The following is a 144,179-nucleotide window of genomic DNA, read 5'->3' as shown; positions in this document are numbered from 1 at the left end:
AATAAGTGGCTCAAGTGGATCATGACCTCTAAATAATCTTTGCCACGTCGACCACGTATGCACAGGTAATTGAATATACAATGTCACTAGCTATGATGAGCTCTTACCATAAACTAAAGCATTAGGATACGTGGCCTCAAGTGGATCATGACCTCTATAATCTTTTTCACGTCGACCTCGCATGCCACGGTAATGTATACGATGTCACTAGCTATGATGCAGCTCTTACCATAACTAAAGCATTAGGAATAAGTGGCTCAAGTGGATCATGATCTCTGTGTAATCTCCGACACCTCAACATTGCATGTCATCAGTAACACGACACGGTATACAATGTCGAGTCGGAAACCAATATTGGTAAAAAAATAATTATATGTGATATATTATTATTTCTTAATAACCATAATGAATACTCCGTATAGATCCAGGAAACGGTTATTGTTTGGGTATTTATTAAAATATTTATAATCTTTATAGTTTAATCATAAATTATTAATTTTGAATTTTTATAAATTACATGTTGCAGATTATCATGATTACAAGTAGACTAATTTGTCAATTTTAAACCCGTTAGATATAAACCAATCTCCTCCAGGCTATTTTCAGATTACGTAAAATTTACCATTATTAATATTATTAACCTGAAATCTTAGCTACATATTATAGGCAGTGAAAATTTTTTTATTATATTATCCTTCTATATTAAAATCGCGCGTACGCACACACATACACAACCAAGCAGTTTGTATACATACCAATTGCCTATTTGAATTTAAATACGCATATATATAGATATTATATATATATATATATTATATATTTATATATATATATATATATATATATACAACTCGTCTCAAATACAAGTCTTATACTGAATATAAGCTATAAATCAGTTCTATCAAGAGATAATTTCATGTTACATATTAAATACCACGTAGAAAATTGCGAGTTGTACAAAATTCATTTATTACGAATCTTATTAGGAAAATCTATTAGAGAAAGTTTCCTATCCTCTTTATTGTCATTTGAAAATTCTCCCTATACAACACCTTTTTGTATATAAGGTACTAAGATTATTTTATAGCAGAAGTGGGTAATACATGGAACTTTTGAATTAGTTTTATAGTGCTAGACGGTAATTTTCAGAACATCTTTCGAGTACCTAAAGTCAACAGATCTTCATTTAGGCAATCCTTTAAAATTTATCTTGTGTCCAAAGTACTTTAACAAATTTACCCGCTTGAAATAAAATTATGTAACTCATTTAACAGTTTTTTGATAAATCTGTTAAATTGTGGTTGTTCTCGTTAGAGGATACTAATTTTCTTAAACAGTAGATATTGATTTAGTAACTTTTTGTTTGTAATTTTTCTTTTGTATATAGGCCTAAACCTATGATAATGTAAAACAACATTAATAAAAAAAAAACAAATTATTTCTTTGGGTTGTAAATAGCAAAATGATTACGTTGTTTATATATAGATTTGTATTTATTTATGTACAGGGATATGTTTATGTATGTATATAGAAAAAATTTTCAATATTTAAAAGGAAACTTTTTTGTTCTTGTTTAATAACTTATATGTTTAAAAGTGTATTTTATTTAGTTAAAGGTACACAGAAGATGGCAGTTAAAGTGATGGACTGGACTCTGTTTATTTATATATTATATTTTTAGTTGCGCTGCCACATAACTGGAAAATCGTGGATGGAAGTGTAATTTTTTTCCGAGGTTTTGTAATATTACTTAAATTGGTGTAGTTATTATGGAATAAATCATTATTCTCATTATTATTCTCATTATTTTTTCTCATTTAAGACATTAAAAAAATCTATGTTTTAGAAATGACACATTTATGGATTACTAGACATACTTCTACTCGTAACAAAGTTATAAAATCACTGACAATGCATCCCTTCTCAACTATCATAAAAAGTGATGCAACATGTTCCATCATTAAATTACTGCATATCACGTTTCTTATGTTTTTAAGGCCCTTTGTAATCGAGGTGCGTTCTGGGAAGTACTCTCTTGCTAACTCAAATACTCTCGTCTCCTTCAGGATGGTTCGTTGCGTCTTGTTGGTGTTAGTGAATTTCCACATTAGCCATTGTTCCAGTATATACCTACACGGGTATGGTAATTTGAAGGAAGCGAATTTTAAGGAGTTTATCTGTAAACATTCAAATTTTGTTATTGCAGTGTATACATCACTGTGTTGGCATGCGAGGTCGACGTGACAAAGATTATTTATAGGTCATGATCCACTTGAGCCACTTACATTAATGCTGTAGTTATGGTCAGTGCTTCCCCAAAGCAAGTGGCATTGTATACATCACCGTGTTGGCATGCGAGGTCGACGTGGCAAAGATTATTTAGAGGTCATGATCCACTTGAGCCACTTACACTAATGCTGTAGTTTTGGTCCGGACTGCCTCATAGCTAGTGACATTGTATACAACACCGTGTGTTACCCACTACTGCTTGGGACTTGAACATGAGGTAAGTTACTGTGCATAGAAATGTGGTCTACTCAACTCGTGTTGAAATCCTTTTTCATGTACACTAACAACATGATATTCTTAGTTACTGTACTTGGAATGGTTAAAATAATATTGAGCTGTCCCAGTAGCCTATTGAGATAATTCAAATTCAAATTTAAAATACTACTGTGTGTTCATAGGAACACTTCTTATATGAAATAAAATAATGTTTTACTCAAGACTTTCTTATTGTTCAGTACGTAATCTGCTTATTACCTGCTTGCTTCAGGAGATACGATAGATGGCACGGGTTGGGCCTGATGACGTCATGCAAGATAGTGGCCTCATTGTGGCTTATCATGATCTGCTTGGTGGCCGCTGGTCAGTGTTAGCTCATTATTTATTTCACTCATTCTCTTTCTCTCTGCTCTTCCTTTATATACATTTGTGCGTGTTGTAGTTTTTTGAGTGGATAAATCTATGTATATATGCAACACTAGTGGTAATTTAAATTCATACATATATATATGTGTGTGTGTGTGTGTGTGTGTGTGTGTGTGTGTGTGTGTGTATTTTTAAGAACTTACTTAGAACATTGGCTATAGAAAATGTTCCATTTAAATGTATTATAAATGCATGAAATAAATTTTAGATCATTAAAACTATTCAAGTTAAAATAAAGTTTTTAATGAAACTTTTAAAATTATTTTATACAATTAATAAAATATAATCAGTTAAGCGGAACTGTAAGTTTATAGACATGGCCTAAAATAATTTTACTAAATTCTGCGTGGAGATAAAATACTGAAGTTGTCAACAGTACCATTGATCTCCAACTTCAGAATACGTTAGCGAAAGAGCAACGGTACATTGAAAGTTGATGTATAGGTATGGGCGTTATATTCTGGTTGTATTATTCTAGTTAGTTTCTGTCTCTTAATATATTTAACGAGGTAGGCAAGGATTTACATGCCATATATTGGATTCAGTTATATATCTGTCACTAATGTATTTACTAATATAATTTTAATTTGCATAGAAAACTAATTGTTTCCTTAAATAGGCCATTGGTTGAAATATAAAAATAGTTAATAAAACGTTGTAAACGACATTTTGAAAATACCACAAATATCGTAAAGTATTATTAAATTGTCGAGTTACTCATCGAAAGACGGCAATAACACTTTTCAGACACAACCAACTAACTGAAAGTATTACTATGCTATTATGACACAGGCCATGCATCAAACTGGGGACTATATTAAAAGTCACCTAAAGAAATGATGAAACTGGTAATTTTTATTGCATGGAACCTTTCGTAATTTGTGGGTGGCATATGAGCAACCTTTCAGGCTATCATATTTGGTCTTTCAATTCAATAGGAATGTTTGGTTATTATTTGTTTTATTTTTAACACTCGTACTTGTATTTTGTAAAGGAATAAACTGGGAAACTGAATTTTAACCACTAATAGTTGTTCAAAGTAATGAATTTGTCCTTTAGGTGTTTCATGTTTCACCACTCCTATCCATAAATAAATAAATAAATAAGGCCTTTATTCTTGAGCAGATTTCGGTTTACAATCTGTTTTACAAATCGACTCACGTCAAACTAATCATAACCAGTACAATTCGTAATTTAAAACTGTGACACACAAATATTGCGTGCTGGTAATTTACATAGAAAATTCATACTTAAACAACAATACATCATTAAGTGTACATATACAGTTTTAACTTCCTTTTTGAAAGTTTTAACAGACAAAGTCTTTATAACTGGTGGTAAGGCATTGTACTCCTGGGGTCCAAAGTACGAGAAAGGACCTTTTTGTAGCCTCCAACCGCACACGCGGCCAGTTGCAGTCTTGTCGTCCTGTCGAGTTGTGCCGTTCTCTTAGAGTCGCTCGCGCCACTAGTTTCCGTCTCAGGTAAGAGGGTTTCACCAGTTTCCAAAACCTTATGCACCAATGTCCACAGTTTGGAGCCTACAAATATCTTGAAACAGAGTGTAAATTTGCTCTTTTGCGATAAGGTGAGATGTGGTCAAATTTTTTTAGATTATAAAACAAACCTCAGCGCACTGTTCTGTATCCGTGCAAAGGATGACATTTGCCTCTTGAGTTAAAGCAGCTACCAAACACTGGAAGGGCGTAATATATTGATGGAAATACCAGAGAATTTACAATATGCAGCTTTGAAAGCATTGGAATTAACGCTCTGTATCTATTCAAAACTCTCAATTTACACATTGCACGTTGATAAATCAATTCAACATGTTTAAGAAAGTTTAGCTGATTGTCAATTATAACTCCCAGGACTTTAACATAAAACATGATCTTCCAAACAAATACCCTCAACAGAAACAGAGAGAATACTCCTGTTTATGGTCTCTTTAATGGATGGTGAGCAAAAATGCACCACAGAACACTTATCTGCATTCAACTTTAGGCCATGTCCCTCCGACCCACTCTTTAACCCTACGCAGATCAGCATTGAAACACTGCACCGCTTCATGGACACCTGGAGGGGGATATGTTAGAAGCATCTGAGAGTCATCCGCATAGGAGTAGTAGAGTGAACACGAGGACAATGCAAGTTCAAGATCAGCAGTATATAAAATGAACATAACAGGCCCTAAACATGACCCTTGAGGAACCCCTGTATCCTTCGACAGCGAGGAAGAGCAGTTTTCTTTTACCTTCGTCACCTCTGAACTCCGTCCGCTCAAATATGAGCCAAACCATTTTATAGCGATTTCATTAAACCTATAGAAATTTAATTTGGCAAGAAACAGTTCATAATTCACTGAGTCGAACGCTTCAGAGAAAATCAAGCGTCGCCAAAATACTTCCAAAACCTTTATCTTTCGCTACATGCAGCTCATCCATAATGTTTATCAAGGCGGAGGTAGTGCTGAAAGACTTCCTAAAACCAGACTGATGTACAGGAAGAATATTTTCAGCCTCAATGAAAGCTGTCAACTGATTCACACCACCACCTTCTCAAGGATTTTTGACATGGCCGGAAGGATCGATATCGGCCTAAATTGGGAAATCACACTTGGATTCTTTATTTTGGGTATGGCGTGACAAGACTTTGCTTCCATCATGATGGAAAATACCCAGAAGCAAGGGACAGGTTAACCAAATGCGTAATAGCTCCCAAGCAATATGGGCTCATGGGCTTTCACTAGCCTGATAGATATTCCATCATACCCCACAGCCACTGACGTAATGTTATTCATTATGCATTTGATCTCACCTCAGTAACTGGCACAAAATTGAAACCATGCGCTAGATCCTCACAAACATTGTTTCTGTAGAAATTCAGTTTCTCGAGGCTAATCCTGCTTTCCACCACCCATGCCTGCAAAGTACCTGTTGAGGTCATCAGCTGAGAATCTTATATCGTCACTATTACGGTCATTTTCCAGCACTCCACCGGACCGTAAAACACCCCAGAATGATTTAGAGTCCTTACAATTAAGCTTGTCGTGAAAGTAATTTCGTTTTGCTCTTCTGATGGCGCAGTTCAATTTATTTCGTGCCTTACAGTACAACGTTCTAGCAGCCGAAACATCACCATCATGCAGTCTGTGTTTGAAATAATTTTTTTCTTTTGTGAGCTCTCTTATCTCGTTCACTCCATATACCATAAGTTACCCTACTCATATAATAGACTTAATGTATAGTCTATAAGTACTTAAAAAAAGAGTAAGTTCAACACAGCGATATTTCCTTTGGGTTTCACAGAGGATGTCACTACTCCGCTATATGCAGACTCATCGGAGGAGACAAGTCCAGAATTCCTTTCACCCGAACCCATCTTATCCAGTGATTCTGCCTTCAAGAATGGCGATCAGCCTGTCAACACCATGTATTTAGCGGGCACTCCCGGGATCCTTCACTGCGAGATAGACATGGAACTAGAAGACAATGTAAGTAATAGTTTAAAAATATGAAACAATGAACTGGAGCCATCACTTTGGGTACACGAAAAAATAACTGGAATATTGACTGTTGTTAGGCAAACTTAAATGTGTAATCTTTAGTTAAGATTAGTATGATAAGAGTAGTTAAGTTTTAATAACAAGTGTTGTGTTTAGTTTTTTTATAAAGTTCATGTTTAAGAGTTAGTGAAGTAGACACAAAACATGTTGGTTGTGATCCTTACAACGCTAGGTATGATTTGTTTATTTTAAGCCAGTTCGCAATTATGTGTTAGTTAAGTTATGTACCTGAAGAATAGATCAGGTTTCAGATCTTAAAAAGTTGTGTTACCGATTTTTTATATCACTTAACGATGGCAAATTTCCGGAAAAATTCAGTTTCCTTTACAGTCCTTCCATCGTCAAAAACAAACTGCAAACAAAGGAACAAGACATGTTTCACAAGCCGCGAGAATAATTCAGATTAAACCACGAGTGAATAATTTTCTCCTAACTGAATAATAATGAAATAACACGGTAACACGGTGTCAGTATCAGTATGTGGCTGATGCAATATTATTAGACCTCATTAAATAGATATTAACCGATGGGTAGATAAAGTCAACAGTAAAAATCTCCAACATGTAACCACTATCAGTATTTATATAATGTTTTAGTTTTAGATTTAACATAATTTAAAAAAAAGAAACTACATTGCTACTTTCATTAGAACACGGCCTAAGCGTAATCAGGTACAGTTATGATAATAATATTAATATTTCCATAAAAATGAAATTTTAGAACATAATTTAATTTAATAACATTGTGTGCCTTGGCGTTCTGGTTGGTTTTATTTTCATATATATGTAAACTACTTACTAAATATGTATATGAAATATTGTTTTATGATCCTTGCAGGTGGCCTGGGTGTACAAGAATCCAAAATCTGCCTACCCGTCCTTACTGACATTCGGAAAGTTCTCGGTTAGCAACGACAGGAGAATTTCCTTGAGCTTCCAAGATCCGTGGAATTTCCGCCTGATGATCTCCTACATCAAGCGCAGAGACCAAGGCCTCTACGAATGTCAAGTGTCCACTACTGAAGCACCCAGCACCCCAAAGAAAGTCATGCAGGTCTTTCTAAAAGTACTGGGTCAGTATATAGAATTCTAATTAAATTAGGTCTAATAATTATTAGAATTATACTAAAAACAAACAACTAACTGGTTGTCTACCAAACAGTTTAAGCAAATACAAAGGTTAATTTATCCATATTTTTACTAAAATTTTATATCTGAAATAAATATAAAACACTTATTTACAGTAATAGTTTTACAAAATTTTTTCCGGACTTTTACCATTGTTAAGTGAAAAAAATTGGTAACAATACGTTTAGATATCTGCAATCTGGTCTCTTCTGCAGGTAAATTTACTTAACGATGTGAAATGTCCGGAGAAATCCTGTTTCTTTCAAAATCCTTCCATCGTCAAAAATAAACTTCAAATAAAGAGTTATAAATATATTACATTTGTTTCTTACTTTTTCTTAGGTTTTCAAACGCTCAAATCATGAAATTCTTTTCAAAAATAGTTTCTTACGTACTTAACAATCATAATCAGGAATTGAAAATAATTTTTATAATAGAGTGACAGTATTTGTGAATATCTATATCATATATACACACACACACACAAGGTGTTTCAAAAGTCTGGGTATGACATAATTTGCTAATTAAAATAAGTCAGTGAAAAACACACCTGTTAGTAGAGTGAAACGCTGCCTACCGCATTAGAATACGACGATCCAGTCAGAAATGGCAGCGCATAATGTACTTCACAATGTGTAACTAAAACAACCCGCCATTACTGATTGGATAAACCTTTTGAGATGCGGTTTGTAGCATTCAACTCTACTAAGCGAGCTATTTAAAATAAGGTATCATTGGACCCATACTTTAATTTAAGATTTCCATGTTTCCCTCTGTGGGCCGTCCCCCCATGGTTGGTATGTCATGGTAATAGAAAGGAAAAATAGTTTACATAGCTATATGACACTGTGAAAGTTTATATATGTTATCTGCTATGGTTTGTAAAATATTAAGCCGTACCCAGACTTTTCAAACACCTTGTATATATATATATGTACTATATATGATATAAATATATATATTACTAGTAAATTTGAAAAACTGCGTCATATTCTTTCTTTGAATATACATCAAACTTTTATCTACTAGCTAATATTATGGATTACAAAACAGTTAATTTAGGTATTGGCCATCTTTCAGGAGTTTATATTCCGAAGGATCTCGCCTGTACAAGTCTCCAAGTCAAGGAAGTGTTTTCTTCTTGTTTATCGGTCACATAACATCATAAATATATAAATAATAGTCATAACTGTGCATATCGATGCGTACCGTGAAATATTACCTCTTCCATAATTTTCGACCATTTCATTTTGATCATTTCTAATCATCGCATCGATCACCGAATTTTCAGATATTTTGAATTTTGAATTTCAATTTGAGACTATTTGATACACGTAACTGTATAACCCTGATGTTCAACATAACAGTCATAGTTACGTAAACTATAACAGGTAGGCCTGGTTCGTATATCACTCGCCTTCATGTACTACTGCTTTGCTCACTTCTCCAACCTGTAATTTCAATGCACTCTTATTTGTAATCATATACGTAATTTTGTTAAACGGTTCACTAAGAACCCTCTACAGAAGAAGCTTTGTGAAGAACTGTATTTAGAAAAAATATTTACAAATACTTCTACAACAATTCATGTATTGAAGCTTGAATTTGAAATAGCTGAACGGATTAGTGTCCTTGTTTATTTATCAAAGTACTAAGCATTCTGTGGTTTGTTTGTTAACTAACGGAAGTTTTATCTTCCTTAGATCCAGAAGTAATAATCAAAGACAAGAACAGCCAAATGGTGTCAGAATGTGAGTACAAAGCGGGGAGTAATGTGGAGTTTACATGTGTGGCATCGCACCTAGACTTGTCAGATGAGAATATCACATGGTGGAAGGAGGGGCTACTCGTACAAGAAGGTGTCAGGTACAACATTTATTGTAGAACTTTATCAATGAAATTTAAGTTCTATAAGCTAAGGATAGTTGATAATCACATTTTATTATTTATTTCGTGAATTCAAACATTATTGTATTTCTAAGAATGACTCTTGTTTGTTTTATCATACTTAAACATAACATTACTTAAATAAATGTTCTACTTTAAATACAGTCAATTAGTATATCAAATATTATGAGGCACAAAAAACTCCTTAACCTTGGATCATATGACAGTAAAGAGATGACAATGAAATATAAAGGCAATAAGAGTCAAGTATGTTATTATGAAAATAATGTGTTAAAAAATGCTGCTTATTATATGACCGTGATCTGCATTTAGATTTTTATGAAGACATCGCAAAAGATCTGGAAGTGAGGAAGAGCAACAACAGAATAGATTATAAAAATATAAACAGGGGCCTACAACTTCAAGATTTAAAATATAATTTTTTTTCTTTTTCTTTAGTTAATTCTTATTTAGTTTATGTAGTCGGAATGCCAAAGTTTACCTAAGTGATTCAAATTTTAGGGACATGTGAGGTAATGCAAATCATGTGGTTGTCTATCCCATTGTTTGACTCTGAGCAGACAAGTCCACGAAGCTTAACTTGGTAGACAGGTTTCATTTAATATCTGATAGTGATTTGTAAAACATGGAACTTCCCTAACAAATATTTTTTTTATAATATTAAGGTGTTTATCACTAGGAATGTTACAATTGGGAATGTATATTTATAATAGTTTTGTGCATAATGTTACCAGATACAAGTCCGAAAGTGGGTCTCGTACTATAGAGTCCACCCTAGTGTTGCATCACGCCCAGCCGCTTGACTCGGGAAATTACACCTGTAGCGTGGACAACCTGGCTTCAGCCTCCGTCTTCGTGAACATACTGAACAGTAAGTGTGACAATAGTGAGAATAACCGGCCGTGAAAACTGATATAATAATGGGTATAGATTCTAACCTGGTGTGCATCACGGTCAGAAGCATGGCTATCAAGATTACAACTGTAGAGTGAACAACCTGGCTTCAGCCTCCGTCTTCGTGAACATACTGAACAGTAAGTGTGACAATAGTGAGAATAACCGACCGTGAAAACTGATATAATAATAGGTATAGATTCTAACCTGGTGCGCATCACGGTCAGAAGCATGACTATCAAGATTATACCTGTAGAGTGAACAACCTGGCTTCAGCCTCCGTCTTCGTGAACATACTGAACAGTAAGTGTGACAATAGTGAGAATAACCGGCCGTGAAAACTGATATAATAATGGGTATAGATTCTAACCTGGTGTGCATCACGGTCAGAAGCATGACTATCAAGATTATACCTGTAGCGTGAACAACCTGACTTCAGCCTCCGTCTTCGTGAACATACTGAACTGTAAGTGTGACAATAGTGAGAATAACCAACCGTGAAAACTGCTATAATAATGGGTATATACTCCACCCTCGTGTGCAACACTCTGATTAAATAATTTTTATATCTATGAGGCCATTCGTGCCCAAGATACACATCATCAGACCCGCATAACTGAATAAAAGTGGTTGAAATATAAATATAAACAGTATTTTACTAAATAAAAACATAAGGAGATATTATCCTATCACCAGACAGTATTTCTATGTATGTATAGTAAATAAAACTGATATTTAGATATATCTAATAAAGTAACGGTGATTTTGGAAAAGGACCCAGTTCGTTATTTACTATATTATTTTGGCTATTCTTCACAAAATTTGACTAGTTTTTATACTAAATGACGAGTTTTATATGTTTAATTATTTACAATTAATTCTAAAGATATAAAGATGGTTGGAACATTGAAAATATTTGTATTTAATAGGAACCAATAGTGAATTATAACTCATTAATTATGTGTTATTCACTAGTAGTCCATATTAAAGTAGGAGAATGTCATGATATATGATGTTTAAGTTGTAAATTAAAAAATGTTTTGTAAATACAATTATTATCCTGATTTAAAAATGTCACATTGTTTGGTAAAATCAATTTTATCGATACTCCAGCGAAATTTAAAATTTGGATACGACTTATAATATTTATGTAACAGAAAATGTCAATAATAGCAACTCTATTTTTATATTTAACATAAAACATTATAACATGTATGGTCACTAACCATTTTACAGTTTAACTGTCATAAAACCTTAAGGTTGAATGTTAATAGATGATTCAGATAAAGAATGCAATACGAAGATGTATCCAAATTAGTAAAAAGTATTTTATTTGACGAAACACTGAACAACATGTCGACCATACGGATTATTATATGTATATAATATTATATGAGACACATATTACGTGTCGAACATATTATACTATGAAGAATTTTTCTTTTTCAGCGCCAGAAGTTATTATCAAAGACCAGAGGAACCGCGTGGTGACAGAACGCTACTATATGGTGGGGAGTGCGGTGGAACTGACATGCCTCGCCTCCCAAGTGGAGACACCGCGAGAGAACATCACTTGGTGGAGGGGGGAAGTGCCCATACTGGAAGGTGTCAGGTACGAGCACTTGTTCTGTAGCCTAATTACAGATTGTTGAATGTTCTTGGAGATCATGGTAGGCATTGTTGATTTTCGTATTAAAATTCTCGTTGATCAATGATCATGTCCCTCACACATTTTCCATAGCACACAAGTAGAATAATGCTTTTAAGACGTATTTGTCAGCCAGTTCAATGCCTTGAGGCGTATCAAAAGTACTGTTTTGATGGTTAAATAAGTTAATTCTCGTTCACAGTTTTCAAATCACGATCTCCTCTATTTGTAAAATATGTGATAAAAATATAACCATGTTAGTAAATAAATTTTTCCACTATTTATTGTGATTGAGGAGAACTTGTTAAAGTCAAACTTCAAAAGTTTGCAATTACATTATTTGTATAGAATTCTTTCATCCACTAATCAAAATAGTAGTTTTTAATTATTTTAAGAAATAATTTATGGAAACTAGAAGATTATACTAGAAAAAGTTTTTTTACTTGGATCCTGAATTTAAAATTTTGATTTAGATTATTTAGCTGCATCCTTTAATTTCTCTCCTAGTGAGTGTGTTCCTAAAGTTTGAACGTTCATAATGGTATAACAAACAAGAAATTCTATTTTACTATATATGTTTTTAACTTCCGGTTACTAAATTAATCATTTGCTTATCGTTTGCCTTTATATTTTTATAACAGTACTTTTATAAAAATTAAATATATAAACGGGCATTAAAAATAGGATAAAAGTGTCACCTGTAGTTCCCTAGTGGAGTTAACTCCTGACTAACCTCAGGTGTAACTTTGTGTCTCTCAGTTATTTTAAACCGTGTAACCCAGATATGAAGTCTCTTCTGACACTCAGCTGAGTTCATTAGTGTAAAGCAGCATTAATATACTGTATTAAATTACTTTGTGAATTTTATACTAAATAGAAACATAAACAGAACTCTTAGAATGGTGTCTACTTAATTTTACACTGGTTTTCCTGACTAATTCCATATCCAAGTTGGAGCCTGTCAGTTAGTGGCTGAGCGTCAGCGAAGCATGCAATTCGATGACGTTGTAAAACACATTTCTCTCAGTTTGTGTTTTGTCCCTCTGTCCGCATATCTCGACAACAAGCCGATCTATACAGTAGTTCCTGTTTTCTACTATATATTTCAAAACAAATTAATTAATGGCCTCGAAATTTCGCAAGAAAATTCATGTCAACACAAACAAAATTAATTCATTCCTGGTGTATGCCTATCCACGAGATTTGACTGAGTGTCAACAATTTAGCAGGCTGACTAAATTTTTTATATTTCTAGGAACTGTAATAATTGATTTCCTGTCATAAGTATGTCTTTCTACCCGTCCACAGGACATTTAGTGATAAAAATGAGCTATAAATATGGCATTTTGCATGCAATAATAGCGAAGCCTATTACGTATTACGCGGTTGTGTTTCATACCTTGTTTTGTATAAAGATTCAATTATGTTGGTTTCATAAATTCTCTTCATAATGTATGGTTGTGTTATAATTTATCCTACATCTCACAAAACTTAATGCTTTACAGACTAGAAAATGTTTAAAAGACAACCTGGTTAATTCAAATTTTGGAACTGGAAGTATCATTAACTGCAAGTAAATTAGTATAATAGACGAAAGTAGACACGTTTTAAACGATAAGAGCTGAGCCTTTCGATTTTGAAAATTACGTGAGAAGCCACGCACAACTACTTGTATATATTATGTTTATAGTTCTATTGAAGCATTTCGGATACTGTTATCAGTTACATTTCCAATGTTGAGCATGGGAGTATAGAGTCTACCCTAATGCTACATAACGCCCAGCGGCATCACTCGGGAAACTACACTTGTCGCTTGAACAATCTGACCTCAGCTTCCGTCCCCGTGCACGTACTCTCTGGTAAGTGACAGAAAAATTAAGAATGGTGAAGGTTTCTGACTCATTTGCTATAGTTCTGGAAAATTACACTTTCAGCTAATTGCATAGACTCTAGTTGTTTGGTAAGTCATGCAGTGAATTAAATGGTTACAAGACTCTGTTTTTAAGTTGAAAGACCTGGAACTGCGTCCACTCACCGTTCCTGATTCGGACAGGTTTCTGGATTCGGTTCTAAAATTTGGTTTAAGAACAGTTGGATTTTCCTCTTTGGGTGGTGAGCAATATAAAAAGTACTATGTCGGTTACGTCGATTTATAGTTCTTATTGAATAATTTCAGGTCTAGGGGGTGAGTCTTTCAATGTAGGTGAATAAATATTCTATTTTTCTGGGCAGTTGAATATAACATAGTACGGCTCCTTAATAATTTGAACTTAAATAATGAGCATATTTGTTATACATACCATTTCAGAGTTTAAAGTAACCTTTCAAATTTAATAAGAAACTTTAACAGCATGGTATCATTAGGAGGCTGAAATTAAAAGATAGTATGAAAAACAATAGGAAAATTCCATGGAAGAACTAATGCATTAAGTTTTGGCAATAAGGTGGTTTAATTTAAAAGGAAATAAAAACATTTGGAAAATTCCATGAAAGAACTGATGTACTGATTTCTGGACGGAAGAATGTCACTGTGTTGTTAATGCAAATTTCATGTTCCCCTCTCGTCGTTAATTTAGGATGGTGATGATGTAATTGTGTCTCGTCTGTTAATGTGATCTGTATACCTAATGCAGTATGAAAGTGAAAGCCTCAAGGAGTACCTCTGGGGCTCATCCTATGTCATTGACTACTGATTGATGAGTACTTACCGGAAATGAGGTTATATTTCGATTAAACATGAAAATGGTAGGGAAATCCACCACCACCTTCAGAAGAGTTAAAAGCAGCTGTACCATAAAAATAATTCTTTAATGAACAAATTGAATGTGATGAAGAGAAAATACCATATAAATTCAAATTTAGAACAATTTTAAAGCTCACGATTAAACCAAACCAATCTAAACCGTAAAAATTTCCTTTAATTATATTTTACAATAAAAATTTAAATTAAAAAAACCTTATCAAATATACCTTACACAAATATTGTTATACGATGTTAATTATGTTATTTTTTTAACTTTAAATCTAATTCAATTTACTTACTTCATCTTTTATTTTTGTTTGCAAGACCTACAAAGAGTTTACTACTACGTCTCCAGACCAAGCATCATTTCCACACACACGCCATGAGATGTCTACTCTACCTCAACGTTACCCCAGAGAGGTGTTCCAGCAGTTTACTCTACAGTCTAGATATCTTACTTGAATGATGTCTATAACTATCGACTGATATCTTCCAATTCTCATCTCACTACCAAATCTAAATAATTCCTCCCTCTGCAGAAGTTTAGTTACGGCCCATCATCCACCTATAGGATATGTTAGGTAACAACGCTTATAGCAAATACAGGTGAGCTAATATCAGTATCAGGTCTTTCCTGAACTGGTTCTGCCCGACTGCTTCGAACTCTGCGGTGTTTTAGACAATAAAACATCGTATATCACAGATTTGGTGATTAAAACCCCGCGCAAAATTAGATTACGAAGATGTGGTTCATTATATAGCATTAAACGTTAAAGTTTCACTAATTCGTCAAATCCAGTCTTCAGTACACAAAGCATTAGAGGAATTTTGAATGATCAGTGAGTCTCTATCAGATAGATAATAAAAGCAGAATTATTTTATACAGTAAAATGCTGAAAATTAACTTTCAAGCTCATCCTAACTGTCTAGAATTAATTTTTCAAACTGTGGCACACATTCTTGTACGTAAAATAAATTCAATTTTGTTGCCTTCAGGTCCAATTAACATTTTTAGAATCTTTCAGCTCTAAATCATATATATATATATATATATATATATATATATATATATATATATATATATATATATATATATATATAATTTAAGTTATATTATTTTCATTGCAACAGATGAAAGCCACCATTATTGTAACCTAACTATACCCTTCTACTTTGCAGTTACAATCCGAGAAGGGCTATGCTCCAGTTTTAGACTTCAAGAAAGTTCTTTGTGTAGATTACCCGGTCGAAAGTCATCGCGCTTACAGATTATAGTTAAATACTGCTGATAATGTTGTTAGGTAGATATGTTTATACATATATTAAACTGCATTGTAGATGTACTAATATTTTATACTATGTTAGTTATACATCTGTATGAACTAAAACGCTTCATAAATATCTTTATATAAATATTTAGATTATCAAGTTAGGTATATCTGAATATTGTGCAATTTCTGTCATAACCATTGTTATTCAAAATCAAACTTAAAGTAAAGGCACTGTTTTTATTCTGTATATACTTCATATTGACGTGGCCTATGAAATTTTCTTATCAATTTAATTAAAATAATTGAATATACACTTTATATTCTTTGTATAAAATAAAATTCTCTTTTTGATTTGAGTTAACAATTGAACTAAATACTCAGCATGAATAGATAATAGATTTAAGGTTTATATAATATAAGAATTGAGTTTGCACTGTGGTGGATTGTACGAGATATTTTGTTTAATAAATACAATATAATATACAACAAAGTTTCTGTTTTAATCATGATCCAAAGAATACTCTTTAATTCCAGCTCTCGTTTTAAGCAAATTGTTGGAATAATAGTCACAGTTTTATCAACCCACAAAATTGCTCTATTTAAAGTGCCTTATATTTAGAAGTTTTTTTGAAGGACTCGCTTGTTACCTCAAATACTGTACTCTCCGAGAGTATGGCTTGCTTTGCGATGTTGGTGTCGGACAATTATCTTTCCATTGTCCGATTATCTACTGTGTTAATAAGGAAACAAATTTCATGGACCTTAAGTGCTAAAATTCACAGTATGTTTAAAAACATAGTTTTTATCGAAGTTTTAATATAATATATCCCCAACTGTTTTGATTTCGTGATTGCAAAAGTGTTTTGTTAAGGGGGTCGGGAAGGAAAACACTTTTTTAAATTTTGATTGAATATTAATATAAATTTCATGACCTTTAATTTAAGACCAAATTTATGCAATAATGAAGAGTAGTTTTTATATTAATTATTTTGTGAAGTACTGCAACCACAATCCAGACCATTTTTAAGTTGCATTCTTCAACGCTGCAACTTTATATCGTACTCATTTTTTAGGTACTGTCATAATGACCTCTTTCATCTGCCTCAGGTTATTATGGAGGTAATGAAACCTATTTTCAAGGACCTCTCTAACCCTGATCCGTCGAGGCGATGCTTACATGGGGATACTCAAAACCCAAGCGAGTCTCTCAACAATATGATATGGGCTTGGGTACCAAAACGTACATATGTCATGCTCTCTACTTTGGAACTTGGAGTTTATGAAGCAGTAGCATGCTACAACGAGGATAATATTGTAAGGTGTGAAGTGTTTGACAAACTAGGGATTGTTCCTGGAGATAATTGTGTACAAACCCTTCAAGATTTAGACAATGTGCGGATCAAGAAAGGTAATAAAGCTGTTGATGAAATAGAGAAAAAGTGCAGGAAGATGCTAGCTCTGGCTAAAAGAAGATTAGAAGACCAATATGAGGCTGCAGAAGACCCTAAAAATCCATCTAATGGGGCTGGAATGTATAAAAAGGTAGGATGATTGTAAGTGTAACCTTTATCTTTGATTTCCCGAAAGTTAGTTTTTTCCTACTAAAGGAACATTTTCTCAGTACCTGTAAAAGATAAATTGATGATATTTTTTTATTTTGTAGGTGTTGATGATGTTCAAGACTTAACACAGGATTTTTAATTTTAAGATTTTTATTTTTTGATTATGTTAAAAAAATTGTTTTATGGTATTTCTTTTTTGTAATTGTAAAATGTTATTTTTTTAATAATTTAAAAATCATTGAGTCAAAAGTTGTAAAATAGTATATCAAATAATATAAAAAAAGAATAATTGCCATGTTATCTGTAATATTATAAAAATAAATATTCCTTAAAAATCAGCAAATTAACATTCCTAAGATACAGCTTCCCGATCCCCCTTAATGCAAACGATAATTTGGTTATTATTCATTAAAGTGTATTATTAACAAGGTCCTTTGTGTTTAAAGCATTTTTTAAATCAAAGCAGAATAATAAGTGTTATTGCTAAAATGATCATAACCTAGAGGCATGTTTTAAAATAAGTACCGTTTTTAAAGTAGAATGGAATAGAAACCTTTTGTATTTCAAAAAAACATATACACCAAGATATTAGATTTATTTGCATTTGTTGATAAATATTAAATTACCCTTTTACTATACTTACTAAGTGGCGATAAAATAAAACAATTTAGTTTTAAGTACAGGAATCGGATAATATTATTTATATAATTTTAGTAAATTATTTATTACAATAGGGAGCACTGCACGAAAAAAATATTTTTTACATTTTCTTTTTTTTGCTTGCACCTTGTATTCTGAAATCTCCTCTTTAAAATGATATATAACACATGGGCATTATATTTTATCAAATGCAAATTATTTTGAATACTATGGAATATGTTTTCAAGATTTTATGCCTAAAAATTGGTCCCCCGGTCGAAGTGCTAGAATGTGTTAGTTTCTTTCTAGTATAAATTCTAGTTCTTTCTAGTCTTTCTAGTATAATCATAAGTTATGGTGATATGTAAATAGAAGAGATAGAGTGTATTGGACATGTGCAAAAGAGAATGGGGACCAGTCTTCGTTATTTGAAATCGACAAATGCGAAACTTCCTTATGTTACATGGCTTGGTGGTAGAGGTAGGTTGACCGATCCAGGCATCCTTCAGATTCAAAAGTATTATGTTTTAACTATTATGTCAAACTATGAAAATGTTCAAGATATGAAAAAAGCAATCTGGGCTGAATTTTTTCACATATCATCATCTAATGACAATCCTCAGCATGGGCTATGTCCGGACAGCGTTGACACTTGGTCCAAGTATCGGAAACCTATAAGAGAAAATGAAACAAATGATCACGCAAAACATTCCACTTGCCAGCTCGTATAATGGGTTTCATAAACCAATTTTCAGAGATTTGTCTGATACCATATTGCTGCAAAAATATTTGGGAGGCAAAACACAGAACAGTATTGAGTCGCTCAACAATGTCATTTGGAGTTTTGTTCCTAAAGGAACATTTGTTAGGCTAAAAACGCTTAGCTTAGGTGTATATTTGGCAGTGTCTTGTTTTAATTATGGTGTAGTGAATCTTACCAAATTATTGGAGGAATGTGGATTCAAACCTGGAAAAAACTTAGTATATGGCTGCCAAAGAGTCGACCAACGAAGAATCAAAGCAGCAGAGAAGGCCGAAGATAAGCTCAAAAAAAGATAAGACAGCATAAAAACTTGCTAAAAAAAAGACTCGAAGACAAATTTGAGGAAGAAGAGGGAGAAGAGCCATCATATGGATCAGTATTATATTGAAGTTCCATGTCTTAGGTAGGCTAATAAAACCTGTTTTGTTATACGCTTATAGTGTCTTTCTTTTTTCGCATTTTTCGAAAAGTTGTATTTTTCGAATGTCATGTACCTTTTCTCAGAACTCCTTTGAGATATAATCCTGAAATTTTTACTGCTTGTGTATTACATCCATCTTCTCATGTGGAACCAATAAAGTAATGATAAATATTAAATTAAATATATAAAAAAATTAAAAAGTTTATTTTAGAATAATTTTTTGTAGATAATGTTTATAAAATTCAGAAAAATATTAAAAATTGTACAAATGTTAAAAAAGTTTGGTTCCGTATGAAGGAGAAAAGTTGTACTTTCAGATAAAACAAACAGTAGCAAGGTATCTTCTTATGTAGGTCCTGAGAAAAAGGAAAATATGTTAATATGGAAAAAGATAGGGCGCAGTGCTCCCCTTTTAACATATATTCTACAATGGAAATTAACCTACATGGGCAAGCAGCCTGTGAGTAGCCTAGATTCGTACTAAAAGTTTATGTTATCTAGATGTCGAAAAAAGTGTTACTGTTACTTGTCGGTGTGTATTAAGGCAAAAAATGTAGAAATTTAGTTGTGTGATGAAGGAGATAAGAGATAATATTATACAAAACCATCGGTAGAAGTAAGACCACATACACAAGACCGTGATATGACAAGCGCCGGGGGATGGGGAGGGGTCAAGGTCAGGTTGGTCCCCAGTCTGAGTGAATGAAAGTCTCGGATCCTTGGACTCCAATTTGTAACAACAGTTCTGTAACATTATATTTTGGCTACAGAAAATATAACTAAACAACACAGTGTCGTGCTGTTAAAATATAACTACAGAATAGATGGTCTTTTATTCACTTTAATTTTATTTCTTTTGTTTAGTAATTTAAAGATGCATCAATAACCAACACACATGATTCATTTGCCAGAGTGTAATGTGTATTATAGTATAAATAACATGATAATACTTAAAGCTTCAGCAGAAATACAGACTTCGAGTCTCCCTGTACTGACCGATGAGCTCCGAGTTCTGAAGATACTGAGCCTGGGGCAGTAAAACTTGGGCAGGATAATCTAAGTTTGGGGCCCTTCGGCGATCCTCAGTGAAGTCTGGAACAAAGTCTATATCTACTGCGAGTTTACCTACATTCCCGAATTCCAAGCTTAATATATTTGATTTATTCACACAAAATATAACAGGTTTAATTTGTAGTGTATTGTATTCAAACAGTTTCTTGCATTAATATAGTATTATTTTTTTCAACCCCTTTTATAATGCTATCTAATATACAATTCTTCAAGAAATATAGACCTTTGTGTGATTTCTAGGCAGTGATTAATATTCTATGAACCAAGAAGGAACTGATATTGATTAATTATAGAAGGGAACGTGTCATAATGTCGTGTTATACCTAATGTTTCATTTCACTCAAGGTTTGAAAAATGGCAAACACAAAGTAAAACTCTAACCGAATCTATAATGGGTAGCCAATTTGGTAAGCATTTGACATAAAAATAAAATGAATCATAGAACTAAAAGGTTTTTGAGCATATTTATTCACGTATTTCAGAGAAAATATTCTAATTTATAAATAGTTATAGATAGAGCACTGATATTTATCAAAATCTTAATTTTTTTCAGTAAAATTGAGAAAAATAAAAATGTTGTACTATTTGCAGTATTAATATTGTGGCAGTTTCCGATTTTAAGTAGAAAATCTCTTATGCAATATAGCAATGTCAGAACCAAAGATATTGAATTTTTTGAAATCCAAGAGTGCGCTAAAACCGTTTGCGCTAAAAGACAGTACGTAACACTACGTTTCGAGATCTGTCACCTGATCTCTTCCTCAAGTAAATAACTAACATAACACATGACTGCAATAGATTAAAAAAAAAACAAATCATACCAGAGCGATGGGGCGTGCATGAATCAAGAATCACAATCACCATGATGTATGTTAAATTCACTAAGTCTAAAACATGCACTAAGTAACAAAAAATCACTAATCATTACAAATTAAATACGGGCAGATTCTAATTGGTTTCAAAACAGGATGGGAACGGAAGTGGGCCTACTTGTTATTGGTTCATTCAAGATGAACTTGCTGTAACCATACTGTGGTTCCACATTGGATTCTTATACATTTTAAATCTGTTTGATGCTTTAGGTTTCATATTTAATTCATTTTTCATGAATTCCTTCTGTACTGCCGGAAACTGGATTTTTAACCGAGTGTAGAGTAACAGATAATTTAAAAATTATACTTAAAGGCAGTAGTATCAAGGTCTAACCATAATACAGGCCAGATTCCTAATATTGTGACGTCACAAGGCCACTCCGTCAACTCCGCTTTAGTTAGTCGGAATAAGTGCACGATTGGTCTCATAACTCTTATAATTTATAGCTTTTATTTCGTAATTACCAGAAAATCTTAAGACAAAAAACTACCAGGCATTATTAAAACACAAAGGTCTCCAATAATAAAACAAAAGAGGTTGTAGCAGAAAAGTAATTGACAGATGATTCGTGCCCTCATAATCAATCTGCTGTGATAAATACGTCAGGAGTATATGGAGTACATTATAAAATGGTGTAAACATATCACTTTTATTACAGTTAAAAGAAATTTGTGTTAAAAATGTGTTTCGTTATAAAATGCCTTTATCAAAATGCCATATACAATGTTTTTATTGTATTTATATCAAACGAAAGAATGGATAACTATATTACTATGTTTATATATAGAAGAAGGCATTCAAACCAGGAAACTGTTATGCAGTTGCGATTTTTTTCAGTGTGTTATAGAGGATATTTTTAAGAAAACTTTTTAAAATGGTGATTGTGTACAAAGTTGGTTATAGCATGTAATAAATAAGTATTTTTATTGATCAAGAATTTTTTAACGATTTAGTTGCAAGACAAAAACTGTTTTCTTTTGAAGTAAGTACATTTTATGCTGTAACATTTTTATTTGTTCCATATAGTATTCCTACTTGTGGTTTTACACAATTTCTTCTATTAACTTAGGTTCAGCTGAAAAAATTTAAAATATAACATTTTTTTACAACATTTAAGCATTTTACGTGGTCGAGGTTGAGTGAATAGGTAAATTCAATGTATAAGTCGCCTTCTTCGAAAACAAGTTACCAGCTGCTTTACTGACCAAAACTGATTGGTTAAGTTGATTGCTTTATTGGTGGGTACATGGCATCCCATAAACCTACAAAAAGTCGAAGGGTGTCCAAAAAACACAACCAAAAAACATCTGGGATTTAAAATTTATGAAAATAATTGAGCGTACCAGGTAAAGAAATATAATAACACAGGGCCAATGAATTATCATTATAATACTAGAGATATGCAACAGAAAAATGTAATTCGGTAGCTTATTTAAGATTTTACGGATACTTATAGAATAAATAATGAATATTTATTCTAAACAGAGAAAATTAGAAATTAACACTCAGAGTAAACTAAATAACATAAAATACACACAATAGGCAAAAAATGTTCACGATGAAAATCTAAAATTGAACTCGTTACATCGTTTCGACATTAGAGACACCCAGACTACTAAGTACAGTGTAATCTCAGTAAAGAGATGTTCTCATTGTCTCATCCGATACATAACTGAGTGCGCTGCGATGTCTTAGACAAGATCTCTAAGCACGGATGAGCAATTAGTGCTCCACCTGTTTGCAGAGTAGAATCAAAGTGAATGTTAGTTTATCACCAGTTCACCTTCCTCTTAATGCAGCGCATGCCTCTTCACATATATTACACTAAATTATATTTTATTTTATGTAAAGAAAACTCGGTTGCTCCACCGTGCTCAGAGATAGTGTCTAAGTATCGCAGTACACTCAGCTTCTTACTCACCGACATTTTTCTTTGGATTTACGTAGACAAACATGACTCAAGATTCCAAGAGTGAAATCTGTGACAGCGACAGACTTCAGACTTTGTACTGAGAGGAAGTTGGACTGGAGCTAAACTCAACATTCGTATCCACTCAAAACTCCCTATAGCAAAGTATGTATATGAGTTATATGTAGGCATTTCAATAATTTATACTAATCAATTCATTTCTAGCTCTAGAAACGGTTTCCCTTGCAGAGAAAGTAGCGTTCTTCTCCGTACATTCAGAAGTACATTTATGAGGAGATTCCCTTTATTTTACATAATAAAATGTTTGTATGACTCTCCCATCTACTGTAAGTTTACTGTCGATCACAGGCAAATCATTTGTCTCAGCATTGACTCTCAAAGTTTCAAAACGCAATGATTTGGGTTTCAAACGAGAATGAGTTCCAAAATATTATTATGAGAAACACGGTGATTACTAATTCGATGATTTATTAAATTGGCCGAAACCTCCACTAGAAATGTAGTATTTTCCAAATAACTCTGAAACCACAATAATAGTTGGATTTTTCTTGAATTTGTTCTACCTCAGTATGGGTTATCCAAAGGCTGCAACGTTTTTTGAGTGATTAACACCATTATATACGAAACGAAAATATATCCAGACAGAATAAACTACTATTCAAGCTAGTATTTGAGAATTATAAAAGAAGATATAAAAAGGAAGCAATACTTATTAACCATTTTAAAAAGTAATAAAGTATATGTAGACAGTTAATCTATGTTTTTCATCAATAAGATACGACTTTATATTGTTTCCTTTCAATTCTATGGTCTATATGTAGTATTCATCAATAATGTTTATCGATTATATATTTGATTAGCAACGCGGGTAATTATGAACAGTAATATTTAAGTTAGAGAATTGCTGATAAAAATTGTCTCCCTGCCAATAAAATTATTGCTAACTACTCTCATTGTCATTGTGAGACTGTAAACTATTGGTAGGATTGCGTTCGGATGAATTCCTAATAAATCAAGATATGTTTAATTTTCTTAAAAATCCTATTTCATAAGTCTTAAAAAATATAACAGAATGGTTGCTATGTACTACCTATCTCATAATTTGAACTTTCCTTTCTTTACAAGAAAACCCTAAAAAACTAAAACACACCAAAATAAAGGCCCCATTGCCGTTCACCTAACTAAAATCCTTTTATAAATAAAAAACTGCAAGCAGATCAGCTCCATATCATTCCCAGCTAAGTAGTACCGTTCAGCAACCGATCGGTGGCTGTTCCCGTCCTCGATCAATTTACCTTTGGTGCTTAAAAAGAGAAAAATTCAATTAGTTAATTAAACTTACACGTAATATTTTGTATCTGGAGTTAAAGGTCAAAGACCAATGATTGGTATTAGTAGTCTTGTCTTAATGCTCTTGTCTAAAAATTCTCGGTGAATCGTTTGACAACAAATATAAAACAATTGAAACTCGAAGCAATAAAGTATAATATTAGTATAATACGAGGTAAGTTGAAGTATTAAAATGAGATGGATATGACTGTCTTAGTGTACCGTCTGAAATCTGACGCTGACACAGACTAGATTCCTAGAATCTGGAGTCATATTCTTATAAAGTTATTCAATAACAGTCGGCGTCGATTAAGCTCAAAACGAACTATCGAGGGTACAAGTATAAGGAGTTGAACTGGATTTAAACTCAAAATTCACATTGATTCAACCCTCCCCGCTTTACCTCCGTTATGTGTAGAAAACTCGGTTGCTTCTTCGTGCTTTTGGATCGTACCAGAGACATCGTAGTGGACCTGATTAGACAATGAGAATACATCTTTACACTAAATTGCACTAATTTTGTAGTCTAGATGTCTCTGATGTTGAAACAATGCGAACAGTCTGTTTTACGCTTTTTCGCCACTGAGTTTTTGGGATCTACTCGGATGAACATAGCTGAACATGACAGTGTAATATTTTAGAGCTGCAAAATGTAGTTTATTCATTCATAAAAATAAAACATAATAGAGTAGAACGTCAATACTAAGGGTTGGTGGCAACATTTAATTTTCAGCGCACTCTTGCATCGTAGTACCCTTCATATCTCACCGATACTTTTGTAGTTTGCACACTGCAACGAAACCTAAAGCTTTATTTCTATATAGACAAAAATGAGTTCTATGATTGTGCATGTTCTATGATGGAATTTGACTGAATGTTACAAAAACAAAGACACTTCAATAATATACTATTTAGTCTTCCAAGGATATTTAATTGTTTTCATTCATAAGCGAAGCCTGTTACGCAACAGTGGCAGGGTGTAATCCTAACTTTTTATTATTAAATCCTTTCTTTAATTTTCCTCTTCCCCTGTATTAAGTACGACATAAACACTTGACAAGTGGAGGGTTACTTTTACATGCGCGATATTATTTAAATGGTGGAGTTAAACTGTTAGTTAGGAATCAATAACTTTGAACTACCAAATCAATTCTCCTGAAATATTCGACGTTTATTGCAGAAGATATTATACAAAATGTATAATATTTGAAATAAGAAACGTTTATAATTACTTTCTAAACATTTCCAACGCTACATTTTAATAAATACACCACATATCAATGTTTAAAATGCTCCAATAAAACATTTCTTACTATATTTATAGAGTGGTTACCAGCAAAAACAACTGTACCTTGCCAGCAATTGGATCTAACTAATATCGTCTCTCAATATTAGAAGTTAGGCAGCCACACAACTATATAAAACTCAAATTATGTGGCTGTATTTAACATTCTGCCTCCATGTGAAAATGAGCGTAACATTTGGCCAAGGTTGCAAGAAATAAAAGCTTTTAAAACAAAATCTGTGTTACTATAGTAAAAAGTGATGCAGGTAAACATTATTTTACATAAGCTTAGTTTACAGGAAATTATCTTACGTAATAAAAATATTAGGGTTTCAAAATGCGTGCAGTACATGTTAGGGTTTATGAAAAGATATACGCATCCTAGAAGATATCCAATATAAGATTTGGACCCCCTTAAATAAACACGTACCACCTGAAATAGTTTATAAGAAAACTAACAATAATTACATCGTTAAAACAAAGCTAATTTATGAAATTTAATGTTTTACGATTTTGGTAGGTGAAGGTACCCGAGATTTGAGGTAAATATTATTTTACTTTATTTCCCAAAATTTTATATAGCATAAAACTGTAACTTTAGCATATTTCATATATTTTGGAACTGTTTAAGATATTAAACAACAGCGATTTTTTATTATCAACTCTAAATATACTAAATTTTGAAAAGTATTTTTAAATAGCCTTTTGAAGAACATAATTTAGCGTAGTCTATAATTAGAAATAATAACTCTGTGATATGATTCTGCTTTCATTTGTACCATCAGTTGAGTTAACAATGCTCAGCACACACGAATTAATCAACTAACCTCATGTTCATGTCTTAAGCAGCAGTCGGTACTGCGCGGAGATGTACATTAATATATTCAATTCTATTTAAACAGCTTTATTCATTTACAATATATATATATATATATATATATATATATATATATATATATATATATATTCAATTATTCTGAATATTAATTAATGTCCTTACTTATTTACAATAAGAAAATAATCCTTATAAAAATTAGAATACATACAGAAAATACGAGATATATAACGTAAATAAACCTGATGAAATTTTGTAAAGTAATTTTACCAAATGAATGTTCCAATTAGGAATTTTGTCTATTTCTAAACCCAAAAATATAATAAAATCCTTTTAATTATTTCCCACAATTTTTGATAATAGCGTGAAATTTGTTTGTAGTGTGCCGAGTTTGAAAATAAATTAAATTAATTTTGTCTGCGTTTAGGAGTAGGATATTAGAATAAAAAATGTAATTTAGTAAATGTATGTCCGAATTTGCTTTAGCTTCTGGTTCTATGATAGGTGGGGATGTAATATTCAAATTAGTGTCATCAGCATTCAGACATAATTTACTACCCTCACCGAGTTGAGGGAAATGGTGTAGGTGACAAATGAACAATTAAGGACTCAAATCCCTGAGGCACTTCCTATTTTAATCCTTCCATTGAGGATTGGTAAGGAATTTTGTAATATTTTTAATTAGAATGAATTTCTACAAATTGTTTTCTATTACAATGGTATGGTCCGGTTGGATTCCTTTATCTGTATTCTCAAATTACTCAATTTTAATAATAATAACTCATTAAATATCGAGTCAAATGCCTTACTCAGATAAATAAACAAACTAAACAATTTACATTTTATATCTATACTTTCAATACTTAAAGTCTGAGGCTGCTGTAATTACACATCTCCCATTTCGAAATGCATGTTGAAAAGTTTCAAATAATTGGTTTGTTTTGAAGGAAGTATACAAGTTTGTTATAAGCTACCTTTTTATATATTTTTTAGATTGTATGAAACAATGTAATTGGTCTTTATTTTGATTTTAACTATTTATCTCCTTTGTATAAAGGTTTCTGTTTTATAATTGTAAGTTTGTGTGAAAGAATTTCAGACATTAACGAAGCTTTATTAAATAAGTTTTCATCAACACTAAAATAGCTTATTTCCAGAGCACCATAGGAATACCATCTTTTCCAGAACTATATGAATGTTTCAACTTGTTTATGATTTTCTGAACCAGCTTCTCATCAACGAAGCCAAATTTAAAGCTAGGTGTACTGGGAAGTGTATCAGTCTCTGAACCCTCCCCCATTATATCTCGAGATGTTTCCAGGTTTGGTACCACAGTATTGTCAATATCATTTGAAAATTAGTAATTAAATATCTTAAAGACCTTTGAAGGATCTGAACAAACTGTACCATCTACTTTTAGAGTTATATTTTGAATTATTATCTGGTTAGTCCCTACTTCCGAATTTATTAATTGCCTAGAGGTTCTGTTTATATTATTTGGATTATTAATCAATGTTTAATAATATTGTTTTATGAAGACATCAGTTTTTCTTTAAGTTTGTTATTTTCAGTCTGTTCCTATTTTTAACTTTATTTGTCATGGCTTTACAGCTTAGAGCTATACTGCTGATATTAATGATATTTTTTTCCGATTTGAGCTAATTTGAAATCCATTTTAGATAGTTACGTTGCGTTAGCAGAATTTAAGTATAACAATAGTTGAAGTTCTCCATAAACATGTTATGGAAATTATCATATTTTGCTTCAACTGGTGACAAATAAAGATCCAGCCATGATTAAGCTTGCAAAGTTTTGATGAACTTTTCCACATTACAGTAAATAAATTTCCTTTATACTGTAATAGTGTGTTATAAGAATTATTTATTGCAGTTGTAATGGTTAGTATTTCAAGCAACTGTCCATCGTGAACGAATATTTCAGTGTTAATACCTGTTATTTTATACACATTTTTATTAAAATATAGTCAAAATATTATATATAGCAGATTCTTAAACTATATAAACTACAATAGTACTGAAAGTGGCTGAAGTGGATCATGACCTGTGGATAACCTTTGTAACGTCGACCTCGCATTAATAACACGACAATGGATAAAATGTTGAGTAACAACCAATATTGAGAAACAATTCTTCCAGTAACTTATAATATCTCGTTAGACATGGACTTGTTTCTAAGTTTATGCAAGCAGTGAGGCCTTGGAAATGGTTAATTGATATACCGTACTGGAGTTAGGGCTATTTAGCGGAGTGAGGGCTAAATAGCCCTAACTCTGCCTCTTAAATAAAGGCATATTTCATTTCATTTCATTTATTAATATAAAATATAAAAAAAGATTTTTAAGGTTCCTAGAAAATTTACACTGAATTGACCTACTCATCATTCTGGATTAGTTTTTTCAGAGAACATGGAATTTTTAAAAGAATAAAAGTAATATTTTAAGTAACCCCTTTGTTTGAGTAGTAGGTAATATATTTTATTTTTGTACATGTATTACATGTAGTACATGTATACATGTACTTCCAATTTACTTTATTTATAAAGTAACCTAACCTAATATATATACCCTCCATTTATGGAGGGTATATTAGCTTCATGCTGCTGTTATAACATTATAATCATGCTTAGTTTTTCATATTGATTAATACATTTAATGTAGCTTCTGGTTTTAGCTAAATCAAAATAAATGCATGAGATAGCTTAATAGTAACATTATACTTCTTTTTATAAAGTTTATATGTTTATTATATAAAATAGGTTTAGTTAACAATGTAAAAAACTAGGAAAGGTTTCAACCACTAAACCGGCGAGTCATGTTCGTAATGTATGCAATAAGGTAATTAACTGAGCCAACAGGGACAGTTTGCCCACTTCATAGCAACCATCAACACGTCTGTATATATTGACAGGTGAATGTTGGTTACGGGCTTACATCACAGTGGCGAGTCATGTTCGTAATGTTTGTGTACAGGTAATTAACTGAGCCAACAGTGACAGTTTGCCCACTTCAAAGCAACCAGCAACACGTCTGTATATATTGACAGGTGAATGTTGGTTACGGGCTTACATCACAGTGGGGAGTCAAGTTCGTAATGTTTGTGTACAGGTAATTAACTGAGCCAACAGTGACGGTTTGCCCACTTCAAAGCAACCAGCAACACGTCTGTATATATTGACAGGTGAATGTTGGTTACGGGCTTACATCACAGTGGGGAGTCATGTTCGTAATGTTTGTGTACAGGTAATTAACTGAGCCAATAGTGTTAGTTTGTCAATTTCAAAGTAACCAATAACGCTTTTGTATATTTTAACAGACGAATAGTTATATTTGTGATTAGGCAATCACTCAACCGACATTAACTGTTTCTTTCTTTAATAGTAACCTGAAACCCGTCAATATATTTGGTAGCTGAATAATTATAATATTAAATAGGCATTTACCCAACTAACAATGACAGTTTATTTCGTTCATAATATCCTGCACCGCGTCTGTATATATTGACAGTTGTATAATTATATTTGTGATTAGGAAATTACTAAACTAGCAGTGACACTTTATTTACTTCATAATATCCTGCAACGCGTCTGTATATGTTGACAGTTGTATAATTATATTTGTGATTAGGAAATTACTCGACTACCAGTGACAGTTTATTTCCTTCATAATATCCTGCACCGCGTCTGTATATATTGACAGTTTTATAATTATATTTGTAACTATGAAATTACTCGACTGGCATTGACAGTTTATTTCCTTCATAATATCCTGCATCGCGTCTGTATATATTGACAGTTGTATAATTATATTTGTGATTAGGAAATTACTAAACTAGCAGTGACAGTTTATTTCCTTCATAATATCCTGCAACGTGTCTGTATATATTGACAGTTGTATAATTATATTTGTAATTAGGAAATTGGATGAGTGGCATTGACAGTTTATTTCTTTCATAATATCCTGCAACGCGTCTGTATATATTGACAGTTGTATAATTATATTTGTAATTAGGAAATTACATGAGTGGCATTGACAGTTTATTTCTTTCATAATATCCTGCACCGCGTCTGTATATATTGACAGTTGTATAATTATATTTTTGATTAAGAAATTACTAAACTAGCAGTGACAGTTTATTTCCTTCATAATATCCTGCAACGTGTCTGTATACATTGTCAGTTGTATAACTATATTTGTAATTAAGAAATAACATGAGTGGCATTGACAGTTTATTTCTTTCATAATATCCTGCAACGCGTCTGTATACAGGGTGTATATTATGTCTGGAAACACCCAAATATATCCTTTAATAATTTAAATATAAATTTGAAACCTCTTACAATCGTGATAGAGATTGGGCATCTACTTTTTGGAACAATGTTTTGTTATGTCACACCAACGGGGGACGTCCTGCCGAGGGTATCGTGAATATTCTTAATGGAAGCCTATACCTTGTGGTACATAATTTTAAAGGTAATAGCTTACTGAATTGAATGCCACAAACTGCATCTCAAAGGAATTATTCTATCAGAAAATAGAGCATTTTTAGTATTGAAAATTTACTGATGTTCAACAATGTAATTTTAACATGGTTCTTGTCACAAAATGTGTTACACTAATTTTTTAGCATTTTTTAAATGTTCAATTAAAATAAAATAAACAATTTATTTTTAAGCTGGTTTCATTAGTACAAATTTACCAGTTTTTATTACAATGAATAAAACTTATGAGTCACTTTCTCTGATTACTTATGAATCTGTACTTGGTGTTTTCCAGTCAGCAGGAAGGTTTAAAGAGACAAAGGTCACTAGCCTATGAGAAACATTATTGTGTTATTAATCATCTGGTCTACAGGTTTCAGTTTGTTGAGCATGGAGCTTTCACTAGACAGGTCTAAGCTTGGGAATTACAAATGGACAAAGGTCATATCATTCCTGTCGAGTTAATCAGTGTCTCTGAAGCATTGCTGTCAACAAGTTATCTAATTACAGTAGTTCAGTTTTTATTTGGCATTTTAATGGAATTGTCTGAAAGAGAACGAATTACTCTGTTGATGATGCGAGGATATGGCGATCGTCAAAGATCTTATCGTTAAGTTTGTAATTTGTTTAATGACACTTTCCCAGAAAGGAATCCCATAAGTGTTTCAACAATATCAAAAAATTTTGAGCGTTTTGAAATGACAGGGAGTGTACGTAATCGGCCAAAGTCGGGTAGGATACAATCTGCAACAGATGAAGAACATGCACTAGATGTTTTGCAAACATTTATTGAAGACCCACATACATCGCTCAGAAAAGCTGCACAGCAACATGATATGCACCCTATGTCTGTGAGTAAGATTTTGAAAATTAATAAATACAAACCATTTCAAGTTCATTTAGTCCAACAGTTAAGTGAGGATGATTACGACAGAAGAGTTGAGTTTTGTGAACTTGTGATGCGCAAATGTGATGACAATAGAGATTTTCTGACCAACATACTATTTTCTGATGAGGCAACTTTTTTCCTAAATGGCAATGTTAACAGGCACAATTGCCGTTACTGGGCTAGTGAAAACCCACATTGGATTACTGAGTCCCATTCACAGCAACCACAAAAACTGAACGTATGGTGTAGAATTTTAGGTAACAAAATTGTTAGACCCTTTTTCATCAATGGAAATTTAAATGCCGAACTTTACTACAATATGCTCCAATATGAAATAATCCCAGCTATTCAAATTGCATCAGGAGAATACTTTGATAATGTATGGTTTCAGCAGGATGGTGCTCCACCCCATTATGGGAGACAGGTAAGAGAGTATTTGGATTTAAGGTTTCCTCATAAATGGATTGGCCGAAGAGGAGAAATCGAATGGCCTCCAAGATCTCCGGATTTGTCACCAATCGATTATTTCCTATGGGGTCATTTAAAATCCAATGTTTATAGAAGAAAGCCTCATAATTTGGAAGACCTAAGAAACAGGATTATAGAGGAGATTGCTTTGATAACTGAAGAAATGTTAGGCAACTCTGTCGAATCATTTTACACAAGATTGGCTCATTGTCAAACCGTAGAAGGAACACAGTTCGAACAATTGCTTTGACACCAAATGCAGGTAAAACGTTTGTTGTAAGACTTTTCTAACAGCATACATTATTTTTTATTTGTAATAAGAAATCAATAACATAAGTATTTCCATAATTGTACTGTAATAAAAACTGGCAAATTTGTGCTAATAGAACCAGCTTAAAATGAAATTTTTGTTTTATTTAATTGAACATTTAAAAAAATGCTAAAAAATTAGTGTAACACATTTTGTGGCAAGAACCATGTTAAAATTACATTGTTGAACATCAGTAAATTTTCAATACTAAAAATGCTCTATTTTCTGATAGAATAATTCCCTTGAGATGCGGTTTGTGGCATTCAATTCAGTAAGCTATTACCTTTAAAATTATGTATCACAAGGTATAGGCTTCCATTAAGAATATTCACGATACCCTCGGCAGGACGTCCCCCGTTGGTGTGACATAACAAAACATTGTTCCAAAAAGTAGATGCCCAATCTCTATCACGATTGTAAGAGGTTTCAAATTTATATTTAAATTATTAAAGGATATATTTGGGTGTTTCCAGACATAATATACACCCATATATTGACAGTTGTATAATTATATTTGTAATTAGGAAATTACATCAGTGGCATTGACAGTTTATTTCTTTCATAATATCCTGCACCGCGTCTGTATATATTGACAGTTATATAATTATATTTGTGATTAGGAAATTACTAAACTAGCAGTGACAGTTTATTTCCTTCATAATATCCTGCAACGTGTCTGTATATATTGACAGTTGTATAATTATATTTGTAATTAGGAAATTGGATGAGTGGCATTGACAGTTTATTTCTTTCATAATATCCTGCAACGCGTCTGTATATATTGACAGTTGTATAATTATATTTGTGATTAGGAAATTACTAAACTAGCAGTGACAGTTTATTTCTTTCATAATATCCTGCAACGTGTCTGTATACATTGTCAGTTGTATAACTATATTTGTAATTAAGAAATTACATGAGTGGCATTGAAAGTTTATTTCTTTCATAATATCCTGCAACGCGTCTGTATATATTGACAGTTGTATAATTATATTTGTAATTAGGAAATTACATGAGTGGCATTGACAGTTTATTTCTTTCATAATATCCTGCACCGCGTCTGTATATATTGACAGTTATATAATTATATTTGTGATTAGGAAATTACTAAACTAGCAGTGACAGTTTATTTCTTTCATAATATCCTGCAACGTGTCTGTATACATTGACAGTTGTATAATTATATTAAATTTGTAATTAAGAAATTATATGAGTGGCATTGTCAGTTTATTTCTTTCATAATATCCTGCAACGCGTCTGTATATATTGACAGTTGAATGTTGGTTACGGGCTTACAACTCCGCAGGGAGTCATACCACTGCCTGTAGTTTACTACCGGTGTAGACGAGCCTGGAAGGATTTGTGGATGTGCATATGTATACGTGTTCACATATATTATTAATACTTTTAGAATGATTATTATTTTGTATATATATATATATATATATATATATATATATATATATATATATATATATATGTGTGTGTATATATATATATATATATATATATATATATATATATATATATATATATATATACAGTTTAATGTTTTTATTGTCTTTAAATCAATTGCAACATTTAGTGTATTTCATTGAATAGCACCCACGCTTTTCTAACATGTGTAATATTTTTAACTAATCAAGAGAAAATTTAAAATCGAAGTTTATGGGATTATTAATGAACGCACTTGAGGTATAGTACAATAGGCTCGTATGATATTTATGAAATTATATTAGTAATATATCATGCATCAGGTAGGTATCTATTATTTCTGTGTTTATTATGAACAGGACCAGAAGCTTCGTGGGGAAATTCAAACGTTTATTCTAAAAATAATCTAATTAGTTGAAAACATGCCATCCCAGTTTAATTAAAGTACACACACACACACACACACACACACACACACACACACACACACACACACACACACACACACACACACACACACACACACACACACACACACACACACACACACACATACACACACATACACACACACCAGTAGAGGGCTAAAAATGGATACCTCATACAAAAGGTATGCAGCATAAATCTTGTCTATATTTTCGCATATTAAACTGTTAATAATCATATTATTTAGCAATCGACATAATAACAGGTCGTTAGTACAACTGAAAATTACTTCAGAAGAGCTCACACTTATCACAACACGTGGCACATCACCCACACGAATATGGAAGTGTGGATATAGTAGTTAGGGTTAGCGCCATCAATACCGAGCAATGGGTGAGGTAGTTAACAAGCTTGAGCAACTAGTAAAAGTTAAACATAACGGGTAGCAGAATGATGTTTGTGACTCTCTTAATCAATGCATCAAACATTTCACCTATCTAAAGTGACAGATAATTCCCTTGTAGGGACTCCCATGTAGGTTAAAAGTTCTGAACCTAGTGAAGTGGTTTACAGAGATGAACCTATAGTTAGTTCCCTTTAATGTTTATGTAAGCTTCAAAGCTTGTTATTTGTTTAAGATATCATACTGTTTGCAGTGATTCATAAGCTCATATAGATTTTCAGGGAGAAGATTACAGAGATGAATATTTCCTTCAAAGTTAATTACTCTTTTACATATATGAAAAGATAAATGTGTAAACATGTTACATGTTAAAATATCATATTATTATAGTCAGCATGTGAGAAAATTTACTTATTTAGTTATTTTCTCGTTGCCATTATGGTTACCATGGATTTTTTAACGCTCTGCCAAATAATATGGAGTTACCAAGCACCATTATCAACTCAGTATTCCTTATACATGAATAAAGCTTTATATACAATTTAGTTTCTAGGTGACTTTTTTTGTAAATATCTGTGGACAGACAGACAGCTCCATGAGTGACAGGCTTCGGTAACGCTCAGCTATTTTCCGCATACGAAGCATATTTTCCGCTTAGGAAGAAAATAAACCAAATAAAATTTTTCCGACATTTTAAATAACAGTTTACTTTCCATTAAAGTTTTTTCTCTCTCCTTGATAGATTTCTATAAAACATTCGTGAATGTAAAGTGTCATATAATGCTCCTGTATTACGTTTTGAAATTCTGACTGTAGTGTAGATATACGAAATTTGAAGAAAATTTACTATCTTAAGTGGTGAAGATAGGACTACATTGAATTTGGAGGAGAGACTTTCGATGTCTTACTCTACCACCAAGCAATGTTAGACAAACTATGTCATAATTAAGAATTCAACGAACAAAAATCCTGGTAATAATTTTGGTTAGTAAATTTTCTGTTTTGATTGATTATACAATTATGTATTTATCACATAATAGCGTAGGAGCATACAGTCACGGCCACCAAATAAGGCGGGTGGGTGGATTTGCGCTGCTGCCACGTATGGGACCGGTGAAGCGGAGGAAGGTCGAGAATCGGTCGCTATCAGGCACAATTTGGCAACGCTGTGTGCACATTGTTGCCTAGTCCAAGCGTCGCGCCGACGCTGCAGCTTCCACACACCACCCTGCCAGTGCCTGTGCCAGTCTTATTCTACTGTCTGACTAGTTAGTGACATTAGTTACTTACTGAAAATGGAGGAAGCTGGTAGTTCACGTGAAAATGAAAAAAAAAAACACCTGTGAAAAGGAGACGATTAGAGGGTATTAAAAAGTGATTTAAATAGTCAAACTAAATCTGTTGTAGTTAATGTCCTGAATTTTCTGAAAGGTTTAGCTGATCCTGGTGTTCTTGGAACAAATAACAATTATGTGTTGAGTTAATTGAACACATAATGGAACCATTTATTATAAACCTTAGAGACGACTCATCAGACAGTGAAAACAGCGACAGTGACCGTGACATTGACAAAGATTAAAAGCAAGTAACTCGGAACCACCAAGTGATCAAATCAACCACGGACTGACACATAATTTCACTGTGATTATATAATAGTATGTACTAACAATGTCACTTGTTTAATAATAATTACTTAAAAATGTTTCTTTATTATTTCTATTACTACACGTGTTTAAAATGTATATATTTAAAATAATTTTGCTAGGGAAGGCAAAACAGATTGTTTTAAGCATGGTTAATTTTATTAAACTGAAAATATTTATTTAATTTTCGCTATGGTTACAATACATAGTACTATAGTTGAGTAATGATAAAAATAATAGAAAGTAAAGTATTGCTATTAAAAAAATAGTTGAGTAGAAATTGTGCGTATACGCACGGCGCACGCATCGCTCTGCATGTTTGATTTCAATAATTTAGTTTTGCACGCATTTCCCAGCGAAGTTAGTAAACTGAGAAAAATTTGTTTGGAACAAAAAATAAAGTTTATACCTTTGTCTAAAACTTTTCCACAGGAAAAATGTTCCTAACCAAAAAATAAAAAACTTCCTCGCTTACTGAAATGTTTAATACACCATGTTAATGAATTAAAATTGGTTTGTAGGTATTTAGTATTTCAAAATTACATTTTTGTATTTACATACAAAAATTATATACCGTTATCATCAGCGGTCTCTCCTGAAGCCAATAATACCATTTTCATCGTTGTAACTTGTAAGATGTCACCAAAATCTCAGGAGAAAGCAAACAACATCAAGCTCTAAAATGGATACAATTCAGGGATTATTCTATTTCACGATGTTTGCACAATCTGGCAACGGCGCAATTCCACCCACCCGCCTAATTTGGTGGCCCCGACTGTAGAGTACATTTTCACTGTATAAGCACACAATCTAGTTATTTACCGATAATTTCCTTTTAAGAACGAAATTAATTACGGTAGAGGCCATTGAGAGAGCCAAAATTATAAAATGAAAATATATTTTTCTCTATATGATTGCTACAGTTACAACTCATCATGAGATACTTAAAAAGTAGTTGTATCATAGAAAACCAACTTAAATAAAGCGAATAAAAGTCTCTAATTAAGGGCTTGTATACGAATAGCTGAAGCTCATTTATTATTTTGCTTATTTGACTGGTTGTCAGTGCTACTATATAAAACTGAGTTACATATTAAATGACAAAAACTTTTATTTTTATTTTTATATAGATTGATATGTGATAGTGATATCCATTTAGAATTTTACTAAAACAAGAGTTGCTAATCGATATCTTTCTAAAAGGAAATTTCTCTATTGATTTAAAGCAAAATTCAGGTTGCGTGCTTTAGAAATACAAATTAGGACAAAATACTGCTGTGTTTGCAGTATTTTCTATCAGATTATCCAATAAAATTGTATTCAATTCAATTTTTTAGTGGAATGATAAAAAAAATTTTATGTTCTCATAATAAAATGTACATACTAAGCAAAACTTTCTTTTATTACAAGAATAAATGTGAATCTATGATACCTTACGTTTGAGATAATATATAAGTTTAGCAGGAAATGAGAAGGTAAAAGACTCCTGAGTAGGCGTTATTTCATTTGAGAAAGATCTTTAAATTATGAATACGCTTCCTGCGATAACTGAGAACTGTCGTGATCTCTCCGGGAAAATAGAATCTCATATCTTACTGTGATATATTGACAGTTGGAAAAACTTCAAAGGATCTGTCTTTTACAACTCTTTTCTATCAATCAAAGGAATAAATAAAGCTATTAATTGAAAATATTTGAATTTTTCTACTGCTTTTTAGACATTTGTGAATTGACAACATTCCCTTTCTATTCCCTGTCTTAAAATTGAGTACGCACTTTTACTTGCAAAGAAATGTCTATGAAATCTTGTTTTAACACGTTTAATTTAACCGTAGTTGTTTGAAAGTGATCCATATTGTATTAATAATATAGTAAGATGTGATTAGAGATACTAACGTCCATACCATAATATAAATGACTGAGTTACAGACATCTACAACTGATTTTTAATATTGCCTCCTTAGATTTGAAATGTTATCATAGTTAAAAAACGCACAAAACGTAAAATACTTAATTACAAGTTTAATAAAGTGATCTCATTTCTTGAGTAACGATGTAATGTGTTATAATGAAAAACCACTGTACTCATTGTGTTTACAAATTCATCTATTCTACTATTTTTATGTTGCCATCTTGGTTATCCATAACAATAATGTAAAAATATTCACTAACGCTTAGTGAAATTCCTGGAGTAACAGGCACTGCCACCAAATCCGATGTTACTTATATTAAAAAAGAAAGCTTCATGTAAAATATCAAGTGATAGGTCATATCATTCTCGATATATCGAATGGGTAGACTCACAATCGGGCAACCCGCCGAAAACGCTATGCTAATAATAAGAAACAATTATGGAAATGGAACTGATAGGGTAAAAGAATCAACGTTTTACAAATATTTACATATGTTTATTAACTATAACAATAGTATATTTACATATTTTCGTTTTGACATAAAATTAAAATATTTAACGAGCGTATATATTTTTCTATTTAATATATAAATTCGGTCTTACATAATTCTTTTAGAATGTTTGACTAATAAAATATAATAGTTTTATAATAGTTTCTTGAGTATACCTTACATCTATGTACAATAATTTATGTTTCTAAACAATAAACACATGTATAAATAATAAAACCAAAATAATTAAAGTATTACACATTCCAAGTAATATTTATTTAAAACTGTTTGGTTTGCACAAACGATAACATAAAACATAAGATACAATCATTTACAATAACCAAACCGGTAAAGAGCCCATTGAAACATATCTGTATTTGAGTGTGATCTAAGTTAGACACTATATGTACTCAAATCGAGTTAAGGATCAGACGTACTTAATGTACTTAAATGAATTGAGCCTCATGCTTCTATTAAGATGCGTTACATTTAGCCGTAACCAATAATTTACACATTATCAATAATTAAACATCTATCCAATCAAAAATACAAAATTATTTCAATGTTTTTGATTGAGTCATACTGTTCAGCAACTCGTAGCAGTATATTGTAGGCTATGTAGAAAACCTCCTATTGTAGGGTACGTCTGTGTATCACTATCGTTATCTCGTCACTAATATATTGTTCCTCATTGTTTTATACAGTCAAAGTTCCTTGCTTTACGTTTGGCTCCTCGATATCGCTCCATTGGTCAAGCTTCTTCTTCTGCAACAATAACATATTATTGTACCACGAGCAATATTAAAATCAATATAATAATGTAATTATATGTTAACAAGTCTAACAAAATCATTAATTCAAATAAATATGAGAGTTTCGATTGTCCTCTCTTTCGTTATATTTGTAACGTAGCATTCGATATTGATCTCAAATATGTAATAACCGTTCTCGGACAGTAATATTTTTAAGATGAAATTTTAGATATTTGTTAAAATTTTAATCCTTCATTAAATAATATTGATAGATTTAGCTAAGGTATTTTTGATAAGTAAGTCAGATAAAAAACAAACTGCTGTGTGAACACAGCATTTTCATTTCAGGTGTGGCAGACATTACTCTCAGATAGCGTGGTATGTACCATCTTCATCTAGCGTATTAACATTGAAGTGCATTTTCTCTATGGATGGTTTGGCCAAGTATGACTTGTTTTACCTGAAGTACATAAAGATCGTTTACGCCTAGCCGATACATCATGTGTTACTACAAATTCCACATGACCAATAGTGTTACTTACATTTACGTGATTATAACAAATATAATGATGGACGGAACAATTTTAGTCACATAGTAATGCATTAAAACAAACTATGTATCTTCTTTGAGTTGAACAATCTGAGCTGTTCGTCACAATAATTGAATGCAGTAGGATAATGTGAGTTGCAGTAATGAACCAAATAAAAATAGCTAAGGAGTTGAAGGTGGATTGAGAGAAACACTACAAGCTTCAAACATGTTGTAAGGAATATAAATATACTGCTCGTTAAGCAATTGAAACTCTGTCTTTTTACCAATCCTTTATTTATATAAGTACCATTTTTTAAGGAATTCTATAGACCGTTGTTTTAAAATATTGATGACAGAAAAACTACCGTAGTGTTCTCTAACTGTACTTTAATTTGGTTTGTATTGGGCTATCGATGAGTGAGCAGATTCATTAGTGAAGGCCAAGTTTTATTTCACTGAAGACTTTTCAGCCTTCAATATGTTTGAAATAGACACATCGTTTATGCTCAGTGACGTATGAAATATTATTCAGCTCTTTTTTATCATAAATGTAATACAAACCATTTAGAAAAATAATAATATAATATAAGTTAAGATAATTTTTTGTTTGCGAGTTTTATTTGCATTGGATATACTTTGTATTCACTTACTTCATCATAATATTCAAACTTTCAATGTACTTGAAAATTTAATTTTTATTTTATACCTTAATTAATGTCTGATTCGAATTTTTAAAGCTCTCTGAACACAATTATTAAATCCTTTACACTTTTTTTACAATCAAAGTTCTCTTCAATTATTAAAATGATATACAGCGTTAAGAAGACAAAAGACTTCAAGTAAAAAGGCTATGAATAGCAATATTGTTGAAAACTAAGACTTTGTTTCCTGCCACCTTGTCCTTTTTCTTCGTTTGAATGTGCTTGTGTGTAGACTTAAATTTGAACATTAACCCGCAATTTGTTTTATTCCCAGTGCTTGGGCTCCAGCGGTCAAACTTTTACGAGGCTGAAGGGCTACATATGTCTTTTTTAAATCCTCTTGGTAAATTCTATGTAGTGAGAACTAAAATTTACTGCTCCAATAAAATTTAACACCCTTATATTCTAACTTTTGCAATATTGATTTTTTATTAATTTATTTCTGTGTTTAGTTAAAATCTGACTTTTAATAACATTAATTTGTAATAATGCAATTTATAATTCATTAATTTCTAAATTTAAAAAAATGAGCATTAATAAATTTATCCTAAAACTGTTTCACCAAGGCTATTTAGCCTACGCATCATAATTGAAAGAATCTTAATTTAACTCCACACTTATCTTAACTAAAATTTGTAATCCTTTCTTACTATATTTTAATATTGTATTAGAACTTTATATTTAAATTTTTGTAATCTTATGACACAATTTATCATAGGCAGATATGAATATTAAATTTAAAGACATGATTATTCACTCCTGTAATGAAGACAAACCCATAGTATCTATCTGTTCTTAAGCTTAAGAATTATAGCACTATATAGTAGTACGTACACATTAATTTAACTGTTCTAATCGGTATATTATTTCTTGCTTTTCAGTTGAACTACAGGTTTCAAATAACAAACTATACAGGTATAAAATTTGTAAACTCCTCGTAAACAGTAATAGTCTAGGGACATAAATCCAATTTGTTCTTCATATGTATATAATCATATCTTTCTTAAAATAGATAGAGTACATCGGCCTTGGATAGAACTCGATCATCATCGACGATAATTTTCGTAAAGGTCAAAAAGGAAAAATATAGTAACAATATGAAGCGGGGTTTTTCTTTTTAGGATTACATTTTTCCTACCTTGATGCACTTAAAACTGACCGTTATACGGGTTGATAATGGGGCGTTACGAGCGTAATAAGCAAGGATTAGAGGTAACAAAGAAGTAGGTTCGTTTCAACCCGTAAGTAAATATTAATTTAAGTTTTAGTGTTTCAAAGTTGCAAGCTTCTTATGTTTCCTAGCAGACTCGTGTCCCATGTAATTTATGAACAACCAAGAAAGGTTTATCAACTACACTCGCTAAGGTATGCCAGTGCCAACAGCAGAGAACATTCACTCAGGAAGAAAAGATTTTTAAATTGGGGATTAAATAAAGTGTTGTAGACTATTATTATGTCAATAATAAAAACATAACGCAAAATATTTTTAATAATAAAAATATACACATTTTTATTACCTAACTAAAATGTTCTAGAATTGTCATCTAACGATGGAGGCACAAGTAGTGACGCTAAGACAGCAAAAAGTGAGCAACCAAGTGGCCGACAGGCAACAAGTCACTGTTCCAGAGCTACCATCGTGCACCGCAGCTGGTAACTCCCCTGCAACATAACAATATTACATGTATTACTGTTACACATGTAGTGGCACTAAGGCAGCACTAAGTGAACAACCAAGTGGCCGACAGGCAACAAGTCACTGTTCCAGAGCTACAATCGTGCACCGCAGCTGGTAACTCGCCTACAACATAACAATATTACATGTATTACTGTTACACATGTAGTGGCACTAACGCAGCACTAAGTGAACAACCAAGTGGCCGACAGGCAACAAGTCACTGTTCCAGAGCTACAATCGTGCACCGCAGCTGGTAACTCGCCTACAACATAACAATATTACATGTATTACTGTTACACATGTAGTGGCACTAAGGCAGCACTAAGTGAACAACCAAGTGGCCGACAGGCAACAAGTCACTGTTCCAGAGCTACAATCGTGCATCGCAGCTGGTAACTCCCCTGCAACATAACAATATTACATGTATTACTGTTACACATGTAGTGGCACTAAGGCAGCACTAAGTGAACAACCAAGTGGCCGACAGGCAACAAGTCACTGTTCCAGAGCTACAATCGTGCACCGCAGCTGGTAACTCGCCTACAACATAACAATATTACATGTATTACTGTTACACATGTAGTGGCACTAAGGCAGCACTAAGTGAACAACCAAGTGGCCGACAGGCAACAAGTCACTGTTCCAGAGCTACAATCGTGCACCGCAGCTGGTAACTCGCCTACAACATAACAATATTACATGTATTACTGTTACACATGTAGTGGCATTAAGGCAGCACAAAGTGAGCAACCAAGTGGCCGACAGGCAACAAGTCACTGTTCCAGAGCTACCATCGTGCACCGCAGCTGGTAACTCTCCTGCAACATAACAATATTACCTGTATTACTGTTACACATGTAGTGGCACTAAGGCAGCACAAAGTGAGCAACCAAGTGGCCGACAGGCAACAAGTCACTGTTCCAGAGCTACCATCGTGCACCGCAGCTGGTAACTCACCTACAACATAACAATATTACCTGTATTACTGTTACACATGTAGTGGCATTAAGGCAGCACAAAGTGAGCAACCAAGTGGCCGACAGGCAACAAGTCACTGTTCCAGAGCTACCATCGTGCACCGCAGCTGGTAACTCACCTGCAACATAACAATATTACCTGTATTACTGTTACACATGTAGTGGCACTAAGGCAGCACAAAGTGAGCAACCAAGTGGCCGACAGGCAACAAGTCACTGTTCCAGAGCTACCATCGTGCACCGCAGCTGGTAACTCTCCTGCAACATAACAATATTACCTGTATTACTGTTACACATGTAGTGGCACTAAGGCAGCACAAAGTGAGCAACCAAGTGGCCGACAGGCAACAAGTCACTGTTCCAGAGCTACCATCGTGCACCGCAGCTGGTAACTCCCCTGCAACATAACAATATTACCTGTATTACTGTTACACATGTAGTGGCACTAAGGCAGCACAAAGTGAGCAACCAAGTGGCCGACAGGCAACAAGTCACTGTTCCAGAGCTACCATCGTGCACCGCAGCTGGTAACTCCCCTGCAACATAACAATATTACATGTATTACTGTTACACATGTAGTGGCACTAAGGCACCACAAAGTGAGCAACCAAGTGGCCGACAGGCAACAAGTCACTGTTCCAGAGCTACCATCGTGCACCGCAGCTGGTAACTCCCCTGCAACATAACAATATTACATGTATTACTGTTACACATGTAGTGGCACTAAGGCAGCACAAAGTGAGCAACCAAGTGGCCGACAGGCAACAAGTCACTGTTCCAGAGCTACCATCGTGCATCGCAGCTGGTAACTCCCCTGCAACATAACAATATTACATGTATTACTGTAACACATGTAGTGGCACTAAGGCAGCACAAAGTGAGCAACCAAGTGGCCGACAGGCAAAAAGTCACTGTTCCAGAGTTACCATCGTGCACCGCAGCTGGTAACTCCCCTGCAACATAACAATATTACATGTATTACTGTTACACATGTAGTGGTACTAAGGCAGCACAAAGTGAGCAACCAAGTGGCCGACAGGCAACAAGTCACTGTTCCAGAGCTACCATCGTGCACCGCAGCTGGTAACTCCCCTGCAACATAACAATATTAAATTTCTTACAGATAGTATTTAAAATTTTTTCAAACTGAAAAAAGTGGTAGTGTATTATCCGAAGAGAAAGTACTAAATTTTCCATGAGGTAGTTAGTTGTGAAATTATAAAATATGTATATAAAACAACATAATTTTTATACGGATATACGAGTACTTTTATTAACGTTTTCTGCAAAATAGAACGTTTGAGGAATTCAACCACGTTTAAAAAAGTCGAAACAATAGATTTTGAACTAGACAGTCCAGCAGCAAGCAGATAATGAAAAATCTGGAGTTAAGTCAAAGCACGCAAAATATCAAACTAATGGCATAATGTAACGGATCTTGCGATAACCGAGTTAAGCAACGCCAGCGTGGATGTTCGTTGGATGGGTGACCGCTGAGCAACCCTGTCCTTACAAGCATTATACCTGCTTGGCTATTGGTGATGGTGCGAAAGTACACTTTACTCCGTTCGTCACCAGGTTCAGTTTCAGAAGACTGCTTAGTACTCACCTCGCCTGGTGAAATAATACATCACCATTACTTTTTACCACCTCTTCTCTCTCTGCCACCATCATCAATGCTTTCAGTTACCCGGAAGTATAGTGATAGTAAACTTGCACCATGCAGCTACACAACAGCTCGAAGATCCCCGTGTACACTATTTTGACGCCGGCTAAGTACTATTTTAGCAGTGCAAATGTTTTACTCTAAAATTGGGGTACTTATAGTACTTAAAAAATAATATTTTCCATTTTATATACTGAAATTATACTTACTGCTTAGCTCCAATAGATTAAGTTTGTTAGGGCCTTGTATTGGTTTCTAAGAATTATACTAAGTTAGCATTATTTACCTGACAATAATCTCATAAATGCAACATTGTAATCAACGGATATTTTAACTGAAAAATAGCACACAAAATAGTTATACTGAACTGTTACAGTGAATAATTTATAATTTATTTATATAACAATTATACTATGAAAACTTTTGTTTTGTGTACTTATGCATACCTTATTTAAACCTTCAAGGCTACAATTAACGTTGATAAGATATTTAACGTTTTATCACAAATTTAATAATCTTATATGAGATGCTATCGTCAATAAGTAAAGAGGAAATAAAATCTTCTTTTAACTAGCTGTTTACCCTTCAATTTACACATAATTAATATTTTAATCCACAGTTAAATTTATTTTATATTTTAAGTTAATGCATGTTTTATTACATTTCTATATCACTTATAATTATTTTTGTACTACTATATAAATAATATTAACATATTAATAAACACGCTCGAAGAGGGTTCTACGGCTAACTAAAATGTGTTTGATGATCACATTATTTAAACAACATGCACATAAAGCAGAGATATAAAATATGTAGTTTAAGAATGTAAAAAGTTCTTATTCGCTATCCTCAGAAAATTGTTCAACTACTTTTGCAAGTAAAAGTTTTTCATATCTTCGTCAAAAATTGATTTCGTATGTTTTCGTCTTGACACTTGATTAAAATATATTGATGATATAAGTGGATCGGATGTGAAGAACAATGCATGGAGGAGGTCTGTAAATTTACGTAATCGGGATTCTTCCTTGTGTTGTGCTCCCAAAATGTATCTATGTTTTTAGCCTCAAGAGCTTCTTCTGAAAATATACCAATGGGAAATATTGCTGCTTCAATGATGTCCGTTCCATGAAATAATATTCTAACGCTAGAAGGCATATTGTAACAAGGGTAAAGTGTTAAAAACAATTTAGCTGTACTCATAGCGTGAACTGCAAATGCGTAGATTCGTATCTGTTACATAGCTTCCAGATAAAGCTTTCAGTAACACACCAAAACGCTTGATACGACTTATCTGTCCCGGCGATTGTCGATGCTAATTCACACTGACTGAAAAACCATCTACCATTATTTCCACCGTTTGAAGTACCATAACCAGGTTTTAGAAAATCAACCAACAATCCCATCTGTGTTTCAGAATATCATGAATATATTTCTTTATTTTTTTCTATTTCTCCTCTTAGACTCTAAACTGCCAATTATAAATGTTTAAAAGTGAAATTCCGTACTCGCAGTGAGTTAAATCAATTTGGCTCCTCTTGAAATCTTTTAACTTGCTCATCTCTAACGGTCTTGCACCACAAATTTCTTAAGACATTGTATAGGTATCTGTAATGGCCCCGAAAGTCTTTTGATCAATCGTCGTAAGGTGAGAATTGTAAAATGCAGAAACAAATCTACTATTATGATTAACAACTGTAGGTGTTGCTTCAGTGGTCTAATTTGTTACGTTCACAACTTCTTTTTCAAATTAGTTCCTTCTTCTATCGTTTAAAAATAATATTTCAATTGGTCAAAAGATACGTGTAGAGCTCGGTTGAGGATTTCACCAAACAAAGGTTAATTTCTCTGTTTCAGTAGTAGATGCACAAAGCTTGCCAAAAATGAATAGCCCTCCTCATCTGAAACGAATCTTTGGTTGTATAGAATACTGAAGCTTCCGTCAGAACCCATTTACATGTTAGACTAAACTCTAAATTCATCCGAACTGGAATACTAACGGTCACAATTTCAAGGTAGTAAAGAAGTCTTTCAGCAGTACCAAGCTCAGTAAGGTTACCTATTTCTTTCATTTATAATCTTTTTGACCTGTGCAAGGATATCAAGATTGTCTTTCCTTAGTAATTTTCTTATAAAGAGGATAAATACTAATTTTATAGTTATAGCTCCGGACAATATTAACGAAAACGGAGGTGTATGGGGCTTCTTCAGACGTGTATTTCTGTTTTCTTTTTATTGTGATCTTCTTAGTGAAACTGTTTTTCTATCAGATATATTACTGACCAAGTGAGCGGCATCTCTTTTCCAACTTCATTAGCAATATTCCTTTCGGGAAATAATATTTCTCCCTTGAAACAGCTACCTTTATTATTTTAAAAAAAATCTCATACACACCCTGGAGTAACTTGTTCACTTAATTCCTGGCAGTAATGTGTCTGACAGTGCTTTTTATTTCCTTTTGATGTTCATCTCTAACGTTATCTTTATCATCACTTACAAGACATATATTTTGAGAATATAAGAAAATCCCAAAATTACCTTATTAGAATAATTACATCTAAAGAAAAGAGAGATAGTTCATTTCCACTATACTGTAAATTAAAGATACTTCCTATTCAACATCTATTTATTTACAAGTCTTAAGAGTGTTTTATCTTAAAAGTGGAAATACTGGAACAACAAATTTAATGCACAATACGAGAATTGGGTCAAATCGAATACTTTCAAACTCCCTAAAGTTAAAAAAAGTATTTTTAAACAATCTGTTTAATATATAGGTCCTAAGTACTTCAATCAATTACCATATGAGGTAAAAAGTTGTATAAACTTAAAAATATTTTCTGAAAAATTTAAAGAGTGGTTATTTTTAAACTAATATGTAGACTTATGAATGTTTGCTTAGTATAAATTCTTTACATATGTTGAAATTAATTTAATTTTTTTTCTCGTCTGTATTTTGTTTTATTTTTATCTAACAATTTAAATTTAAGTACGTATATTATGTGAGAATTGTTAAGTTAAACTGCATTACCACCTATTATAGGAATATAATATGTATGTATATAATTTTTTAGAGTAAACCAAGCGCCTCAGAGAGTGTCTTTTGATGTTTTGAGACTGGGCTCATTTATAATGTTATTACTATGTATTTATATTAGTTTAAGGATATTGTTGGTAATTTGTTTATATTTAATAATTCACACTGACCACACATACTTGTAAATGTGGTCAGTTATTTGCAAGGACGTTTTATGTTATATTCATATAAATTAACGAATGGAAAATAAAAAAATATTATATTATTATGGTTAATTTTTCTAGAACGTTAAAAACAGCGGCATTTTTGTCCCAGATGCCTTTCAATGCATCATATATCAAAAAGTTTTTTTTCTTGGAATTTAAATACGACCTGAAAAGAAATACAATTAATCACTTGGCAACAGATGGCTGCATATAAAACTTGGGATGCATATAGCAGTTATTTGGGATGTAGTTTATACAAATAGTAACATTAAAGTGGTTCTGGGTGGGTATCAGAAATTATGACTGACAATCTCAAAAGTTGATGTTATAAAAATAGTTATAAAAAGTTTTATAAGTAAAATTGAAAAATATAAAAGGACAAATGTGATTCTGAACTCTCCCTGAGTATGCCATCGAGAAATAATTTGTTTTAAAAACTTCTCTCAAACCAGCTAATGTAAGTATTATAATGTAATAAGTCCACTAATAAACAACGGCATTTTTAATGACTAATATGTTCTCGTTCCACAGGATATACTCAAATTGGATTTGGCATAGGCCAGATAATTCTTATATGTTGGATTAGATGAGGATTCAGAATAAATGGGCAATTTTTATGAAAACAAAACCTAGATCTGACTCTCGCTTTTTTGGCTTAAGCACTTTAGACACTAAACTTAATAAAATTTCCCCACCACGTCTCGGTAAAAGCACAAATTAAAGAATAGTGAAGTGAATGGCTAATGGCAGTGTCTGATGTACAAGCAGTAAATAAAAACAATGAACGGGTAAATAACTAATAACAGTGTCTGAGGTACAAGCACAAAGTAAAATACAGTGAGTGTTAATGATTAATGACAGTATCTGAGGTACAAGCACAAAGTGGAAAACAGTTAAATTGTAAATGACTAATGACAGTGTCTGATAATGTAGTGACACATGTCACAATCTCCATTAAATAAAATTACAGTGACTATATATTAAGAATATTGATAGGGATAAAAAAAGATAAACTCCAGAATTGAAGAGTGCTGTCATTAATAGGAACTGATTAAATATCTTTAAATACGAGGACATAAAATCCTTTATATTGTATATGAAGAATTAGGATAAAAGGTCGCCTTATTACTTAAATAATGACGCATTCCTTTTAGTTTGTACTTCGCTGTATATCCAACTAAAATAACAACCATAACTCGGTTTCACAATGTCTACTAAGGTAGGCATCAAATTAGTTTAATTTGTTTGTTAATTAAGTGAAGGGGATAATTTAATCACTTCGATATAAAAAAATTGAGATTAATTATCCATCCATCCTATCAATTCCCGTAGAATACATTAAGATTATGCTTTTGAGGAAGTACCCATTAACATTGAAACGTTAAGAAACAGTTAGATTTGAATACGTACTGGACGTTTCCAGTTCCATCAATCGAAACTAATCCAAGTTTACTGGTTAAACTATCACGATACTGGGTTGAGGAAAAATTCCAGTATATAAATCTATTTTGTTACGAAGGATGACTGATTACGTGGGTGGAGTTCTCGCTATCCAAAAACTTTAGGAAGTCTAGTTGACATAGAGGATTCTGGAGCAATGCTTGCCTCAATTTCTTCCTAAAAATAGGGATGAACCTGAAAGATACATATTATAAAACACTATAGTGCCTTAAAACAATTTTCCAACTATTAACTTACAACTTATAGGTTATGATTGTGTGTGTGTTCTCAACATCTATCCTTATAAAAAAAGTTACAGTCCTATCCCTTTGTTATATTCTGATTGAACATCCAGTATTACAGCACTGTCATAGTGCAGTACAGACACTGTCAAGTACTGGTTATATTCACCGTTATGACACATACCGTTGAGTATGTGCACGGAGACAGATGCTGACGCCAGGTTGTTCACGCTGCAGGTGTAATTTCCCGAGTGGCGCTTCTGGGCGTGATGCAGCACCAGAGTCGAGGCCACACTACCAGGCCCCACGCTTGAGTTGTAACTAGAAACAGGTTTAGTAGTGCGTAACATTATTAAAGTAATAATAATAAAACGCATTATACTTAGCATCAATATTAAAGCATTACTTAAGCAAATCGAGTGTTCTATGTAACGGATACTAATATTGTGGATAAGGTACAAGCACAACGAAAGTACAAAAATTATTTTCTACTTTATTTTAAATTTTTGAAACTTTTTTAACTACTACGACTTACGTTTAAAACACTTAAATTTAATATTTTTTTAAGAAATAGCTATGTTGAGTGATCTTTCAACAAGAGACAATCAATAAAACTAACTATAACAGACAGCAACGCTCTCCAAATTGTAAAGCTAAGTCAAAGAAGTGGAATCATATAGATATTAGCCGGAGCTCAATCTATCACTGAACAATATGAGGTATTTAAAGGTGCGCCTTTACAGATAGTGGCAGCCCTGGACATAATGAACTGTGTCATAGCTTTTGATCAATTAGGAGAATGTTTATACTTGTAATAGTTAATAAATATTTAACTTAGAAGGGTATATTTCACAAGAGGTAGCTGGTATTGGACATGAATCTGTTACCGCTCCGCAACTACCTGTTGGCTTGGTGGCCGTTTAGATTTTTTTGTCAATTTATAGATTGAGGTTATCTATAAGGAAAATCTCCAGTGGATTGACATTGGTCTATAGATTGGCGCATGCTAATTGGTACTCCAGATTACTCAACGTGTTCTGGAGAACTGAGTCATACCCTCACTACGTTTAGCTTCTCCGAGTCAGCTTCTTCTGACTCAGCTACTATTACATGTAGGAATATTTATGCGCAGCGGTTACATGACTGGCCACGGCAACCCAGAATCCGTAGAGCGTATCACTCAGCAGAAGGCTGCTTACCTAGTGTCTATAATTGAACTATCGCTAGTGATTAGGGTTCATTTTATATTATATCTATTCACTGACTGAGGAATAATACAGTTTTATTTAATAATTTTTTTTACTTAATTTTGTTGCCAAGAGTTTATTAAATATCGAATTTATAATAATATTGTAAAACATACGACATAAATAAATTCCGGTATCACAAATTAAAAATCATGTTACTCCATGTAGACAGAGATACTATATAAAACTAACGGAAATACATGACGTTATCTGATGAGGAAATATAACTAAAGAATAAATAAAAAATTAGTAAGGCTCACATCTATTATTTGGTTGATAATATTTTAATTTACCTATACAACTAATACTTTACACAATATTTCATTTTCTTCGTATCTCTTATGGATATTTTCAAGTACAGACAAACAATTTAATAAAGATAAGTTATAATTAGTAACTTTTATGAAACTGTTCTTCTCACCATCTTCTGCAGTAATACGTTTTTAAGTTTTCAAGTAATAAGCCTTAAAATATAATAAATAAAAAAATTACAGCAAATAAAATGATAAGGTAACTGTCATAATAACTCACGCAAACTAAGATTAGCAATAAAAGAATTAACATTTCATAAGCACTCAAGTTATTTTGCACTCAGTTAGGAAGTTTATGAGTCATCATTCAGTTAAATGCAAAAAATTTTTCTAACATTCGGAATTTATACTTTTATGTAGCACTTGTATAATTTATGTATTACAAATAAGTTATACAAATGTGGGTGAAAAAACTGGATTGCACCCTTACAGCTATTTAGATATTGTAATTATCCATTTAAACAGTAAGATATTAATACAACAACAACAAATCTATTATTCTACCGACCATGCCAGGAGGTGTATTCTTATACCATTTAACAGTTTTATCTGTTATAACCTCGAAAGAAACAAATTTAAGGCAACTGGCTAAGGAGAAACATTCACCAAACCTTGTATTACGACGTTTTCTGAGTGTATATGCAGAACAAATAAAAACGTAATATCATTTTAGGCTGGCAAATTTCTGTATCATTTATAAATTTTCAAGAACGTTTGAAATTTCATATGTTGACAACTTTGTTTTCCCAATGGTGGTCATCTCCTAAAGGAAAGGTTTTACATACAAACCATTTCTTACAGTTTTAATACTTTTAAAGTAAAAAGAAATTCGAAAAGTAATAAATTACAGTTATATTATGTAATGGCAAACTAATGAACCCATCTTAGTGTCAGAAGAGACTTCATATCTGTGTTAAACGGTTTTAAATAACTGAGAGACACAGGGTTGCACGTGAGGTTAGGCTGGAATTCCACTTTGGAACTATAGGTGACACGTGTCTTGTAATTTTAGACTCCTGTGAATGTTTTTCATAATAGCGCTATCATGTTTTTTAATCAGGGTAATATTTTATTTATATATATACATACAATATTTCGTTTATCAACCTATGACTTCATGGTGGAAGATAATATATAATTTGTATCATCTTTCTCGATTTTTGTTCTCAACTAAGGCCATTTTGAAATATTCCTGCAGTTATTTAGAGTGTGGTCAGTTATAGAATCATTCATTCAAAAGTTCTCTTTCCAATAACCTCCGTCAGTACTAGTTCATAATTGCTTCCATACTGACAGGATTCTTTCCTAAATTACTATATTGATTGATTTTAGGTAAGGTAATAATACGTTTGGGAAAAAAACCTAATCTTAAACAATCCTATTTCATAAGACCTCCCCAAAAAAAAGTGATTATGATTTGGAAATATACAACCCGGACAGCTTTCAAAACGCCAAAACTAGGTTCCATTGGCTGATACTTCAAACATTGTTTTATCTTCTTGAATTTGAGTATCAGTAACTCTACATACACAAGTTATGACATACAGAATAATAATTTACTAATAATTCTATCAGCTAGAACATTCCAATGATAGAGTCCCGCAATAAGTGCTCCTACCTGACACCTTTTTGTACGGGCAGATCCTCCCTCCACCACGTGATGTTGTCCCCAGGCGTCTCTATATGGGAGGCCAGGCATGTCAGTTCCACCGCACTTCCTGCCTTGTAGTAGCGCTCAGTCACCACGTGGTTCTTCTCGTCTTTGATGAATACTTCTGGTGCTGACGAAAGAAAAAGCTTCAATAATGGTATTAGGACTTCTCCGTAATATATCTTTTCCGTATAAAAAATAAACTGTATTCCCAATCCTTGTGCCTTAATGTAGTTTGTATCATTAATTTTATCGCCCTTAAACGTTTTGACAGTAACATTATTTTAGGCCAACTCCGAGATATAACGTAACGTACATGTAATAGCATGTTATTGCAATATGAAACAAACTGTCAAAAGGAATGAAATATGACTTTTAAATGGGGGCTTCTCTCACCTCTCTGCCTCATAAATCCCAAGGTATTAAAACAGAGTTAGTTCGATATGGACCTAGCAGAAGTATTAAAAAAATGCCAAATTCTACCCGCACATTTGTCATTTAAAACATCATCAATAAGCCTCGTAAAAATGTACAGAACTGTAAGAATTTGCTATTGCAGCACATATAACTTTCAGGCCCTGAAAATTAGTTGAAAGAGCTGGGAGATAAAGCTAATTTCGTAAATCTTCACCAGTTCCAGAAAATTCTAGATCATCTGTAATAAAAATATTCTACACACATATAGGTTACTAATACTTTTTCTCTTCAATTCCCTCTTTCAGATAAAGAAGGAAGATTACAGGTGATAAAATCTATTCTTGAAAGAAACTGGCGATCCGCACATATTATTATCCTAGTTATCGCTCAAGTTTTGAAGGAAACTGTATAAATATTCAGAGAAGATAATTTTTGATCCGTAGAAACACAAAGATCGTACTATTCACATATCAACGCAAGCATCACAAGTATGTTGAGCTTTAGGAGCATATTGTTGATCCAAGTCTACCTGAAAGTCATTTAAACCACTATATTTTACAAATGATTTGGTGAATACAGTTATTTTGATCAGATCCAACGTTTTAATGTAGTTAAATCATTCATAATATGTGTAGTGTTAATAGTAAAAACCCATCTCGTATGTACTTCTCCGTATTATTGCAAATACATCTTCAAAATAAGCTATATCTTTTAGATATATTTTTGAAAGTTACATAGACAAAATAAGGTAAGCAGAAACCATAAAGCGGAAAGTTTCTTTAAATAAGAGCTGACGAGAACTCTTATTTTAGCAACTGTTAGAAGTTAATAACTATACATTTTGAAATAATTTATGAATGATTTTTAATTTTTACAATTTCTGTAAAAGCTACAAATAGCTTCTTTTTAGGTTATTGCCATTCCAAAATACAAAAAGAGAAAATTCTATATGAGAGAGGAATCATTGAGGGGCAAAATAAGTTTCATATTAGCTAAAGCTATTTGTGTGTACTTACCAGTTACTTTAAGAAAGACTTGCTTGACTTTCGGTGGAAAAGTGGCCACTTGGCACTCGTAGAGGCCTTCGTCTCTGCGGTTCACGTACCCGATTCTCAGGCGGAAGTTGTTTGGATACCGGAAGTTCAAGGTGATCCTCATGTCATTACTGTAAGCGAGCTTATCGACTGTCAGTAGAATTGATGGATTCCGCCTTGCGATGCAACCAGGTCACCTGCAGGATCATACGAAAACCTTTAAACTCACATATTTTGTGGCATGTTAAACATCTGAAAAATATATAAAACAGGAACTTCAATATTATTATATCCCTAATTTGTTGTTATGGTACATTTTACTTTATGAGAATATAAATTTCCATCAGTATCACTATTGGTATCACTATGACGGTACTTAGGGATTGTTGCAATGTGTGTTGAGACTTCTGCTTAGCGTAGATCAGTAAGTGCTATCTTTTTAAACGTCAGTATCACTGTTAATGGATAGTATTTAGGGAAAGTTGCAATAAGTGTTAAATTATGCTTAGTGAAATAGTATCAATCAATGCTACCTTTGTAAACAAACAGTATCACTGTTATTTGATGATACTTAAGAGAATTTTGCAGTGATTGTTGAGACTTTCGCTTAGCGTAGTATGATCAGTTCACGCTATCTTTGTTGACGATGAAAAGATATAATATACTAGCGATGATAAACTACAGCAATTCAATTCATAGCACAATCTACTTTAATTTTATTATAATTAAAGAATTGTTAAGAGGTTTACCAAAATTTTAATTTGTGTCCATTTTTAGGTTACCAAATGATGCGGCACCATTACAACAAATTGAAAATTTATAACAAATTAGAATGTTAATTTTAAGTGGTCAGGTTAAAACCATGCAAGTGTGACATACCCAAACTATTCTAATCAGAATTTGGGATTAATGAGAATTCATAATTAAATCTTACTTCATCTAGCGGATTCAGGATAATAGTTCCATTTATTCACAGAAACATACATGCTTTGCTTTAATTCAGTCATGTATATTCTTAAAGTTAGGATATCAGTACATCAGTTCACGTTAAAGACCTTGATGTAATACTGAATACGTTACAAGGTATGTAAACTGGCATAAGTATATGACGCTATATAGACAAGGAGTATAAAATAAATCTACATACCAGAAATGCTACATCAAACCAATTAAATGCATAAATGTTCCAATGTATTTAAAATATTTTAAGAAATTAAAAAATCTCGTTTAAGGTAAGACTTGCCATCATAAAATCCACAAGACGCACTTTAAGTAGGAACACGAAGAAATGCTGTCACGGAGGGTCCTTACCTTCTGCCCTCACATTAAAATCCATTTATATTCAAGACTTACTTCCTTTCATGGAAGAACTCCATTGGATCGATGATACCATACAGAGATGAAACACGTAGAGCTTCTTCCTTGTCACCAATATGCTATTTTTCCTCCTGATAGAATTTCATCGGATAAGTGATGTAATACAGAGACGAAAAACGTGGAGGTTCTCTCTTGTCACCCTTATCCCATATTAACAGGCGTCACTGGCAACAAGACGGCAACATCTCTCCCTATAAGGCAACATTGCTCAAGAAATGCTAAATTAGAGGAGTCAGTACTTCCTCCCCTCTCCTTACAATCCACTTCCGTTCAAGATTTCCTTTCCCTCGTGGTTGAATTGCATCGGATAAGTGATGTAATACAGAGACGAAAAACGTGGAGGTCCTCTCTTATTACTCTTATCCCATATTAACAGGCGTCACTGGCAAGAAGACCGCAACATCTCTCCCTATAACATTGCTCAGGAAATGCTAAAGTTAGAGGAGTCAGTACTTCCTCCCCTCTCCTTACAATCCACTTCCGTTCAAGATTTCCTTTCCCTCGTGGTAGAATTGCATCGGATAAGTGATGTAATACAGAGACGAAAAATGTGGAAGTCCCCTCTTGTCCACTCTTATCCCATATTAACAGGCTTCACTGGCAAAAAAGACCCCAACATCTCTCTTTATAACATTGCTCAGGAAACGCTAAAGTAGAGGAGTCAGTACTTCCTCCCCTCTCCTTACAATCCACTTCCGTTCAAGAGTCACTTCCCCTCATGGTAGAATTGCATTCGATAAGTGATATAATACAGAGACGAAAAACGTTGAAAATCTCCCTCGTCAAAATTATCTCATATTAACAGGGTTTATTGGTCGCAATACAGCAACATCTCTCCCCGTAATATTGCTCGAGGCATAATTCATTGTTGTGGTCATTACTTTTTTCCTCTCCTATAAATCCATTTCAATTCATGAACTACCTTCCCTTGGTACATCTGCATCGGATAAGAGATATAATACATGGATGAAAAACTTGGAAATGATATGGTTCCCTTCGAGAACAAAGTCACGTATTAACAGAAATCATTGGCCACAGGATCGCCACGCCTCTCTCCATACTCTCCATATCGGTGAAGTTTTAACTTTGTTTTTAAGGATACCACATTTCTGATTTAATTGATTGACATTATTTGTGATGAATTCATCCTCTGCAGTATTGTTGTGTGCTTGGACCGGTTGAATCTGTGGCTATCTGGTCTAGAAGCCATATGTGTGAAAATTCACTTATCACTTCTTTTGGTTATATAGTTATTTCTGTACAAATAAATTACACTAACCGATTTGAAGGGAAAAATATCAACTCTCGGTTGCAAATTTGTATTGGTATTCCCGGGAATTGAACCCGTGACGTGGAATTTGTTAGAGAACCAGATGTTTCCGTCACCACGCTTTGGTGAAAGTCACTTTATTTTAAGAGACATCTTTGTTTAGTTTGCAGAGTATTTTTGGGGAAAAAAGGTGCGAATAATATACTTTTATTTGTTTATTTTATTGGTCATTAAGAAAATTATTTAGTTTTCGAAATTTTATTTACTTATTCATTTAAATGGAAACTCTTTTACAAAATAAACTTTAATTAGAATAATTACGTCATCCAAAAATAATATAAACGTTTAGTATTTGAACTAATGATAACTGAATAAAGCAACATAGTCCAAATCTAAATAAGATAGACAGACTGAGCTGTGTGACCAAGCTCTGCTGCCATAATTAATATACAGCAATGTAAAAAACGATGTTACTATGAATTCAAATTTATAGTTAAATAAAAAAAACATATACTAACCATTATAATACACTGCAAAACAGTTTTAGTTATAAATGTGTGGGACTTGCAACCGCAATTGTTCTATTTTTAACCTCTAAGCTACTTATACTAACCGCAACTTAAAATAGTAACAACGCAAACCTAGCTGTGTACCGTTTTTATATGAGTACACAGCCTCTTCAGATACAGAAATGAGAAAAGACTTAGGTGGTACTGATGTCACCCTACAGAGGCCTGGCTTTCATGTTCCAATGGTGGCAATTCATACAACATCCAGTTATTTGCTAGTGCTTATGTATTGGACAAACATTATCGCAATAAAATTGTGATCATCTATCCGTAATAAATATTTACCATAGTAACAAGTTTCACCTTTGATTGTACCACTCTTTTCAGCTATTCAGCAATAACAATTATTCCATAATAGTATGAATTTGTACAATATATTGTGCATACACGATGCTACTATAGTAACAATCATTTGTTCTATAACCACTCTTATTACATTTAAAATTTGTTTAGGCCTCTATTGATGCACGGAAAATTGTAGTACACTCCGAGACAATCATCTAATTAAAGAGAAAAGATATAAATGAGCTTTCCGGGACATTGTATAAAATAAATAAGTCCTTCTGAAACAAGATAATTGGATTGGGCCTCTCAAAGGGACTGTTAACACCTACCGCGGGATGTACGCCAAAATCCATTAAACGCTTGATTAAGCTTTCAACTGCTATCAGATTGAACATTGGACAAGAGCTGTTCTTGGTGTTTGTCATGGGTTATATATCGGCTTGGAATATTGTACTAGATCATTGTTTTCAATTGAAACATTATTTCGTGAATAAATTACTAGTAATTTCCAAAATTGTTGCGTTACTGTAAAACGTTACTGCGTAGTTCTATAAAGAATACATATAAAGTATACTTTGTAATCATCTCTATTAAACATTGACGTTTCTTCTTCATAAATTTAAGATATTGAGTTCTTTTGTGGGTATATCAAGTAACAAGAATTTTCCAAGAGTTTATTCAAATAATGTTGCTTGAGAAGTCAATTTTGAAAATGACCAAAAGGGAATCTTGTCAGTAAGTTTTTAAAGAATTAAACATAACTACGTTGGCTGGTCAGATGGGATATGAGTGCTGCATGTTTGTCAGAAATAATCCCACTCTACTGCCGACGCGACTTCCTGCTCTTATTCAACGGGGGGTGCGCAGCGGCTGACAGTGCAGCAACATTCGACAGCATTTTTTTGAAAAAATGGCATAGTACATATGTACCGCAATATATAACAGGCTGCCACAAAACATAAAAAATTAGACAGGTGCTTACACTTTTAAGAATGTATTTTGTAAAAAAGGCTTTTATAAGAAGAACTTTATACAAGATATAACTGTTTTTTTTTATTTATTCTTACTTTGATATATTCAATTGGAACGAATATATTATTATTATCATCTGACTCCAAACACCATAAAAAACTAAAAAGAGACTATACATTTAATTTTGGAAACCTTCATGGCTACATTGTTTCGAACGCGTTATAAGTTGCATCATATACACCAAACATATTCTTTGTTTATTAAAACACACCGCATAAAGTATACAAGATTTTACACTAGATACTTCCTGATAAGTGAAGGATTACTGAGCACTTTACGTACCTCTATATCTTTTATTTAATAAACTGGCATTATTTAGAGGAAAAGCCTTCCATATAACGCAAACCAGTCTCGGTAACAGTGCAACATACTTTATATTTTGTATCCTCCGTTAAAGAAAAAAAACATTATACAATAGATGTTTATTCAGATCGCAAGAGTAAGGAAGTATCTCCGATATTGCTTTAGCACTGCGGTGTCACCACTGTCGTGACACGTCATATCACAGTTCGGTAAAAATAGTTCTCGTCACTCGCAAACAGGAAACTTCCATTTTGTGTGATGCACGTCGGAGCTTTTATTGGCTTCACTTGTGCTCCCTCTATTTGTGTGTTATAGATACTTTACTTGTATGCACTCCAACATCTAACATTCTTATTCATTCTTATTTATCGTAAAAACATAACACTATATGATCGGTAAATACAGTTTCATACTGTTTATTTTATTTTATTGCGATAGTGAACGAAAAATTTGAATTGAAACCATAGAACAACAAGTAGTATCAATATAATACGAATCTTTTACCGAAAAGAATTAAATTCTTGTAAAAGTTCAAGGGATTATAAAAGTTTAAGGGATTGTAAAAGTGCAATAAAAAGCTTATTTAATAATTAAATTTAGTAATTATTTCTGTACATTAATGAATAGTATATGATTATGACTAATAATAAAGCGCCTATAATAATGAGCCTAACGTCACTTAACCACGCATAATATTAAGTAATAGTGCACATATTTTACGTCTATCCTTTATAATGTAGATTGATTTCAGATAACTTAGTTTTGAGGTGATATGATAGGAACGACACACGATCTTATTGGTTTACATTTCATACTTATCAATCAAATAACCATTGTTTAGATAGTGCATTGTAACAATTATTTTAAATGATTGCATGAACTAAGATTAAAGCAATATTTAGAGTTGGTTATTGATTTAAGCAATACATAATCATAAATAGTTGGAGCTGACGTGATGGTGATTCGGATATATTATCGAAGCAGCAATCCAGTCTTTTCAAACCTGTAATTTCCTAGGAAAATGCATAGTAAATGTTTAATAGTAACACGACAACCTTGAACAGTTTCTGCAATAAAGTTGCTTTTTATAAGCTGCAGAACCTATCGAAAGCTGCAATAAATATCTTAGCCAGGTTCATAGAAAAGCGTTCGAGAATGCTGCAGAAACTATAAAATTTCAGGTTTATAAGATGATGTAATCCTATATAAACCAGCACGTGAAAAGGAAAGCTGTACAAAAAAAGTTAAAAATGTTTTGTAATACATATTTTTTATCTATAACCATAATTTTTTGCGAAGTTATTATTGAGTTTCCAGAAAGTCGTACCATGAGATGCAAGAGACTCATTTTGTAATCAAAATCCAAACTTAAACAAACAAGTCTTTTTTATACAGCTAAATGAAGCTATGCTGTAGAGCGGTTACAACGACATCATGGTAGGGTGAAGCGTATTACTGGTGGATGGCAAAGCCGAACGTAATTTGGCTTTCATAAACTTCATAACCATCAAGGATTGGAACTTAATAGCTCAAGATTGGATTCTAACACTGTGCCGATTCCAAACTGTAATATGGTCGTTACAAAACTCAAGAACTTTCTATTTCAGGGATGGAACATTGACAGGCTATTACTATAAGGGTCTCTAACAATACATTTTAACAATGAAGTTGAGTTTTAGTGACAATAACAATGTTAACGAAACAAAGTTTGCGGAAAGTGACGGCTCCAATTATTGGGAAACTGATTGGTGTTTACTTTACAAATAGCTGTTGGTCCGCTCTGTAAACGATACAGTTCACTTTTATGTAGCTCAGTAATAAAAGTAATTGTCAATTAGGTATTTCCACATTTTAAACCATTTAAACTAATTTGTAGTTCTTTAGAATGAAAGAAGTGGTTTAACTAGCAAAATAAATTTGGTTTAAGTTATAAGTTAATTCTTAATAGCCCAGCTTTCAAAGTGCGAGAACTACATTCAGGTGTAAATACTGTGCCTACTAACCTGTCCGTGTGGCCAGACTGGACTGTTACATGTGGAACAGTTGAGGTATTAGCTAGTTTAAAAATTAATTACTATTTTTTATAATGAGATTACCAGTATTACAGTATATAGTGAAACAATGGAAGTATTAGCTAGTTTAAACCTTAATTGCTCATATTTTATAATTAGATTACCAGTATTACAGTATATAGTGAAACAATGGAAGTATTAGCGGGTTTATACCTTAATTACTCATATTTTATAATTAGATTACCAGTATTACAGTATATAGAGAAACAATGGAAGTATTAGCGGGTTTATACCTTAATTACTCATATTTTATAATGAGATTACCAGTATTAGAGTATATAGTGAAACAATAGAAGTATTAGCGGTTTTATACCTTCATTACTCATATTTTATAATGATATAGTAAATAGAGAAACAATGGAAGTATTAGTGGGTTTAAAACTTCATTATTTATATTTTATAATAAGATTACGAGTATTAGAGTACATAGTGAAACAATGGAAGTATTAGCGGGTTTAAACCTTAATTACCCATATTTTATAATGAGATATTACCGGTATTACAGTATATAGTGAAACAATGGAAGTATTAGCGGGTTTAAAATGTAATTACCCATATATTATAATGAGATATTACCAGTATTAGAGTATATAGTGAAACAATGAAATTATTAGCGGTTTTAAACCTTAATTATTCATATTTTATAATGAGATATTACCAGTATTAGAGTATATAGTGAAGCAATAAAATTGTTACCTAGTTTAAAACTTAATCACTCATATTTTATACTGAGATTACCACAATGCTGTTTAGAAACTGTGGATACTTCTCTGTACATATGGACACACTGGACTGTTACAGGCGAAACAACTTAAGTATTAGTGTAAAACTTAATTTCTCATATATTTTATAATGAGATTATGAGTATTAGATTATATACTGAAACAATGGAAGTATTAGCTGGTTTAAACCTTAATTACTCATATTTTATAACGAGATATTACTGGTATTAAAGGATATAGTGAAACAATGGAAGTATTAGCTGGTTTAAACCTTAATTACTAATTTTTTATAATGAGATATTACCGGTATTAGAGGATATAGTAAAACAATGAAAGTATTAGCAGTTTTAAACCTTAATTACTCATATTTTATAATGAGATTACCAGTATTGCAGTATATAGTGAAACAATGGAAGTATTAGCGGGTTTAAACCTTAATTATTCATATTTTATAATGAGATATTACCAGTATTAGAGTATATGGTGAAACAATGGATGTATTAGTTAGTGTACATCTTATTTACTCTTATTTTATAGCAAGATTACCATAATGCTTTGTAAATACCTTGCATACTACTCTGTCCAGATGGCCAATCTGTGCTGTTAAAGATTATTCAATTTAAGTATAAGCTAGTTTCAACCTTAATTACTCATATTTCATAGTGAGATAACCAAAATGATGTGTAAATACTAAGCATACTACTGTGTTTATGGCCACAATGGTTGTTATGGGTTAAAAATCACTAAATTTTCATAGCTTTTTAAATAACGTTTGTGTTTCATTCCATTAGAGAGTTCCCTATTTTCACGTAATATATTTTTGTGTTTTGATTATTTACTACTTTTGCTTTCCATTTTAGGATACGTTTACCGTTTGGGTTTGGATGTACTCCACTTTCAAGTATAAGGTAAATAAGAAACAAAAACAATTACAAAAATCAATTGCTTATATAATAAGGTTTTCCTCTATAACGACAAAATATATTGAGAAAACACGTTAAAAATGGTCCAATTTCGACAAAAAGTCAAGATATGTTATATTACATAAGATAAAAAAGAACAAAATATAAAAAATAACAAGAAATAACAATAAAAATGAAATTAATTTGAATTATATCACCAGTTGAACCGTACACAAAAATAAACATACAAAGTTACAAATTACAGCTAATTACGTAACTGACTTTTAATTAATAAAAATATATAGCTGCATCCAGTTGCACATTTTATGACCATCAATATATAGATAAATATACAATTTAATGATATTTATAAAGATAGTATGGATAGCAATTCGTTATCCAGTCAGCACAACGGAGGTGGATCTTTAACACCAGAGTGGTTCTCGCTTTGTTTAAATGCGTATCATCAATACGTATAAGGGGTGCTTGAAAAAACCCGTAAAGTTTTAATCCAAATGGATGGTCGTTGACAAGAGATGTGTTCACTAATCCGCTTGTGTTGATGGTGGTGCGTTAGGACCATTTGTTACCCAGGCCGCTGCCGCTGCCGCCGCTCCACGGGACTGATCGATGTCCGCTCAGATGTGATAACTTTGTTTGGTTTCATCTGAAAACTACAAAACATCAATCTTTACGGCAGATACTGTCATTATATGGTGCCGTATCACTTTTAGCTGAATATCCGCATTGTCTCTATTATTTGTTTTAGCGCCTAGTTACACAATATCTAGTGTTGATAACGTGGATTTCTTTGTTTAGGTTCTTTATTAACGTATAATTAGAAAGGTTATCAGGACGCTTGTAAAGCGGATAATTTATAAAAAAGAGTTTTAAGGACTGTGATATGTCCTTTTATTTAGGTATAAAATTTTAACGATAAATTTTAGATTGTAAAACGTGAACATATCCATACATGGTGATAAGAACGTAAAGTTACACAAAAGTCTTTTGTCAATCTGAACACATTACTTTAGGAAAGGCACAAACGGAAAATGACGACAGGAAAATAAATCAGAAACACACGTAGATAAAAATGACCAGGAAGTCAAATGACGCATGGAGACCTGGCTCGGTATGACAAATGGAGGAAGACCTGCAAGTAGATAAAGCATGTTGAAAGATGTGGGAGAGCCACATTCAGGCTATTTTTTACTCTTGTTCCTTTTATAGATCTTAATGTCATTCTATGCATTCGGATTTGATTGAAAGAAGTTTCTTTGCGAATTGTGAGTACCAAAGAAAACAAGTTTTCAAATTTTAGACGCTGTGCTAATAAATGAATTGTAAAATGTAGCTGAACACAAAATTCGAATTTAATCTATCCATTCTTACCACACTACTTCCTACTGCGTTATGTGTAGAAAACTCGGTTGCTGCACTATGCTTCGAATTAGTGCCTAAAACATCGCAGGACACAAAATTATGCGCTTCCTAAGACAATTAGAAGATCTCTTGAAATGCGGATTGCTCCAGAGTATACCAGGTCTCATTTGAAGTCTAGGTTTGCAGGGAATTTGCTTTAAACGTCTTCATCAACGAATATTTTTGATTTCTTCATAAGGACAAGAACTCCATATTACAAGAGTGAAGTCTGTGACAGTGTCAGATATAAGACGCTGCACAATAAGCAGAATATGGATTTGAGCTAAACTGAATATTCGAATAGAGTCAGCACTCTGCTTTCTGCATACAAATAATTATTGTTGGCTTGAGTGTACATACAAATAGACTTTGTTCTGTGTGTTCACAGATCATTTCGTAATACTCATCTACAGATTGTTGATGTTCAGACACTTTGTGGGCTTTTTGTATGTAACGTTTCATTACTAAATGATACGGTTTGTATATATGTTTTCTGATGAATTCCTTGCCACAGAAATGACTCACGCTAACACTTTTCACAGCGTAATCAAAATGACAGACAGGCCCACGACTGCAGTTTGGGAGACACGACGCATAACTAGCGAATTCTGGAGATTTATCCTTATTATTAACCTCAGAGGGGCATTTGGGTTTGGTTTGTATTTGGCATTTGGAGTGGAGCTCTGCACGGACGATACTGCTGAGATGGAGTTAGATGGCGTCTAAAGTTTTGATACTCTATAAAAGGACTTCTGCCCTTACTAGTAGAAAACTAGTACGTATGTTGTGAATTTCGTCCCTTTGAATATTCATTGGTACTATTTCCAACAGTGCTTATGTGGTACTCTTATAAAAGAAAATGAATCGCTAAATGTCACGGGATAAGGACAAATCTCGTGAACAGCTGGGATCACAGGAAGGTTTACAAGAGTAGAAAGAGAAGAAAACACGTTACCCTGAAAATTTCGAAATTATGAAAACATGATAGTATTAACTGACAGTAAGCAGCTCTTGACACTTTCAGATGAAGTTTAAGAAATATACAGTACACATAATTCTTGGTTCATTTAAGTTTCAGAAGTAATAATTTTACAGTGCTTATAATAGTACAATGTGCTGTAGAATAATGATGATAGCCAATATAAAGTTATGATCTAACTACTCCAAACTGCACCATTGAGGAATTTATGCACTGAAATATTACTCAAACACTGTCATAAAACCAACCTTAATGAAGTAAGCTATGGGTTTATTCTTTTAGGTCTTCTTTACACCAAAATGTTGGACTTCCTTGAAATTGTGATATCGCCTTTTAACAGTAGCTTAAGGAAAAATAGAGAAATGATACTCTGATACTCTTGTACCGTATGACGATAACACATGGGGGTGGTGACTTCTGAGGTCATAGTATTAAATACTCGAATTGCAAAGTATACTTATAAGTTCAGTTTAATTATGAATACTTACAAGCACCACTTTTAGATGGTAAAGGAAAAGTATGTAATGCCACGTTGCTGCCAATTAGAATATAAGAACTAAAAATGTATATCTGCTAGGTGGGCCTAAAATATCCAATGTTCTGTGGAATTATGCCTACGATGTTTTTACTTTATAAAACAATAAGATTCCACTTCCCTTCGCAATATGTAGACTCACAACCCGGGCGTCGGCGTCTTGGCACGAGACTTTGAGGCTGTAGTCTAAGAATGGTTATTCCTAGAAGAGGAGTAGAAGTTGGGAAAGTGGTAGCCATCTACTCAAAACAACACGTGAGATACATCAGCTACGTGAGCTACGTGAACTCGCCTAAAACAAATTCGCGACGGTATTAGCCATTTAATGATACAAATTACTTATTATAAAAACGTGTTCGCCATAAGGATGACGCCACAACTTTTATCTATCTCAATCAAGCAAATAAAAGATCTTCAAGGGTACGTTACTTTACTATTTATAACTTCACTTTACGTTACATTCATTTTTATACGTTTGGCATCAAAGGGCTAATTTAATAATACGAAAAGACAAATTTTACTTACGGACAAAGCGCGCGAGGTCTGATCGGTTACGTAGTTGGGCTGCTACAAAGGGTTAGAAGAAAATATTCATACACGTGCCAATTAGGTAGTTACTCCGCCCAATAATTTAGTTCCGGAACATTAAATGTAAAATAATATTATATTATACTGGCTGACTAGGTTGCGAAATTTGCATTATATGAAATTTAATTAACTAATTTACGGTATACTCTTAAGCATGAATAATTATATATGTACCTGATGTATGCCTACTTTCGTTTCAATAGCACTGCATCTTATTACACGATAAGCTTAATATTACGTGTGAAGGTGAAGGTAACAGCTAGTTCCTAAATTACAAGATCTTATAGTCACAGAAAAAACCATATAGCTGAGAAACATACGAATTCATTTGTGGCATAGCTTGTGGGACACACAGTTAGGGCTTTATATTAGAAGACAAAAACAAAATGTATTTCTTTGCCCCTCTTAACTACTATCTTTCCTTTTTTAGTCGGCTACTTACAACTATAATATGTAAAAGAGATAACAATTCTTTACGCAAACTTTATTTATTGAACCATTATTTTTCCTATATTTTGCGTGTTAAATTAGAAATGTAATTTCTTCGTCTCCAAAATGTACGTTTTTAGGAAATTTTCATATCTGAAATCGAGATGACCGGTGTCATTAGGTTTTCTGAAAATTGTTGGATCTCTACTGATTTCTATATTGCAGATTTTTTACATACCTGCCAGATAGTTTTAAATTCAGATCAAATATAACCTAACTGGATCTTATAAAGACAACACATTTTGGTTTGCTAATTAAATAAAACTCAACTATTTTGAAATCCTGAATAAACTGTTATATGTAATAGAGCACATCCTTTAATAAGAGTATTTCGATAGTCATTTATATAGATTTTAGTTGACGTATTCGAATAAAACTCTCTATGTTTACCAATAAATTATTACATTTTGACTAACCTCGTTATATCTGTCATTCAGCCCGTTGGCTTTGGCTATTTAATTTAATAATGTATGCAGTGAATATTCTCATTGCATAAAATGTTTCGTACTTCATTAATGATAAAAAGAATATTTAACATACTTTTCAGTTTGAATTTAGTGAACGCCAAAAAGTATATAAAAGATTTTTTTTCTTTTCTATAGAATATTAATTAAATACGATTAATAACCGGTATCACATAAACCAATATGCAACCGTAACCATGGTTACAATGATACATCATTCATTGATTATACATTATTAGATCCTAAAACGATACATTAAATTGGCCAGTGTTTGTTACCTGTTATACACAGCAATATATAAAATATATATTGAGCAATTTATATTGCTATTTATATATTGATACATTTATATTTTAGAGGAACTAAACAAAAGTGGTCAAATTAAATCAAAATTGAGTAACATTACTTATGGCAATACTCGTATATGAAATTTTAATATACTTTTTTACAAATTTTTGTTATATTAATTACACAGTTATAAACATTTATTTAGGGATATTTATCATTTTTTGACAATTATAATTTATTTGCACCCTTGTGATAACAAATTTAAAAGGAATTATGTATTAATGATAAAAGGATTTAATATATATTTGTCTAAAACCAAATCTATCTGCACTTAAAGATGAGCTTGGAATAATTTTGTTAAAAAACGTATTATTATTGTATCAGTATAAGATTATACGTAAGAAATTTAAAAGAATAATTATAGTTAAATATGTTGCACGATGTGCTATGTCAAAATACAATACAGTGTTTAAGGAGTATCCGGTACAGAACGTATTGACCTAGTAAGAAGTTCTCGGTTCCAGACAAACCCGCACAATCACGTAGATCCCGCCGGGGCGCCGCCAATCACCGTCACTTCTCCGGCGGTAAGTGATGTGGCGCTCCCTCGCTTTACGATCACGGGTTATTCCCTGCATCCTGCAGAAAAACATACACATTCACGCAGATCCCGCCGGGGCGCCGCCAATCACCGTAACTTCTCCGGCGGTAAGTGATGTGGCGCTCCCTCGCTTTACGATCACGGGTTATTCCCTGCATCCTGCAGAAAAACATACACATTCACGCAGATCCCGCCGGGGCGCCGCCAATCACCGTCACTTCTCCGGCGGTAAGTGATGTGGCGCTCCCTCGCTTTACGATCACGGGTTATTCCCTGCATCCTGCAGAAAAACATACACATTCACGCAGATCCCGCCGGGGCGCCGCCAATCACCGTAACTTCTCCGGCGGTAAGTGATGTGGCGCTCCCTGGCATTACGATCACGGGTTATTCCCTGCATCTTGCAGACAAACATTCACAATCACGCAGATCCCGCCGGGGCGCCGGCAATCACCGTCACTTTTCCGGCGGTAAGTGAAGTAGCGCTCTCTCGCTTTACGATCTTAGAATTTTTAATTTAATTGATCGTATCGTCTGATGAAACATTTGCCTATGGTCTGATCAAGTTCAAGAATTGTAAGCATGAATTGCCATATTATTTAGTGCTGAAACACTAAATTCTGTAAAATATGCAGTTTTATAAATATATATTGACGCTAATGTTATTATTTTATAACTTTTAAACACAGTTCAACATGAAAGTTGTCCCCTTAGTCTAGCCAGTACGTTTACTGCTTCCTTTTTTGGGTAGAATCTATATTTCACGGACTTTGTGAAAGTCAAAATATCATATTTTAAACGAGTCAACTGAGGAGTGATTCAACATTTTTTAATAGACCAACTATGATATTTAATAATTTTACAATTTCAGAAAGCTTACGGCAGAGGTATAAATACCATTTCATCCTGCCATTTCAGTCTTTCATCAATGGTGATTCTTAAGTAATTAATCACATGTTTTTAGAAAGGCTGTATTGACTGATTACTAATTTTGGGGATTTCTAAATATAGAGATCAATAAAACTCACGACGACCTGGTCGTGCAGCCTGTCACTCTTGGAACTTTAACCACCTGGAAGGAATGGCCAGAGAGGACCGTGTGAATTATCTCCGTCCTCGCAAATTCAGGACAGATTTGCGTTAAAACCAAGTCCATAAAAGTGGATGTGTCACAAGCAGGGTCGACTGGAGTCGGAGAGAGAACTAACTGGCGCAAGTCGTAACTTCGAATGAAATCCTCCGTTTAAACTAAGTGGGGCGTTCTTTACAACCAGCCAGTATTTAAATCTCCAATAAACATTAAAAATTACGATTTTACTTAGTTTTATCAAATATAAGGTTTGATATAAACATTTATCTCCATGTCGTGATCAATAAATCTATAGATCAATCGATTCTGGTCAAACTACGTATCAGTCCTAATATATTATGCAGTTAGAAAAGATTTCACGTTTATAAAAATCTGGCAGTATATCTAAACGCCTCCTCACCTGTGGTTTGATCTAAAACTTGCAACACATGAATAGCTTTCAAAATATATGTTAAAGAATTATGTTTATTTCAAACCGTGCTCAGTCAGTACTGCTAGTTGTGGGTTTTCAGCCACTAATAATATATTTAAAGCAGCCGATGTATCTCACACACAACTACCCAGGGAGAATGACGCAATTGAAGTCATGGCGGCGTCAGAAACAGCACATTCACACACACAGTGAGACAACTAAAAGCGACAGTCTCAAAGGAAGTTGCGATAAAAAACAGATTAATTTCCGAAAATTGCTAACAGTATATTCCCCACATACTATAGAAAACCTCACCAGATCCCGCCTGGGCCCCAGCAATCACAGTCACTTCTCCGGTCGTAATTGATGAGGCGTTCTCTAGTTTTACGATCGAGGGATAGTCTCCAAATATTCTGGACTGACTGCTGACTAAACAAGCGTTGTTTACGTGCTATGAGGTAGAGATAATTTTTAATTAATGTTGTAACTCATTTTAAACCGTTTAAAACCTTTGGAGAAATATTTTTACGAGTTATTGTTAATAAGAGCGTATATATGTTTAACTTTTTCTGTCACAAAGTAAAGAGGTCATTTTTACAAATTGTGGGTCTTAATCATGTTTAAATACATTTCCTTGTTACATAAATACTAGAAAGTGCAGTGACCGTGGAGGATAATTCCACTTTTTGAAACAGATTCTTAAAATATTCCTGCCATAGCAAGTTTTCTCAGGAAAATTTTGTTTCACTTCCCTAAATTCTAAATATAAAGTTTAAAATTTTGAGTTGGATGAAGAGATATATTAATACTCTTGTTTATTCTAAGAAAACATAGATTTAAATGAAACATTAGGTTTTCTATATTCTACTTCTATACCTGTATATAATATAATTATTATTTAATATAAATTTAAATATTTTATACTATTTATTTTATATATATATATAATATATATATATATTTATTATATATATACATATAATTTTACATATAATAAAATATTAATGAAATATTTTATATTTATAAAAAATATATATATAATTATATTTATTTTATGTTTTTACTTCTTGTGTATAACAAATTAATAGTAATGTTGGTATTTCTTTTGTAACTGTACTAAACTGTATGAAGTAGGATTTTATTCGTCCATTTGTAATCATTTATAAATATTAAAAACAATACTTTATTAAACTGAATTAACTCTTGAAATTTACTTAATTACTTAAATTAATTTTGAAATTAACTCCTTCAACACTAGGTGCTAGGACTTCTAGTTCAAAAACCTTATCATTTAGGAAGACAGTTTTAAGTTTTCCTTTCCAACGATACATTACTCAACATAATGAATATATTGTACGAATTCAACTGCTGACTGAAGGTAACACCTCGCAGTAAGCCACACATTTTTGGGCGTTTTTATTGTTTTAACAATATTCCGATATGGTTTGAGTTAAATTTTCTATTATGGATGAAGGATTGATGCAATGCAAATGTAGAGTTTAGCTCCATTTCACCTTCCTCTTAGTGGAGCGTCGGATATCTGTCACTGTCACAGACTTGACTCCTGGAACCTGGAATACAATTTCGTCTAAAGGTGTGCAAAAATGTCAGAGAGAAGAAGATTCAAATAAACTCTTTGCAATGCTTCGTCATTAGAGACAACTGTAACACAAAAGAGCTCTGTCTAGGGAGTTCGGCTTCCATAACACAAAAAACACAACTTAATTATGTATGGCATTTATCTAAAAATTTTGAAATAAAAGTATTGTTTAATTAGTTTTTAAAGAATACATAATCTGGTAGTCTAATATAGTTTATTTATTTTTCATAAAAATATGATTTATTAATGTTTTGTTTAAAGTTAAGTATGTATGAAACGGAAATATACTTAAGGATATCCATATTTAAATACCCTTTCATAAGGATCTAGTATTTCAGCCAATAAATAAGTGTGGCGAACCTTCATATAGCTATATCAAACTGTTTTGGTGCTTGTACATCATCAAAGATGAAAATACAGCATTCAGAAAACACGATCAAAACTGAATGAGTTGTGTAATTTAGAAGCCTAGTACAATTTAGAACTATCATATGTTACAGAATTCTACTACCGTCAATGAAATTGACGTTATAGCGTCGGTGAAATTGTTTTATAGTTTTACCTTTGCACTTCGTGTGAGGATAGGCCATTGTCCACCTACCGGGGTTTATGTAAATTTAGGCTTATTTGTTTCAAACGACAAGCAGACTTTTTTGTATATGTTTTGTACCCAATTTCTTCTTTCTTTTCTTTCATATATTGCAAAACTAAACCATATTTAATAGCCACAAGAAAACATACTCTAACAATAAAACAAAATATTTACACTCGATATTATATTCCATGAATAACCGTATAAAAAACTGTATAAATAATCATTAAAGCTGCTAGTACACCATAGACTGAAGAATCAAGACAGAATGGCAAACTACGATAATTTCATCAAACAGGAAATATGGAGTTATATATGTATGAAGTCTCTCCGAAATAAATAGGCGTATTTCATTGTTACTTTAATAGGCCTACCAATAATTAAAATTTACTATTTCATCTATGTACGTTGGAGCAGATCTAAGCCGTATTTTTGACAGTCTTATAACGGTTTTGGTAATAATACACTCGTTGCATAATTTTTTTTGCAGTCAGATCTGACCTTAACGAGAGTCGTGTGGTTAGCAGTCCTGTCACAGTCTTGGTGTTAATATATTCATTCTATTATTTACTTGTATACAATTGAATATTTACCGTTTTCCTTGCATCATACCGATCCTGCAGTCAAATTGGACGTTTGGCCCGACGTAAGCTGTGAGGTTGACAGACATATTATGGTCTTGGTATTAATATAGTCTTTGTATTATGTAATGCTATACAATTTAATATGTACCGTTTTTTCCTTGCATCATGCCGATTTTGCAGTCAAATTAGACGTTGGACCTGACGCGGGCTGTGAGGTTGACAGACCTGTCACTGTTTTGGCATTAATATACTCATTGTATTATTGCTATACAATTTAATATTTACCGTTTTTCCTTGCAGCATGCCGATCCTGCAGTCAAATTGGACGTTGGACCCGACGCGGGCTGTGACGTTGACAGTCCCATCGCCGTCCTCGAAGTACGGACCCCAGCGGTCGTTGCTCGGCTGTATGACGAATGGCATGATGAAGGTGGGCCGAGGTGGTAATACCGTCACCGGCCACTCTGGGCTGGTCTCTGCCGTCGTTTCCGAATACAGCGAGGTGGTCTCGTTTACAGAATAGAGCAGAGTGTCATTCTCTGCGAAAACCAACAGGGGTATCACCAAGTTTAAATTAATTTGTCATAGTTAAAAAATAAGCGTAAAGTAACTTATTGATTGTTGCTGTGTAAAATAAGGTAATGGATGGCTATTATATAAAATATATTGTACCTAGTCTATGTGCTACAAACAGTATGTTCAAATTTCAGTAAACCGATCAAGTATATGGGTAAATACATTAAAAATCTTTAATGGTGACTTAATTTTCAACCCAATATTTTGTATTTGGCTCGTTTGGGTTGGATACAACCGTTCCCTCCCACCAAGTGTAACCTTTTTATATGGATGAATTAAATTTTGTTGTTTGATTGGCTAAACTGATATTCGTGATTTCTATTGCATTATTGTATATGTACAGCCCAAATAAAACATATCAAAATGTTTCTATACCTTCATCCGTAGTAAATAACTCTGAAAAGAAACTGACAGTAGAGTTGAAAAAAACAATTCAGAAGGAATTACTTCTTACAACTTCAAATTCCTTACAAAAGAAGTACAAAGGGTGGAAGGTAAAGAGGTAAAATTTAATTTTCATTATTACACCTCTGCTCTGTACAAAGGCAATTACGCAAGAGAAATGTGCGAGATCTTATACATATTCAAGAAATGTATATCAAAATTCAAAAGTTTGAATCCTAAAATAAAAATATTCTAATTTTACATCGCTTTGCTGATTAAGAAACGCTTTACTCTTTTGAAGCATTCCAAGTTTGGAAACTTGCTGTAACAGGATTTAATCTGGATAAACTCTAGGGTTGGCTAAAGATTCAATATATAATTAAATTTTAAAATAATTTTCTAAACAATTCTAATGCAACCTTCATAATATCATTCTTTTTCATTCTGTTCCATTCAAGTTTTTTGCCAATACCAGAATAATAATAGCCCATGTTAGTAAAACAATTGCTCTCATACTAGATAGCACATGTTTTTAAACAATTACTCTCATACTAAATAGCTGATGTTCCTAAAAGGTTGCTATCGTACTAGATACCCCATGTTTGTAAATAATTGCTCTCTTATTAGATACCCGTCTTCATAAGCAATTAGTTCTCATACTAAATAGCCAACGTTTATAAACAATTGCTCTAATACTAAATAACCCAAGTTCGTAAACAGTTGGTCTCATACTAGATACCCCACGTTTGCAAACAATTACTCTCATACTAGATAGGCCATGTTTGTAAACAATTCCTCTCATACTAGATAGCCCATATTTGTAAAAAATTCATTTAATAGCAGATAGGCCATGTTTGTAAACAATTGCTCTTATACTAGTTAGGCCATTTTTGTAAACAATTGCTCTCATACTAGATACCCCATATGCAAAACAATTGCTCTTATACTAGATAGGCCATGTTTGTAAACAATTGCTCTCATACTAGATACCCCATATGCATAAAAATTGCTCTTATACTAGATAGGCCATGTTTGTAAACAATTGCTCTTATACTAGATAGGCCATGTTTGCATAACAATTGCTCTTATACTAGATAGGCCATGTTTGTAAACAATTGCTCTCATACTAGATAGCCCATATTGTAAACATTCATTTTTATAGCAGATAAAAAACAATTGCTCTTATACTAGATTATAGCCATTGATACTAGCCATGTTTGCAAACAATTTCTCTTATACTAGATAACAATTATACTAGATCTTCTTTTATAGCTGATAGGCCATGTTTGCAAACAATGCTTATACTAGATAGGCCATGTTCAATATACTAGATAGGCCATGAAACAATTATACTAGATAGCCCATATTGTAAACAATTCATTTGTATAGCAGATAGGCCATGTTTGTAAACAATTGCTCTTATACTAGATAGGCCATGTTTGCAAACAACAATTGCTCTTATACTAGATAGGCCATGTTTGTAAACACTATTCTTGCTCTTATACTAGATAGCCCATATTGTAAACAATTCATTTTATAGCAAATAGGCCATGTTTGTAAACAATTGCTCTTATTACTAGATAGGCCATGTTTGTAAACAATCGCTCTCATACTAGATAGCCCATATTGTAAACAATTCATTGTATAGCTAGATAGGCCATGTTTTGTAAACAATTGCTCTTATATACTACTAGATAGGCCATGTTTGCAAACAACAATTGCTCTTATACTAGATAGGCCATGTTTGTAAACAATTGCCTCTTATACTAGATAGCCCATATTGTAAACAATTCATTTTATAGCAAATAGGCCATGTTTGTAAACAATTGCTCTTATACTAGATAGGCCATGTTTGTAAACAATTGCTCTCATACTAGATACCCCATATTTATAACAATTGCTCTTATACTAGATAGCCTATGTTTGTAAACAATTACTCTTATACTAGATAGGCCATGTTTGTAAACAATTTCTCTTATACTAGATAGCCTATGTTTTTGCTCTCATTAAATAGCCTACGAATGTAAAATATTAACGATGACGAAGGAGTTGGATCCTATTTAGTTTTAAATATGTCACATTTAAATGTTGTGAGTTAAAATTTAACTTTTAATACTTTTATCAGTTTTAAAAATTATCATAGTATAGTGTTTTTTAGAAGCAAAATTAAACACGTGATTTGTATCCAAACATACAAGGGCTCTATAGTTGTTGACAGTTTTATGAACCACTGAAAGTTCCGTTGTAAAATAAACATGTTGTTTAGCTTTATACCCTGTCTAATTTTATTTTAACCAATTCCTTTATTCTGGGATACAGTGGCTTGAATCCCAAACCATCTGTAACGTAAACTTTAAGGATTATTGCGTAGGCTTCGGTGATAAAAAATTTGAATTAAAAATGTTTGTCTTTGAATAGCTGATTTCCAATTTATTTTAAACTGAAAAGTCAGTAAGGGAGATAAAACAGCCACACTTATTAAAAGAAATAGAAATGGGAGAATATAAACTATACTGACCAGCGGCCACCAAGGAGATCATGATCAGCCACAATGTGGCCGCCATCTTGTCTGACGTCATCAGCCCAAACCCGTGGCGTCCATCGTATTTTCTGAAACAAGCAATATTGCTAGGTTATGTTATTGATTTTACTGACATATAATGTTAAATTTGGTTTATGAACATAAAGATATGATAGAATTACTTATATATATATATATATATATATACTTTATATTAATATATATACTTATAATTACTTATATTAATATATATATATATATATATATATGTTAACATTAATGACATATATAAGTTGTCAAAATCTAAAAAAAATTGATACATTTATGACTATATCATAATGGGAACGTAATACGTTCGGTCAATGCATACCTATTATATATTGTTGTGACCTAGTTTGATAAACTGTTGTATTCAAGTTAATAATGTATTGTTGCCTGCAATAACCAATACACCTGCCATGTAATTCCAATTGGCTAATCAATTGATTGGCTTAAAACTCCAAATATAATTGTATCCCTTACAGGCTATTCACAAAACTGTTGAACAGCATTACGTTAAGACCGTATAAAGTCATAAAGTCACTGAAAATAGGAATCTCATACTTGAGGTTTAGGATGAGTATTAAAATCGTTGGAACGCAATATCAATATTGTAAACTTGTACCTGGAACTACAGTTTTTTAGGAACTCTAGTGTTAATGCATTTAATTTTTTGATATCGTAAAAGCATAAAAATATTGATGATATCAAAGGATTATGGTGTAAAGATAAAATTGCTCACACATAAAAAGAACTATGGGCTCACAGCGTAGCTTCAACAAAGAGGAAAACCCGTTATCAATATAGTTCTTATATGGCTTCTGGGATAGGTATGCGAGTGATTTCCGATAAGACAAACATGAAAGCTCTTTCTTTTTTAGTACAAAGAAAATGTTTAGGCGCAAATCCTTACCCAATATCGAAGTTAAGTTTTCAGTATCATTGTAATATTATTGTATATGTATTTATTGCAACTAAAATCTTGCAACTATACGCATTGGTTAATTTATTAGCCAAAAACATTAGTCATGATAAACCGCTTTAAGGTCACCGAATGTCGATTTCCACATCTGTTTAAAAGAATCAATAAAATTGGAACTACAAAACCAATCAAAAAATTAGAAAAAAATATTTTAACTTTAATATAGAAATTAAAATGATAACTAAACGCTTTTTTATACATTTAAATCCAATAAAGTCATTTTCAAAACACTTCTCCCATTAGTTAAAATAAAAAGCCATTTCTATGGAATGATTCCAGTGCCATAAAATCTGAATTATAGTAGTTAACTGATCGTGTGCATAATAAAAATCGTTATACAGAGTGTCAATTAAGTCTGGAACCTCTTTTTTAATTTTTTAAACCACAATATAAAAAAATACCAAAGTTCACACACGTGCTTACTGGTGATAGTAACGCACATATCTGCCCAATTACCGACCAGATAATCCCTTTGGGGGACAGTCCACAAGGAGTCAGACAAAATTCTTAAATAGCAGCATAGGTCAAGTTTGGTATCAAGTTAAAGATCTTACTTAGCAGAGTACAATGCCGCAAACCGGACTTAAAAAGGTGGATTCGTTTAGTAGTTATAGCTATTTGAATTTTAAAACAATTGAACAATGTAAATTATTAAGTATTACAAGTAAACGCCAATTTGTAAGTACCTGGGCTGGGATCAAAGTAAGTGTTCAAAATGTTCCCCTACCATCGTCTGGCAATGTCCTAGGCGGTTGTAAAAGCCATCCATTGCATTTTGAAGGTAGTCACGAGGAATATCTTGAGCTTCTTGGACTATGAGATTTCTTAGGTGCGCCAAATCTCGAGGCTTAGTACGATAAACTTTATCTTTGAGGTATCCCCAAAGAAAAAAATCCAGCGGAGATAAATCAGGGGAACGAGCAGGCCACTCTACTGCATCACGTCTTCCAATCCATCTGTGAAGGAATATTGTATCCAAGTATTCTCTAACAAAGAGAGCAAAGTGTGGTGGCGCGCCATCTTGTTGGAAATAAATTCTTTGAAATTGTCGACCAAGAGCAGCTTGTAGTGCAGGAATTATCTCATTTTGGAGCATTGCTAGATACGAGTCACCATTTAAAATACCATTGATAAATAATGGGCCCATAATTTGATTTCCTATAATACCTGCCCAAACGTTAAGTTTCTGTGGATGCTGTGTATGACTCAATCTGCCACTTTCACATTCTAACAGTAGTTGTGTTATTGGTAATAATTATTGATTCCTGGCTTCGATTACTACATTGTCAGATGATGGGAGGAGAACATTTTGAACACTTACTTTGATCACAGGTACTTAAAAATTGGTGTTTACTTGTAATACTTAATAATTTACATTGTTCAATTGTTTTAAAATTCAAATAGCTATAACTACTGAATGAATCCACCTTTTGAAGTCCGGTTTGCGGCATTTTACTCTGCTAAGTAAGACCTTTAAGTTAATACCAAACTTGACCAATGCTGCTATTTAAGAATTTTGTCCGACTCCTTGTGGACCATCCCCCAAAGGGATTATCCGGTCGGTAATTGGGCAGATGTGTGCGTTACTATCACCAGTAAGCACGTGTAAAATTTGGTATTTCTTTCTATTATGGTTCAAAAATTAAAAAAGAGGTTCCTTACTTAATTGTATATACAATTCTCAAAGATATTAACACGGTTCCAATTTTAGCTTTTAAAGAATCAAAGACACCCTTGCTATACATGTCTTACATATGACTAAAGTGTTTAAAATTTATGAACATAAAAATCGATCTGAAATACGTAATTAAAATCTAATTACGTAAAATTCAGTGCATACATGATAATTGTTCAAACAAAACTCTGTTGGTGTTATGATAACTTAATTTCTTTCACATAATCCAAAGCAAATATAATGGGGAAAATTAACGCAATTATAATAAAACAACATGTGCCTTTGCATTTCAAATTAAATGAAATCTTAAGTTATTTTTTCTTATTGTATAAGTTATTCTTTTACATTGTATATATCTCTGTAACCATTGCTAGTGCACAATTACTATAATCTTGAAATTCTTTTTCTCTTGAGAATTATAAACCTGGTATGTATTTACAACGTAAAATGGTGAATTGCCGTGTATAAATGAACAAATACATGCCGCTAACGCGTAGGGCGTTGCCTCTAAAAGACAATAATTAAGATTGTTTTGGAAAAAAAAACCAACATTACCCAAACCATTCACTTTTCAACAATCTCCTGTATTTAATACAAGACAGATGTTTATTATAGATTAACCATTCGGTTATTGGTTTGTGCTAAATTAGAGGTACATGCAAGAATATCAAATGTACTAACCAACGGTTGCTGTGAACGTTATTGTAATAGCATTAATAATTGGCAAAATCTGCACTCGATTCCATAACAATTACAATAGTGATTTTCACTAAATAACAGAACGTACAGAGTTTCAAAGGTATTAATTGTTGCCTATTCCGTGAACTTAATTGCAATAGCATTAATTATCGGTAAAAACTGCATTCGATTTCATAACTATTACAATAGCTACAACCCTAGATACGTACAGTTTCAAAGATACTAATTATTACTGATACCATGAACGTTATTGTAATAGCATTAATTATCGGCAAAATGTGCATTCGATTTCATAACCATAATAGTACTAGTCGTTTTTTACTAAAAAAAATCTACTTATGGTTTTAACGGTACTAATTGTACCGGTATTTGTAATTGTATTGGTATCAATATTTAAAATGCCATTTTGTAAACATTTTTGTAAAATGGCGATTGCCGTATGTCTGAATAAATAAATAAATCATTGCTGATGCCGTGAACGTTATTGTAATAGCATTAATAATTGGCAAAACTGCATTTGATTTCATACCAATTAAAATAGCTGTTTTAAATAAATCACAGGTACTTGCAGTTTCAAAGGTACTAACCATTACCGGTGCCGTGAAAGTTATTGTAATAGCATTAATTATTGGCAAAATGTTCATTAGATTTCATAACCATAATAATAGTTGTTTTTAACTAAATCACAGGTACGTGCAGTTTCAAAGGTACTAACAATTACCGGTGCCGTGAACGTTATTGTAATAGCATTAATTATTGGCAAAATGTGCACTTGATTTCATAACCATAACAATAGTTGTTTTTAATTAAATCACAGGTACGTGCAGTTTCAAAGGTATTAACCGTCACCAGTGCCGTGAACGTTATTGTAATAGCATTAATAAATGGCAAAATCTGCATTCGATTTCTTAACCATAACAATAGTCGTTTTTAACTAAATCGCAGGTACGTGCAGTTTCAAAGGTACTAACCATTGCCGGTGCCGTGAACGTTATTGTAATAGCATTAATTATTGGAAAAATGTGCACTTGATTTCATAACCATAACAATAGTAGTTTTTTAACTAAATCACAGGTACGTGCATTTTTAAAGGTACTAACCATTGCCGGTGCCGTGAACATTATTGTAATATCATTAATTATTGACCAAATGTGCATTTGATTTCATAACCATAACAATAGTCGTTTTTCACTAAACCATAGCTACATAACGTTACTAATTGTAGCTTATGCCGTGAACGTTATTTTAAAAAAACATTAATAATTGGAAAAAAACTGCATTTGATTTCATAACAATTAAAATAGTCGTTTTAACTAAATCACATGTACGTGTAGAGTTTCAAAGTTACTAACCGTTGCCGGTGCCGTGAACGTTATTGTAATGGCATTAATAGTTGGCAAAAACTCCATTCGATTTCATAACCTTTGTAACAGTCGTTTTTACTAAATCACAGGTACGTGGAAGAGTTCCAAAGGTGCCGTAAACGTTATTGTAACAACGTGCAAGCAAAGCTCTGTAATGACGTTGTCAGACTCTGCTTACGGAACCTTGTAATCGCATTTGCTTCATTATTTGCATTAGCGTTGAGATTACCTACTGAAATGAACGTTCTCTTCGGATTATCTTTTAAAATGATCTTGGAAATTCAGGGTAAATTTGTAAATGTCGATCGCTGTTCATATTATTGATTAGGAATAAAATTGCTTATATTTATTACAAAATGTTTTAAGAATACGTCACTCAAAAATAGTACGTTACTGCATTTCATTGAACAACGATGATGTCACGATGATGTTTTATTCAGATAAACATAGCAAGAACACCACTCTCCTACATGAATTGATAAAATGGAACTTGAAGTTGTTTCTCTCTGGCACAGAATTTCTAAGAACGTATAAAGTGGACTACTTGACAGAAGGAAATTGAAATAATTTCAAACAAAAGCGTAATTATACTTAATAATAAATGTGTTTAAACACCTTTCCTTTCATTGAAATAAAAGATTTACTCCTTTAACTAGACAAGTAGTTATTTAGTTGCCTATTTTTCACATTTAGAAATGTTGACCCCTGAAAATATCAATCAAAATAAATCTGCTCCAGCAACAAAACTATTTATAGTTTTATTCTATAAAAATATATTTATATAACTAAAATTGTATTTATATTTCCTAGTATTTTAGTTTGTTGCTTAGTATTTGGGAGTATTTCAGGAAAAACTGGTTTGTTTCATATAGCACTTAGATTTGTTTTGCTACCTAGTCGGTGTTCTATGTATCATATATAAAATTGTAATGTTTGCACTACATGTATTTCTATAAGTTTTATCCGTAAGATCTGTTTATTAATCATGTATTACTTATTTATTGTTGTCATGCTATAAAAATACATAATTATTTACAATTTACTATGTTAGTTTTTCTTAGTGATTGTTACTTTCTCTGATTATAAATAGTAAATATTTGTAATGCAAATTTCTTCTGAATAAATGAAAAAATTACGGAAAATATGTTAAAAGTTTATATTATTTTAAAACGGTATTTACTGAAGAGAACAAAGAGTTTAACTGTACTGTATATAGTTCATATAACTTATTGAGATAGATTGAAAATAAGTACTTGCCCAGTGGGGATTTAAACCTGGTTCTTGAGAAACACATAAGATTTTATTGGTTATATACACCTTGACAATTTCACTGGTCTGTTTTAATAATAAAACAAACAGTAAGTTCCAAAATGTGTACACAAAGCAGTTAGTAAGTATTTTTGCCATCCTTCTGGAAAAAATTAAAACTTTAAATCTTAGCCAGTTACATCAGTCACTTATCGCAGTTCTGAAGTTCAATGTCTAACTATATTTGTAAAAATTATGTTGTGATTGTAGTAATTTATTTTAATTTGAACTTCAAACAGTTCAATTGTGATTATGTCTAGTAGCCCAACTCTATGCCTACTATAGATGCCTACTAGATAAAAACTTTTTTAGAGGTAATTTAGAGCTTTGATTTAATCCTAATACCTCGTAATAAATAATTACGTCGTAATATTTAAATATCTTACACTTTCAATTTTTATTATTTACTTAAAACATTATAAAACATTGTTTTCACCATATAGAAGTTCAAATTATACCACAGACGAAATTCTTCATTCTTATGCCAGAAATCATACTTCTGAAAACACATTGTAGTAAAATCTACTACAAAACTTTAATCTATGACTCAAAATCATTTCGATGACTCAATATGTATTTTTGCGTACAATATAAATAATCAACACACACACACACACACACACACACACACACACACACACACACACACACACACACACACACACACACACACACACACACATATATATATATATATATATATATACTCGTATATAGATATATATATATATATATATATACATATATATATAAATCCACACATTGTTAATCATGTTCTATATTTTAATCTGTGATTAACACACTTGAAACTTAAACATTCTATAAAGTCCATGATATTTATTCCTACAAGTGGCTGATTGCCATAATTCATATCAATCATTTATAAAATGTTTCCTTCCATTTTAGGAATGGAATTGAATATAACCAGCTAATACATAATTATTGCAACGATGTGTATGTGTATTAATATAACTGAGGATAGTCCTTACCTTAAGATATAGAGCTTAAGATACTAAGATAGTCCTGGCCGGACTATCAATTTGTTGTTTTTTAAATAAATTAGTCGCGTATATTGAACAATAACGGTTTCAAAACTAATTTAAATCATAATTATATTTGTATTACAGCAATCCAGTATTTTATGATCGCAAGTGACACGAAGGAATATAAAGGTTTAATTGTATGAGGTTTAAATATGCATTAAAGTTATCTTTTTGGGTTGATTACTGGATTTATGAATCATAGACGCACCTCATCAAGCTTTGTAACGTAACATGTGTGTCAAAATAAAATAACATGCCATTTGAGGGAATATTATCTGGAATCAAGTAGTTTCTAATGTCAAAGGTAAACGAGCTGGTGCCCTGTAATTTTTGAATGCAACCAGTACAAAATGATGACATACAGGATTGTAAAGGTGTATAGCATTTTGCTTTGTAATTCCAACGAAACAATTTTATTGAAACCTAATACGTTGGCTAAGCGGATTTATAAAACAATAAGTAGAGTCCCTATAACGCTTATTAATAAACACCTATCAGGCTAAAAGAACAAATGGATTCCATGATTTTGTCAGGAATCATTCATTCATGAATTATATTAAACTATTGAACACATATATAACGATCTCCTAAAATAAGAATAACGATATTAAAAATAATTTACGTCTGAATTAACATGAATTCAAATTCGAAAACGTGGTAGTTTTGGGAATTTTTGCTGTTGGTACTGCAAATTTAGAATACCATTGGGTTTGAGCCTTGAGTAACCAAATAAAACAGGATCTAAGATCATGTATGAGGTGTCATGATTATATGAAACTTTGTAAAGATTTATCAATCTGACACAAAAGAAAATTATTATTTGAATACGTTTGTTATTGTTAAACGTGTAGAATGGTGTGTGTAAGTGAATCTATACGTAATAATAGTCCCATTCCACTTGCAAATTAAACTGAGAAAGGCATTCAAACTGATAAAGCTATTGATAATGATAAAGTTATTTAAACCGATAAAGCCATTGGAACTGATAAAGTTATTTAATGTGATACAGCCATTGAAACTGATAAGGTCGTTGCAAGTGATTAAACTGTTAATCCACTTAAGTGGATTCGTAAGTTTGGTCTGCAAGACCGCTTATTAGTGCCTTATAATACTGAAAGAAAGGAATGCAGATTTACTACGGTATATAAGTGGTCTTTTAATCTATGACAATTAAACATGCCGTAACACAGTTTCATTTTGTATGTGACTCGGCTTCGTCACAGTAAACAATGAACAAAATTTGTTTTCCTCAAATGATTACGATAATGGTTGTTCCATAACAAACGTTTCTTCGAGCAGTTTCTGGGACATTTCATTGGTGTATTGGTGTAGTTTAATTTATTTTATATCATTTATGATTTGTTTGCAATCGCTACTTGGCTCTCATTGTGTTGAAACTTAAATTCTGGGACGAGATACATTTGGTGGTTACATTCTAATGTATGGAAATATGCGTTATGCTAATAATAATTCCTTGTATTGGACAGTCTAATCTTTGGTTAAACTTGAAAACTTGTGAAATTTTATATATATATATATATATATATATATATATATATATATATATATATATATATATATATATATATATATGTGGTTGTTACTTAGTTTTATTATAACGTAAGTTTTACAACTAAACTTTCAGTTTTGCAATTTCCTGTAAAAAATTAACATGAAAATTTAAAAGAATCTAAGCCTTTAAGGTTGCTTTATGGCATAGTGATGTGTAACTTGGTAAAATACAGGGTGGAGCGCGGTAATTACCTTTTTTGCACTGCAGGCTGTGGCGGCACTGTTGGTCGAAGAGAGGGGAGAGTGGGCGTGGCTTATAGTGGCTGACGGGAGATTTGTATTCCTCCGCGTTCCAGTTGCCATCATGCAGTGGACACGAGAGGAGAGGTCGTTTTGTGTTGAAGCGTATTTTTCAAATACCCACTCGATCATTGCAGTGGAGCGTGCTTTTCGTTTACGATTCGCTGTTCCCCCACGCGGACGTGTTCCTGGTCGGCAATCAATTGTAAATTGGGTAACTGCATTCAGAACAGCAGGGAATGTGTCATGTGTACGAAGGGGACTTCAGAGAAGGATTAAAACACCGGAAAACATCGATAGAGTTAGAGCAGCAGTACTGCAATCTCCAAAACGCTCTGCTCGGAAGCAATCACTTGCTCTTGGCATTTCAAGACGTTCTCTCCACCGGATTCTTCATGATGAACTGAGATTTCACCCGTATAAAATGTGCGTGGTCCATCAATTGTCAGCACCGGACTATTTGACACGGCGTACTTCTTGTGAAGACATGCTTGCAACTATACCGCGTGACGCAATTGTGTTCTTTTCTGATGAGGCACATTTTCACCTCAGTGGGTGTGTCAACAAGCAAAACATGCGCTACTGGAGTGAAACAAACCCCAGAGAAGTCCACCAGAGACCTCTGCATTCGGACCGCGTCACTGTGTGGTACGCCATATCACGAGTAGGCATCATTGGCCCTTACTTTTTTCAGGATAACCGTCGTTCCATAACTGTGAACTCCGAACGGTACTTGACTATGATACAGGATTTTTAGATTAGAGGATACATGGTTCCAACAGAATGGTGCCACTGCACACACAGCGAGGGTTACCATGACATTGTTTGAGGCAAATGTTTCCTGGACGGCTTATCTCTTTGAGGGGTGATGTGAACTGGCCGGCACGCTCACCAGACTTAGCCCCATGCGATTTTTTTCCTTTGGGGTTACCTGAAGTCGAAGGTGTATATTAACCGTCCCAACACCTTGGAAGACCTAAGGAACAATATTGAGGCTGAAATTGGTAGAATACCAGTCGACATGCTTGTTAGAGTTAATGAAAACTTCAGAAAACGTATGCAGCAGTGTGTGGATGCCGAAGGTCGACATTTGCCAGATAAATTATTTAAAACCATATAATTTAAAAATTCCCTTACTGTTCAATATAATTAAAATAAAACATAATTTTTTCTAAGGTTCATAATTTTTTATTTCATTTCCAAATCAGCAAATTACCGCGCTCCACCCTGTACAATTGACCTTCAGTGTTGATCACAAAAGTTCTGACTAATAATTGCTCATCTTATTAGAAATACGAGCTCTATATTAATCATAACTCACTGTTACTCCATAAACTACACATGACGTGTAGAATGACGTGTAAATGACGTGGAGAAATAGTAATTTTTAAGACTTGTAAATGTTTTATAATAAGGTATTTAGAGAACAATTACTTTAATAAACGTTTGTGAAAATGTTATAAATCATGTCAAATTGGTATGGAAGATTGTTCAAACTCATTTACTGTTGGAAATAAGTACAGGGTTCATGTTGTTAAATTATCAAATGGCCTGTTCAAGATGTTAATTTCATATACAGCTAATTATCTTGTTCTTAAAGTACGACTATGTAGCTTCTCAAAAAGAAAACTATTTCATTGACCTCATTTCTCCTAGGAGAACGTTTATTGAATTCTCTTTATATAGAATCGGAACAATCACATAATTTCCCACTATAATACAACGCAATGAAGTTATACTGTATAAGAAGCACCCTCATGCTGTACTTTAGTGCTCAAGAAAGTAACAAGGATAAAGGTGAGGCTCTTCGGTCACTGGACTTGTAATTAAGATGTTCACTTAAGTAATTAACCCGCAAAGTCCTCCCTCCCTATTCACCAACTTCCTTGCCCTCTGCTACAGTTAATTAGTTTTGTCTTACGCTGTCACCACTCTGGCTATTATTTTTGAAGACAGAGTACATAATACAGTACATAATGTTGGATATTACTGTTTATACTGATTTCTTTTTCCAATATTTAATGACTCTGAATAAACTTTGTGTGCATGAGCACAGTTTCCGGCTTTGAATTACTGTAGATATGGTTCGGTCCTGGTATTAAATTTTGATAATACTTGGACAATACCTGAAGTTAATAAGTATCATTTTATATGAAACGTGGTATTTAACAATACTATACAGTAGTTAATGTTAAATAGATACTTAATAATCCATATTTATACAGTTTTTAATAAGTTACACATATATAGAATTGTCCGTATTGTCATAAAACGAAATTTATAAACTAAATATAATACATTGTAAGCCAAAACATTATCAAAAAGTTTAATAAAATAATCCTATTGGAATTATTCTTATTATATAAGCAAGTACCATATCATTTATATTGAGTTTCATTAAAATAAATACAAAACTTACAAAATTAAGAATCGTAAACGATATAATTACACTTGCCAAGACTGACTAAATAAAATAATGAAGACTTAAACATGTCTTTATATTAAAAAAACAAAGTAATGACACTTAGAGGGTAAATCTATCTACCTTCTTTCAGTCCCTTTAGATATTTAACCATTATACAGACTTGTAAATATACTGACTTTTTTTAAATAGCAGGGCCTCCACGGCACTTGGCCTGTTTGGAGGTTCCAATTATTAAACATTAAAATTATTATAAAGCGTTCAGATAGTCAAATAATGATTTAATTTTTTATTTAATATTTTTGGGCGAATGATTTTCTTACTATCTTTGCTTGTTTCGTACATAAAAAATTATTGAAATAAAAAAAAAGTAATAGAAGAAATGTTAAAGAACCAAAATAAAAAAAAAAACTCGCTGTAAGTTTAAGAGCAACTTTAATCGAAATAATGATGGAGAATACTTATGGTGTACAATTTAGTTATTGGAATGGTAGGCAATTGTCAATAATAATAATGTAAAAATAGTAATAATGTGTTAAAAATAAAAATAATGTTTATCTAAAATTGCAATTTTATAAAAACTATCAATCCAAAAATTCGTATGCTCGAGCGACGTTTTAGAAAAATCTTTTGACATAGTTCCAGAGGAAAGATTGAAAAATATAGTTCAAAGATTTGAGAAGAAGCCTGAGTGACAAGCATTTCCACTTCAGCACCTCTTATACTTGCATCATTTATCATAAGGGAAGCAATTTAGGTTGACATGTTGAACTGAATAGAGTTCTCTGCTGTGAGAGACAGAGTGTATCTGCAGTGTCCTTAGTCACGTTATACTGATTACTCGATTGTGTCTCAACTATTATGTTAGTATTAATTAACAGTATTGATCCATATTCCTTTGACTGCCAATTAATGTGACTGCTTGACTTGCATGCTTGGATGCAATTTAGGTTTTAATTTATTTGTATTTAAAGTTAAGATAAATTTGGGTGCACATTTGTTGATATATTAATGCCGAAAGCCTTTTTAGAACTGTTTTTACAGAAATGTGGTGTGACTTTTTACACGTATAACACCAAGTAAGCTATAAAAAAGCTTGAAAAGAGTGATTTACCTCATATTTGGCCATATAATTTTTGAGGATGTAAATTATATCCAATATAATTACTATTAACACTTGCTTAGTACCAATCAGTCAAATTTTTAGTTACATAGTAGTAACTAAACATACTAACTACCTAACTAACTAACATAGTAGTAACTAGTAGTAGTAGTAATTTGTAATATTATTTAAATTATATTGAACACCTTGAATAATTAATAACAATTATTTATTACCACCACCAAATATACATTCTACCAGCTTCTTCTTATTGGAATCTAATGCTTAATTTAGGAACAAACACTCCGATAAATAAGAAACTTTATTTTTTGTGAGGCCTTTCGTGTTCAATGAACACATCATCAGACCCACATAACTGAAATAAAAGTTTTGTTTTATTTTATTTCAGTTATGTGAAATAAATTGAACACGATAAAATAAAAATCTTTCATTTATTGGAGTGTTTGATTATATATTAAGCATTTAGTTTCCAATAAGAAGAAGCTGGTAAAATGTATTCATCGACACTCAAGTCCTCTCAGCTCAACAAACTTTATGTGGGTCTGATGATGTGTTCTTTGAGCACGAAAGGCCTCACAAAATAAAAATCTTTCATTTATTGGAGTGTTTGATTATATATTAAGCATTTAGTTTCCAATAAGAAGAAGCTGGTAAAATGTATTCATCGACACTCAAGTCCTCTCAGCTCAACAAACTTTATGTGGGTCTGACGATGTGTTCTTTGAGCACGAAAGGCCTCAGAAAATAAAAATCTTTCATTTATCGGAGTGTTTGATTATATATTAAGCATTTAGTTTCCAATAAGAAGAAGCTGGTAAAATGTATTCATCGACACTCAAGTCCTCTCAGCTCAACAAACTTTATGTGGGTCTGACGATGTGTTCTTTGAGCACGAAAGGCCTCACAAAATAAAAATCTTTCATTTATTGGAGTGTTTGATTATATATTAAGCATTTAGTTTCCAATAAGAAGAAGCTGGTAAAATGTATTCATCGACACTCAAGTCCTCTCAGCTCAACAAACTTTATGTGGGTCTGACGATGTGTTCTTTGAGCACGAAAGGCCTCACAAAATAAAAATCTTTCATTTATTGGAGTGTTTGATTATATATTAAGCATTTAGTTTCCAATAAGAAGAAGCTGGTAAAATGTATTCATCGACACTCAAGTCCTCTCAGCTCAACAAACTTTATGTGGGTCTGACGATGTGTTCTTTGAGCACGAAAGGCCTCACAAAATAAAAATCTTTCATTTATTGGAGTGTTTGATTATATATTAAGCATTTAGTTTCCAATAAGAAGAAGCTGGTAAAATGTATTCATCGACACTCAAGTCCTCTCAGCTCAACAAAACTTTATGTGAGTCTGACGATGTGTTCTTTGAGCACGAAAGGCCTCACAAAATAAAAAATCTTTCATTTATTGGAGTGTTTGATTATATATTAAGCATTTAGTTTCCAATAAGAAGAAGCTGGTAAAATGTATTCATCGACACTCAAGTCCTCTCAGCTCAACAAACTTTATGTGGGTCTGACGATGTGTTCTTTGAGCACGAAAGGCCTCACAAAATAAAAATCTTTCATTTATTTGAGTGTTTGATTATATATTAAGCACACAGGAATAAATCAGTTAAATTAAATTTAGTAATCACGCTTAAGAAGATCTGAGTTTAAATTAACTCTTAGATCATGTTTTGCACGTCAGGAGCATTCCAGCTTCGAATTAATTATATTTACGTCACCATAGCTAACTCTCCGTCGTGACCCCGATCAAGAAAATACAAATACACAGGTCTTGGAAACCTAATTCGATCAATTACAGTTTACTTCTAGCCTTATAATTTACTTTCGTCTAAGATATTACCTAGTCCATATTTGAGTTAGCCTGATGCTCCCGATGAAGAATATATTAATACACATCCTATATATTTCCTTTTAAGAATGGAAATACTTATGAAATTCATGAACATTTTTTAAATCATTTTTAATAAGGTTTTGTGTTATAAAAGATTTTAATTTTTAGTGCTTCCTGGTATGTACAGGACAGGAAAGCCTATTTTTTTGAAAAAAAAAGGAACTAACATGGGTTTTATAACAGACTAAGTTAATTTTAGACAGTAACCTTGCATTTTATATCTATGTTACAGTACTAAAATAGCATTACATACTTAAAATTTTGTTAAAAATACAGTTAAAATTATAATTGTATCGAAAAAATTTAATTTTTTATCTGAATAGTTCTTACTCTATGTTAAACAGCGGTTACTACTATGTTACTAACAGACGTATTCTGTGCTTTCAAGATTCTAAATGAAAAGAAATTGTAAAATGTAGTTAAATTACTTTAACATATGTTACTGTTATACAACTATTATTACACATAATAGTACATTACATTTGACAGACTTTTTCTATAATTAAAATATGTTTACGGCAATGCAATTTTATAGAAAAATATGGAATTTCTCATAAATTTAGATCTTAATTCGTATTAACAATCTAACGCAAACTTAAAGATTAATCTGAAGAAAAAATCGAGCCATCACTGGATTTTAAAATCAAGTATCAATATAAATACATCCATTATTATATTGTATTAAAAATTAAATATTTTGCAGGCCATTATGTGAAAGCTAAACATTACATATATCAAGTTTATGTTCAATAAAAGCTAGAATGTGAGTGCGTAGGTAATGTAAACAGATGGGGCGGCACAGGACATTCAAACAAACTCTATCTGGGAGAAAACGGTTTCATTAAAACCTTCATTGTTGTGCTGGGATTGTGGGTGGAAGGTAAAACTGGCATATTTTGTGCTAATGTTTAATATAGTAGGGACATGAACAATAAAGATAATGAAAAAACTTGTGCAGCAGAAACGACTTGGGACAGTTAAGCAAATATCAGCGGGGTGACACCGATGTGACAATGGGGGTGCGATATTGTGTAACAGTTGAGGATGATACCTTTTTGCTCCCATCTTTATTTTGCTAGATACTATGACACACTTATTTTCCCTGGCAACGAGATAAATGTTACTGTAACATTATTTTACGAAAATCCTTCAAAATTATATTGCATTTAGAATGTTCGTTATGTCACATTTAATGTGTTATAACAAGTCATTAAAAACTTTTAGAGTTTATACATTCATAAAAAATGACCAAATGCCCACCTATAATTTTTTATACTTTTAATTATTTTATTTTTAATCATATATGTATAAAAATTTACAGAATATCCTTTCTTAATTAGGAAGTTAACTGACGAAGTCAGATTATTTTAAGAAGGTTTGGTTAATTTACGTTTATAAAAATAGGATTGGTTTTTCATTTTAGCAATTTATTTAAGATTTCTTGTTATCAAAAACCTATATAGATCAGAGCTAAGTTAATTAAAAAAATAATTTTTATAATATAATAATTTGGATTTCAGAACTTAATGATATATTATCCTTTTGTGCAATTAAATATATTTATTTGTATAACTTGTATGTAAACAATATTTATTCATTACCAATAGCATGTTGTTGTTAACCATTCATTTTGAAAAGTCATGTTGTTGTGTATTATGGTATATTTAGTGTAATTATCTATATTGTCTTAAAATTATTATATAAAATATTATTATAATTCTATGCTATTTTATTTTATTAGGGCATAAAGATAAATTCAAGAATGGAGAAAACAATCAGAACGTAAATTAAAGTACTTTGGCTAACTGCCCATTTCAGTAGTGAGAGGTATTTATTATTGTTTTAAAAAATGTCGTTAATGGGTATTTAAATACCTCATATATTTGCCAAAGAATTGTACAAAAATATGCATCGATTAAAAATAACATTTCGAAATGCCTTTTCGAAAAATTTGAATTTTTTTTTACCTAATGTCGTATGGTATAATGCAACAATCCTTATAATTAAAAACCATTTTTTTTCTAACCATTATTGCATATGGAAAAATTACAATTTAGGATCAAAAATATTTTTAAACCTATAATCCTACTCAGGGTATGAACGAGAATTATTTCAATCATTAATTAATACAAAAGTAGGTTTTATATCTGGTGTATAGTAACAGTAAGAGGTTAGATTATAATATATATTATATATATATAATTCTATATATATATATATATATATATATATATATATAATATATACATCGATTATATATAACACTGCCCATCGATCCTTATATTGTTATTCCTGCAATCGGGACACTACAGTGGCAGTGTAGTGTCATCAAGTATTTACGTAATCGCCACTGCCCATCCCATCGATCTTAAATTGTCATTCCCGCAATTCGTGACACTACATTGGCACAGTAGTGTATCAAGTATTGACGTTATCAGCCACTGCCCATTCGATCTTTATAATTGTGTCATTCCCGCAATCGGGGCATTACAGTGGCAGTAGTGTATCAAGTATTGACGTCAATCGCCACTAGCCCATCGATCTTATATTGTTTTTTTTTTTTTTTTTTCATTTCCCGCAGATAGGACACTACAGTGGCAGTAGTGTATCACAAATATTCGACGTGTTATCGCCACAGCCCATCGATATTATATTGTCCGCTTTTATTCCCGCAATCAGGGCATTAAAGTGGCAGTAAATGTGTATCAAGTATTGACGTAATCGCCACTGCCCGTCGATCTTAAATTGTCCATGTCCCGCAATCGGGGGACACTACTTGGCAGTAGTGTATCAAGTAATTTGACGTTATCAGCACTGCCATCGATCTATATTGTCATTCCCGCAATCGGGGCATTTTTACAGTGGCAGTAGTGTATCAAGTATTGACGTCATCGCCACTGCCCCATCGATCTTATATTGTCATTCCTTGTCCAATCGTGATATTACAGTGGCAGTATGTATCAAGTATTGACGACTCATCACCAATGTCCGTCGATCTTATATTAGTCATTCCTGCAATCGTGACATTACAGTGGCAGTAGTGTATCAAGTATTGACGTCATCGCCACTGCCACGTCGATCTTATATGTCATTCCCGCAATCGGGACACTAAAGTGGCAGTAGTGTATCAATTATGGACGTTATCGCCGCTGCCCATCGATCTTATATTGCCATTCCTCCAATCGTGATGATATTACAGTGGCAGTAGTGTATCAAGTATTGACGTCATCGCCAATGTCCGTCGATCTTTATATTGTCATTCCTGCAATCGTGACATTACAGTGGCAGTTAGTGTATCAACGTATTGACGTCATCGCCACTTCCAACAATCTTACGTTCTCATTCTCACAATCAGAACATTTTGACGACAGTTTAAAGTTTGTTAATGACGACGGAAGGTTTACAAGGAAATAACCGGATTTCGGACATTTTGCTATCGCTAATGTGTTACAAAAGGTGTAACACGGCTTTTTAGAGAATTAGATAATCTATCCTAATTCGTCGGGTGGGGAAAAAGTATTGAAACATAGACAAAAATAAAGAACATAAATAAGACTCAGGATGAAATTAACGGGTTTTAACGTACCCAAATGCTGCTTGGAGTCCAGTCCAGGCGTTGGCATGTCACAGGATGCGTCTTGACCTTAATTCACGATGCGAGAATCACAATCACACATCACCTCAGCACTGGCTACTTTGGGATACCAACAAAAATTTCGATGGTAGTCTCTTTCCTTCGGAACCACGTAGTGTCTAGATTACTACTACAATAATTGAAGTTTTCCCCATCATCAGTACATTATAGATTCATGTAATAGAATTAAATATTTGACGTCATTGTCAATGCTGTCCAGTCATATGTTGTTGTTCTCTACCGCAGGGTCCAAAAATTATATGCAGCTCTGACTGGGGAACAGGGGGTCGGGGACGCCCAGTTTTCACTTCGTTGACAATGCTGCTTCATCACGGACAAAGTAATTGGTTGACAGATGCTGCTTCATCATAATTTCTGTCTCACTATCTATACGTTATAGCGACAGCATTACACGAACTTGTGTTGAACAATCATTAAAAAATGCTGTTCGATCGTATTTGTCTTTATCACTATAAGGACATTGTATAGCGACAGCAATATGGGAAAAGTATTGACGTCATTAAAAATGGTCTGTTCGATCGTATTTGTCTTTATCACATACTAAGAATATTATAGCGACGAGCATTGGGAAAAGTATTGGACCGTCATTTAAAATGCTGTTTGATCCGTATTTGTCTTTATCGCTATAAGAACATTATAGCGACAGCATTTGGGAAAAGTAATTGACGTCATTGAAAATGCTGTTCGATCGTACGTCAGTTGCTTCCTCTCACTCTAGCTGCTTTACAATAGTCGTATGACCAATGACATACTTTACTTTCTATCTCTAACTTGTATTTGTGTATTTTATAATGGTTTTAGTTGAGAATGGAAAACTCTTTTTATACTGTTTTATATACTGAACAACAATCATGAATTTAGTAAATTACCGTTAACTATTAAATTCATTTATTGATAATATAATTAATTAAAACAAACCTAGAATGTGAAACTGTTTCTTCATAAATTTTAGTTTAATTCAAGAAACAGAATTATAACCTTTTCGTATCTTACTAATTTCATAATTCCTCTATGTAACACGGCATAGTTTCTATATAATTTCTCAATACCAAAATACTACTGTTCACTCCATAGTTTTCTCTCTGTCTGTTTTAGTTCATAATATGATTTACATTATAATCTGATAGGTCTTCATGGTCATACGTTCAGAGCTTGGAAGAACTACTTTAGACTTTTATAATCATTAAAAACTAATAAATATTTTATTGATTTAAGACAATTTTAGTTCTTTATTTTACATTTTCAAGACTTTTAGACTTTGTCACTCAATTATTATCTGAAGCAACTGTTTTATTTACTTCTTATTATACTTTTACCAATGATATATCCTGCGGAATAAGAGTTTTATAGGTTGTTTAACTCGTAAAATCTGTATAATTTGGATCCGTTTAATTATTGGACCTTCTTATAATTTATTTCTATAAATATCTACAATAATCAAATTCAAATACTTTGTATTAAACATTAATAGTTTTGGTTTTCATTAAAGTAGTACTACGTAATTCTTACGTTTTATGGTCGTAAGAATATTTCACCGAATTATTTTTAACATAATCTTGAGATATTTTGGCCTTGGATATAATGGGAAACCATTTTGAATCAACAAAGTTTAAACCAAAGCTGAGAGGACCTGTTATAAGTACCCTTGGATGAGTGAAGGAGGCGGAACTTTTCAAAAGATTGGCAGAAGTTGAAACTTAAGATCATGTTTTCATCTTGTGATATGTTTACGTGTAATTTCATACAGTCTATTCAAGTTCACCAATAAAAAACCACGATTATATCTGCCTTAGAATGTAATATAACTGAAACTGACAGTTGCATAATGTGATTTACTATCAATGTTTTTTTATTTGTTGTCAACTGTTTTTTAGAAAACTTATCTGTGTCTTTCCTAGTTTAGTTGGTCTAATCATCCCATGTGTGTATACATAAGCAAACGACTCAAATTACCTGTCTTACATGGTTGGTGAATCAAATTCCATATAACGTGCAAACTGATTAACATTACTGTCCGGGACATAAGACTAGTTTTTTCTTGTATCTATGAGTTATTTAAACTCTGTTAGGTTTCTTTGTGAAGTGTACTTGAATATCAAACACTATTTAAAAACTATTTCGTAAGAACATTGAAACTGAAGGATTGCAGTAAGAAAGTCCTAGCTTTTGCAAACTACTCCATTGGTGTAATCTAATTAGACGAACAGTGCAAAGTAAGGTGATCTTCCAAGTCTTAATGATCCTTTAAACTTGAAGCCTGCTAGAACTTTGATTAGCTACGGGGCTAAGAAATTGCTTTTCTAATTCTAAAATGTGAAGAAGGGTTCAAGACTTGAACTGGTTTGGTGAAAACGGATCATTATGTATCACATAAACTCTGATTTGAATTTAAACTTTACAAGTAGCCTACTTGAAAATTCAACTTTTTACTGCATAAAAACTTGTAAAATTGCATGGCTTGGTTTAAGGAACTCATTTTAAGCATCATATCTTGTACGCAATTCAAGGACTGATCCTGTTACAAAAAGTGAATAAGAAGATGGTGAAGAACAAAAGTTTCTATGAGAACATAAAGCTAGATCTCATTTCTTTCACAGGAATCTTAATACTTTCTCATAAAATGGTTACTTGCTATTGGTCAAGCCTGCTGCCGTTACTGAACAGCGGTGCTTCAAAAATTGGGGTTTTATTAGCGGAGGGGGAGAGCGGAATTCGTAATGAGGGAAAAGCGGCGAGAGCTGGTTTTCTTCTAGTATATATCAGTGGATTTAGTGAACAGAAGCAGGTACCAAAAGTAGGTTACCATTGTGTAAATAAATTACAGGTTATTCCTGCAAAATTATATAACAATTGCTTTTTGCTGTTTGCTTTGTTTTTTAATGTGTAAGTTTTTATATTTTGCCTTAATTTCGTGGCATCTCATAAAAAAATCAACATTGCTAATTTCACCACCCAAATAGACTTAAAGAAATTTGATCAATTTCTGAATATTTATTGTGCTTATGATATACAATAAAATTACACATATTATAACATAGTATAATAGGTTATTAAATAAATGTTAAATGAGGTTTTATTTAATTCTTAAAGATATATAAACTCAATATTCAATAATAGAAAGTTAATGTTGTCTCTCCACTTGGAAGAAAATTAAATTGGTTGTTTTATCAAGATGAAAGTTGTTTGATAATATTGTTATAACCTTTTTAAAAGTAAAATATGTGGGCGTACTTAGCAAAGAAGAATAAAATTCTGACCCGTTTATAATTATGTCTCATAATTTACTGAACGTATTTTAAAACAAAATTTGTTCGTAATATTAGTTATATATCGATTGCTCAGTTTTTTCTAAGTATTTGTTTTCTAAAAGAAAAATTTAGTTTTAATTATATTTTAACTTAATGTTAGTCATAAACGACTGACAATCTTTTTATTTTTAAATATACAACCATCTAACAAATTTCTATTCGCTGAATTTGTATTCATTTTCGTCACTAACCATCTGGTTTATTAATACATATATACTTTTGATATACCACTTATAAATATAAAATATTAAAATTAGATAACTTATTAACTTCATGTAGACTGTAATGTAATGTAATACATGTAACCACAAGTATTAAAACGTTTTTAAACAAGAACAGTTCTGTTTCCATATATTTTAAACGTTTCGTTTTTAGACAGAAGAATGATTAATGAAAATATATCTGAATATAAAATTTTAATAGTTATTAATTGTTTTGTTTTCTTTGCTGGGCATGTAACTCAGTAGATCTTCAATATTTACGACTGTCTATGAATGGGTTTCAACCAGGTTATTTCTCTGTTATCTTCTTCGTCGCTATCAAATAGTATGCCATTGAATGTAAAACAATATTCTGGGTGAATTTTTGAATGCTTCCACCGTAACAAAACAAATTTTAACATATAATTTTCTAACTTTAGATTCTTCTATGCACCCCTCCCTTCACTGCGGAGCATGTCTCCTCCACCATCTACCAGCATTGTAGAATCTTGTACGATCGTCAGAAAAAGAACCCGTTGTGAGTCTCGGTGGTATTTGTAATTCTATGTAATGCTGTACGGTTGAATTCCGATAAAATAATATTTATCCTGCTATTTTCTCTTTGCCATCGTGTTTACCAATAAATCCAGTCTAAAATATTCTCAAACGCTCAACCAACTCCAAATCTCAATAATCTTTTTATTGAAATGAGGCTTCATCCAAATATATTCATATATATATATATATATATATATATATATATATATATATATATATATATTTGTAAATATATATATATATATATATATTAACATTTACAAATATATATGAATGTATTTGGATATACGTATATATATCAATATATATGTATATATATATATGTGTATATATATATATATATATATATATATATATATATATATGTATATATATATATATATATATATGTGTGTGTGTGTGTGTGTGTGTGTGTATGTATAGTCACTTACATTCCTGGTATATTAAATGAGATATCGTCATCTATCAGTTCCATTTCGGACCTACAGACTGACAAGAAATTAAATTATTCTAGCCTCTAGAGTGATAGGCTTGGCTAACGCTCAGCCAGTGCATTACTCATAATCGCTCTAAATGTATTCCATACAGTTGAATTCTTCAGTACTTTGCATACACAATTAAAACATAATCACATACTTCCATTCACTAAATGTTTTCCTAAATGGGCGAATCAATATAATTTACATTTGTTTACTTATTTATCCTGTAAATTTTGTAGTAGTCAATTATTTGTAGTTTCTGCTACTTTACGTACCAAACTATCTTTGTAACGGATTTCGTCACATTAAAAACTATTTCCCAAATCAAATGTTTTGTGGTGGTGTGTACCGCTAAAGAGCACATAAAGACAGGTTATGAATTTAGCACCAATCCAGTATAACATTCTCCCCAATCTCAGCCCTCTATGTTATTGTGCTTTTGGAGCAGTTGATGTCTTCAAATACCTCATGAAGGCAAGCAAGCTCATGAACTGAGGTCAGACCTGTGTAACATTTCCCCCGACGACGCCCAGCCCTATGTATCATGTGCGTTCTTTGTTCGCTGAACCATTATTTAGAATTACATTATCTTCTGAAGTATTTTAGTTTTATATTTTTTCAAAACATATTTGAAAGACAGTTGTAAATAAACATTTATTAGAACTTTTATCTTGTAAATGGTATGTATAATTATTTTGTGTTTGCTTATTGAATGAAATTATTAATATTGCCTTCTCTTCTATTTTCTTTCTTTACATAGACATTTAAATGAAAAACTGTTTTAAAGTATATTTACCATCAATAATTAAAATATAAACCGTATACAATTTGTTTTATTCTGTTGTACGTTTATTTTTAAAGTTACACACAACAGCTTATACGAGTAAAATATTTTATTTCCAATACTCTAATATTGCCTGGCTATTGTTGCATTTCTAATGATTTCCATAATAATAACATCTCCCTTAATATTGTTAGTTTTACACGTTCATATATTACAAAATAAATTTCCTACAGGACGATAATCTTCTCTGGAAAAACACCATACAGTACGAAAGCACGTTTTCAAATGTGTTAAAGGATTTATGGTTGAGTGTTCTTATACTGATTGAAATGATATGGAAAGTGAGAAATAACTGTCCACCTCACTTTCAATGCTAACAAACAATACATACTATATCAAATATGAAAATTTTTGTCTGATTTTTAACTCTATTATTTCTCATTAATTTGTGTAATCTTAAAGTATTTTTATCATTAATTTATATTAAAAAATATAAAGAAATGAGAGGAGGAAACCAGACAGGCTAGCTTGGAAATGAAATGGACCTCTAATGGTTGCATACAATGTTTCCTGCCAATTATATAGGATAATACCAATTATTTAGATCTGTAAATCGTATTATTAATGACAAATATTTTAGGAATCTTCTATTCTCTTATCAAAAAAAGTAAAGAGTTCTGAACACTTCAATATTGCATGATCTAAAGACAAAGTATCAATATGATTTATAACTAAACGAAAGGCAATCCAAACCAAGGTTCCTGGGAGAGTATTTCGAAGAGTTTCTACTCGCAGATAAAATATCCACAGTTCTTAAAATACGAATAGTTTCGTACAGACTACGCTGTAGCCATATTGCTGTTTGTAACAGCCATTATTTTAGTCGTTATTCTTTATTAAAATATACATTTTCATTAACAAATCTAACCTTAATGATAATAAAACTTGGGAGAACACATTAGAGAATAAACTTTAACAACCTTTGTTACGAATACGAGTATGAACAATCATGCGCATGGAAATATCCTTTTAACAAATTGTATCGTTACGAAACAAATTATGTTTATGAATACGAACGAATTCTGTTATAAATGGATATCGTTTATCGTAACTCTCGATATGCCAGTTTTCCTCGTTACGAAACAAATTATGTTTATGAATACGAACGAATTCTGTTATAAATGGATATCGTTTATCGTAACTCTCGATATGCCAGTTTTCCTCGTTACGAAACAAATTATGTTTATGAATACGAACGAATTCTGTTATAAATGGATATCGTTTATCGTAACTCTCGATATGCCAGTTTTCCTCGTTACGAAACAAATTATGTTTATGAATACGAACGAATTCTGTTATAAATGGATATCGTTTATCGTAACTCTCGATATGCCAGTTTTCCTGATAAACTTGTAATCTCATTCTTTTTGATTCGAAGATTTGAACGAGAGTTATATTTTATAGAAAGGAGTGTCTACTAATACTTTAAAATGTTAAATATATAATATAACATAGATGGTCCTATTAAATTGTATAATGTACTTATATGGTCTGTCTATTAGTTATTGCGCACATACATACTCTTACATAGCACATATAGGAATCCAAAATGGTGAAGAGAATTTACTAAAAAAATATAAAAACTGAACCAACCAATTTTTGGTTGAAAACCAGAACTCACTATAACTTTCATACAAAAAATTAAAATTAGAACTAAAACAAAATTGAATATCTATAATAAAACGAGATGAAATTTTACAATCTAATGAACATTTATAAATATTATAATTACATTTTGTAATAAGGCACATTTCATACGTAAATCCGTATAGCATAAACGATATATTTACGTGTACATTTGTTTGGTGTGAGGCAAATTTTAAGATTATTATAACTGTTTTCTAGTAGGATCTTATCACGGTGGATGAGAGATATTGTGTCACAACAAGGTTGGTGATACTGATAAGAAATGTAGTATAATAATATACCCATATAACACTCAGTTCTCTGCCATGATATATATTTAAATTTCAGAACGTACTTATCAGACTTTATTTAGACTGGATAGAATAATTATTTGATTTCCTTTTTTGTAAGAAATAAATTAATACTTAAATTTATCATCAATATATTAAAACTCGTATATAGGTTTAATTACTAAGTGTAGGTTGATATGAACATACTATGTAGTTTATATGGAAGGCAGAATTGTAAGCGTTTTGAGATTTCATCTACACTCTGTCACGGTAAACTGGCTACATTTGTGATAACTACACAACAATTCACAAACTTCGTATACAAGCCCTGTACATGAGACTAGGGTAATGCACAAGTTGTGTAGTACTGCCAACTTTGCCCAACATTTAGTTGTCTCCTGATAAACATATGCTGTTACATGTCTCCACACTACACACTGTTACTTAGATAGCACTTTGTATAGACTCTGCCACAGTAAACTTGTTATATTTGGGATAACTACACAACACTTCACAAACTTCGTATACAAGCCCTGTACATGAGACTAGGGTAATGCACAAGTTGTGTAGTACTGCCAACTTTGCCCAACATTTAGTTGTCTCCTGATAAACATATGCTGTTACATGTCTCCACACTACACACTGTTACTTAGATAGCACTTTGTATAGACTCTGTCACAGTAAACTTGTTACATTTGTTATAACTACACAACACTTCACAAACTTCGTATACAAGGCTTGTACATGAGACTAGGGTAATGCACAAGTTGTGTAGTACTGCCAACTTCGCCCAACATTTAGTTGTATCCTGATAAATATATGCTGTTACATGTCCCCACACCACACACAGTTACTTGGATAGCACTTTGTATAGACTCTGTCACAGTAAACTTGTTACATTTGTGATAACTACACAACACTTCACAAACTTCGTATACAAGCCCTGTACATGAGACTAGGGTAATGCACAAGTTGTGTAGTACTGCCAACTTTGCCCAACATTTAGTTGTCTCCTGATAAACATATGCTGTTACATGTCTCCACACCACACACTGTTACTTAGATAGCACTTTGTATAGACTCTGTCACAGTAAACTTGTTACATTTGTTATAACTACACAACACTTCACAAACTTCGTATACAAGGCTTGTACATGAGACTAGGGTAATGCACAAGTTGTGTAGTACTAGCAACTTCGCCCAACATTTAGTTGTATCCTGATAAATATATGCTGTTACATGTCTCCACACCACACACAGTTACTTGGATAGCACTTTGTATAGACTCTGTCACAGTAAACTTGTTATATTTGGGATAACTACACAACACTTCACAAACTTCGTATACAAGGCTTGTACACGAGACTAGGGTAATGCACAAGTTGTGTAGTACTGCCAGCTTCGCCCAACATTTAGTTGTATCCTGATAAACATATGCTGTTACATGTCCCCACACCACACACAGTTACTTAGATAGCACTTTGTATAGACTCTGTCACAGTAAACTTGTTACATTTGTGATAACTACACAACACTTCACAAACTTCGTATACAAGGCTTGTACATGAGACTAGGGTAATGCACAAGTTGTGTAGTACTGCCAACTTCGCCCAACATTTAGTTGTATCCTGATAAACATATGCTGTTACATGTCCCCACACCACACACAGTTACTTAGATAGCACTTTGTATAGACTCTGTCACAGTAAACTTGTTACATTTGTGATAACTACACAACACTTCACAAACTTCGTATACAAGCCCTGTACATGAGACTAGGGTAATGCACAAGTTGTGTAGTACTAGCAACTTCGCCCAACATTTAGTTGTATCCTGATAAACATATGCTGTTACATGTCTCCACACCACACACAGTTACTTAGATAGCACTTTGTATAGACTCTGTCACAGTAAACTTGTTACATTTGTGATAACTACACAACACTTCACAAACTTCGTATACAAGCCCTGTACATGAGACTAGGGTAATGCACAAGTTGTGTAGTACTAGCAACTTCGCCCAACATTTAGTTGTATCCTGATAAACATATGCTGTTACATGTCTCCACACTACACACAGTTACTTGGATAGCACTTTGTATAGACTCTGTCACAGTAAACTTGTTATATTTGTGATAACTACACAACACTTCACAAACTTCGTATACAAGCCCTGTACATGAGACTAGGGTAATGCACAAGTTGTGTAGTACTGCCAACTTCGCCCAACATTTAGTTGTATCCTGATAAACATATGCTGTTACATGTCTCCACACCACACACTGTTAGTTGGATATCACTTTAATGTACAGATAACGTACTTCTTTTTATAAAAACCTGATACAATTTGGAATATTATCTACATTAAAATATGTTTTAGAATATCATAAAAGTATATTTGTCTAAATGTTAAATGTTATTGTTTATCTGCGTACAATTGAAAATGGATATTGTAATCAATTAAAAATACACTTTAATACTTCTCTGTTTTAGGGAAAAACTTTATACTTTAGAAAAAGAAAAATCCAATATTTTAATATATATTATAAATATATTTTAAAAACGTATATTATTGACAAGAAACTTAGATTGTTCAGGCATGGTTAATCTAAGAGTTATAAGTCAGTTACTTTATATCGAGTTTAAAGTAAAATAAATAAATATAATTTAATATTACAATTCTCTATAAAGAGTTTTTAGTTAGTTTTGTAAAACTAGTACTTATTAATATATGTCAATTTAATTATTTTAAACCATCGCAATTTTTGTATTTCAATGAAAATGACCAAACCTTTTTATTGAAAGATTTCGTCTGCTATGTAAAGAGTTTATTAACGTTTAGTTAATGTTTTTTGATTATTGAAATAAAAAAAGTCTTTTTAAGTAAATACTCAGAATGAAGGTAAACGAAAAAAGTCTCTTGGTAGGCGTTTAGCTCCTGTTGATCCGTGGAACTATATTCACATGTTTGCGTTCGAGACTTTTGTTTCACCCTGTGTAATAATAATAATAATTTATTCGTTCAGGGTATATTACAATTTACAGTAAGAATAAATATAAAAAAATAAAAAGTTTACATGTCTTATAGAAAGCCCTTTTTATAGAAGTCTTTTGTTACAAAATACTCTCTTAGAAGTCTTTTAAAAGTGTAAGAACCTGTCTTTGAAAAAACCTGAATTTTTTTGTGGCGACCTGTTATGTATTGCAGTACATATGTACTATGGCCTTTTTTTTAAATGCAGTCGAATATGCCTGCACTGTGAGCCGCTGCGCTGTACGCCCCTTGTTGAATACAAGTGGCAAGTCGCGCCGGCAGTAAACCGAGTGGGATTATTTCTGACAAACATGCAATGGTTTTATATACTTAGCTAACTCGTAGTATTATGTTGGCATCCCCGGAATTAGACATAATAAGTTTATCTAGTAAGTGCTCAACGCAAACAACGTCATGAACTAGAGCCTGTCACAGAATAAACAGATAAGCTAACTCCATTACAGCCCGTGATGGCGTTTGTGGCAACACTGGCGATAGTATCTGCCCAAATTCCATTTCAAATAATACATTGCTAATTAAAGTTGGTGTCTTTACATACAGAATTTTACATTACTATTTATGAAGTTTGTATTTTACTATGTTAATCAGATAACACGTTACAACTAAATATAGAATATCTCCGAAGATATATATTTTGCAACAACAATTTACATATGAAAGGTTTAAACCATTCCGTTTTGAGAATGGTTTTCACAACATATATCTGTAAATGTATAAGTAGTATTTAAGTGAAACTCTGATATATTTATTATCTTTTAACTAGTTAATTACTTTTAAGTTTGATTGTTTTTTTATGTGAGGATAAAGAACTGATTTCACAGAGACTACATAAAGTATGTAAGGATGTAATACACCAGTCGTGACTGACACAGCTGGAGCTTTGTTTTATGCAAAGGAAGTATGCAAATGTCTAATATTTTATATATTGATATACAAAGTGTGAAAACAAACTTATATATTTTTTCGTTGATTTATTTTCAAGCAAATGTTGGAAATCATAGTGTGGATTGTTCATTGTAGAATATAATGTAGAGAAGGGAAGGATGAAAAAAAACCTTTAAAAATAAAAACTGTAAATGCGAAAAATTCTCGATTTTTTTGGCCGATGCTAACATAATTTCTATTTTAAAACCTCTTTCAAAAATTAATTTAAATTTTTAAAATTATATTTCTATGTAGCGTACACGAACAGCGAACCACAAACTTCGACCTCTACAATTAAAAATGATTAGTTTATGTGACCTGTCAAAATGCTTAGTATTTTGAGTCTAATTTATTTAGAGGCAAAGTTATACTGGCTAAATAAATTACTTTCAGCAAGTAATTAAGGATAATAACAAAAAGTATACGTCTAATTAAAAATAAAAAACTGGTTTATTTACAATGAGGCTTCTCTTTTCATAAAAAATGAAAAAAAAAATTGTATTTAAAAATGTTTGAAACTGTCTAACGGAGCCATAACTTTTGTCCAGAATTACGGAACACTCTGTATATAATATCAATTGGAAAAATATCATTAGTTTTCTTTCAGATACCTAATGGTAAATTACTTTACAGTAATTTATTCATTGCAAAGTTTTATTGTCACATACAGTTCAAAGAGACAATTTTCAACCCATCAGTAAATATTGGATGGTAGTTATGAACAGAACTCTTCTCTTCAGTTACCGACATCAAAAAACGAGCTTAATCGATTGTTGCGTCAACTTTGCTTTGACAATCCGCGTACTAAAAAAATAACTAAAGTAACTCTTCTACGTTTAAACTATTAAAAAATATTTTTTATGCTTAGCAATGTATTTTTAAATATATATGTGCACCATGTAGTTTGAAAGGAGTTTTGTAGCAAATGAAGCACTTATATTTTGTTTTAATCCGTCATTTATAACAAAATTTTTTACAAATAAAAAAGATTTTTGATTAGAGCTTTCAAACATAATATTACATCTTACAGTTAAATTACAAAAATTTATAATGAATCCGGCTGTTCCACTGGTTACTTTTTACGAACTTAAGCATTCTCCTAAGCTTTAGAAAACCTCATAATATTGTTAATAGACCATTAGAGAACAACCTGTGCCACTAAACCGGCGAGTCTTGACCGTAATGTTTGCGATCAAGTAATTAAATGAGGCAACAGTGACAGTTTGTCCACTTCAAAGCAACCAGCATCACGTCTGTATATATTGACAGGTGAATGTTGGTTACGGGCTTACAACACAGTGGGGAGTCATGTTCCTAATGTTTGCGATTAGGTAACTAACTGAGCCAACAGTGGCAGTTTGTCCACTTCAAAGCAACCAGCATCGCGTCTGTATATATTGACAGGTGAATGTAGGTTACGGACTTACAACACAGTGGGGAGTCATGTTCCTAATGTTTGCGATCAGGTAATTAACTGAGTCAACAGTGACAGTTTGTCCACTTCAAAGCAACCGGCATCGCGTCTGTATATATTGACAGGTGAATGTTGGTTACGGGCTTACAACACAGTGGGGAGTCATGTTCCTAATGTTTGCGATTAGGTAATTAACTGAGCCAACAGTGACAGTTTGTCCACTTCAAAGCAACCAGCATCGCGTCTCTATATATTGACAGGTGAATGTTGGTTACGGGCTTACAACACAGTGGGGAGTCATGTTCCTAATGTTTGCGATTAGGTAATTAACTGAGCCAACAGTGACAGTTTGTCCACTTCAAAGCAACCATCATCGCGTCTGTATATATTGACAGGTGAATGTTGGTTACGGACTTACAACACAGTGGAGAGTCAGGTTCGTAATGTTTGCGATCAGGTAATTAACTGAGCCAACAGTGACAGTTTGTCCACTTCAAAGCAACCAGCATCACGTCTGTATATATTGACAGGTGAATGTTGGTTACGGGCTTACAACACAGTGGGAGTCATGTTCCTAATGTTTGCGATTAGGTAATTAACTGAGTCAACAGTGACAGTTTGTCCACTTCAAAGCAACCATCATCGCGTCTGTATATATGACAGGTGAATGTTGGTTACGGGTTTACAACACAGTGGGGAGTCATGTTCGTAATGTTTGCGATTAGGTAATTAACTAAGCCAACAGTGACAGTTTGTCCACTTTCAAAACAACCAGTATCACGTCTGTATATATTGACAGGTGAATGTTGGTTACCGGCTTACAACACAGTTGGGAGTCAGTTCGTAATGTTTGCGATTAGGTAATTAACTGAGCCAACAGTGACAGTTAGTCCACTTCAAAGCAACCAGTATCGCGTCTGTATATATTGACAGGTGAATGTTGGTTACGGGCTTACAACACCTTGGGGAGTCATACAACTCACAGTAGATTCAATGCCACTTTAGAGTAGCTGAAAGGATGATTGCATAGCTAAATTTGTTTGTGTTTAAATAATAAGTAATATGTCACAACGCAACATTTTATCTTGTTTTTTTATTTCGGTTGATTTAAAATGATGGTAGGATTTGGACATTACCATTATTATATGTTACACATAGTATAACACTACTTTTGATAAATTTAAAATCACAATCGTCAATAACAAAAATGCAAACAAAGAAGTACTGAGTTTTTTTTAAAAGTATTTAAGTTATGGTGAGACCTTTAAATAAATTGGTAAATTCTTCATTCCAAACAGGAGTTTTTCCCCTCCCTCCTGAAAATTGCAAAAAGTTGTTCCAATTTTCAAAAAAGACGATCAATTTTCAATCAATAACTATCGGCCTGTCTCAATTTTGCCAGTATTGAGCAAAATGTTTGAAAAGCTTTTTCTCCTAAGAATGCTTCAATTTTTGGACAAATACAGTCAGCTCTCAAATTGAAACAATTTGGATTCAGAAAAGGGCAAATCGACGACAGACGCAGTAGTGAGTCTTTGTCGATATGATTGTAGAGGGAATAGAATGTCGGAACCACACAATGAGTGTGTGTTCTTAGACTTGTCCAAAGCATTTCGACTGTGTTGACCATAGCATACTGCTCGACAGACTTGGTCCCATGGCATCAGAGGCGTGCCCCTTAAATGGCCTTAGCTCATTTCTAAGTCATAGATCCCAAGTTGTCCAAATATCTAGTCAATTGTCAAAACCAATAGAACTGAGGTACGGTGTTCCCCAGGGATCCATTCTCCGTCCTGTGCTTTTCCTGCTTTATGTCAACGACATACGATCAATCACTTCTGCATGGAGGACTAGTGCAGTATGCTGATGATACGACTCTCTGTTTTAGTGCAAGATCAAGTGAAGTGTTGGAACAACAGGCCTTTGTTGACATCAATAACTGTGTACAATACTTCCAAAGCCCTCAATCTCACAACAAACTCCTCAAAATCCCAACGTTTTAAATTTTGCCTTGCGCGATGTAGGCAACCATTGTGGATCTGCCGTCTTTTTAGCTGATTCCACACTGGAAGAAGTCCTCTCTTCAAAATTTCTAGGAATACACCTTGATCCGAGGGTTGAATTGGAATGAACATCATCGATCATGTTTTTGCGCAAAAATTTCCTCAGGCATTTATGTCTTGAGATCCTTAGCAAAATACTGCCCAAGTCAGGTACTGATAACGGCCGTATTAAGGCTTAATTTACCCCCATTTGTCTTACGAAGTGGTCCTGTGGGGAGCGTGCGCAAGCTCTCAGTTTCAGAGAGCATTCAAACTCCAAAAAAGAGCTATTCGAATAATTGCAAAAATAAAATACAGAGAGTTGTGCAGGCAAGCTTTTACAGCTGTTAACTCTCCCGTGTCTGTACATTTTAGAAATCACTTTGTTTTGTATGTATAAGTGTGCCTTAACCAGAGGCCGGGACATACATACGCATGAGACACGAGGTATAGAGAATTACTACGAACTGCAAGCCACAGAACAGTGGTTTTTTGAACACCTGCCCTCACAGGCAGGTGTTAATTTTTTATTAACAGACTGCCAAATTCAATTAAAAAATTCCCTAACGCGCCCAAGGCATTCAAAAGGCGCCTTAAACACCTCTTGGTGTCACAAGCATTTTATAATGCAAGTGGGAGTTTTTAGCATTTAACTGGGAGACCGCCCAATTACACGACTGATTCTGCTGTTTAAAGTGGGATATATTGGCGAAGGATGAAAGGTGCATAAGTGTAAAACTTTATGTGTAAATGAGAATTTTGTGGCATGAATGTAAGAAATTTCGGATTAAAATTTGTGACGTTTGCTATACATTGTAATAATGTCGCTGCAATAAAGCTGATTTGATTTGATTTCATTTAAAAATGTTCTCGTTGCTCTCTAGGTTAACCCTTTGAACATTGTGGTAATACCTGCTAATGCTTTGAAAAAAACATGTTGTAACATGCACCATTTTTGGACACGACTTTGCCTGTATAAAAATTAAACCTTTTTCAACAAATAAATTGAGTTCGTTCTCGAGTTATAAGGCGAAAAGACAGACGGATATATAGATAGCAATTCAATGTTCCAGGTGTTCAGTGGATTGGCTTCGCTAACGCTCAGCTACTAAGAAGTTGTACTCACATGGTTAGTTTTAAGAGTATTTTGAAATTATTACCAAGTGTATTGCGCAAAGCCAATTTATTTTTTCCTTTTGCGTTAGATATTTAAATTCATTTTTATTTGCTAATGCTAAAGTTGTTTGATTCTATAATTTTGCATTCTACAATCCCCATTTCCCATCGCACAAGACCAGACTGCTCAAGAACTTCCTCAAAGGCATCATTACATCTCAGATAGTTAAATGTTTAGAAGTATCCTGTAAGTTAGTTAGTTGAACCAACTTCGTGAAACCAGTTAGTTACTGGGCGTCTAAATTTTGATGAACGTTTTCTAGCGATCCTTGTATTTAGTAAAGATTTAAATCATTAATTTTTATTATTTATTGCCACCTATATCTTAATAATATGGTTCACAACGTAAAAAACCGTAATTGAATCTAAAATTACACAAATTATTAAGGTGGATTTAAATTGAAATAAGATTCTTCAGAAGCATTATACAAATTAGGTAAACTTTTCGCTCCGAGGATTTTTCCCTCACCTAAGAAGGCGTTAAAGATATCGGCGCAAAAAACCACAGTTCCACCATCTTGCTGAAAGTTTCCCGATAATGTTTTATTCACGCTTCTGCTCGCGCCATTGAGTCACCGAGTATGTCTTATCTCTCGTCTCCTTCGGCAAGGAAACATTTCCCGATCACATCCCAGCGGTGACACCTTGTTGTCCTTTCAAGCCCAGTTACGACAAAAAAACTAATCACTACCATTGTACTATGTTACTGTTAAATATATAATTGGAAAATAGAAAGAGTTTTAAAAATATCTCATAAAATTCTATAATTAAATAAAAGTATAAATTGATGACTTAGCAATGCAAATTATATCAATTTCATTTTTATATAAGGTATAATGAGTATAGATTTTACTTTAGCAAGCCAATACAAGTATTTGGTAAATATTATGTAAAATAAAACAAATTATGTACTGAGCATCCAGTTTTAATCATGTATGTTTTTATTAGTACAAATTATGCAGAAATTTTTTGTTTTTTTATACTAATTCTCGGTAAAGTATTTAAAATATGCTACGATTAAGTTTTTTCCTTTTCTGAAATGGATCTGTTGAAACTAATCTAAAGTAATTGCATGATAACACATTTTCGAATACAGTATAATAAGCGGCCACCAACACAATCGGATTATGATTATCTATTAAATATCGATACTATCGAATACGACATTTGACCTATAGATATTCATAAATACCCATTGTCAGCTTTCTTTATTTAGACTTGTGACGTCATTACCAGCTGTTGTTATTTCGTTTGAGAAGGCTAGTGACGACAGGCACAATGGCGATGAATATGCAAATATTGGCTCCTGAGCAATGTTGTAAATGCTTACAAGATAATGCTCCTATAAATCTGCTTAACCTTGCTCCTATAAATCTGAGTTGGCCAGTTTGCATTGACAGGATGAAAACTGGAATTAAAGGGGAAAATCACAAGAAAAGTAAGAGCAAACATGACATACCTAAAAACGATCTTCAGATTACAATTGTTTAACAATCTAATTTGGTTATAAATATAATGAAAAATCGTGTACTACTTTAGTTGAAATCTAAGAAACTATGACTTTCAATAATTAGTTAATTTACTTTACACGGCATCAGTACCTGCAGAAATGCCATTTCAGATTGGATAAAGTTGCAATAAGTACTACGCTGCCCAAAAGTCTAAATAGAGTTTAGTTATTAATTTTATGCCATTTGAAATAAATACATTTATTTTACATATTAAAGTATAGTTTCACCATAATACGATTTTAAAAGCATAAAACTTAATTCAGGTCGCTCAAAATAATTCTAAAGTTAAATCGTGTTTGAAAATACATGTAAATTTAAAATCATGTTTTTCGTTATTGGCTAATTGCGGCAAGAACAGTGACTTACGTATCTTCTTTGTTTCGCAAGCAGTCACGTTTATCCTTGAAAATACGTAAGGTAATTAAATATTATTGTTTGCCTGTTTTATATATATATATATATATATTATATTTTAATTTGAAAAATCATAATAATATTTATACTAAAATCTCTAAGATTGAAAACAAGCAACACCATATTGTTCTTTGAAATATCTATTACGTTATTTGGTCCGACATTTTGTTTTTAGTTTTTTTCAGTCGTATGGATAATAGTTTCGAATCATTCGATAACCATCATCCGATTGTGTTGGTGGCCGCTTATTATACTGCAATGCAAAATTCTGCTACATTTGCACATAGACTATATGACTACCTGCTTGTTTTTGTTACTAAACTATTTATAACGTGTTCGAATTATATTTAAAGCGTACTTTCATATTCGCTGTACAATATTTAAAACTAAATTTCTAATAAGACACCCTGAACAGAAATAAGAAAAACTCACCTCCCATACTTAATATGTACAGATTTACGTTTACAAGAAACACAAAAAACCTATATACTTCTGTTTTACTCATTTTTATAATTTTATTTCACCCAAAATATACGATATGCAACGGTAAATTGTCAGTAGATGCCAGGACAAGTATTCTAGTTCGTTCCGGACTTCACGGCTGATCGCCGAAGGTCCTGAAACTTAGATTGGCCCAAGTTTTACTGCCCCAGGATCTCAAACTACGCTTCAGAACTCGCAGCACATCGGTCAGTCGTGGCAGATCTGCACTGTACTTCTGCGGCAGTGCTCGATTATATGATCAGGATATAATTTACAACCTAACATGTAATCTCGCTGGTATTTATAAACAGGTGTGTTGCTCAGGTATATAATTTCCTTGACAGACAAGGAGCCAAGAGGTATTTTTCTCTTTACAAGCAGACAACCTTATTTTTTTAATCCACACATTAATTTTTTCTAAGAAAGAAGAAACATATCGTCACCCACACTAGTTTTGGTGAAGGTCAAAATAGCACCTTATCTAAAGGGTTAAAAATGTGAAATTATATTTGTTTCTCACATCTAATTTTTTTCACTTGATACATATATACATACCTTCAGACCTTGTAATAACAGTAACATCATCGTGGGACAAGTCATGAAAATGCCCTAAAATTACCAATGTAAGATGTGACACTGATTTTTAAATACATACCTCTCTGACGGTTTCTTCTAAGATGAGGAAAAAATATAATTCGAGAACAGAATAAATTTTCATACTTGTAACCCTTTTTATGTACTACTATTTCAGAATCCATCAAAATCACCGTGGCAGATTCCTTTCTTAGGTGACATTTCTTCATAGATTGTAATAAAAATAAACTTTATTTTTATTACAAATTGTGATTAATTGTGCAAATTGGTTCCGGAATATGAGAGGAAAGTTCAGAATAGTTCAGTGTGAGTTATTATTAATTAAAACAAAAGAGAAGTTGGAAACTGTGCATCCCAAAACGATCTCATCTCATTTCTTAAAGTGTAAACTTTATTATTTCCATTCACAATGTGCTTTAGAATACATTTTTGCTTTCGAGTATAATTATATTAAAGAACATCATTAATACGGCTGCATGCTGAATATAAGAAATCGTACATTCATTTTGTACTACGCAGTAAATTCACACTAAATTTCAATATATGGATAATGACATATGGATGTGCTAGCAAATTTATGTTAACTTATTACTGAAACTGGAGGGAATCTGGTTTAATCAATAGTTACATTTTGGATAAAATCTTCGATATGAAAAAAAACTATAATTTCAAATTTCCCAGGTGTAGCAAAAATTTAGACACCAAGCAATCATAGGAGTGACATTTTAATCGGGATTGCACAATAAAATGCATCCTGAGAGAGATTTTATCCAGCAATCACGCCAATAGCAGTCAGAGCCTCGGTAGATGAAGATATAGGAGCATCCAAAGATTTTAGTGTAAGTACACACCCAGAGTCAAAAGCTACATGAGAGACTAAAACCAGAAAAGACGTTAGAATTTACAAAAAATTACTTTGTAAGAAAACACCCACAGTTGGGTTAAATAAAAGTCTTAAAAATAAAAAAGTCTAAAAAAGTACAGGTCTCAAGTGGTTAATATTTCTAGAGATAAGATGGACCAAGGACTAAAGATTTCAGAATTTAAGTATTGTCTAGAAACAGTTAGATTCGGAACCTTTGAAATGCAAAAGCCAAATTCAAAAGGTAGGTGGTTTCTAGAGGCTACGCTGGTTTTAGTTTCCGTGACGTCTAGAAGTTGCGAACACGTGAAACTACATGTTGGCAGATTCCAGGGGATTCCAGGACCTAAATTATTATATTAAGGATATCTAGATATGGTATGTTCCCATAGATTAGAAAATGCACGAATACCCTGTTTTTAGAGTGAGAGCAGGAATTTACCTGATCGGTGAGGTAGCTAAATGTATCTGTCAATCTTTTATTTATTTATTTATTTTATTCACCAACGGCATACATCATTTTACACTATTACAAAAAAATAAAGATGGCCAAAAACTGTAACAAGAATAACAATAAGTATTAATAATTAAATTAGGAATAAATTATGTGAGACATCTATTATATAATAATGGAGTTAATGCAAAGAAAGCAAGCAACAACTACCATACTATGCAAGCGAAAACAAGAATTTAAATGTAAAATCATTAGAAAAATAACTTTAGAAAAAATGACAATAAGTTAACAATATAAAAATAAGCAGAGAAAACAAGCAAATAACTGTAATAAAATATGTGAATATTAACAGAAAAATAAATAAATAAATATATATATATATATATATATATATATATATATATATATATATATATAACAATGTAAACGATATAACAATAGACAAAGATAACAAGGAATAAATATGTATGACAATAACAACGTAAACTAAATGACAAGCTAACAACAAAATAAATTATAAAAGTAGCAACATATACTATATATTGCTATCTTTTCATATATCATGGCATGTCGGAGTTTTATTTAAATAAAATAAAATGATTAACAATAAATTCAATGGAATCTTGAACAATAAAGTACACGGCCACGCTTTGTTGTAGTTTGGTTACTGTACCATTAATATCATGTAATAATTATATATTGAATAACCTGTGTACCTGTTTGAGTACTTCTGGTTCCAGTGAATTATATTTCCGTTACCAATGTTGAGTTTGCCTTTTTGCCACGATTCAGAAAAATGTTAAAAAGTGTACCTTTAAGGCAGTCGTAACTTAATCTAGTCCTAGAATTTTGTGCTACATAGTTGATTTTGTGATAAAGAATATAAAAAACTTATTTCAAAAGAAAACTAAGATAGGTATTACAAGAGGGTTTACGTACACGGTAAAAAATATAAGAAACTACACAAAACCTTAAATTCGCAATACAAAGTTTATTAATCGAGATAAAACTATCTTATCAGTGTTGGACCAAACAATACATAGCCAAAAATGTCAATTCAATCAGTTCAGTGGTTTCTTGAAGAAGCGCAAAAGAACATCATGACAAAAAAATCATATATATATATATATATATATATATATATATATATATATATGTATATAATTATAAATATAAAGTTTTTCTATAAATATTGAATCACAAGTAGAAATTGCTAAAAATATTTCCTTAATACTAATTTATCATGTTTATCAAATTGAAACCACACATGTTTACTGTATAATTAGCATTCCATATGAATATATCTAAATATGAAACAAGAAGCTCACTACGTATTTACACCAAGTTGGATGGAACTGACAAGTTGTATACACATCATACACTGCGTGACGTAGTGATGTTGAACCAATTACCTGCTCTATTGTCAGTATTAATCAACATGTGATTTACACACGTCCATACAAACTATTAACTGTTTGTCTATAAGTGTTGGTCCATGGAGTTTAATTAGCTGAAATTGACAAGTTGTGTGTACATCATACACTGCGTGACGTAGTGATGTTGAACCAATTACCTGCTCTATTGTCAGTATTAATCAACATGTGATTTACACACGTCCATACAAACTATTAACTGTTTGTCTATAAGTGTTGGTCCATGGAGTTTAATTAGCTGAAACTGACAAGTTTGTGTACACATCATACACTACGTGGCGTAGTGATGTTAAACCAATTACCATGCTCTATTGTCAGTTTTAATCAAAATGTGATTTACACACGTCCATACAAACTATTAACTTTTTGTCTATAAGTGTTGGTCCATGGAGTTTAATTAGCTGAAATTGACAAGTTGTGTGTACATCATACATTACGTGGCGTAGTGATGTTGAACCAATTACCTGCTCTATTGTCAGTATTAATCAACATGTGATTTACACACGTCCATACAAACTATTAACTGTTTGTCTATAAGTGTTGGTCCATGGAGTTTAATTAGCTGAAATTGACAAGTTGTGTGTACATCATACATTACGTGGCGTAGTGATGTTGAACCAATTACCTGCTCTATTGTCAGTATTAATCAACATGTGATTTACACACGTCCATACAAACTATTAACTGTTTGTCTATAAGTGTTGGTCTATAGTGTTTAATTAGTTTGAACTGACAAGTTGTATACACATCATACACTGCGTGACGTAGTGATGTTGAATCAATTACCTGCTCTATTGTCAGTATTAATCAACATGTGATTTACACACGTCCATACAAACTATTAACTGTTTGTCTGTAAGTGTTGGTCTATAGTGTTTAATTAGTTTGAACTGACATGTTGTGTACATATCATACATTGCGTGACGTAGTGACGTAGAACCAATTACCAGCTCTATTATCAATATTAATTAACACGTGGTTTGTACACGTCATGAAATGCCATTTTCTGTTAAACTGTAGTTGGAGTTACCTATTTTTAGTGTATTTATATTCGATTGCAGAAAAATGCAGTCACAATAATTCTCTATTGACGACGAATAGTAGTTCTTATTTATTAATAACTGAGTGATATGGCTGTTATTTAGTTGTATTACATGGCTCTAGTATGGTTCTATATATACATATACATATTAAATATTGGCCATATTAAATATTTCAGGATCGTGCAGCCTAAATTTTTCAGAAAAAATTCAACGACTGTTGAAAAACATTTGTCTTGTTACTGATGTAGAAATGTTTTTTGTGAAGCCAAATACTGTCCAAACAATGATAGATCATGATGTATCCACATCGAAAACGTCACTGTTGTAAAATAAGAAATAATAAAATATTCTTACCATAGGATTTTTTTATCTTATGATTAAACAATCCTCAGCTTAATTAACAAGAACTATATTATATCATTAATATATTAAAACTTAATCCGACTCACCATGATAGATGATAAATACTTTATGAGATTAATGATGTATGTTATGAATATAATTATTATTGAAATAAACTAAATGATTGTTATTGCTACTAGATCTAGACCCCTATTATTGGTATGCATGGTGGAAGCCTCCCCGAAAATTGTGAGAACCGGAACGAGAATCGCTATCTAGCGTACCCTGAGCAATGGTTTTACAGCGGTAAATACTTCCACAACCGAATAGTTTCTATAAGGGGTGTCTATAAAAGAACTCCGGGGTTTTAAGACAAAATATCTTAATAAAGTAAAAAACGTACATACATGTTTTATACATGATTAGAAAGCTTACATTTTCAAGATTTTTTAACAACTTAGTAAAGTTCAATGTGAGCTCCGTTAGTGGCACGGCACACGTCGAAACGGTATTCTACCTCTTCCCATGTCCTGGCGAGCATGTCTGGGGGAACGGACGCCACGCAATTCACTATTCGTTCCCAGAGATGGCGAACATTTCGAATTTTCTCCGCATAAACAAGATTCTTGATATGCCCCCAGAAGAAAAAGTCCAACGGAGTCATATCAGGGCTCTTTGGTGGCCATGGAATAGGTCCTTCCCTTCCAATCCACCTGTTACCGAAACGAGCGTCCAGTGACTCACGCACACGCAAAGTGTGGCGGCGCCCCATCTTGTTAGATGTAATCTAAACCTTTCTCCGCCTCAATGTCATCCAACTGAGGATAATCATACTCCTCTAACATGTCACAATAGACATCACCATTGATATTCCTTTCGGCAAAAATGAAGGGACCTATGACTCTGTCATGCATAAGAGCACACCAAACATTCACTTTGGGCGTGTCACGTTCGTACTCAATAAACTCATGGGGTGGCTGTGAACCCCAAATTCTGCAATTATGCCTGTTTACAGTTCCGTTCACATAAAAAGTAGCTTCATCACTAAAAACCACACTTTAAAAAAAAATTATTATCTTTATCAATTTTAGCCAGCATGGAAACAGAAAAGTCGAATCTCTTAACCTTGTCTGCCGGTTTGATATGGTGTAAAAGTTGAATCTTATAGGCAGTTAAACGAAGTATTTTATGAATTACCTTATGGACTGTTGATCTTGGTAACCCCAATTCCAGACTGCGTCTTGTTACCGATTTCTTAGGGCTTCGAGTGCATGAAGCTCGGATTCTGTCTACATTCTCTTGAGACACACGCGGCCTACCCGGCGACTTTTGCTTCAAAACACTTCCTGTTTCCTTGAACGCACTTAACCACTGACGAATTGTTTTGTCTGTAGGCGGGTCAACACCATAGCTACGTCGAAAGTTTCTTTGTACAGTAACAACAGAATTAGTTTCTATGAGCCAAATAACACACTGAGCCTTTTGTTGAGGGGTCGCCATAGCGCGGCAGTCCAGACGACACTGACCGCCTGCCGCAGCCGCTACGTCATTTCAAGGTCAACGCTCCGCAGTGCTGCCAACTGTTGAGAGAAACATTCCCAATTGGTATGAGTAAAACTCTTTGAGCTGCTTGTTTCAAAGGAATTGATCAAATGTTGCTATCTTTTATAGTTTTAAAAATATTAATTTTTTAAACCGCGGAGTTCTTTTATAGACACCCTGTATTTATGAACACTAAAATTGATACAACCGAATGAATATGTAACAATGATAGACTATGTGGATAATGAAATGAGTTATAAACTTGAAATGGTCCATGAAACCTCAACGAAAACTTTTACGTTACACTTGATGTGGCATACTCCACCTCGTATTATTAAGGTGGGCATACCTTATGGAATAGCTTAACATTGCAGTTTTCCTTTCGTCAAGCTACGCCTACATTTTAAATTTAAAAATTTCAAACTTTCCATTTATATCATAGCAGGAGTAAATCCTCCCGACTAATTAGAGTAACAGAGTAAATATTCCAGACAGGGTTGGCCGAGTAACACTGCCATTGTTGAGGTCGTTACTTGAATTATTTAGTGAGTGCCCTTTTCACCCCAACAGCGCACTCTTACCTCACTCTTCGTGATGCACAGTTCGTGTGTATTAATTTATTTCTCTCCTCCCCACTAATTAGAGTAAAAAAATAAATATTCCAGTCAGGGTTGGCTGAGTAACACTGCCTTTGTTAAGATCGTTACTCGAATCATTTAGTGAGTGCCCTTTTAACCCCCAAAAACGCACTCTTACCTCACTCTTCTTCATGCACAGTTTGTGTGTGTTCCTTGATTTCTCTACTCCCCACTAATTAGAGTAACAGAGTAAATATTCCAGACAGCTTTGGCCGAGTAACACTGCCAATGTTAAGGTCATTATTTAAATCATTTAGTGAGTGCACTTTTCACCCCAACAACGCACTCTTTCCTCACTCTTTGTGATGCACAGCTCGTGTGTATTAACTTATTTCTCTTCTCCCCACTAATTAGAGTAAAAGAATAAATATTCCAGACAGGGTTGTCCGAGTAACACTGTCATTGGTTATATCTTTACTTGAATCATTTAGTGAGTGCCCTGTTCATCCCCAACATCGTATTCTCAACTCACCCTTCTTGATTCACAGTTCTTGTGTATTTTTTATTGCTCTTCTCCCAGCTAGTTAGAGTAACAGAGTAAATATTCCAGACAGAGTTGGCCGAGTAACACTGCCATTGTTAAGATCGTTTCTTGAATCATTCAGTGAGTACCATTTTCACCCCAACATCGCACTCTCACCTCACTCTTCATGATGCACAGTTCGTGATTATAGTACAAACTAATTATAGTAACAGAGTAAATATTCCAGACAGGGTTGGCCTAGTAACCTTGCCGTTGTTGAGGTCGTTTCTTGAATAATTTGTGAGTAACTTGTTCACCTTTAAAACCGTACTCTCTCACTCATCTTGATTAACGGTTCCTGTGTATTCTTTGATTGCTCATGATCCCCACTAATTAGAGTAACAGAGTAAATATAGGTTGGCCGAGTAACCCTGCCATTGTTGAGGTCGTTTCTTGAATAATTTCTGGATACCCTGTTCACCTTCAAAACCGTACTCTCTCACTCTTCTTGATGAACGGTACTTGTGTATTCTTTTATTGCTCATGCTCCCCACTAATTAGAGTAACAGAGTAAATATAGGTTGGCCGAGTAACCCTGTCATTTTTGAGGTCGTTTCATAAATTATTTGTGATTTGATCCTGTTTACCACCACATTGCAGTCTCACCTCACTCGTCTTGATTCACAGTTCGTGTATATTCTTTGATTGATCCCCTTTCTATTACTGTTTTAAAAATATAGGATTTAAATATTAAAATATAGATTTTGAATTTTAAAAATCCAATAAGGAGGCATATATATATATATGCATGGATAGAATATGAAATCTAGTTTTATTTTATAAATCGTAAATGCTTTTTAAATTACATCCCACTAGTGTAAAACATTTTGTAAATTTATTTAAAATACTGTACAGTAGCTTATGGAATGTGATAAGGTTTACATTAGCCTTTTATAAGTAAACTAACATTTAATCGTGACTTCTATGCAATTTCTTAGGCTATGAGCACTTCTGATTCGAGTTCATTATATTTCCGACGCCATGTACTTTCGGCCACGATCAAGAAAGTAGATTAACAAGTTTATATTTGTGACCATTTTAACTCACTTTTTATTGTATTACCTGTTATAGTTGGATTTACCTTTTATGAGACTTGGAAATGACCCCGTGTTAGGGTCTGAGAAGCCTACTACTGTGAAAAGACAACTATGAAAAGTCTTAACAGGCTTAAAACTGTACTGTGAAAGTTAGATTCAGCTTTCCTGACTGAGCACTGTATACATAATATTTGCTAAAATATACAGTTCAAATAGTATTTTTACAAACATGTTTATTTCCTCATCTGGATGTTTTCTTACTTTGTAGTCAACAGCTGATAATGGAATCGCTGAAATAAGAAATGCTGGCACTAACAAGCTTATTCTTTGCTTTCAAGATTATAAGTGTAAAAAATTTTAAATAGTGGTTAAAATATTTTAAATATCTTGTTTAGCAGTCATAAAACAATATTTACACATAGGAGTTGATACATACGTAACTGGATCTTTAAATTAATATTATTTGTTTGCTTTTTAGTTAGTTTTAGTTATTTAGACCCAATATGGGATTTTATTGGACTTCAGAGACCAGTGGGGTGTAATCCCGAGGTATTTTATAAATGCGAATAATGACGTATATGTTAAATTTAACATACTTCTATGTGATAATTAGTTACAATCCCTTCAGCAGATGTTACATGAATAAGTAACACACACACGAACTCACTTGCAGAAAACAATAAATTTGCATATAATAGTAAAGATTAACATGGCCTTTGTTACGTTAAAATGGTCTTTTAAAAGTATTAGATGTTTACGAGTGACTCGGTCAAGGTGAAAGGTGTGTGGCTTACCAGATGTATGACGTGTACACGCACTTATCCTATTAACAGGTCAGCAGGGCACCCATTGGGGCGGTTGCTAAGTTTTTAAGCTTATATGTTTTATATACTTTCTTAATCCTAAATTGTCCAGGTAAAATACAATTAGTTCTAAAGCTAAATTTAATTAGTCTGTACTCTAGCAGTTACCCTCGGTTTCGCACAATTTCGTAGGTTTGAACCTGTATAAGAAATTATTCGAGTATATTATATTTCTTACAGCAATTTTAAGTTTGCCTTACTCTCACAATCAAGAAAATATGTTAAAAAGTGCATATATATATGGTCATTGTTATTTATTGCGATTATAGCAATTTTTTCTATAGCTGATTTTGCCTCTTTGCCGATCAAGAAAATATATATCACAGATTAGAGAGGTCTACTTCTGTCAAAAGAGAACTAAGGTGGCTTTTATATAAATCTTTAAATTTATAGTACAAAATAGATGGTAACTTTGTTTTTAATATCTAATACTTAGTATTTGATTAAAATGTAAAATTAAAACTCCATAAAAATGACACTACGCGTCTGTTTCTTTTACAAACTGAAAAACATTTGTAACATTTACAACTGGAATTGTTGTACATTAGTTCAAAAGTACAGCGAACTTTCAACTAGCATAGTTCTTGACGACGGCTTCAAAGGGTTTCTTTGGAGTAAAACTCTGACCATCTTATACATTTTATACGCAAGATGAGTACTTACTTAATCGCTGGAATATAAACCGGCGTAACAAATAATGGTTACTCCTTATAAAATGTTAACCAGTTGAAAAAATAAACAGTGTTTACACAGTTGATTATATTTGACGTTCTCTTTCAGTTAATATTTCACTATCTTAGAGAACAAGATGGGATTTGTTGCTAATTTAAATATAAGTAGTGCGGAGCCTAGAGAGATTTTCAATACAAAAAGAGGCTTAGTTTATTACCATAGAACGTTAATTTAAATTTTCAGTACAATTGGATGAATAGTTTACTTGTAAAAGCAAAACAAACAAACAAAGGCACTTTCGCATTTATAAAATTGATAGGATAGAATATCTTTAGAATTTCTACGGATTAATGGGTGAAAATCAAGCACAGCTTATGGTTAAAATAGAAAAAAAAATTTTTCGATTTAACTAAATGAAATATTAAAAATAATAGTCTTTAAGGAGAATACTGCGCAATGTATTATTTAAATTCTAACTAAACTCATTACGTAATAGATTGCTGATTGTGTGTATAAGATCAGGTGTAATAAGTACTTTATTCTTGTGAAAATCATAATGTCTAAAGAGTAACTCTTAATGTGGTATTTTCTAACGTTTCTGTAGCAAAATTGTTAAGGCTAATTAAAAAAAGTGCTCTAATGTGGGCCAATACGGCAAAAAAAAATTAATTTCAGTTTTTCTCGTTTTAATATTTTAGGTTATTTTCTCAAGAGTTTGCTGCAAACATTATAATCATTCGATGTCAAGAATTATTTTAATTTAGTTTTGAAAAATAATTACACATCGAACATTTTAGGTAACCAGGGAAACTTAGGTATTTATTATAGAACTATTATTTTATCTTGCTATGCAATGATTTAGTTTTAGGATTTGGTAGACCTGAATTGCTTACAAGATAGCAAAACACTTTACACCTGTAAATGTTTCCATGTTAGATCGCTGAATCCAAATGAGTCTTTGAACCAAATAATCTGGACTCCCTTCCCAAAACCCGTCTTCGTAGGTATACATACTCACCTAGGAGGAAATATTGCAAGATGCATGGTTTCAAATCACCTAGGAATGATAGTTGGACATAACTTTAGTGAAGCAATGAAAAAGCTGGATATTACTCGCTTACAAAACCCCAGCGTCCCATGGTGAATGGTGTCCGATGTAACAAAAAAACCTGTTCAGCATTAGTTTAGAAACTTTGGATTATACTCGAGACTAGTATGTTTATATTTCCTTAAGGCAGATTGTTATGACTCTTAGATTAGATGGTCAATATTTGAAATTTTTGGGTAGGGCTTTGAAACATCCTTAGGATAATAAATATTATTGGTTTCAATCGGTATAATGCAAACTTACAGTTTACTTTTACCAGTACTTGACAGGCTTAGTGTTTCTGAACGTATTTTACACCATTGTATGTTTCTGTACTTACGTGACGACACGTTATGCTTTGTGGCTATGTTACTGCATATTTATGTAGATGCAACCAGTCTCTAAGATCATATACACTTACGTAGCGATAGGGTCTTTCTATAATTATATTGATATAATTTTTTGCAACAATAAATCAATTTGTATACATATGTATAGCGTGTTTAAATTTTTTTTAGATATTTTAGGAAATCTTTATTTTTAACAATACTTAAATTTTTACTGTTTTTATGGATATATGTATTGTATTAAACATAGTTTTATTTAAAACCTTTATACTTATATTAATTAAGTGTTGCATGCATACTGCTATTAAAAATGTATATTAATAAATTAAAATTAAAAATCCTTATTTATACATTTTAAGACGGTGCCCATTTAAAAGTTTGGCTTAAAATTACTAAAAACTTAAACATTTTACTAACATTTAAAAACGTGCTTATTCATACGGTTTTATTATATTTTTAACAAAAATACCCATTAGGTAAATGAAGTAAACATAATCGAAGTATTCCTTTGTGTTAACATTATTGCATTGATTTATAACTAACGAACAACTGATTTTAGGAAATTTTCCTCTATAAATCCTCTAGTAGTAGAATATTTTATTTCACTGTCAGCCTTGATGCTGGCTGGACTTATTACTATTTAAGTTACAGGTGCCTATTAAAATATTTATATTCTGTATACAATAAACCTTAGTTATTATTCTGCTGTGTGGTGGTTAATCATAAACAAAAGCCGAATTAGTATCGCCGCAAAACAAAGCGATAGGTGTTTAATAATAAATAAATAATTATGAATTCAATATATCGTGTGTGGCAATTATGAGGATATTTAAAAACACAATAACTCCTTTAATTCAGTTTAATACTATCAAAGGGGTTTAACATTCAAAGCAAATAATAATATTTTGAGAAATTTTGTAGAAACCATTGATGATTCACTACAAAATATATTCTAAATGTGTAATAATGTTCAGAAATAAAAATAAGGGGTAAGGCTTTACAAATAACATAGATCTGTAATTCAAACATTAAATTTAGCGGACTGGAAAGTAAACATATAGAGTAATAGAGCAACTATAAATTTATTTTAATATCCTATTACAATATAAAGATAAGGTTTATGACAAATACAAACAGATGAGATTAGTAGTGCTAAATGATATTCAAATTACAATTTTCACACTAAGATTAATATCAAACAACTTTGAGAGGAACTGTACTGGTAACTGCTGAAAGAAAGCTCTGAATAATTTCTTTGTTGGAAAGTGTTAATTAAGTAAAGAACCTCTTGAACACATTTTAATGTAACTGTACCATTCTTTTCTCAGCTCTATCTTTTAAGGTAAATTTCAATAAATTTAAAATGATTGGAGCAGGAATCAAGTAAGATGTTTACATCACCGTGAAGGATAGATTTCCAATCTTCTTATTCACTTCCAAACACTTCCGACACGCAATATAAGATATGCCTACACAATGATGAGGCTTTTCGATATTCCCATTTTGCTAACACCGTTCAACGTGCTCCTATTTTGTTTATAACATACCAAGTTAATAATACTCTGGTAATTATGTGTCACGCTAAAAATAATACTAAAGAACAAGATGTAACAAGATATGTTAAAAGTGCTAATGGTTATATGATGAAGAAATTTAAAACAAAAGGAGTTAGTTAAGGACATCATGAATTTGAGTAAAGCTAAGCAATAAATTCAATTATTGCAGTTTCATTAAAACATTCTGCATAACTGGTGTAATTGTTTCTGATAAATTGTTTTATTTAAAAAGCTGCAAGCTTTTGCCTGTGAGGCCAAATACTTGATTGCCCACTTAGTGAGGTTTAATTTATTCCCTTATAGATGCCTAACTGTAATTCTTATTTTAAAATGTGGTAGCTATAATTAGAGACTAAATTTAATTTGCACAGTTTAAAAACACAATCATGGCCTTATTGGAATCATGGCATTTTCCGTCCTTATGTCCTTTAATCCGACCGTTCATTTGCATTATAACCACTTAATATAAATGTATTAGAAACATTAAAACTTGTACAGAGGTCCTTATTGGTATAAGGGCACATATTTTACAATGTGCACCCGATGAGACGATGAAAACAACTCTTCACGTAGATACACATTTTGTAGTCTACGTGTCACTGATGTCGAAACGATGTTAAGAATTCTTTTTGAGCTTCTTTATCACCGAAATTTTCTGGACCTGCTCTGACGAACATAACTTCATAAACGAGGAATCAAATCTATGATGAACGATGAGTACGATCTTAGAAAAGAATGTTTTCTTCATAAATGTGCAATTTAACCAGCCTTTTATATGAAATATTAATTTAATTGCCTCGTTGGCTAAGCATTAGTGAAGCCTATCACTCATCGTGGGGCTGGAAAAGTGACGTTTCTGTCTGTCAGCCCGAATGATATATTGAAAACGAACAATAGATTTGAAATTTTTTATGAAGGTTCATTTGCAAATTAGCAACACCATGATCTACAATAATTCAACTTCAATCCGTGAGAATTAACTGAGCGTTACTAAAATTTTACATTAGTCTTGTGGGCAACCATAATGGAAACGAGAAAATAACATTATAAGTAAATACGTGAACTGACTGAATCTAATCATTTAAGATTTAAAAACTTTACTTCCATTCATGGAGTAATAAGGAAAAGAGTGACAAGTCATTGTTCAAACAAGGTGACAGGATTTGATTTCCGCGCACTCTTACTCAGTAATACGCTACTTAGCTCTCCGAAACTTTTATTCTTTGACAAATGCAATGAAATAAGTTTTAATTGAAAAAAAATGGAACTGCATTATGTGGCAGGATATCTCGAGAATATTTTTGTATGTTGGCTTTAAGTGTTGCGTTAAACTATATTTCTACGTACACAAGAATGTATTCTATGATGGTTCATGTCCAACCAAGGAATTTGACTGAGCGTCTGACTCTGTAGAGTGACACAGTTACTATATTGTCTTTCGGAGGGTTGCAACAATTTATTTATGATTTTCCACTGCTCTCTATATCCATAGGACATCTTTAGATTAATGGTACATAGATTTAATTATTTTTATGCATCCTTAGAGATGCCAGTTACGTGACACGTGGAATGGTTTTTTCGACCTTTTATATGTTTGTGTAGTGTTTTATAAGTTTTTTTTTACTGTTAATAAGTAAACAACCCACAAATAACTGTACTATATAATACTCATTTCCATATTTGTTTAGCTCTTCTATTATAAGTTCAATTCTTTCTCAAATGAGTCTGAAATAATCTTCAACTTACTTTATCATAATTGTAATTTATATATTTATAAAAAACCTGTACATAGTACGTACCAAATAAATTATAGACAATTTTATTTCATTTATCAAAGTTAAAATTTATGAATTTTCTGTTCCAAGGTAAATTTAAAGCAATCACGAAATGTTGCATGTCGCGAAACATAGATGTCACATTCACCTTCCTCGCTCGCCTTAAACGTGGCCCCTAGGAATGGCATTGACAACCTAACGTGTCACCGAAAATATTAATACTCGTATTAAATTCTTGGGCAGTTTTTAAAAATAGTTTATAATTTTAGTGACATATTAATTTTCTTATTTACAATAATATTAACTTTATATAAACAATACATTTACAGTCCCTTACGTAGTAGTAAGAAATCTTACCGATATATCACCAATTAAATACTTTATGTTTTATTTGTAAAATGCTAAGTTTTAAAATATATTTTTGGTTTCTAGACATCAAACTTTATAAATATCTCCTCTATGTCTTTGTCTATTATGAATCTCTATGCTTCAGTTATCCCAATCTTCTAGCAAAGCTGTTAGAATCCATTACTGTGACAATGAGAATCAGCATTAGTGCATTATATTTGCCTCTTAAAAATCCCTGTAATGCAGTTTGTCCCAATTTCTGCAGCTGTTAGTATTAATTACTGCAGAAATGACAAAATCAACATTTGACGGATTGTCTTTTCTATTATCAAACACTATAATACAGTTTTTCTCAATATTAACGTGCAGCTGTTAGGATTCATTACTGCAGAAATGACGACGTCGAAATTTGACGGATTGTCTTTTCTATTATCAATTACTGTAATGCAGTTTTTCTCAATATTCACGTGCAGCAGTTAGGATTCATCACTGCATAAATGACAATGTCAACATTATATTGTCTGGCGGTCAGTTTTATTATTTAACTTTTGCTCGCTGCAGGACTTCTGTACAAATTCTGCAGGACAGTGTGATCCTATCACTCACAACTTTTTTGTAGACATATTTATTAATTGGTTGGTGTCTCATTACAATTTAGTATGTGACCGAATAACAATCCACATATCTACTCACAAAGCGCTGATTAATTACTTCCATTGTATAAAATTGTATCACTAATTCCAATGCCCGTTCATTGTATATCGTTAGTTATCAAATTTTTGAGTACGTACATTGATTGATGTACGTTTGTATACGTGATTGAAAACAACTGTAAATGTTTTCAAAATAATACTAAAACTAAAACATGTGAAGTATATAACAGAAAATTGTAATATTAGGTGGGATAAATATCATCACTTTAAGATTGTTTTTCCAATTAAATTCTTGAGTGAAAATATGGTTCCATCAGCGACTGTAATTGTATTTATAACTTACTAGGTTGTTACCAGTGGAATTTTTAATTCTGAAATATACCAAATATAAAGGAAAATAGCTATAAGTTATAGATTTAGATTTTCTAAATAACATCTAATAATTATTTATTCCAAAATATTTGAAAATATTAACTCCTATATAAAAAGTTACTACATTACAAGAACTTTATTAAACCGTTACTGATGTTATACAATGTGTAGCCTGGAAACTAAATCCTTAAGGTCCAAAGCAGGAGGCATAATGCAGAAAATCGGACACTGCGCCTTGAACACTCGAGACCTCCCTCCTCTTATTATTTCTGTCAAAGGGATGAACTTAAACCCCTCGATGTTATTACTACACCATTCTCCTGCCAGCTTTACCAATAAATGCCGTAGACCGCTTTCCTTAGCAATATTATTAAAACAACAAACTAACAGTAACAACGGTTATTTATTATCAATATTCAGTAGCAGTAAGCAGTATGGCCGTTATTACTTTAAACAGTATAGCAGTCCTTGCTCTAAACAGTATAAAGATCTTTAATCTAAGCAGTGTAATAGTTTTTACTCAAAACAGTATAACAGTCTTTGATCTAAACAGTGTAATAATATTTTACTCTTAACAATTTAAACGCTATGAAATAAAATAAAATCTGGATTATCCTTTGAAATGTGAAATCTTTAAGAATTCTGAATTAGAAACAAGTCTATACATATCATTATATTAAAAAGGAATATAAATACTATTATATTAAAAAAGTATAAATACTATAGCATCAAAGATTTTGCTTAAATATATCTATAAAAGTTACATTCATTTTAGTTCTTAGGGTATACATGAGAAATTATTATCCCCGAGAAAAAACTAAAATCTTCTAAAAAAATAACATATAATTGTAAATGTTAAAAAGTTAGAAGTTATATAAACATATGTGGGCTCACGTCTTTCTCTTTGTTTGTATGTTGTACAAACTGAATATTCAAAAACTAACTGATGTATTTCTTCTTAAGTGATTAATTCCAAGTTACTTTTAAAATGTTTGTACATGAAATAAAAGTTACGAATTCGTTATCCATAGTAAAATGTTGCGATAGTGGGAAATGAATTGAACAGTTATTTTTGTGTATTAGAGCCTTTTATTACTAATGAAACATTCAAAGGTTACTCAGTTATGTATAATATTAATTTTCTAAGAGAAATATTACATAAATACACATTTTGGTGTGTAATTTTGTATAATAGTGAAAAGTAGAAACCTTTTTAGTTTGATTTAAAACATATAATAACCAAATAACTCAGAGCAAATGCTTTATGCATTAGCATGTTTTTTTTTTTTTTTTTTTTTTTTTTTTTTTTTTTTGTGTAATTCTGTGTTTCAAGTTGTAAAAAGAAAATACTGGAAACAATCTCTCTACTATAGAAATGTAATAAACGTGAAGCTTGATACCTTAAAATCCAATGACATACAGAAGTGTCGCAGGAAATGAGAAGTTAAAGGACTCCTGAGGAGACGTTATTTCATTTCAGAGAGAACCTTAAATTATGAACACGCTTCCTGCTATAAGTCAGGACATTCGTGAGCTTTCCAGGAGAATAGAATTCCGTCTCCTACCGTAATATATTGATAGTTCGCGAAAATTCATAACCTTGTCCCTTCTTTCCTCCCTGCAAGGAGGTTGTAGAAGTAATAATGAATGCACAAACGTATATACAACGTATAAAAGCAAATATCTAAAGATGAAAAATTCAAGTATCCATCTCTATTTTACAGTTCAAAAAGGAAATAAAAATTTGTAATAAAGCAAAACACAAAAGATCAATACCAACCTAACTAATATATATTAGTTAAAAAGAATCATAAATTCTTATCCAGGAATTATCATGTCCTATGTTTATGATGCGCTGAAAATGTACATTGTGTTAGTGCTGCGTTACATAACCAGATATGTAGAGAGCATATACTATAACGTATATAGGGTTCATAAACTCCTATCAAACTGTACTATTTAAGTTTCCAGGTTAAAATAGGTAAGAAATGCCATATCAAGTATAGTCTACAGTTAAAAAATAATAGCAAAGGGATTAGTAAATGGAAACTATTTTCAAAAAATATTATATCAAGCTTTAAAGTGGCATAAATACAACAATTTACAGTTATAATTATTCATATAATATAAATTTATTTTGAAATTCATAACAACAGTAACATATAGATTTGTCTTAGTTAAACACATTCATGGAACATATATTTTGGTATGATGAATAATAAACGAGTGGTTTAGTTTTGTTCAGCGCCATTATTTTAACACGACTCATTAATTTATCATTGTTTACTATTATTAAAATAATTGCAGCACTTAACAGCTGAAAATATCTGCTCACAATTGATATTGTGCACACTACTTAATATTCAAATGACTGTTGCACTTGACACCGGAAGTTATCTGCTCACCATTGTTATTGTATACACTATTTAATAACCAACTGATGTTTCACTTGACAGTTGAAAGTATATGAACACAACTGTAACACACTATTTAATAATCAAGTGATAGTTGCAATCTACAGCTGACATTATCTGGCAACCGGTGTTATTGTTCATACTATTTAATAACCAACTGGTGTTTGCACTTGACAGTTGAAATTATATGAACACAACTGTAACACACTATTTAATAATCAAGTGATAGTTGCAATCTACAGCTGACATTATCTGGCAACCAGTGTTATTGTTCATACTATTTAATAACCAACTGATGTTTGCACTTGACACCTGGAATTTTTTGGTCACCATTGATATTGTACACAATATTATTTAATAATCAACTGATGTTTGCACTTGACACCTGGCTTTATTCGGTCACCATTGTTATTGTGCTCACTATTTAATAATCAACTTATGTATGCACTTGACACCTGGAATTATTCGGTCACCATTGTTATTGTGCTCACTATTTAATAATCAACTTATGTTTGCACTTGACACCTGGAATTATTCGGTCACCATTGTTATTGTGCTCACTATTTAATAATCAACTTATGTATGCACTTGACACCTGGCATTATTCGGGCACCATTGTTATTGTGCTCACTATTTAATAATCAACTTATGTTTGCACTTGACAGTTGAATTATTCGGTCAACACATTGTTAACATTGTGCTCACTATTTAATAATCAACTTGATGTATGCAATCTGACACCTGACATTATTTAGTCATCATGGTGTTATTGTGCACACTATTTAATAACCAACTGATGTTTGCACTTGACAGTTGAAATTATATGAACACAACTGTAACACACTATTTAATAATCAAGTGATAGTTGCAATCTACAGCTGACATTATCTGGCAACCGGTGTTATTGTTCATACTATTTAATAATCAACTGATGTTTGCACTTGACACCTGGCATTATTTAACCAGCATTGTTATTGTTCACACTATTTAACAATCAACTAATATTTGCACTTGACACCTGGCATTATTTGGTCACCATTGATATTGTGCACTCTATTTCATAATCAACTGATGTTTGCACTTGACACCTGGCATTATATTATTTAATAATCAACAGATGTTTGCACTTGACACCTGGCATTATTTGGTCACCATTGATATTGTACACTCTATTTCATAATCAACTGACTTTTGCCCTTGACACCTGGCATTATTTGGTCACCATTGTTATTGTGCACACTATTTAATAATCAACTTATGTTTGCACTTGACACCTGGCATTATTTGGTCACCATTGATATTGTGCACTCTATTTAACAATCAACTGATGTTTGCACTTGACACCTGAAATTATTTGGTCACCATTTGATATTGTGCACTGTAACAATCAACTGATGTTTGCACTTGACACTTGAAATTATCTGAACACAATTTTGTTACACACTATTTAATAATCAAGTGATGGTTGCAATCTACAGCTGACATTATCTGGCAACCGGTGTTATTGTTCATACTATTTAATAATCAACTGATGTTTGCACTTGACAGTTGAAATTATATGAACACAACTGTAACACACTATTTAATAATCAAGTGATAGTTTGCACTTGACAGCTGACATTATCTGGCAACTGTAACATACTATTTAATAATCAACTGATGTTTGCACTTGACACCTGGCATTATGTGGCCACCATTGTTAATGTGCACACTATTTAATAATCAACTGATGTTTGCACTTGACACCTGGCATTATTTAACCAGCATTGTTATTGTTCACACTATTTAACAATCAACTAATATTTACACTTGACACCTGGAATTATTTGGTCACCATTGATATTGTGCACTCTATTTAATAATCAACTGATGTTTGCACTTGACACCTGGCATTATTTGGGCACCATTGTTATTGTGCACACTATTTAATAATCAACTGATGTTTGCACTTGACACTTGAAATTATCTGAACACAATTTTGTTACACACTATTTAATAATCAAGTGATGGTTGCAATCTGCAGCTGAAATTATCTGCAAGCGTTGTTATTGTGCAAACTATTTAACAATCAATTTATGTTTACACTTGACATCTGAAAATATCCGAGCAAATCTTTTACTTTGCACACTACATAATATACTTTTTTATGCAGCACATGTTGTTCTGCCAAAACTTTATTTGTAATTTGAAATTACTTTTTTATCGTAACTAAATAACATTAGAAATAATAGTCATGAAAAATAAAATTATTAACTTTAAAATACTTTTTATTGTGTATGTTTTTTTTACTGTAATGAGATTGTTTATTAAACGCTATAAACAACAAAGACCTAATTTAAGTCAATTTATAAATGTAATAATCAGCTATAAAATTAGAGTAGTGAAAGTTTTACGTAATAAGTATTGAGTAAATCAACTCAAATTGTTTAAACCAAATAATTCTATACAGTACTGCTAGACAAAAACCTACTCCCCTTAAGTGTATGAATTTCATCTCAGTTTGTGGGAGTAAATTTACAATACATATGATAAGAATGTGTATCCTTGAAGGAGTACAGAGTTCGCAATTTGTCATATGCCAGGCACAGTTTCAGAAGTGTTTCATTTTTTTCAGTTTTTAGGTGACGGCCTGATAGAAACTCTTCTTAACATTTTATTAAATTATATAGGATAACATGTGAAATAATTCATGGTTTACTATCTTCATTAAATGGACTACGCAAGAAAAGCTAGTATATTGTATTAACATATAAAATAGGACTATACTAATTGAAGTATCTAAATGCCAGGCGTTATTTTCTGTACATTAGCAAAATAATTTTATTTTCAAAATTGAAATATTTTTTCATTCGTAATTCAACAATTTATTAATAACATCTTGCATGCTAATTTATTGTGGTGTTTAAAATTTTATTATAATTAGTTTCCATTCTAAAGTTCTATAAAAAAGAATGTACATACACAATTTTAAGAAATGTATTGTCCATCTTTTAGTGGAAAAATGTATTACTTTCTTATACATCTTTTTATATTAATCTTACAAGAAACAAAATTTTAGCCGCCATAATACATGCAATTGAACATTACTGTGATATTTATCCTGTAACTCTAATATCCTTCACAATAATGCCCCACAATTATAGATGTAGATATTCAGCAATCATGAAAATTAAGTTACACAGAAAATATAAAGATAAATATTTTCGTATACTACTCTTTCGATTATACATTTCATAATATTGGTAAGAAAATTAAAAAATAAAATGGGTCACATAAATTAACGGAAAATTATTTTATCAGCGATAAAATGCATTATATAGTGGAGAAATATATAATAAGACAGAAGTGTTGCAAAAGTGGCAACCGGTCACTGAAAGTGATCGCGGGGTATTGGACCTGTCATATTGACAGAGCCTAATATTGGCACAACAGACCTGGCACATACATTGGTCTCTTCATTACAAACACACGTGAGTCAACATCATGCAGTATCCTGCTCGTACATGTATCATGATGTTACAGAGACTAGCCGGTCACTGAAAATAATCGGAGCTTATTGGACTTGTCATTTGACAGAGCTATATATTGGCACGACAGACCTGGCACATACACTGGTCTCTTCATTACAAACACACGTGAGTCAACATCATGCAGTATCCTGCTCGTACATGTATCATGATGTTACAGAGACTAGCCGGTCACTGAAAATAATCGGAGCTTGTTGGACTTGTCATTTGACAGAGCTATATATTGGCACAACAGACCTGGCACATACACTGGCCTCTTCATTACAAACACACGTGAGTCAACATCATGCGGTATCCTGCTCGTGCATTTATCATGATGTTACAGAGACTAGATGGGCAATGAAAATAATCGCAGGGTATTGGACCTGTCATTTGACAGAGCCTAATATTGGCACAACATACCTGGCACATACACTGGTCTCTTCATTACAAACACACGTGAGTAAACATCATGCAGTATCCTGCTCGTACATGTATCATGATGTTACAGAGACTAGCCGGTCACTGAAAATAATCGGGGTGTATTGGATCTCTCTGTTTAATATTGACAATGTATTGGCAGGACAGAAGTATATAACAGTACCATTGGCTATATAAATTGAATGCGATTGTTTTAGCGAATATCCGGAAGATAACATTACTCATTATGATGTAAGAAGACTAGCGTTTGGTTACTGTGCAATAGTCCAACACTTCAACACCGGATTTAATGACCTTTATACTTTAGCGTGATTAATTCAGTGTATAAGCGTTCCTGGAAGCAGTGGAAAATTAAACAAAAGAGAGTAATTGAGAGGTACGTGATGCAATTAGCAATATTTATTTTAGTATTTTTACTTGCTTCTCTATAATCATTGTTTGTTAAGCAACAAAACAAATGTTATCCCTTTTACTTTAATATTTGTAACATACTCTTGTATTTACAATTTTTATGTTTGCCTATTGCAATCGCCCTGATGAGATTTCCAAGATATTTTTGGTATTTTCTTCTACCATGACTCCCAGAATACAAAACAAGCATAATACGAATATATATATATATATATATATATATATATATATATATGCTTTTACTTTGAGAGTTGATGCCTAGAGGCTTTATATATTATTTGTAGTAAATTACTTTACAATTAAAACAAAGTGTTTTTAAAACATTGGCACTATATTTCGATTAAAACCGTCTTCAGGTGCAAAAATTGTATAAAATATAAAAATATAAACGAAAACAGAACAAACGAAAGTAAATAAACAGTGAATAAGTGTTTATATATATATTATGTATATATATTGTATGTATTGTATGTATGTATTGTAATATAGATTTTATGTGTTGACTCGTGTGATATCAAGCTTATTGGTGAACTTTTTTTCTTTTTTTTTATCTCTTAAGACAAGAATCTTATAAATTGCAAATTAATCCAGTAAGAACCTTTGCGCAGCTTCCGGAGTGACAGGATATTTAGGATAGGTTATGTTAGGAAGTAGGGGCTGCCTCCTGTCGAGATCCATGAGAAAGAATTAGGGCACTACATCTCAAAGTCACGTCTCCCTGGAAGAAGGGAAGGCCAGCTCTGAACCAGTCAAGTAGCCAGGAGTGGCAGACCCTTGCTGAGGTTAACAAGAACTTCTGAGGTTAGGGAACAAACCCCACCAACTCCAACAGTCATCTCCACAGTAGACTAGACCTATCGAATTGCCCATGAACCCCTGAAACTGAACGTTTTCGGTTAGTGATGTGCCGCTCCTGGACATCTATAAGGTTTCCCAGATTGAAGTGACACATCGGTTTTTGTTGTGCCCAGTGGTCTGTTCAACTGGAAGATATAAACCAGCTAGAACTGATCCCCGCTGGGTTAGTTAGTGAACTTAATAATTGCTGTTTTTTCTAACGTGCAGACTTAGACTGTAAAACGTAACAAGATGGCGGTCAATTGCATTTGCGCAAACGTTTTGTATCGAGTATTGTAGAAAATACATTAAAATTTCGACTTTTAATTAATGTACGAAGTAAGTTAAGCTAAATTTATTCCAACTTATTTTTCGATAAAGTTTCGTGATGGTGTCCGTATAAAGTTACAGAATTATACGATTATAAGTTAATATGTTTACAAACATAATTTAGGATTGAGTGAAGTTAAATTTACGGTTTTACAAAGTAATTTACATGATTATAAAACCGTTAGTGTTCAAAGTTCTCAAGACTATGGACTATCAATATTGTGCGATTTAAACGAATGAAAAATCAATTTATCTTCCGAATGAAGCGGAACGCATATATACATCTGTTACTTTGGCCTTATTCTTGGTCTCCCATCACAGTCACATTTAATCTGTGTTTTTATTAATGATCTCTATATATTTTCGAAGGTGACGCATGTGACTCTATAGGATTTGGCTGAGCGTTTGTGGATATTTTTACATTGGTTTTATCATACTGGTAATATTGATTACAAGAAACTCGCAGTAGAAAGAATTGTTATAAGCTGAGTACAATCACATGCCATTTTAACATGTAACTTAATAACAAATATTGCTATAGACTTTTCATTTTGCATACAGCCTAAGCGAAGCCTGTTACGCATTATTTGGGCACCATTGTTATTTGTGCACAATATTTAATAATCAACTGATGTTTGCACTTGACACCTGGCTTTATTTGGTCACCATTGTTATTGTGCACAATATTTTACAATCAACTTATGTTTGCACTTGACACCTGGCATTATCTGGCCAACATTGTTTTTGTGCACAATATTTAATAATCAACTGATGTTTGCACTTGACACCTGGCTTTATTTGGTCACCATTGTTATAGTGCACAATATTTAACAATCAACTGATGTTTGCACTTGACACCTGGCATTATCTGGCCAACATTGTTGTTGTGAACAATATTTAATAATCAACTGATGTTTGCACTTGTAACCTGGCATTATTTGGTCACCATTGATATTGTGCATAGTATTAATTAATCAACTGATGTTTGCACTTGACACCTGGCATTATTTGGGCACTATTGTTATTGTACACAATATTTAATAATCAACTGATGTTTGCACTTGACACCTGGCATTATCTGGCCAACATTGTTATTGTGAACAATATTTAATAATCAACTGATGTTTGCACTTGAAACCTGGCATTATTTAGGCACTATTTTTATTGTACACAATATTTAATAATCAACTGATGTTTGCACTTGACACCTATCATTATTTGAGCACCATTGTTATTGTACACAATATTTAATAATCAACTGATGTTTGCACTTGACACCTGTCATTATTTGAGCACAATTGTTATTGTGCATAATATTTAAAAATCAACCGATGTTTGCACTTGACACCTGGCATTATTTGGCCATCATTGATATTGTGCACACTATTTAATAATCAACTGATGTTTGCACTTGACACCTGGCATTATTTGGCCACCATTGTTATTGTGCACACTATTTAATAATCAACTGATGTTTGCACTTGAAACCTGTCATTATTTGAGCACCATTGTTATTGTGCACAATATTTAATAATCAACTGATGTTTGCACTTGACACCTGGCATTATTTGGCCACCATTGTTATTGTGCACACTATTTAATAATCAACTGATGTTTGCACTTGACACCTGGCATTACTTGGTCACCATTGATATTGTGCACACTATTTAATAATCAACTTTTGTATGCACTTGACACCTGGCATTATTTGGGCACCATTGTATTATGCACACTATTTAAAATCAACTGATGTTTGCACTTGACACCTGGCATTATTTGGTCACCATTGATATTTTGCACTGTAACAATCAACTGATGTTTGCACTTGACACTTGAAATTATCTGAACACAATTTTGTTACACACTATTTAATAATCAAGTGATGGTTGCAATCTGCAGCTGAAATTATCTGGCAAACATTGTTATTGTGCAAACTATTTAACAATCAATTTATGTTTACAATTGACATCTGAAAATATCCGAGCAAATCTTTTACTTTGCACACTACATAATATACTTTTTTAATGCAGCACATGTTGTTCTGCCAAAACTTTCTTTATAATTTGAAATTACTTTTTTATTGTAACTAAATAAGATTAGAAATAACAGTCATGAAATATAAAATTATAACATTAAAATACTTTTTATTGTGTATGGTTTTTTACTGTAATGAGATTGTTTACTAAACGCTATAAACAACAATTACCTAATTTATGTCAACTTCTAAAATAAATGTAATAATCAGCTATAAAATTTAAGTAGTGAAAGTTTTACCTAATACGTATTGAGTAAATCAACTCAAATTGTTTAAACCAAATAATTGCGACATGTAATTCTTCATTTTTAATCTAAAATACTATAATATAACATACTTTAAACTTTTTATTTTACTGCATTGTGAGCCAAAAATACTTTGGCATTATGTATTAGTCTTTAGTATGTTTTGTTAAATTTAACGCGATATTCATCAATTTGAAAACCTCTAACTAGACAAACTAAACATGTTTTTTTACACCTTACACACCATTATACTTTTAAAAAATTATTAAATATGATCGCAGGTATATTTATTTATTAGTATTATCATTTATGCAAACTTTACAGTAAATTATAGATATTTATTTTGTTATTTCGTTTTATTAGTGCCGCAGCTCTTACTTTAAACACGGACAATAACAGCAGAATGCCATTCGTGTACTAATTAATTAATTAATTAATATCTATGTATTCAATTGAGCAGACTTGTCATCAAATCCCAAGTAGCCGTATAGTAATATACTTCAGTTTGTATTAGTGAATTCAACCGTAGACCTCACTATATTAGCCTTAATGGAAATGAATATTACTAAGTACATTAGTTTCGGTGACGTGTATTGAAATCAGCATATCCGTACCGCATCGATTAATTCATACTGCTCATATGTTTAAGTGTTATATCCGTGTATAAGACGACATCAACAAACGATACGATAGCACGTGAAGGTTATAACAGTACAGGGGTATAGGTTATAGGTGGCTGGGAGCGACACAAGGACAGAGTTACCGATATTGTGTATGCGGCTGCCACACCCGTCACGTGTCGCACAACATTCTCGCTTTACCAATTATTATTGAAATATTAGTCGTGAATATTCATCAGTGGTAATGTGATGATGGTGTATCATATTATCTTACTGTTATCGCAATATCCTCTACGCTATTTTAATGACGACTTTTGTTGCATTCTGATTCTTTACTCACATTATTAAAATTCGCACTAATGTGGGATTATGCACTGTAATTATTAAAAAAAACTTCTCAGCTTATCTAGAATGTGGATAAAATTTTTTAAGATACGGGTTTTATTACATAAACTTTAATTTAGAAAATATTTACAACCATTTTTAAATAGGGGATTATTTTGAATGTGTGAAAAATTAATTTTATAAAACCTTATGAAAAAACGTATTATATAATTCATTATAAAAACTTCAATAATACAAATCATCCACCAACACAAAGAAGGAGTTAGATATAAATTGGCTTTCTACTGGGTTTTTGCATAACTAGCCAAATGTTATTTCACTACGTCAGAATTTCCTATAACTATTGGAACTTAAAAAATTTAATTAAAAAATATATCCTAAATTTATAGTGGTTTTGTTCTATTAATTCTGCCATTTAGGAAGTATTTTTACTTCATATCATTATGTTAGACTGCATACTCGTTAGTAACAAGGTTGTCAATGTAAATCTTCATCGCGTTTCTTTGTATAGGTTTGAGATTTTTTATGACAGTTGAACCATGTAAGGTATTCTATAATTGGTACTCAAGGACTTTTACTCAATAAGCCTATCTGAGGGAACATGAACCTCAATTGTTTCAGAACTATTAAGTTTACTTTTTAAAAATGAATGGAGTCTTAAACTGGGATGGCACACACATTTATAGTTGAGCCTAATAATTTTAGCAGCAGAGCTGCAACATGACTTTGTACTTAGCTGCGTAGTGTCTGAGATTTCAGTAGCAACAATTGAAATTATAAAGCCACTGTGGCGTATAATTGAAGACTGGGTGCTGAAACAGGTATCTCTGACGAGGTAAAGTGAATTCTAACATTACATTCCCGACATTTTATGGAATAATTAACGATATCTCAGTATCTAGAAAACTAAATATTGAAATCAAGGTGTTCTTTTATTTCGTCGCTTACAATATAGGCATTGAAAATTGAAAATATATATCTACTTTATAATTATTTCTAGTATATGTTTAACAATTGTCTCTTTTTGTATTTATATTTATATCATGATTATTCAAAGTAAATTAAAAAGTACTGTAATATAGATACTATTAATAATTATCTCGAATATTTGTAAATTACTAATTATAAAATCGATAAAAATAAGTATATCTATATATGTAAATTATGCAAACTGTAATGAGATTGTTTACTAAACGCTATAAACAACAATGACCTAATTAATGTCTACTTCAAAATGTAATAATCAGCTATAAAACGTAAGTCCTGAAAGTTTTACCTAATAAGTATTGAGTAAATCAACTCAAATTGTTTAAACCAAATAATTGTGACATGTAATTCTTCACTTTTAATATAAAATAATTTAATTTAACATACGTTAATCTTTTTATTTTACTGCCTTGGGAACCACAAAAAACTTTAACATGATATAATAATTTTTAGTATATTTTTAATTTAACGCGATATTCGATTAATTTCAATTTGAAAACCTCTAACTAGGCAAACTAAACATGTTGTATTAAACCTTACACGCCATTATACTTTTTTAATATTAGTAATTAAAATGGTCGCAGATATATTTATTTATGTCTCTATCATTTATACAAACTTTAAAGTAAATTATAGCTATTTATTTTGTTATTTCGTTTTATTATTGCCGCAGCTTTTAAACACGAACAACAGAAGCAGAATACCATTCGTGTACTAATTAACTAATTAATATCTATGTATTCAATTGAGTAGACTTGACATAAAAAATGGTTTACTAACTCTGTTTTATAATATTCCTCTTTATTCGACACCATCACTGTGGAAATAGTGTGGATTCTTGTGAAAGCACAGACCTTTTAAACTATAATTGCCTACGCTGTTGTATTACAAAATTTAGGCTAATTAAGTAGGAAAAGTTATTTTGGAAAAATGAGCGAAAGGTTTAAACTAACATTAAAACCATTCACTAGAAGCCAACCACTGAAAAGAAATCAAAATTTGAAACATTGAGAGAAAAGAGGAAAATAAAAAGCAAGAGTCACATATTTATTTAAATTGTAGTTAAATTGTACATATATTCACGAACATTCAAATGTAAATCTAAAAACAAGATAAATTATTCTTTAAAAAAGTTATATAACTCATTATAACATTGTATCTGGGATATGCAATAGATATTAATTTTTTTGTAAAGCTTACTCGTAAACTCTTAAGAAAGTTTAATGCTGAAACATGTGTCATTATATTTAAAAAATATTTACCAAGGTTTTTCTTTTAATTCTTAATTTCTATTCGAGCATACTCAAGAAGTGCAACTATAAAGTAATTTCACTAAAATATTGTGCAACTCTAAAAGCTATTATGTATTTTGACCCACTTTTATTACAAAAAGACGTTTTAATATAATATTTTTATTGAGGGCTATTATGCAACTCTAAAAGCTGTTATATATTTTGACCTACTCTTATTACAACAAAGGAGTTTTAATATAATATTTTCATTGAGGGCTAATTAGAACAGGTAAGTTTACACACAACGTTTTGAAATCAAAATAAATTCAGCGGAACTCTAATTAAAACACATTCACGGAGGAAACAAAAGACGCGAAGTGGGGAAATGAAACGCCCGCTCGCTGCATAATTTAAGCAACGGCCCTCATCGTGGGAGGTATAACTTGCGCATGAATATACATATGCTCGTTGTCGGTGCTCAGTCACATCACAAGTACGTAACAGATATATTAATTCCTTATCATATTTTTATATTATACCTATTACTTTTATACTTTTAAATTTCATTAAAATCGTTGTCTGGTACACAAACAAACTACATTGCTCAAGGAAAGAAAATGTATTTAATTTAAATATCTGTGACCGCACTTAAATGAAGGTGGCTCAATCTGAGTGTTTATTTCTACATATATACAATATTTACTAAGATATACGATTTTATATACATATGCAACTTGGATATTTTAAATAAAAATGAACTTTTATTGCAGTATTTTCAATTTCTTTATAATAGAAAGGCTACCTAAGGAAATAGTAATATTAGGTGATTTATTAATAGAAAATATAAAAAACATAAAATTATTTCAAGTTTATTTGACCTTTTATCTTATTATCCTTAAGACTAACAAGTAGAGAATTACCGTATTAAATAAGGAATTTTCTAAATTGCGTTAGCTTATTTTTAATTTTAAAAGTATTCTTGTATTATATTATGTGTTCTATTTCATATTCTTCCCTAGAACTAAGTACTATTATGGTAAGTGTTTAACACGTTCACACACTCGTGTGGACATTTAGCGTTTTGCTTGATCAATGTGGACAGATTGTGTTAACTTATAGACTGGCTACTGTGTCTACCTAATATTTTTTCTATTATACCTGTTATTCCTTGAACGTAAGGAAAATAGGATAGTTTTAAACACTGTTTATTTGACAGTGATTTGAATGTGACACATGACATGTTGACTCGTAAATGTCGTAATATTTGTTTAGTTGCTTTATTAACCTGTGCAGTATTTGAACTATTCTCCTGTAGTGTTTCGTAAGATTTTATAAAGTAGAAAGTAGTAGGAACTAGTTCTGTGTAGTGTGGTGTATGTTTTATTATATTTATTCTACCTATCTTCAACTAATACGTAGATCTGATGTTTATTAAATTAATTAATCAATCGTGCGATAATAA

At 32.3% G+C, this 144,179-nt stretch overlaps 1 protein-coding gene and 1 pseudogene across 3 annotated transcripts; one reads left to right on the top strand and one right to left on the bottom strand.

Annotated features, from left to right (window-relative positions):
- The first annotated feature begins 2,345 nt into the window (after nt 1–2,345).
- On the top strand, nt 2,346–15,860 carry LOC124355414 (protein sidekick-like). Of its 3 annotated transcripts, none has more exons than XR_006921762.1 (9): nt 2,346–2,506; nt 2,777–2,868; nt 6,239–6,423; nt 7,333–7,567; nt 9,326–9,488; nt 10,265–10,401; nt 11,874–12,036; nt 13,763–13,931; nt 15,140–15,860. XR_006921762.1 is itself a non-coding variant. In XM_046806550.1 (9 exons), exons 1-9 carry the CDS (start codon nt 2,502–2,504, stop codon nt 15,199–15,201), a joined length of 1,179 nt encoding a protein of 392 aa, XP_046662506.1. In that variant the 5' UTR covers nt 2,357–2,501; the 3' UTR covers nt 15,202–15,860. The 3 variants fall into 3 exon arrangements, 2 of the variants coding, with proteins under 2 accessions (XP_046662506.1, XP_046662507.1); XM_046806550.1 differs by having other exon boundaries at nt 2,357–2,506; nt 13,795–13,931; XM_046806551.1 differs by lacking the exon at nt 2,777–2,868 and having other exon boundaries at nt 2,372–2,506; nt 13,795–13,931.
- Nucleotides 15,861–39,290: 23,430 nt separating this feature from the next.
- LOC124355413 lies at nt 39,291–76,909 on the bottom strand (annotated as a pseudogene).
- Between the last annotated feature and the right edge of the window lie 67,270 nt (nt 76,910–144,179).

Source organism: Homalodisca vitripennis, chromosome 2 (genome assembly GCF_021130785.1).
Source record: "Homalodisca vitripennis isolate AUS2020 chromosome 2, UT_GWSS_2.1, whole genome shotgun sequence".
Taxonomy (NCBI): domain Eukaryota; kingdom Metazoa; phylum Arthropoda; class Insecta; order Hemiptera; family Cicadellidae; genus Homalodisca; species Homalodisca vitripennis.
This window is presented reverse-complemented; position numbering and strand designations above follow the sequence as displayed.

Bases quoted from the DNA above. Each gene is read 5' to 3' on its own strand.
- LOC124355414 (XM_046806550.1), top strand. The intron at 7,568-9,325 runs GTCAGTATATAG...TATCTTCCTTAG, and splicing joins GGTCTTTCTAAAAGTACTGG to ATCCAGAAGTAATAATCAAA. The intron at 13,932-15,139 runs GTAAGTGACAGA...TTTGTTTGCAAG, and splicing joins CCCCGTGCACGTACTCTCTG to ACCTACAAAGAGTTTACTAC.